This window comes from Moschus berezovskii, chromosome 21, assembly GCF_049115385.1.
Source record: "Moschus berezovskii isolate FMDL1 chromosome 21, NW_MosBer_1.0, whole genome shotgun sequence".
NCBI classification, from domain to species: domain Eukaryota; kingdom Metazoa; phylum Chordata; class Mammalia; order Artiodactyla; family Moschidae; genus Moschus; species Moschus berezovskii.
In genome coordinates, this window is record NC_142480.1 from 39,106,989 (window position 1) to 39,251,167 (window position 144,179).

The 144,179-nt window shown below is 40.4% G+C and overlaps 3 protein-coding genes across 7 annotated transcripts; all 3 read right to left on the reverse strand.

The window, feature by feature from the left end:
- Nucleotides 1-9,542: 9,542 nt before the first annotated feature.
- PSMA4 (proteasome 20S subunit alpha 4) lies at nucleotides 9,543-16,696 on the reverse strand. Of its 2 annotated transcripts, XM_055418030.2 has the most exons (9): nucleotides 16,567-16,696; nucleotides 14,793-14,819; nucleotides 14,522-14,564; nucleotides 14,124-14,286; nucleotides 12,788-12,865; nucleotides 12,325-12,413; nucleotides 11,728-11,858; nucleotides 11,125-11,248; nucleotides 9,543-9,950 (listed from the first exon to the last, which is right to left on the reverse strand). In XM_055418030.2, exons 2-9 carry the CDS (start codon nucleotides 14,793-14,795, stop codon nucleotides 9,796-9,798), a joined length of 786 nt encoding a protein of 261 aa, XP_055274005.1. In that variant the 5' UTR covers nucleotides 14,796-14,819; nucleotides 16,567-16,696; the 3' UTR covers nucleotides 9,543-9,795. The 2 variants fall into 2 exon arrangements, with proteins under 2 accessions (XP_055274005.1, XP_088685685.1); XM_088829559.1 differs by lacking the exons at nucleotides 14,124-14,286; nucleotides 14,522-14,564; nucleotides 14,793-14,819; nucleotides 16,567-16,696 and adding an exon at nucleotides 13,238-13,412.
- Nucleotides 16,697-19,551: 2,855 nt separating this feature from the next.
- On the reverse strand, nucleotides 19,552-54,088 carry HYKK (hydroxylysine kinase). 3 transcript variants are annotated; one of them, XM_055418027.2, is made up of 6 exons: nucleotides 53,754-54,088; nucleotides 47,868-48,081; nucleotides 46,710-47,060; nucleotides 45,697-45,836; nucleotides 33,493-33,676; nucleotides 19,552-23,765 (listed from the first exon to the last, which is right to left on the reverse strand). In XM_055418027.2, the coding sequence occupies exons 3-6, from the start codon at nucleotides 47,053-47,055 to the stop codon at nucleotides 23,305-23,307; spliced, it is 1,131 nt and encodes a 376-aa protein (XP_055274002.2). In that variant the 5' UTR covers nucleotides 47,056-47,060; nucleotides 47,868-48,081; nucleotides 53,754-54,088; the 3' UTR covers nucleotides 19,552-23,304. The 3 variants fall into 3 exon arrangements, with proteins under 3 accessions (XP_055274002.2, XP_055274003.2, XP_055274001.2); XM_055418026.2 differs by having other exon boundaries at nucleotides 19,553-23,765; nucleotides 47,917-48,081; XM_055418028.2 differs by lacking the exon at nucleotides 47,868-48,081.
- A 5,477-nt stretch (nucleotides 54,089-59,565) lies between these two features.
- IREB2 (iron responsive element binding protein 2) lies at nucleotides 59,566-111,014 on the reverse strand. Of its 2 annotated transcripts, XM_055418025.2 has the most exons (22): nucleotides 110,890-111,014; nucleotides 109,325-109,414; nucleotides 92,680-92,845; nucleotides 90,780-90,917; nucleotides 89,682-89,900; nucleotides 87,363-87,432; nucleotides 86,696-86,879; nucleotides 85,574-85,713; nucleotides 82,777-82,948; nucleotides 80,663-80,763; nucleotides 78,769-78,885; nucleotides 77,540-77,699; nucleotides 76,289-76,424; nucleotides 73,561-73,645; nucleotides 73,059-73,215; nucleotides 72,624-72,748; nucleotides 70,867-70,971; nucleotides 70,626-70,768; nucleotides 67,661-67,808; nucleotides 67,454-67,576; nucleotides 63,378-63,563; nucleotides 59,566-62,651 (listed from the first exon to the last, which is right to left on the reverse strand). In XM_055418025.2, the coding sequence occupies exons 1-22, from the start codon at nucleotides 110,906-110,908 to the stop codon at nucleotides 62,541-62,543; spliced, it is 2,895 nt and encodes a 964-aa protein (XP_055274000.1). In that variant the 5' UTR covers nucleotides 110,909-111,014; the 3' UTR covers nucleotides 59,566-62,540. The 2 variants fall into 2 exon arrangements, with proteins under 2 accessions (XP_055274000.1, XP_088685686.1); XM_088829560.1 differs by lacking the exons at nucleotides 59,566-62,651; nucleotides 63,378-63,563 and adding an exon at nucleotides 63,570-64,604.
- Nucleotides 111,015-144,179: the final 33,165 nt, after the last annotated feature.

The following is a 144,179-nucleotide window of genomic DNA, read 5'->3' on the forward strand; positions in this document are numbered from 1 at the left end:
AATTTAATTGTTCCCAGACTATTCCCACTATTCCCACTTCAATCAAGGGATGTTAAGAAATTATGAGCCTCAAAAGCAGTCAAAAATTCAAAATTAAATAGATTTCACTTCCATTGTAATTTGTAACTGCCAAATAATGCTTTCAGGATGTGAGGATAAATTAAAACCAAAATGGGGTTATTTCTCTACTATGTTTGGGAATCTGCTCTAATGATCTGCTCCTCTATTTAGCAATAAAAAGCTTTCATCTAGCCAATGAATGCTAATTGATGTCAAGTTTCCCTTATGGATAAGAAGTAAGACCAAATGAGCAACCTTTTAGTAACACAGAAAACTCCCTCTGAAGGTTAATGTATGGCATTGATTGTTCCAGAGCATCTATTATCTTGAGCCTAATTCTAAGCCAGCTGATCCAAGTCTCTCAAAATCGGAAATCATTTGGTAATTTCCAGTTCCACAGCTGTCTCACACAAGGCTCAATCATTCCTTGCTCTTCTGTAACACACCTGACTAATAATGTTTCTTTTCTGCCTTCATCACCTAGGCAGTTAATGCCATGAAAGCAGAGACATTGTCTATCTTGTTCACTGCATCAGCCTGAGAACTTGACAGGTATTGATTCTCAATTGTTGAACGAATAGCTAGGTAACACAGCAAGGATACACACTGGTGTTTAACTGGCATCAAAGACCCAAGACTGCACTTCAAATATGTCAAGAACTTTCTGCATTTCCCAATCTTCATCTTACAGAGTGTTGGAGAGATCAGATCGGCATCAAAAGTACAACGAGGAATTTTAACTCTGCTTTACCAGTGATTGAGAAGATCAATGTAATCAAGTATCAAATATAGCCTTTTCCTTACAGGTGATTTCAAGTATTCTGTAGTTTTCAACAAATTGAAAACATTCTAGCAGTAAAGGGGAAAGGAGATGCAAAGGGACAAGTGTGGGAGGCTCCCATAGAACCCCAGGCACGGGATGATAGCAATGGTTTGCACTGCAGTGGTGGCACTGGAGCTGTGTCTCTTGGCACAAGTGACTCACCTTCTCTGAGCTTTGTTTTTCTCAACTACATGATTGAAAGTCTACCTCTAAAGCATTTATACTAAATGTTTTACAAGGTTATGGTGAGAATTAGCACTAACAAATATAAAGTAACTGACACATTTGTGTCCTCAACAAATGATAGCTTCTACTCTGTTGTATTGAGACACAGGGCTTTCTAAGGCTGAAAAATGCTTTAGAAAAGCAATGATAAGGGAAAAAACATTATTTTAAATTATCCTTTAAGATTATTTAATAATATCTTTGGTATAATTTTAGGGCTTCCCTGATGGTTCAGCTGGTAAAGAATCCGCCTGCAATGTGGAAGACCTGGGTTCGATCTCTGGTTTGGGAAGATCCCCAAGAGAAGGGAAAGATCCCCCACTCCAGTATTCTGACCTGGAGAATTCCATGGACTGGCCTCAAAGAGTCAGACACGAGTGAGTGACTTTCACTTTTCACTTTGTATAATCTGCCAGCGTATACCACGTACACTAATTCAGCGGCTAAACTGGGCCAGTGCAGTAAGCTAACAGTGGCTAACCCTGGGCAAGATCGTAAGGGCAATTTTTATTTAACTTGTTGTGTATTTTCCAAAGTGAGCATGTACTGCTTTTGTAATCAAAAAGAGTAAGCTGTTAGATTGTTTTGGACTCAGAAGACAATTTACCCTGGATTCTCTTATTCCGTATAACTCTGATGTTGTTATATAAGGTTCTTGGGTGCAGAATCAAAGACGTGGCCTTTACTAGTGTTAGGCATAAAGGAACTTAGAGAAGAGATTCTTCCTGCCAGGATGAAAGGAAGCCAAAATCCTCTCCAACTGTGAGACCTACTTCAAGGATAACTAACATTCATATACATGCATTTACTCAAAAAGTCAATTCAGTTCCCATTTTTATTGGGCTCTTAATAGGAAAGTAGGCTTCTTTTAAAATCTGTATTGCTAATATGAATGAATAGTATTAAGATAGATTAAAAATAAACCAAGATGTGACCCATCAATAACACTACTACATATATAGAGAAAGAGAAATTAAAACATACATCCACACAAAAATAGGCTTCCCGGGTGGCACAGCAGTAAAGAATCTGCCTGTAATACAGGAGATGAAGGAAACACTGTTTTAATACCTGGGTTGGGAAGATATCCTGGAGTAGGAAATGGCAACCCACTCCAGCATCCTTGCCCAGAGAATTCCATGGATGTGGGCTCCAGTCCTTGGGGTCACAAAGAGCCAGAGACGATTGAGCGCGCGCGCGCACGCACACCCACACACCCCACACAAATGTACACGAGTATAAAAAGCAGCGATACTCATAATAACCAAAAAAGTGGAAAAAAACCCATGATCCCAAAACTGATGAATAGAGAAAATGTGGTACAGTCACACAATGGAGCATTATTCAGTAATAAAAAGAAATGAATTCTTGCTATTTCTCTCACCTAGTAAACAAAGAAATGAATTACCCATACACTCTAAAATGTGGATGAACCTCAAAAACATTACAATTAGTGAAAGAGGTCAGTCACAAAGGACCACAGAGTGTATGATTCCATTTATATAAAATCTCTAGAATAGGCAACTATGTACAGACAGGAAGTAGATTAGTGGTTGCATAGGGCTGAGGAGGAACCTGGGGGTGAATGGTAAATTGCTATACAATTTCTTTCCAGGGTGATAAAAATGTTCTAAGATTGTGGTGATAGTTGTACAACTCTGTTAATATATTAAAAGTCATTAAAGTATAATATTTAAATAAACTGTATGCTCTGTGAATTATATCTCAATAAAGCTGTTACCAAAAAATAAATAAGTAAACCAAGAAAGGCAAATAACTATGTTGTTTCATGTAATTCTGAACTGATTCATTTTCTTTTCCCCCATTAATCAGTTCATTAGAAATATTTTAGGACTTCTATGGTGGCACAGTGGAGAATCTGTTTGCCAATACAGGAAACATGGGTTTGATCCTTGATCCGGGAAGATTCCATATGCCACAGATCTACTAAGCCTGTGGGCCACAACTACTGAGCCCTCACTCTAGAGCCCTGGAACCACAACTACTGAAGCCCACATCCCTAGAGCCCATGTTCTGCAACAAGAAAAGCCACTGCAATGAGAAGCCCATGCATTGCAATGAAACAGAGCCCCAACTCATTGCAACTAGAGAAAGCCCACATGCAGCAAAGAAGACCCAGGGCAGCCAAAAATAAATAAAATAAAGAAATATTTTAAATTCAACTATTTAGTGAAGATATCAGTTCTGGAAAGGAAAGGTAACATTGGAAGAATTATCAGAAACTACTTAAAGCAGCTATAAGATGGTCTCTCTCTGCGTGTGTCTTTTTTTCTCCAGTTGTCATAAACTTTTTGTTTGAAAGTTTAGAAAAACTCATTAAAAAAAAATACTGGGGAAAAAATCAGTCTCTGCACCCCCACAAATAACTTGAACAAATCACATATGTTTAAAATTTGTTCTTGTATTTATTGGCTTTGCAAAACAAGACCAAGATGTACTGTGTAAGATACATCTTACACAGTATTCGTAATGATTTGCAAATCATTTGTTTAAAAAAAGGGCAGTTTGCAAAAAAATGGTTTTGGTTGTTTATAATTCTCATTAAAACAATATCTGGCCAAAGGAAAGAAAAAGACTGGACCATTCCCAATTAGCCTGAACAATGGAATTAAAGTTGCATGATTAATTTGAATAGTGCCTTTTAAAAATAGATGCCAATTATATATTTTAAATTATGCATGATAAAAGTCACAAAACCACAAATTTACTCAAGAATGTTATATACTTTGGTTATGGAATATCTTTCCAAGCATGATACTAACAACAAGAACTAAAAATGAATGATAGATTTGCCTGCATAAACACAAAAAGCATTCGCTATACCTGCATCAGGGCTTCCAGGTGGCGCAGTGGTTAAGAATCCGCCTGCCAATACAGGAGACGTGAGAGACGGGGATTTGATCCCTGGGTTGAGAAGATTCCCTGGAGGAGGAAATGGCAATCCGCTCCAGCATTCTTGCCTGGAGAATCCCATGGACAGAGGAGCCTGGCAAGTTACAGTCCACAGGGTCGCAAAGAGTTGAACACGACTGAATGTACCCACATCAAAACTGAATCTTTTAGAAGTTAAGTGCTCTGATAGAAAACTGAGCTAAGGAGATGAACAGTGCACAAAAGTAGACAAAAGAACAATATGTGGAAGAAAAAGAAAAATAAAGCCTATGACATGGTTTTGCTGTATAATGTGTGATAGTGTTTACTGAACTCTTCCCTCCCAAGGACATTAGTCTCCACTTGGCTTCAGCCCAAAACAGCAATAAGAAAAAAAGGGGGTAGGATATTTTAACAATAGTTCATCACATTCACTTAACGATTTTTGAAATTAGACTGTAACCCTTTGTCTGAGTTAGAGACCCTAGTCATCCCCTACTCCCTCTCTCATCCCTCACTGTATGGAGTCTCCTTCCTCTCTGTTCCCTCTACCACGGTCTTACAGACACTCATACTTCCTTGCCTGACTATTTCAATAGCCTCCTGACTGGTCTCCCCGCCATATGTTTCTTCCCACTTAATCCATCTTCTGGACTCCAGAATTAAGAGTGTAATACTGTCTTTAAATCTCAGCAGCCTCTGCATTGTATTGAGCACAGACTCCAAGGTCTGTGAAGCTGTCTTCTCGGTTACTCTTCTTCCCCTGACAAGCTGTGCTCTAGCTTGGCTCAGAGGCTGACTTTCCATAAAAAAGTGAAGCTTCCCTACTGCCAGACCTTTACACAAGCAGTTCCTTCTGCCTTCACTCCCTAGTGTACAGCCACCTGGAGTCTAGGGTCTTCCCCACATTGTTAAGTAGTTGATGACAGCCCTGCTGTTCCTGCAAGACTGAACATTAAAAACCAAGGACAGGAGGAGGGGTAAATTGGGAATTTGAGATTAACATATACACATGATTGTATATTATTAAACTGATGAACAACAAGAACCTAGTATATGGCACAAGGAATTAGTCAATATTTTGTAATAACCTACAATGGAAAATAATCTGAAATAGACTATATGTGTATATATACATATACGTAACTGAATCACTTTGCTGTACACTTTATCATTATAAAAATCAACTATACATCAACTTTAAAAAAAAGAAGTGGACATGTCTTACTCACCCACCAGTCCCCATCACCTAACTTACTAAGAACATGGTAAATATGAAGAAATAAATGAATCCACTGATTATTTTTCAGGGTGCAGAATGTTTTTGCACTGCTAACACAAATACTTTGATGAAACTTTCAAAGTGCTAGATGTAGCGATTTCAGAGTCTTATTTTTTAAGAAAAGCACCAGTGGTAAGATTATATGCAGGAACATATGATTTTTTTTCCCACGAGTTATTTTTAAAAATGATTTGTAAGTCACCAAAATGAAATCAACTCAAGATTTGATTTTAAACTGACTCAGGATTGAAAACTTTTAGCTTTTTGGTTCCTCGTTTCCATCTAAGGTGCTCCTGCACCAGCAGTGCCCCCATGAGAACCCACCAATTCTGCCCAGTTGAGAGGATGAAATGCCTGCTGTTGTGGAGCATCTCTGTTCAGATGAGGATCGCTAGGCTTACATTTGGGATGCATCATCAGGAACCAGAGGACTCTGCAACCTAGGGCTAAAAATACGCCACATAACAAAGGAAAAAGAGGCTGGGAGAGAATCTAGGCTAGCAGTTGGCCTGAGAACAGGAAAAAAACTCAGTTATAGAATAGTCCCCGCAACCAAAGTAGGAAATGATTTCAACAAAAGTTTCTCAAGTTTCTCCATCGTTTGGGTGACATTCTGAAGACTTGCTCCTAACGCGGTGATAAAATGTGCTAGGCTCTCTTATCCACTAGTCTTCACAGTTGTCACTTTAAGCAACAGTGTTGAAGAGGTGGTCAGAATATGGAAAACACAGCATTTCTACTGAGCTGGATGGGAAAGGGGTGTATTTCAGGATTTCATTCTACTGTGTCAAGAGCCACTATTTACTTCCTTCATCAATATTTATTTGTTGCCTAATATGTGCCAGTTTCTGTTGTAGGTACTGGAACAGAGCTGTTGAATTAAAGTCCCACTCTGGAAGCTAATATTCCAGTGCGTAAACAGACAGTAAACAGGCCAGACAGTGTTGAGTCCTTGCTATGGAGAAAACTCAGCAAGGAGAGGGAGAACGTGAGTGGGTGGGGGGTAGACTGCTCTTCTGTAGTGTGCGTTGTCACGTCAGTCGTGTCTGACTCTTTGCGACCCCAGGGACCGCAGCCCGACAGGCTCCTCTGTCCGGGAATTCTCTAGGCAAGACTACTTGAGTGGGTTGCCATGCCCTCTTCCAGGGGATCTTCCCGACCCAGGGACTAAATGCATGTCTCTCACATCTCCTCCACTGGCAGGCAGTTTCTTTACCACTAACACCACTTGGCAAGCCCTTCTTGCTCTTCTGTAGGAAGTAGCCAAATAAGGCTATATTCGAAGAGAGATCTGCACGAAGGACTGGGCCATACTAATGCTTCCAGAGGAAGAGCAGTCCCGAGCCAGAGGGAATGGCAAGTAAAGAGGCCCGGGGACGGAAGAGGGCTTGGTACTTCAAGGAACAAGGGGGCTCATCTAACAAAGAGAGTGTGCAAGGGAGTGCAAGGTGCAAGACAAGGCAGTGGATGGGCCAGAGTATGGGGTACCTTGTAAACCAGTGTAGAGAACCTGGCTTTTACTGAGCAAGAAAAGAAGCCATTGGAGAGTTTGAACAAAGCAGCAGCACAATCACATTTTCAAAGGATCACTCTGGCTGCTGCGCTGAGAACTGACTGAAGCAGCAGACTGCAGTGATGGTCCGAGTAGAGAGAGAATGGTGGTGTGGACGAGTCCCTGCAGGGGTAAGCGGTCAGATTCTGGAGACATTCTGGAGATAACGACAAAATTTACCAGGTCACAGTTCCATCCACCTCTACTGCTGTGCATAGCAAGGCTGAACGGTCACTTTGTAACAGCCCACCCTCATTCTTTATGGATCCTGCATTTATTAGCAAGTCTGTCCTTAACCCCAAAACCAATACTGTGGTGCTCTCCTGGTCACTGTGGACACACACAGAGCCACGGAATTATTTGTTGCCTGATCTGCATCTTCCCTGAAGATGCTGAAGTCAAACAAGGGGCCACTCTCTGCCTTCTTGCTTCAGCTCACACTGTAAAACTGGTCTCCTTGTGGTCTATTTTGTGCTATGCTTTCTGAATTCTTGTGCTTTTCATTGATTTCACTTTTTAAAATGTCCCCTCAGTGTATGCTGGCTAGTGTTCCTAAGCATAAGAAGGCCGTGATGTGCCTTATGAAGAAAGTGTTAGATAAGCTTCACTTAGATATGAATTGAACTGCTGTCAGTCATAAAGTTCAATATTAATGAATTACCAATGTATATTAAATGTCTTTGAACAGAAACACACAAAAAACAAGGTTATGTATTGACGCGTTGACAAAAGTGTTGTGACCAGAGGCTCAAAGGAACCCAACCTGTTATTTCACTAGGAGCACTGGCTCAGAATTTGCTAATTCAGTATTCATGTTGACTTCACAGAACATGGCTACCATGAATATCAAGAACCAACTGTATAAATTAAGAGTAAATAGAAAACAACAAAATTCTGTAAAGCAATTATCCTTCAGTTAGAAAATGTTAAAAAAAGAAAAAATTTGAAGATTAAACATACACTATGTAAAAGGTGCTTGGAAATTAGCTTGAACATCACCACAAACAAAATTTCAAGGCACTGCTACTCCTTAAGTGCTTCCCAGGTGGTGCGAGTGGTAAAGAACCTGCCTGCCAATGCAAAGAACAGCAGGTTCAATCCCTGGGTTGGGAAGATCCCCTGGAGGAGGGCATGGCAACCCACTCCGGTGTTCTTGCCTGGGGAATCCCAGGGACAGAGAAACCTGGCAGGCTACTGCTGATAGGGTACTAAAGAATAGGACATGGCTGAATTGACTTTGCATGCACATGCATAGGCTGGGTACAAAGAAATTTAAAAGCTTTCCAGGTAATTCCAATATGCAGCAAAGCACTTCTCAAACTTCGGTATGCACTTGAAACACATGCAAGCTTGTTAAAAGATTGCTGGGCTCTATGCCAAGATTTTGAATCAGGCTTGGGATGGGACACCAGAATCTGCATTTCTAGCCAACTCCCAGGCGATGCTTGTTGATCCACAGACCACTTTAAGTAGCACTGCCTTTCAGCACTTCTATCAGAGAACTCTAAGTGACAGCATCCTGAGTGTACCTGAATTGAGCAAATCTCAGCAATGGAGCACCCCTTGGATAAAACTATTCGAATCTCTTGGTCACGCTTTTCCTCTGTAGCCGTAGTTTCTGCTCCATAACCTTCCACGTGGCTTGTGCTGCCATCTGTGGGCAGCTGGTCTATTGCACAATCCTCAGCATTGTTTCCTCATATCCACATCTCATCTGGCCTGGCTCAGTCCACATGTTCATTCTCAAACCCATTCCTGCAGACAGGTTATGTGTCACCTTTGTGACAGGAGTGGGGTTCTCTGACTGACAGACCCCCCAGGACTACCTGGAGTAAAGGGGTGGAAAATCAAAGATTGGAAGACCCATAGCTTACAGGAATGATGAGCCCACGGTAGTGGTATCTCTTAGGCAAGAGGAGAGAAGAATGAGACCTGAAATGAATACACTGCTGCTGCTGCTGCTACTGCTACTGCTAAGTCACTTCAGTCGTGTCCGACTCTGTGTGACCCCATAGACAGAAGCCCACCAGGCTCTCCCATCCCTGGGATTCTCCAGGCAAGAACACTGGAGTGGGTTGCTATTTCCTTCTCCAATGTGTGAAAGTGAAGTCGCTCAGTTGTGTCCGACCCTTAGCGACCCCACGGACTGCAGCCTACCAGGCTCCTCCATCCATGGGATTTTCTAGGCAACAGTACTGGAGTGGCTTGCCATTGCCTTCTCCGGAAATGAATACACAGGGGGGCTTCAAAAGTACTGATTAATTTGCTTCTGGAGCTGGGTAGTGGGTACACAGGGCTTTCATTTTAATTATGCCTTTCATGTTTTACTATGTTTGCATGTATGTATGCGTGCACACACACACACAATTTTTAAGTCCAGTAAGAATATCCATCGGTATCAAAGGCTGGCAAACCTAGAAGAATGTGACTTATTTCACTGGACAGGCCTCTGATAGGGTAATATGAAATGAGGCCTAGAAGGACAGCTCTCTCTTTTGCTCAGATTGGGCTACAAGTTCTCCAAGCTGGTAGGGGAACAAAACAAGAAATCTCCACTGCACAGTTCCCGTCTTTATGCTGTTTACATTTCTGTCCATTTTTTAAAGGTTACTGCAAAGGTGGCCACACTACATACAAAGCATGAAAAAAACACAGCCCTATTAATCCTGGTATCTTCAACAGTTATTGCTAGAGAACTTTTCCCTTCATCATTTCCATTCTTTCCAAATTTTATTCAAAAAAAAAAAAAGAGGGAGAGGGTGATTAAGATGTCCATAAAGAGTAATCATTATTACAATATTCACCTGGACAGAAATAACAAGGACCCAATTCAGTTGGTACCATCCTATTTTCCCACTAGACAAGTTAAAAAAGTCAAAGCTTTCTCAATGTGGAAGAGCAGGACAGCCTTCACACTGAAATGGTGCCCCAAATGAGTGATAAAATCCCTGATTTTGTCTTCTATTTATCCTTTTCTTTCTGTTCTTTTTCTTTCTTCTCACGCTCAGCTTTAGCTTCTTCTTCCTCGTGTTTTTTGATCAACTGTTCCACTTCTTTTTGTTTGAGAACTCTGATGACGGTCTTTCCATTCTCTCTTGTTAGTGTGGCAATTTCCACTAGAGGCAAATACACACACAGGTATTACAGGCAGCCATACTTAGCCAACACACTTAACGGGCAACTACAGTTTAATCTCTTCATACCCTTTGAGCTTTAGTACACCACTCTTTCAAGTTTTCTGCCCAATACAATTAATTCATAGATACTTTTAAGGAAACAAAATACTTTCGATCCGGTAATGCTTTTATGAATATTTTTATTTTAATATCTTCCTTATTTCACCCATACTAATCTCTGAGCTGCCGTTCTGTAAATTTTAGGAAAAAGTTTTCAATGCATCCAGCCAATTGCTCTAGCTAGCCTGACCAGAAGGAATCATAATTTCCCTGTTGGAATCTCTGAAGGCTCAGCCAGAATCTTTAACCACTACTTACATTTATTTTTCACAAACCTCTCAAAAGAAAAGTAGCCCTATGACTACAGATGAGAAAAGCAGACTAATACCAAAAGGAGAAGAGCTTCTGAGTAGGGGAAATTGAGTACTGCCTCCTGAAATTAAGTAGTAGACAAGAGACAACAATCTGCAAGTAAATGGCATTTTTAAAGGAACAACAGAAGCTAAGTCATCCTAAATTAAATCAATATATTATTTACCATAAGTTTTCAAACACATTATTTAGAAATATTGTTTTATGCAGTCATATAACTTAAGCGAAATATAGCATTTACAACTGCAAACATGGGCTTAATATAAAAGATCAGATTCAGATCTTGGGGCTTCTCTGGTGGCTCAGAGTGTAAAGAGTCTGCTTGCAATGCAGGAGACCTGGGTTAAATGTTATACCTTTGATAAAGTACACCAAACATATATATATACACACACACATATAAATATGTAACTACTTTCTTTCATATTCTTTATTTTCTGTATATATGAGTATAGATATTATCATTAAGAAGTCGATAAAATAAAATAGGATGGCTTAGATTTAATTACAGATTGAGAACATTCAAGCTCAAATCCTTAAGCTTGGAATGTAATGTGGGATTGTAGCTCTAGAACTTGTCAACGTTGACCATGGTCAAGTCTAGGAAATGGTTATAAGGCCACCTAACTTAAAAAGGCTGCTGTTTCAATGAACTACAATAACATGTTAAAGGCCTAACACAAGAGCCACTCAATTACTTCTCTCACTAAACAAACAAATTACAAGCGTGCACATAAATTACCTTTTTCAGCAGAGAGCTTACTAACATCCATGGTCTTATTTAGGACTTTGATAGCTAAAGCAAGTGCTGACTTCAGAGTCATTTCTCCTTCTTTGTAGTCTTGTTTTAACATTGATACAGCTGCCTATAAAGCATAAAGAATCAACAGAGAATTTCCTTTAAAATTGTATGTTTTTAGGAACATGAATAATGCCGAATTATTACTGGCATTATAACCAATATAAACAATTTCAATGGCAGGGAGGGTAGACATGGGATAGGGGTGTGAAGGAGGGAGGTTGATGATCTATGAATGGACCCCAGGGATCTGTGACAGAATTCAGGGAGTCTGTGACTATTCTGTGGGAAAAAAACCAAAAAACTAGATCTTATTTTCACAACTTCTAACTGAAAACTGGTATTTCCTTTCATTATCATTGTAGGTAATAAATCCTAGCACTACTAGGAGTACCTGTGACTTTATCACCGATAGAAATCAGAGAGATTTTCATATCATGTTTGTTGCAGCTACCTTAAAACGTTGTTTACACTCATCACTACTTTGTAATTATGGCAGTTATTAGACCTTTTGCTAGATTTTTATAGCAACACAAAAATACTCACAGCACTATTATTTCCAATGCACGTGGCTTTCCAACCTCCATAATTTCCACTAGGATCACTCTGATAGAGCTGAAAGCCATAGTGCTTATCCCAGCCAATGTAAAGCAATGAAACACCGAAAGGACGTTTTCCTTTAACAGAGAAAACAAAGTCACACATATCAACACTCTAAATTTAGCATTACTATGATTACTTGAGCTCAGTGAATGTGGCTAACCCCTTTTCTGTGAAGTTAAGCATTCATAAACAGCTCATGTTCTGGCCACCACAGATAAGCTCCATCAGAAATTCCACTTTTGTTTCTAGGATTTGGATGCAGTGAGGAGAGGGAATACACAGACGACCAGTGCTAAATACCATTACTATTACGTAAAAAGTCATTTGTTTTCTCACTTCAAAATTTTATTTTGGCCTTTCAGTAGTCTATTAATAAAATGTTTGATAGTCTACATGGTGGAAGCCAGTTAGTTCATGAAGCTGGAATATATGAAAAGTGTCTACTTATTTCATTTTCAATTTCTTTTTACTGTTTCAAAAAGGTTATTACTCATAAAATGTTTTAACTTTGGGGAATAAAATTTCCAAAGGTTTCAGTACCTCCAAACTGTGTATAAGCTTGTTTGATATCACACAGTGCTGTGACCAACTGCTCACAAGGAATTGGCTCCTGATACTGTAATAAATACCTAGGATAAAGAAACTGGCATATTAATAATTCTCTCTGAAACACTTTACACACTCTAAGCAAAATACCCTCTAAAAAAAATCTGCCATGGGGACAAGATAATAGTTGTAATCTGCAGAGGGAGGATAGAAGGTATGGCAACTCTTAACCTTACCATAAACAAGACTGGATTGGCCAAAAAGTTCACTCAGGTTTTCCCTAAGATGAACCATCTTTTTGGCCAACCAAATATTTTACAAGTTTGGTTAAAGAAATAAACTGTAATTTTTAGTTAATAGGTTTTTAATGACTTTAATCTTTTTAAAAAAATGCATTCTTCTTAGAAACATCAAAACTAACTTTACATATCATCAACTAAATTATTTATGACCATACCTTTGTGCAATGAGCCTCAGTTCATTTGTCAGAACATTAGCATCAGAAGTTATGCCAGCCACACTACAGGCCATATCCCTTGCAGAAAAGAAAGACATTTATCTGTAATTAGGGAGGATGTTTGCCAGAGGTATTTTACAAGTTTCAAAATATACTAAATTCTATTAGAAATGCACCATGCTTACTCATAGTTCCTATACCCTTCAGGCAAAAACTATGTGAGTTTTATCTTTGCAGGAAACTTTCAACTTGATGTCATTCAACACATAAGACAAACAAATGCATGTTCTTCACAACAGATGCATTTACCATCACCACCCTGTGAACAGGGCAACAGAATAAACACTAGGAAGCTAGGGTAAATCCCAAGAAGATTCAACCACAAGGAAGAAAAATGTTTTGCGAGACAGGAAGACAGGCTACTTCACACTCTTGGGTATAAGTACTCACTTTCAAAGGCCTCACTTGATGGGGGTGAAGGTGAAGGAATCCGAAGGGCAGGATATTTTTGAGCCTGACAAGGAAGCCCAGGGCTAGGCTCACTGGGAGAGTGCATTTTCTTTATCTACCCTCCATTTCCTGAAGGCTGCCCTGGCTCTTCTACAGCCTTGACTCCTCTGGCACTGTACCCAATCAAGCCTGCAGGCTGCTTGAGAGAGCCCAACAGTGACTCTGTGGAGGGATGACACTTTCTGGGGCGTCTGTATCAAAAAGGCCCTATAACCAACATTCACATGGTGCACCACAGAAGGGAGGGTCTCCAATCAGCAAATCCAGCTCTCTGCTAGCTGCAGTCCTGCACACTCAACTGTATCAGAAATTTCACTAGTGTACAGGCCCTGTCTAAACTTTTCCAAGACCTCCAGGAGGCGTGGTCTTTGGTAAGATTCAGTATAATTACAACTAATTCTTCTCAACCACTCTAAACAATACCTCGAGGGCCTCCTATATTCCTAACACTGTGCTAGCTTATTTCATTCATTCATTTTACTTCATTGAACTGCCACAATCACTCCAGTAGGCTCTACTGGAGGCCAGAGAAGCTAAACAATGGGTGTGAAGTCACAGCTTGTATTGGTGGAACCTAGATTTAACCCAAAGCTGAATGACCACCATGCCTGTAGTCTCATCACTATACAAAAATGTTTCTCCACTGAGTATCTGGCCCTGCATTTATGGCTGTGGGCCTCAAGGAGGTTTCAAGCAAGCAAGCTAAAACCAGGAATTTTCAGAAGTAAAAACACAACAAACTGTTCAGGTGTACCGTGTCACGGCGCACAGCCCTCCCAAAATACGATGAGGTGTTTTCAACCCTCTTCCCTAAGACTGAACTTACTCATTCAGCTTATAAATTTTTTCGGAGAAAAAGACTTCATCTAGAAGCTTGTGGATGTTGCGTCTCTCTGCTGCAAGCAGAACACCATCATTTGCTAAAATTCCCAAACAGGTGCCTGCGTGTCCAATAGCTTCCATGGCATATTCAACCTGGTACAAGCGACCTACAAAACACAAGCAGCAAGAAACCAAGACTCTCTTCCTTGTTCTTGCACCACTGGTTCAAGAGCAATCAGCAACAACACTAGAGAGCCACTTTTACTAACAGTCCTAGGAAGCACACAATTAACCCAATGACCATAATAAATACATCAAAGTACAAAAAGGATGAACAACTTAACACCTAAAAATATTTTTTTTAAATTTTATTTGAGACAGACCAAACAATTTATATTTTACCTTCTGGAGAAAATATAGTGGTCCTGGAGTCATATCTTCGAGACTGCAAAGGAAAAACACACAAGTGATTTCTACCCACTAAAAATAAGTCAACCCCTGCAAATCCACAAATCATTTTACAGAACACATCCTGGCATGCAAAATTCAGAGTGTGGGAGGAAACTGATAAGAAGATATCATTCCATTTCAATTTTCTCACGCAAGTTGGTAAGACAAGTACAAGCAATTCGATTTATCAGGCAACAGTTTATTGGCATGTGTATTAACTCACCATGTTTTCTTATGTTTATGATAATTCCTGTAAAAAGAAAATAAGATAATTATTAAAAATGAAACATACAATTTAAAAAGCATTTCTTGACTTGAAATGCTTTGTACACTCTGTTTTGTCCACTCTCTTCATTCAGCCAACATTATGGTGCACCAGGCACTATGCTAAATGCTGAAATACCAAGATGGTTAAGACCAATCCCTTTCCTAAACAGTTTACAGTCTGGCAGTCATGTAGGGAAGCAGACACAGAGGGACAATTATAAAGCAGTGTGGAAACAGAGGCAGTAAGGGTAGAGTGGGAACAGGTTAGAGAAAATCCAGAAAGTAGTTTTTGTCAAACAAATACAGAATATGAGCCCAAATTAGAGACAGGAAAGGCAGAAATAAGGCTGAGGACATTCAGGTCACAGTGTGGGGCAGAAGGAAGAAGGTGGGATGAATTGAGAGTAGCACTGAAATACACACTTCAGCTCAGTTCAGTTCAGTCGCTCAGTCGTGTCCGACTCTTTGCGACCCCATGAATCACAGCACGCCAGGCCTCCCTGTCCATCACCAACTCCCGGAGTTCACTCAAACTCATGTCCATAGAGTCAGTGATGCCATCCAGCCATCTCATTCTCTGTCGTCCCCTTCTCCTCCTGTCCTCAATCTTTCCCAGCATCAGACTACCATGTGTCAAACAGATAACTAGCAGAAAGCTGCTGTATAGCACAGGGAGCCTGGTGCTCCCTGTCTGCCTAGAAGGTGGGATGGGAGTGGCTGGGAGGAAGGGCTCAAGAGGGAGGGGATATATGTATACATATGGCTGATTCACAACTTGTACAGCAGAAACCGACACAACATTGTTAAGCAATTATCCTCCAATTAAAAATTAAAAAAAATATATATATATATATGAAAAAACTAAAGAACTAAACAAGTATCTAGACCATGTAGAGCTCTGAATGTCAAGTTAAGAGGCTGAGGCTTTCTCCAGAGGATGATACCGGGGTCCTGAACCATGAAAGGGAGAAGCGGGACAGTAATTTTTGGCATTATTACTATTTCTGCAGAAGATAACATTGGGGCTCTGCGTGACTTGGTGGAAAAGCCAAACTTCGGCCTCCAGAGCCAATTTCCCCAAATTCTGGAATATTGAGAATTAAGAATGGAAAGACAAGCAGGGATCAGGCCCCGAAGGCCCAGATAAAAGCTGCGAATTTTCTCTCTTAAGCAACGGGGCTCCAAGGAATGATGCTGGGCCAAAGAGCCACAGGAGCTGACTGGCATTTTAGGAAGATCGCTCTGGCTGGTGAAGACTGGGACAGAATAACCAGTTATGAGGGTACTGCAACAGGCAGCTGAAAGTTAAGTGTGGTCCTGAGCAGAGAGCCAGGAGGGCACAGAGAGGAGACCTGCCGGGCTTCTGATTCGCGCGAGAACACAACTTTCTCATCTCCACGCCTGACAACGGCCCGAGGCGAGTGCACCCGCACCTCCCCTCCCGCGGGTTCACTTTCGCGTACGAACTCTTCCTGGGACCGAGGCAGCCCTACAACTCTGTCCTGCCCGCCCGCCCCGCCATGCCCGCTCAGCGCAGGGAAGCCCGATGGAGGCCGGCCGGAGCCAGCCCTGCGGCGGGTCCGTCACTGACGAGCCGGTGCAGAGTCATCGTGCTCACGGCTCCTCGGCGGCCGCTGCAGGCCGGGACCCGCTCTGCCGCGACGCTTACGGCTCCGGCCTGCAGGGAGAGCGGCCAAGCTTCCGAGGGTACGCAGCGGGTAAAGGCTCACCGGAGGGAAGACGCTGAAGAGTGGAGGCCGACACTGGGCACCTCTCTCCGCCGGAAAGACACACCGACAGTGCCCGAGTGTCCGCTGCTAATATGGCCCCCGCGCGTGCGCAGAACCGCCGGGGGCGGGGCAGCCGAGGACGCGGAAGTTCAGCTGGGGGGGCGGAGCGAGAGTCGATTGCCCTCTTGGGCGCTGGGGATTTGGGGTACGAAGGCACTGGCAGGGATCTCAGCCCAACGAATGGGCACTAGAACATGAGGGCGGGAAGACCCTGGCCAAGGAGGAAGTGGAATTATGGCTCATGACCCTTTCCCACGCTTTGCACTCTGTTTTCACTTTCACTTTCTGTTCAGCACTAAGTCATAACCTCCAGGAAAGCAGTGGTGTTCAGTTCAGTCAGATCAGTCGCTCAGCTGTGTCCGACTCTTTGCAACCCCATGGACTGCAGCACGCCAGGCTTCCCTGTCCATCACCAGCTCCCAGAGCTTACTCAAACTCATGTCCATTGAATCAATGATGCCATCCAACCATCTCATCCTCTTTCGTCGCCTTCTCCTCGCACTTTCAATCTTTCCCAGCATCAGGGTCTTTTCCAATGAGTCAGTTCTTCGTGTCACGTAGCCAAAGTATTGGAGTTTCAGCTTCAGCATCAGTCCTTCCAATGAATATTCAGGACGTTTTTCCTTTAGGATGGACTGGTTGGATCTCCTTGCTGTCCAAGGGACTCTCAAAAGTCTTCTCCAACACCACAGTTCAAAATTATCAATTCTTCAGCGCTCAGCTTTCTTTATGGTCCAACTCTCACATCCATACAGGACTACTGGAAAAACCATAGCTTTGAGGAGACAGACCTTTGTTGGCAAAGTAACGTCTCTGCTTTTTAATATGCTGTCTAGGTTGGTCATAACTTTTCTTCTCAGATGGTAAAGAATCTTCCTGCATTGCAGTGTGGGAGACCTGGGTTCAATCCCTGGGTTGGGAAGATCCCCTGGAGAAGGGAATATGAACCCACCCCAGTATTCTTGCCTGGAGAATTCCCTGGACAGAGGAGCCTGGTGGCTACCGCCTGTGCGGTCGCAGAGAGTCAGACAAAATGACTGAACAACTTAACACTTTCACTTTACCTTCCCTGGTGGCAACGGTGTTCAGTTCAGTCGCTCAATGGTGTGGGACTGCTGATTAATTGCTTGCTTTTCCTGCTGTTCTCAAAACGGGCCCAAACACGTCAGATTTTACCCTTCACCCTCCTTCTTCTTATCATCTCCCTTCTTGAATATACCTTCCACTTTCATTGCTAATACATGTGTTTTTATACATATAAAGCAAATTATCATGAGGTTTACATCTTTGGAAGAACTTTCACCTTAGTATTCTCCTCTGCCTTTGACGTCATTAGAAAGGATTCCTCTGACCAATCTAGTTAAAGCAATACCCTACTATCACCATACACACTTGTTATCTTCTATACAGAAACTATGTTTATTTGCGTCTTCATTATCCATCTCTCTGTTCCACCACTTTTTAAAATATGGCTTCAGTCCCTATGTAAACTATCTACTATTCCTGTTTTAAGTTTCTTCAAGAGAGACGATTGACTAGGTCTGAATTTACGTGTAGTCATTTGCTCACAGTCTCCTCCAGGAAAAAGTCCACAGGGTAGGGACTTTGTCCTCTTCATGTTGGTCAAAAATTTACTATTCAGAGATCTGGACTTTGAAAAGGAGGTAGCTTGGGAATGAGCTGTGGTTTGAGGTCTCTCCATTCATTTCTGCTTCCCAGGCACATAGGAAGGAGAGCCAAGGCAAGATGGCAAGAGTCACATTCAGACAGATGGTGTTCTGAAAGCATCGTTAGGTGGCAGTGTAACTTTTGGGATTTCTGAGGATCCCTGCCACCTTAGTTCATCCTGCAGAATTAAGCATTAAGAGTTTTAAGTGAGAAGTAGAATTTATTAGGTCAAAAGAAGAGGGAGTCATTGAGATAAAAGAGCAGAAGTAAAAATGAGTTTAACAAGTGGCAGACAGAGTAGTTCTGTCTGGCCAGAGTGAAGAAGTCAATATACGGAGGAAAAGAGGAAAGGTATTTTAGGCCAAATTTAGAACTTTCATTGACGGAATTTTTCCTCTGTAAGTAGTGGGTAAAGAGGATTAAACTGATGTTTTAGGATGATGAAGCCTCATGATCTCCCGTCCCATATGTTCCTCCTACAACGTGGCATGGATGCTTCCCACTGAGAGGTTCTGTGTCCCCTTGCCCTGAATCTGGGTGGGCTTCTGAATTCAATGGAAGTAACATCATATGATTTCCAAAGGCAGGTCATAAAAAATATATTCCTGTCTTGTTCTCTTGGGCAGGTGTTTCTTGGATCCCCAGCACCATGCTGTGAGGGAGCAGAGACCAAACGGAGAGATGTTCCACCAACAGCCCAGATGAGGTTCCAGCATGTCCCGCCAGATTTGTGAGTATTCCTCCAGATGATTTTAGTCCTCTGTCACTGAATCTCCCCAGCCATCAAACATCCCCAGCATACAGGTTTTCCCAGCTAAGGCCTCAGACATCGTGGAGCAGAGACAAGCTGTCCTAGTGCCTGTCTGAATTCATGACCTGAAGACACCATAACATAAAAAAAATTATTGAGCTTTTAAGCCACTAAATTTTTGGTTAAATTGTCACACAGCAATATAATGTAACTAGAGTTTTTATCTGCTCCTAATATGAAGGATGTAGCCCGCCAGGCTCTTCTGTCCACGGAATTCTCCAGGCAAGAAGACTGGAGTGGGTAGACATTCCCTTCTCCAGGGATTTTTCCGACCCAAGAATTGAACCCAGGTCTCTTGCATTGCAGGCAGATTCTTTACTGTCTGAGCCAACCAGGAAACCTTAATATGAAGGATGTAGGTTGGATAATAAGACCGGAAACTAAAGCTCTGTTGCAGTTGAGAGGGGCTAAAAGCCTGGACAGGAAAAGATACTTGCAAGAGTAGAGTCTTTGCTGGTCAAATGGTATTAATTCCCAACCTTGAACTGGATTTTCTCCTCATTGGTGGAAAGAACCAAAGACTGGCACCTGTAGATGTGCATTCATTCTAACAGTTCATCAGACAGACCTTTATTAAGGGTGTGCTAGCCAACCAAGGTCCGTCTAGTCAAGGCTATGGTTTTTCCAGTGGTCATGTATGGATGTGAGAGTTGGACTGTGAAGAAAGCTGATCGCTGAAGAATTGATGCTTTTGAACTGTGGTGTTGGAGAAGACTCTTGAGAGTCCCTTGGACTGCAAGGAGATCCAACCAGTCCGTCTTAAATGAGATCAGTCCTGGGTGTTCATTGGAAGGACTGATGCTAAAGCTGAAACCCCAATACTTTGGCCACCTCATGCGAAGAGGTGACTCACTAGAAAAAACTCTGATGCTGGGAGGGATTGGGGGCAGGAGGAGAAGGGGATGACAGAGAATGAGATGGCTGAATGGCATCACCGACTCGACGGACATGAGTTTGAGTGAACTCTGGGAGTTGGTGATGGACAGGGAGGCCTGGCGTGCTGTGATTCATGGGGTTGCAAAGAGTAGGACATGACTGAGCAACTGAACTGAACTGAACTGAGGAGCTGGGCAGGGAACTTGGTTCTGAAAGTAATGAAATAAATATTATTCAGTTTATGCCACCAAAGAGTTTATAAGCCACATTGAACTGATTGACTGGAGATAAGCTGCAGCAAACACCAAATAGTAAAATAGCAGTGCAAGGCAGCACATATTTAATTGAAAGGGTGGTCAGCAATATTTATATTCATAATTCAGGGAAAGAGAACCCATGTTAGCAGGACGACCAAACAAGCAGGAAATCTTGAACTCTCAGAAATCTAGAGTTTCACAGTATAAGAAAATGAATAGTGGTCTGGGAGTGAAATACAAGTTTTAGTCCATTTTTCTAGTCCCCAGTTTCCTGAATGGTCAAACCAGGTAAAAATCACAACCCCTTAAATCTGAGAAGCATGTTTCTGTCAATCATCTCATTTGATTGTCCTAACACAGGGTGTGTGTTAGTTAGGTGAGCTCACAAGGAGGAGAGGAAGGGAGAGAGAGGAAGTGGTATGGGTACCTGGTTCTCTTGGAGCAAACTCCTTCAACTTTTTAAGCATCTATTTCCTCATCTGAAAATGGGAATTAGTCATAAGAGTACTTCTCTCATGGGTTTATAGTGGAGATTAAATGAGATAATGCATGTAAAGTACTGTGATATAACATGAAATATATGTTTGGTCTTTGTCCCCGGTTTTAAAGCCTTTAAAACTCTTGTAATTTTCTGAGTGGTAGCAGAGAGAGAGGAGTGTCTTTTGTATTCATAATAAGCTGCTTTCAGCTACATCTGAATTTATGCTAACGAGGTGAGTCATGAAGGATGGGGGCTGGTTATGAGCGGAACCAACCAAGTGACTAGAGGACTGGAACTTTCAGCCTCACTCCTGCCTTCTGGGGAGGGGGAGGGGAGGGAGATTGATTTAACCACCAGTGGTCAGTGATTTGATCAACCATACCTACATAATGAAGCCACCATCAAAGCCCTAACCAAAGAGGTCCAGGAGCTTCTGGGTTGGTGAGCAGACTCACGTGCCAGGAGTATTGTGCTCTGCAACTCGAGACAGACGAGCTTCGGTGCTCAGGACCCTTCTGGACCTCACCTTATATACATCTTCCTCTGTCTGTTCATCTTTTATTATCATACCCTTTATAATAAACTGATAAACATAAGGAAGCATTTCCCTGAGTTCTGTGAGCTGTCCTAGCAAATTATAGAACCCGAGGAGGGGGTCATGAGAACCCCCAATTACAGCCAGTTGGTCAGAAGCACAACCTGGGACTTGAGGCTAGCATCTGAAGTGGAGGCAGTTTTGAGGGACTGAGCCTTTAACCTGGGGGGCCTGCTCTAGCTCCAAATAGTTAGTATCAAATTGTTTAATGTGAGGGGAAAACCCCACCCATTTAGTGTCAGAATTGTTGTGAGAGCAGAAAGAGTTTTCTTTTAAATACTTAACACTCAATAAATATTGGTTTTTATTATACATTGCTAAACAGTACAGCAGGAAGAAAAGGGATTTGATCGTCATTTACTGATCTAAAATTCTGATTCCTAAGAATCAGATCACTGACTGAATATGAGAGGCAAAAAGAAGAGTACTCCAATATTTTGAGTTGGGGAACCTGGTTCATTCACTTAGTAAATATTTATGAAGTCTTTTATATGTGCCAAGCCCTGTGCTAAGAACTTTGCATTAATCTCTAAGAAATCCTCACAACTAACTCCTTGAGGTAAGTGTTTTAGGAACTTTAAGATAGGTGCTACTTCACCTTCACAGACAAGGAAACTGAGGCACAGAGAAGTTAAAGGTGAAAATAAGAATGATACAAATGAGCGATACAAGAAAATTCAGAGACCTAGTTTGGAGAGAATAGACAGCTCTGTAGGTAGGTCGTTAGATGGTTTTATATATATATATATATATATTCTCATATATATCAGAAGAGATAACTACTAAAAAGGTGTTGGAATGACCAGGGTTCTAGACTTGAGTCATCCACAGAGAATGGAGAGCTACACTGACAAGAGTAAGTAAATGACTATTTACTGCTTATCATACTAAGGGAGCTGCTGCTGCTGCTAAGTCACGTCAGTCGTGTCCGACTCTGAGCGACCCCAGAGATGGCAGCCCACCAGGCTCCGCCGTCCCTGGGATTCTCCAGGCAAGAGTACTGGAGTGGGGTGCCATTGCCTTCTCCAATTAAAAGGGAGACATGACCAGAAATCAGTGAAGGAAATACAGTGGTATGAATAAAGTCAACTATACATAAGCTATGTTCTCCAATATTATATATTCATATGAAAAGAAACATAAATGGTAGAGGATTTAAAAATATCTGCTTAGGGTCTTTCTTGGTATCAGTGTGAAAACTGTTTAGATACCTTACGAGTTAGTGGCTTGTCTGGGTGTCTTATTTGCTTACTTGCAGTTCCAGTGAGTTCTGGCATCTGCCTCTGGAGTTTCAGTTTCAACTGCCCTCTCAAACAAGTTAAAGCTTTCTCTTATGAATACCATCTCTGTTTTCTCCTGAGGCATTTTAGTGTGTGCCTTATTTTCTCCAGGCTTTCTTCTAGGATACATTAATTTTGAAAATATTTTTAAAGACATTGGAAAAGGCACTTACCAGTGTAAGAATGGATGAAAGACAAAAAAACAATTTACATGGTTTCAGCCCTCAAATAGCTCTTAGACTAGATGACTACATGGCCATCACCCATGATACCAAGTGATGTGCCATACAAAAGGCAGGATACAAAGAGATTATGAACAATGAAGAGATGGGAGAAGGCTTCACAGAACTGGTGATAAGTTAACTAGGTCTGTATGTTGCATTCACTTATCTAAAATATGTAATATGTCTATACATATATATTCCTTTCAAAGTTAAAAAAATCATTGATCTTGAGAGATTATTTGATTCAAAATATCCTCTGCATGTTTGATACACAAGGCAAGTGAAACCCATAGAAAGACATGCTTGCTCATGCAGTACTTTCTTAGGTTAAAAAATGGTCATGAAATTACTAGAAGACCTTAGTGGTTACATGTGCATTGAAATGTTTCATCAATTCATCTTTAACTGTGCAGGAAAACCTGTTATGGAATTAGATTCGGTCCTATTGGGTCTTCATTACCCAAGTTAATGTGAATTTTTATCTAGTCACATGGAGATCCCAGATTCGTAGGACTTGGCAGTTTCAAACCAGATTTCTTCTACAGCTTTCCGGCCCATGTCAAACATTTGCTGTAAGTGCTTCCACCCGGTTTTTGCAGTAATCATGAGATACTCTTCATTCTCTGGGTATAGCTGGCAAGAGTATGCAGCTAGGACAAGTGACTGACAAAAACGACTGCATACAAGTAGAAACAAAGCACCCCTCTCCACAGGAGTCAGTGGGACCACACTTTCAAACCCAGCAAGGACATGACCTCCTACTTGTATAGGAGTCTTGCTTTCAATCATCATGTACATGATGGTGATCGCCACTTCAAACACATAGTAACCGTAGCTCATGTCATCAAAATCTAAAATCCCAGACACCTGATATACAGCATCTCCAAAGGCTGACTCGTTGGACTCTATTAAAATGTTGTGGTCGTTAAGATCTCCATGATTGATACCTGAAAGGAGAAAAGTCAAGCCAAGTAAAAACAGTTGTTTAATACCCTAGTTCATTCTCTGTCCATTACTCTTTCTCAGATGGGGTGGGGTGGTTTAGTTGTTAAGTCATGTCCAACTCTGCGACCCCATGGACTGTAGCCCTCCAGGCTCCTTTGTCCATGGGATTTCCCAGGCAAGATTATTGGAGTGGTTTGCCATTTCCTTCTCCACTTTCTCAGGTTTGGACATTCAAATAATTTGATGAGCAATCAGAGATAAAGAGCTAAACCCTCATTTTTCTTGAGAAATAAAACAATTTCCTCTGGAAAGGATAAAAGCAGTTAATTTTGGTGGTTGCTTTTGCTTTTCATCAATACAAGGACAGAAGAGGGAGACTGTAGTCATTGCAAACACCTGATTTTGGTTCTGAGCCAATGAAAATGGAAACATTTCATCAATTCATCTTTAAGTTCTTTACCCTTGTCTCATATATATGCATATATATATATATATATATATATTCATGTTATTATAAGAAGCAAAGAGTCCTAGAATGGACCAGATGTGCCTTTATTTTAACCTAGAAAAGAAATTTCTGATGACAAAGTAATTCTGAACTTCTCTAGTCTTCTGATTATTGAAATAGATGATGTTACTTTAAGTCAGTACCACTCAAAGTGGGGGGCCTATGGCTAGTGCTGGCCCACAAACTGTTATTTGTCTGCATGAGAATAAAAACAGACATTGAGACTGTTTCATTTTTCATCAAAGAGTATGACGGCGCCTTATCTCATTAACAGTATAGCCTAGTTTGGGTGTTGTCAAACTTGCATGATAAATCATGTGTGGTATGAGCCATGAACTAATCTTGAACAGTAGGGCCAAATGTATCAGGCTGCAGGGAGTTGGGAGAAAAACCCAAACTTGTCTTTTACCATGGAGAGTTTGAGAAGCGCTGACTTAAACCACTGAGTGAGGATTAGGAGGAGATGGGGATGTCTGTGCACACTGTCACATACTTTATAATAAGTGCATGATACAAAGTCCATAATATTAGCTTTTAAATATAACATTGATTTCTTCCATATGACTTAGGATTGTGTAAATCATGCTTAAGTGATGTAGCACAGTTAACTACATGTTTCTGATATAATGGTGGACAAGAATTCCTTAGAAGAAATGGAGTAGCCATCATAGTCAACAAAAGAGTCGAAAATGCAGTACTCGGATGCAGTGTCAAAAACAACAGAATGATCTCTGTTCGGTTCCAAGACAAACCATCAATATCATGGTAATCCAAGTCTATGCCCCAACCAGTAATGCCAAAGAAGCTGAAGTTGAGTGGTTCTATGAAGACCTACAAGACCTTTTAGAACACCCAAAACAGATGTCTTTTTCATTATAGGGGACTGGAATGCAAAAGTAGGAAGTCAAGAAACACCTGGAGTAACAGGCAAATTTGGCCTTGGAGTACAGAATAAAGCAGGGCAAAGGCTAATAGAATTTTGCCAAGAGAACGCACTGGTCATAGCAAACACCCTCTTCAAACAACACAACAGAAGATTCTAAACATGGACATCACCAGATGGCCAACCTTGAAATCAGATTGATTATATTCTTTGCAGCCAAAGATGGAGAAGCTCTATACAGTCAGCAGAAACAAGACCGGGAGCTGACTGTGGCTCACATCATAAACTCTTTATTGCCAAATTCAGACTTCAATTGAAGAAACTAGGGAAAACCACTAGACCATTCAAGTTTGACCTAAATCAAATCCCTTATGATTATACAGTGGAAGTGAGAAAGATATTTAAGGGACTAGATCTGATAGACAGAGTGCCTGATGAACTATGGACGGAGGTTTGTGACATTGTACAGGAGACAAGAATCAAGACCATCCCCAAGATAAAGAAATGCAAAAAAGCAAAATGGCTGTCTGAGAAGGCCTTGCAAAATAGCTGTGAAAAGGAGAGAAGCAAAAGCAAAGGCGAAAAGGAAAGATATACCCATTTGAATACAGAGTTCCAAAGAATAGCAAAGAGAGATAAGAAAGCTCTTCTCAGAGATCAGTACAAAGAAATAGAGGAAAACAATAGAATGGGAAAGACTAGAGATCTCTTCGAGAAAATTAGAGATTCCAAGGGAACATTTCATGCAAAGATGGGTTCAACAGAAGACAGAAATGGTATGGACCTAACAGAAGCAGAAGATATTAAGAAGAGGTAGCAAGAATATACAGAAGAACTGTACACAAAAGTTCTTCACGACCCAGATAATCATGATGGTGTGATCACTCACCTAGAGCCAGACATTCTGGAATGTGAAGTCAAGTGGGCCTTAGGAAGCATCACTACAAACAAAGCTAGTGGAGGTGATAGAATGCCAGTTGAGCTATTTCAAATTCTGAAAGATGATGCTGTGAAAGTGCTGCTGAGTTTATGCCAGCAAATTTGGAAAACTCAGCAGGGGCCACAGGACTGGAAAAGGTCAGTTTTCATTCCAATCCCGAAGAAAGGCAATGCCGAAGAATGCTCAAACTACTGCACAATTGCACTCATCTCACACGCTAGTGAAGTAATGCTCAAAATTCTCCAAGCCAGGCTTCAGCAATACATGAACCATGAACTTCCAGATGTTCAAGCTGGTTTTAGAAAAGGCAGAGGAACCAGAGATCAAATTGCCAACATCTGGTGGATCATCGAAAAAGCAAGAGAGTTCCAAAAAAACATCTACTTCTGCTTTATTGACTATGCCAAAGCCTTTGACTGTGTGGATCACAACAAACTGTGGAAAATTCTGAAAGAGATGAGAATACCAGACCACCTGACCTGCTTCCTGAGAAATCTGTATGCAGGTCAGGAAGCAACAGTTAGAACTGGACATGGAACAACAGACTGGTTCCAGATACTGAAAGGAGTATGTCAAGGCTGTATATTGTCACCCTGCTTATTTAACTTATATGCAGAGTACATCATGAGAAAAGGTGGGATGAAGCACAAGCTGGAATCAAGATTGCCAGGAGAAATATCAACAACCTCAGATATGCAGATGACACCACCCTTATGGTAGAAAGTGAAGAAGAACTAAAAAGCCTCTTGATGAAAATGAAAGAGGAGAATAAAAAGTTGGCTTAGAACTCAACATTCAGAAAACTAAGATCATGGTATCCAATTCCATCACTTCGTGGCAAATAGATGGGGAAACAATGGAAACAGTGAGAGACTTTATTTTGGGGGTCTCCAAAATCACTGCAGATGGTGACTGCAGCCATGAAATTAAAAGACACTTACTCCTTGGAAGAAAAGTTATGGGCAACCTAGATCGCATATTAAAAAGCAGAGACATTACTTTGCCAACAAAGGTCCGTCAAGTCAAGGCTATGGTTTTTCCAGTAGTCATGTATGGATGTGAGAGTTGGTCTATAAAGAGAGCTGAGCACCAAAGAATTGATGCTTTTGAACTGTGGTGTTGGAGAAGATTCTTCAGAGTCCCTTGGACTGCAAGGAGATCCAACCAGTCCATCCTAAAGGAAATCAGTCCTGAATATCCATTGGAAGGACTGATGTTGAAGCTGAAACTCCAATACGTTGGCCACCTGATGCGAAGAACTGACTCACTGGGAAAGACCCTGATGCTGGGAAAGACTGAAGGCAGGAGGAGAAGAGAATGACAGAGGATGAGATGGTTGGATGGCATCACTGACTCAATGGACATGAGTTTGGGTAAACTCTGGGAGTTGGTGATGGACAGGGAGGCCTGGTGTGCTGCAGTCCATGGGGTTGCAGAGTCAGACACAACTGAGCAACTGAACTGAACTGAACATGTTTCTGATATGGGAATTCATCATGATTGATGGCATGTCATAGTTTCACTGACAATATTTTTTCTTCCCTGCTGCTGCTGCTAAGTCGCTTCAGTCGTGTCCGACTCTATGCGACCCCATAGACGGCAGCCCACAAGGCTCCTCCATCCATGCGATTTTCCAGGCAAGAGTACTGGAGTGGGGTGCCATTGCCTTCGTTTTCTTCCCTAGAGGTTCATAAAACAATTTGATATTTGTACAGTGAACTGGTAATTTAGAATCGATGAAATATATTACTTCATGAATGCAATCTGTATATGTGGAAACCTCTCTCATTTCATTGCTTCTTTTCATGTGTCCAGGGGCCTATTAAGAAATGATACAGCTGCTTAGTCCCTGGAATAAAATAACAGAAATAGTTGAATTTGAGAATTAATAAAAGGAAAGAATTCTGATCAAGATGGCAGAGTGAATTCATCCTTTGATAACCCCAATATACATAGCAATGATAAAAATAAAAAGAGAAATCAGTAGATATACAGCCAGCCTCAAAACCAAGATAGATTTATACACTACAAACAGAATAGAAATGCCAAGCACAAGTTAGCAGTCAGCAGGAATAAAGCCACAGGCTTGCCTATTGTGTTCCAGATCAGCAATATGCTTTCCCCTTTGAGAGAAGGAGCTTAACAATGCTACCTGCTGGCTGGGAAACACGCTCACCACATGAAACTGGAGGCAGTGAAGAGGGCCTCCTAACTCATCAAAGCAGGACCAAATCTGCTACCAACCCACTGCTTAGACTACTGCAGCTCCCAGGAGGGAGAAGGACAGAAATATAGCCTTGAAACCAAATGCCAAACCTGGATGCTATGCGAATATATCCTGTGCCCAGTTACTGAAGTTGCTGAAGTCTTTGGTTTAGTGTCTATGGTCAGTTTCTTGTTCTTGCTCGTGGTAACTTATTTCCCTGTGTGCTGATATAGAGTATGGCCCAAGGCAGTTTCATGTAGAAAAATAATCAAGAAGAACTTCTAAAACTGAAAAATACAATGAATAAATTAAGAACACAATGGTTGGGTTTAAGAGATTAGACATAGTGAAAGAGATTCAATAAACTACAGAATAGGATAGAAAATTATCCAAATGCAGCATGGGCAGAGAAAAAGAGAAGGTAATACACACAGAGGATTCAATGAGAAGGTGTAATATGAGCTTAATTGGAGTCTCAAAAGGAGAAAAAGGGATAAAGATGCAGAGGCAGAAATTTTCTATAAATGATGAAAGACAATGTTCACACACAGATTTGCAAAACCCAAGTAAGTTTAAAAAAAAAAAATCTGAAAAGCAACTCAAAGGAGAAAAAGACACATTATCTTCAGAGAAACAACAGACTGCCAGCTGGCCTCTCAGCAGCAATGGAAGCTAAAAGACAGCAGAATTCTAAAATTCTAAACCCATGAGATCTAAAATTCTATAGGCTGTGAAAATATCCTTCAGGAATGAAGACAAAATAAAAACCTTTTCAGACAAAATCAGAGAAAGTTCACCACTAGAGAACTGCATTAAAGGAAATTCAGAAAGATGTATTTTGGGCAGGAAGAAAACGATTCCAGACAGAAGGTTTGGGGTGCTGGAAGATAAAAAGTGAGTTTATAAGTAAATCTGAATAAACTTGACTCTAAACAAAAATAATAATGTTTTTGGTGGTGAAAAATATAGAATTAAAGTTTACTAAAACAGTAGCATACGAGTCAGGAAGGAGATAAACGGAATTAAATTATTTTAAGGTCCCTGTGTCAGACTTTGATAAGTTGAAGTAGCATGTTAGACTTTATAAGGTGATCATTCAAAGTATATAAGTTTCTGGAGAGAAAGCAAAAAAGACAAAAATAATTAGCACAAAAACAATTCACTCAAAAGAAGGGAGAAAAAAAAGAAAAAATGAGAAAGAAAAACATCAAGAGAACAAAAAATAAGATGGGATAGCTATATAATGTCAGATGGAGTGGATATTAAGGCAAAAAACAAGATAAAGAAGGATACTTTATATTGATAAAAGCTTCAGTCTTCTAGTAAGACAACAATTCTAATTTTAGGTGCACACTGCCTTGAAAAATATACAAATAAAAATAGGCAATTCACAATTAGAGTGGGAGATTTTAAACACACTTTTCTTGATCATTGTTAAAGCAAGCAGACAACAAGGTAAGCCAACGGTATAGAAAATTTAAACAAGATTAACAGATTTGACCTACTGGACATATTTGTACCCAACACCTACTGAATAAATTCTGTTTAGCGTACAGGGAGCACTTTAAAAAATTACCAAATGCTTCATTATGAAGTAAATGTTAAGAAATTTCAAAGTACTGAAATCATATAGAGCTGTTCTGCCCCATATGATAGCCACTGGTCATAAGTTGCCATTTAAATTCATTAAGATTAAATAAAATTGAAAGTTCAGTTCCTTAGTTGCACTAGCCAGATTTCAAGTGCTCAGTAGCCACACAGAAGCTATTATATTAGATAGCACAGATACAGAACATTTCCATTGTTGAAGAAAATTCTACTGGACAGCACTGATACAAAGGATATTCTCTGACCATTATGCAATAGTAGAAACCAACAGTAAAAGGATAACTAAAATTTTCATCATATATATCTTTTATTGGTCTACATAAATGGAGAGATAGACCATTGTTCATGGATTAGATTACTCAATCTTATAAACATACACATTTTCTCCAAATATATATATATATATATATTATATGTATTCAATCCACATCTAGCCAAAATATCAACAAAATTTTTCTTTAAACATGACAAGCTGATTCCAAAATTGATATGGAAATGTAAAAAGACCAAAAAAAAGTCATGACCCTTTTAAAGAAGAACAAGAAAATGAAAGGACATGTTTTACCAGATATGAAGATTTTAAAAGTTAAAGAAATTAAGATAGTGCAGTAATCTTTAGGGATGCTCAAATATTCCAGTTATCTTCCTTCTAGGAACACACTGGGTTGTCAGTCCCCTGCTTTTCCAAAAGTTGTTATCAGCAGTGTGGTTTTTTTTTTTTGGCCATTACATGTAACAGAAGTGACATCACTTCAGGGCAGATGCTTTAAGATTCAGCACACAATTTGCTACATTCTCTTTCTCCATACAAATATCCCAAATGGTGAAAGTTTTAGCAGTCTAAATCCCAAAGTAAGAATACACATAGCCCCAGTCAATCCATGACAGACCTGCAGCTTGTGTTGGAACTAAACCTTTGTTATTCAAGTCCACAAGAATTTGGGGGTTATTTGTTACTGCAGCATAACCTAGCCTAGCTGAAACACAATGTGCTATGGGTACAGAGATAGACAAAATCATATTTGATTTACAATAGAGGTGGTACTGGAAAATAAAGGAGAAAACATGGCTTTTCAATAAATGTTGGTGAGAAAATTTATCAGCCTAAGAAAAATCATACTGTATATAAAAATAATTTCCAGATGTATTATAGTCATATTATGAAGGAAAAAACATTTTAAAAAATTTTCTTTGGGGCTCCAAAATCACTGCAGATAGTGACTGCAGCCATGAAATTAAAAGATGCTTGCTCCTTGGAAGAAAAGCTGTGACCAACCTAGATAGCATATTAAAAAGCAGGGATATTACTTTGCTAGCAAAAGATCTGAATAGGCACTTCACAAAAGAATTTATCCAAATGGCCAGTAAATTGGGAACTACACATTAAAACCACAATAAGCAAATATTACATGCATCAGATCAGCAAAGCTTGAAGTCTGATGATGCCAAGACTGTAGAGGAATAATAATTTTATACTCTGCTAGTAGTAGTACAAAGTCATAAAATTGTTTGGCATATCTGTGAAGTTGAATTATGGACATACAATCCTACCTCTGAGCTCATGAAGTCATATACGCAAAGAACTCATGAACACATATACCAAGAGACACAAGAAAATTCATAGAGCACTGTTCTTAACAGACTAGAACTGGAAACAACTCAAATATCTTTGAAGAGAGGAATAGCTAATGTGTGGTACATTTATGAATCACATACTCTACAGTAATAGAAGTTAAAGTAAATGGTCACATGCGACAACATGGATAATCTTAGAGAAGTAATTTTAAGCAAAAAAAGGGGGTGGGGGAGGAAGACACAAGTGACTATATACTGTAGGGAGACAAACAAGAGCATGGAGACCAGTTAGGAGGCTACAGCAATAATCCTTAGTCTTTGGTGTTTTTTAATGGCAGCCTGAGCCAACGAATACAGAAAGCAGAGGGCGAAAAGGACGTGCACTGCCTATCCTCGGCTTTGCAAGAAACGCCCCCTTTGTTCTCTGCCCTTTGACTAGTATTTCATGTTGGGTCAGAAGGTTCGTTACACCCCAGAGAAATTGTTGCTGCTGCTGCTGCTGCTAAGTCACTTCAGTCGTGTCCGACTCTGTGTGACCCCATAGATGGAAGCCCACCAGGCTCCCCCGTCCCTGGGATTCTCCAGGCAAGAACACTGGAGTGGGTTGCCATTTCCTTCTCCAATGTGAAAGTTGAAAGTGAAAAGTGAAAGTGAAGTCGCTCAGTCGTGTCCGACCCTTAGCGACCCCATGTACTTAAGGAGATATGCCTTGGCATGCTCATTGCAGCATCATATATATATATTCACTACTGTATCCCCACATTAAGAACAATGCCTGGCATATAGAATGCACTGCTCCAGCAATATCTGCTGAATAGATGAATGCTCTTAACATAGAAAATTCTAGAATTGGAAAGGCCTTTAGGCGTTGACCACACTATCTAAAATTCTAAATGACTTTGACCATCAATGAACAAATGGGGAAGAGCTCAGAGGAAAATGGCTAGTTGCCACTATTGGGCTGAGAGAGGACCCCTGACTCCAGTCCAGACCTCTTTCACATAATAAGTGTCTGAAAGTGACTTGATGGCCATCCAGAGGAGTAGCTCTCTATTTTATTTTTCCTTTAAATATATATATAAAGGAACCAACCTAAAAATCCATTAACAAGAGAATAGACTCCAAAAATTACATTCAAACAAATCAGAGTATACACACACACACACACACACACAATGGAAAATTATTCAGAAGTTAAAACTAATCAACTAAATGAACTAGAACTACATCTGTTAAATGGATCAATCTGAAAAACATAATGTTGAATAAAAAATCATTTTGCAGGATGATAATATACAGTGTGATGCCATTTATCTAAAGTCTGAAAGCATGCAAAATACTATATAGGTAATTTATAAATACATATGTTGTAATATTAAAGGGCTTCCCTTGTGGCTCAGCTGGTAAAGAATCCGCCTGCAATGCAGGAGACCTGGGTTCAATCCCTGGGTTGAGAAGATCCCCTGGAGAAGGGAAAGGCTACCCACTCCAGTATTCTGGTCTGAAGAATTCCATGGACTGTATAGTCCATGGGGTAGCAAAGAGTTGGACACAACTGAGTAATATTAAAAGATGTATGCAAATTTAGTAGGGAGGGGAAATGCAGAACCATGTAAATTTAGAGGGGCTTCAAATTTAGCAATTTTAAGGGAGATGAAAGTATTATTCTTTAAAAGCAACAGGACCAAATATGACAAGTCATTCGAAAAGACCCTAATGCTGGGAAAGATTGAGGACAGGAAGAGAAGGGGACGACAGAGGATGAGTTGGTTAGATGGCATCACCAACTCAATGGACACGAGTTTGAGTAAACTCTGGGAGTTGGTGATGGACAGGGAGGCCTGGTGTGCTGCAGTCCATAGGGTTGCAAAGAGTTGAACACGACTGAGCGACTGAACTGAAATGATTAAGATTGATAAAGCTAAGTTGTACCTCCATACTTTCCTGATGGTTTGAAATTGACAATTTAAAAATTAAGAAATACAGTTAGTTGATGGGTGGGTACTCACATTCTCTAAAGTGACCTAGATTGGTCATCACCTCGTCCTTGAACAGCTGAATGACCTGTTCAACAATCTCTCGATTCCGATTCTGGCCCAAGGCATAGAGGTACTTCTCCAGAAGAGGAACACTTTTCAGATTCCAGATGAAGTTCTCCCGATGAAGGCTACTTAGCTTTGGGTGATGGAATTTCTAAATCAAAAGCAAAGAAACTCTTAGACTCCTGATAGCACAAGCACGGCTGAGAGGTCTGCTGTGGGCCAGAAGACTGCACCCTCCGAAGGGTGGGCCAGGTGGGCCTTGGGAAGAGGGCTGGCGTTCTCTCATGGTCACTGACTTGTTTAATTTACCTTAATCTACAAAGTGATCAAACTGTCATATTTGTCCAGGATCTCATAGTTTTGAGAGCACATTCCCCTCCCCTCACTGTCCATCCTCATAAGTGGGAGAAGGTAGGATTACCATCTGCAGACTACCAAGGGAATGGAAGCAGCTCTAAAGAGGTCTGCCCCGGGCCCCCGGTTCCCTGTCTGACTTCATCTTTGACAGTGTTTTTCCACTCTCCTCCAACCACACTGACACTAGCCTCCCTGCTTTTCAAGGAACATTCCAGGCACTTTCCCACCTCTTTTGTGTTTGCTGTTCCCTCCACCTGGGGATCCCAGTAATCCATATGACTAGTGCCGTTGTCACCACCAAGTCTTAACTCAAAAATCACCTTGGACTCCCTGATCACTCCATCTATCCTCTCCAATATTTCATATCCCTCTTCTCTGCTTATTTTTTCTTCCTTAAGCACTTAGCACGAATTGCTAATATTTACCATGATTCACAGCTCAGTTGGTAAATGGTCTCCTGCCATGCGGGAGACCTGGGTTCGATCCCTGGGTTGGGAAGATCCCGTGGAGAAGGGAAAGGTTACCCATTCCAGTATTCTGGCCTGGAGAATTCCATGGACTATAGTCTATGGGGTCGCAAAGAGTCGGACTCGACTGACCAACTTTCACTTTCACATGATTCACTAACTCAGCTTACCATCCGTTTGTTAGAATGTAAGTTCCACAAGGAGCAGGAGCTTATTTTTGGTCTGTTTTGTTCACTACTGTACGCCCATACTTAGAAAGTACCTGGCACATAGAATGTACTGCTCAAGCAATATCTGCTGAATAGATGAATGTTCTTAACATAGAAAATTCTAGAATTGGAAAGGCCTTTAGGCATTGACCACACTATCTAAAGTTCTAACTGACTTTGACCATCAATGAACAAATGGGGAAGAGCTCAGAGAGAGATGACTAGTTGCCACTATGGGGCTGAGAGAGGACCTAGGTCCAGTCAAGATCTCTTTCACACAGTAAGTGTCTGAAAGTACCTTGATGGCCACCCAGAGGAGTATCTCTCAAATTTTTTTGACCATGGCCTGCAGTATGAAATATGTTTTACGTTACAACCTTGCATACAGGCAATATATACCTAAGGAAAAAAGTTTCTATAACAATTTTTAAAACCTTTAATGTGATGTATTCTGAGATTTTTTTTTCACTTTATTCTATTTATTTTAAAAAGTTCCTCTAAATTGACTTTAACACCCATTCTCATGACCTGAAGTCTGATAACCTCCCCCTTATGCTCCTGTTACCATTAAGATGTCTTTGCTAAGTGGTCATGTACTTTGAATTCTTCCTGCAGGAGGTACATTTTTACCCTTATTGAAATGGCTCTGTGTTCTTCCTTTTGCTGAGCTAAAATCTGCCTCTCCCATAGTATCCATACCACGGGGTGCCAACTATGACCTCTGGGACTACGGGGAACAGGACTCTCCCACATGACTGTCCCTGTCCTCCAGGCATTTAAAGACAGCACCTTTGCCTCTCAGTCTCTCCTGCAGAGTAAACCTTTCTAGTTCCTTCAGTTCTTTCTCACATGACATGGTTTTGACTCTCCTGACCATCTGCATTGATGCGTTAAATGTCACTGTGGACCACAAAAATATTCTGCAGAGTAAGCACTGAAAACACCGTGGGGAGTTGTGACTTCTGGAAAGTAGGTTTGGAAAGGAAACAATAATGGAGATGATGGTAGAGAGAAAAGAGTTTTGTCTCGCACTTTTCATTACTGCTTGCTATTTTTACCATGTGCATAAATTACCTTTATTTTTATTTTCTGTTTTGTTTTCTATTAAAATTTTTTTAAACTTGTTTATTTGGCTGCACTGGGTCTCTGTTTCTGCGTGTGGGCTTTCTCTAGTTGCAGTCAGCAGGGGCTACTTTCCAGTTGTGATGCTCGGGCTTCTCATCGCACTGGCTTCTCTTGTTGTGGAGCACAGCTCTAGGTGCTCAGGCTCAGTAGCTGCAGCTCACAGGCTCTAGAGGGCAGGCTCTGTAGTTGTGGCGCATGAGCTTAGTTGCCCCACAGCGTGTGGAATCTTCCTGGAACAGGAATCGAACCCACATCCCCTACATTGGCAGGCAGATTCTTAACCACTGGACCACCAGAGAAGTACTACTTTCATTTTTAAAGAAACCAAATTTGAACATTCTTGTTGGGTTTCCAATGGAGCAACAGTCCACTCAGGGAAGACTGAGTCAGTTTCTAAAATGATAGCAATGTTACCTTGTGCATCCTGCTTTGGTATGGAGTAGTAGGAAGAATACTTAGGGTCTGCACTTGGAATCAGACAGATCTGGGTTTCAGCTGGCTTTATCACTTAATATCTCAGATCTTAGTTTCCTTAACAGTAAGATCAGAGTATCAATACCAACCTCACAGGGAATGTAAATTGGTACAGCCATTATGGAAAACAATATGGAGGTTCCCACCAAAACTAAAGAGTTGGCATATGATCCAGCAAGCCCACTCCTGGACATATACCCAGACAAAACTATAATTAGAAAAGATACATGCACCCCTATGTTCCTAGTGGCAGTGTTTACAATAGCCAAGATATAGAAGCAACCTAAATGTCCATCAACAGAGAGATGGATAAAGATGTGGTATATATATACAATGGAATACTACTCAGCCATAGAAAGAATGAAATAGTGCCATTAGCAGCAACATACGTGGACCTAGATATTATCATACTAAATGAAGTCAGAAAGACAAATAGCATATGTATAACTTATATGTGGAATCTAAAATATGACACAACTTCTCTATGAAACAGAAACAGACTCACAGACTTAGATAACAGACTTGTGGTTGCTAAGGGGAAGGGGAGATGGGAGAGGGATGGATTGGGAATCGCACGTTAGCAGATGCAAACTATTATATAGGATGGATAAACAATAAAGTCCTACTATATAGTATAGGGAACTATATTCAATATCCTGTTAAGAAACCATAGTGAAAAAGAATATGAAAAAGAACATTGTATGTGTATGTGTGTGTGTGTGTATAAATAACTGAATCACTTTACTGTACAGCAGAAATTTTAAAGATTTGATTATGGGGGTGGTTGAGAGACTTTTCCTGAGCATTTCAATCAGTTCAAAGTTTTCTCTAAATAAAAGTAATATGCGAAAACAATTCCTAAATATACACTGAGTTGAGGAGGCAGAGCAAGTAGGAAGACCAAAGCTGCTGGTCTGCAGGATAGATGACCAGAAAACAGCTTGCTACAGAGACAGAGAGAACTCTAGAGATCTGTAGATGTCCGCCTTGAAACCGGCAGACATGTATGATCAGTACAGAGGATGAGGAAAGCTATTCAAAGCTGGGGAAAGAACCACCTGAAAGATTAGAGAGAATAGTACTTGGACAACACAGGGTCAGAAATAGTGCCTGTTCTCACCAATCAGGGTCACAGTTCATGGGACATTAGGTAGAGACTCAGAAGGGTCTTGCATTAATAGTGGGGAATAACCGTCCTACACTAAACCCATTCCTGGCCCCACCCATAAAGTATGAAGTTCAGTTCAGTTCAGTTGCTCAGTCATGTCTGACTCCTTGCGACCTTATGGACTGCAGCATGCCAGGCTTCCCTGTCCATCACCAGCTCCTGAAGCTTACTCAAACTCATGTCCATAGAGTCGGTGATGCCATCCAACCATCTCATCCTCTGTCATCCTCTGCTCCTCCCGCCTTCAATCTTTCCCAGCATCAGGGTCTTTTCCGGTGGGTCAGTTGTTCACATCAGGCGGCCAAAGTACTGGAGTTTCAGCTTCAGCATCAGTCCTCCTTCCAATGAATATTCAGGACTCATTTCCTTTAGGATGCACTGGTTGGATCTCCTTGCAGTCCAAGGGACTCTCAAGAGTCTTTTCCAACACCACAAAAAGCATCAATTCTTCAGTGCTAAGCTTTCTTTATAGTCCAACTCTCACATCCATACATGACTATTGGAAAAACCATAGCTTTGACTAGATGGACCTTTGTTGGCAAAATAATGTGTCTGCTTTTTAATATGCTGTCTAGGTTGGTCATAACTATTCTTTTAATTTCATGGCTGAAGTCACCATCTGCAGTGATTTTGGAGCCCCCCAAAATAAATTATCTCACTGTTTCCATTGTTTCCCCATCTATTTGCCATGAAGTCATGGGACTAGATGCCATGATCTTAGTTTTCTGAAGGTTGAGTTTTAAGTTAACTTTTTCACTCTCCTCTTTCACTTTCATCAACAAAGACTCTTTAGTTCTTCTTCACTTTCTGCCTTAAGGGTGGTGTCATCTGCATATCTGAGGTTATTGATATTTCTCCCAGCAATCTTGATTCCAGCTTGTGCTTCATCCAGCCCAACATTTCTCATGATGTACTCTGCATATAAGTTAAATAAGCAGGGTGACAATATACAGCCTGAATATACTCCTTTCCTGATTTGGAACCAGTCTGTTGTACCATGTACTGTTCTAAATGTTGCTTCTTGACCTGCATACAGATTTCTCAGGAGGCAGGTCAGGTTGTCTGGTATTCTCATCTCTTTCAGAATTTTCCACAGTTTGTTGTAATCCATACGAAGGCTTTGGTGTAGTCAATAAAGCAGAAGTAGATGTTTTTCTAGATCTCTCTTGCTTTTTTGATGATCCAACAGATGTTGGCAATTTGATCTCTGGTTCCTCTGCCTTTTCTAAATCCAGCTTGAACATCTGGAAGTTCACAGTCTACATACTGTTGAAGCCTGGCTTGGAGAATTTTGAGCATTACTTTGCTAACCTGTGAGATAAGTGCAATTGTGTAGCAGTTTAAGCATTCTTTGGTATTGCCTTTCTTTGGGATTGGAATGAAAACAGATATTTTCCAGTCCTGTGGCCACTGCTGAGTTTTCCAAATTTGCTGGCATATTAAGTGCAGCACTTTCACAGCATCATCTTTTAGGATTTGAAATAGCTGAACTGGAATTCCACCACCTCCACTAGCTTTATTCATAGTGATGTTTCCTAAGGCCCCACTTGACTTCACATTCCAGGATGTCTGGCTCTAGGTGAGTGATCACACCACTGTGATTATCTGGGTCATGAAGATCTTTTTTGTACAGTTCTTCTGTGTTTTCTTGCCACCTCTTCTTAATATCTTCTGCTTCTGTTAGGTCCATACCATTTCTATCCTCTATTGTGCCCATCTTTGCATGAAATGTTCCCTTAGTATCTCATTTTCTTGAAGAGATCTCTAGTCTTTCCCATTCTATTATTTTCCTCTATTTCTTTGCACTGATCATTGAGGAAGGCTTTCTTATCTCTCCTTGCTATTTTTTGGAACTCTGCATTAAAATGGGTATTTCTTTCCTTTTCTTCTTTGCCTTTAGTTTTTCTTCTTTTCTCAGCTATTTGTAAGGCCTCCTCAGACAACCATTTTGCCTTTCTGCATTTCTTTTTCTTGGGGATGGTCTTGATCATTGCCTCTTGTACAATGTTACGAACCTCTGTCCATAGTTCTTCAGGCACTCTATCAGATCTAATCCCTTGAATCTATTTGTCACCTTCACTGTATAATCATAAGGGATTTGACTTAGGTCTTACCTGAATGGTCTAGTGGTTTTCCCTACTTTCTTCCATTTAAGTATGAATTTGGCAATAAGGAGTTCATGATCTGAGCCACAGTCAGCTCAGATGTATTAAGACACAAACTATGAAGTATTGAGACACAAAATCACCAAACTGCTTCCAAGTGACTTAACCGCACCACTCAAGGAAGCTCAATCAACAGCAAGCACAGGAAATATCATGATCAAATTGCTCAAAAGTAGAGATAGAGACAATCCTAAGACACACACACACACAGATGACATACATATTAAATTCAGAGGAACAATCTGACAGTGGATTTCTTGTCAGAAACAATGCAAGAGAAGAAAGTAGTGGAGTGTGTTTAAAGCACATTGGAAAAGACAGTCAACCTGAAAATTTATGTCCAATGAAAATATCTTTCAAAAATGAAGGTGAAACAAAGACATACAAAAGATGAAAAAATTTATTATCAGCAGCCCCACACTATAAGAAATGTTAAATGAAGTCTTTTAGGTAGAAGGGAATAATATGGATCGACAAAAAGTATGAAGAGCACTGAAAAAGGTAACCACACAGGCAAATATATAATTTTTTCCTAATTAAATCTCTTTAGAAGATAATCGAAAGTTTAAACAAAAATAACAATGTATAAGTAAAAAGTATGACAACAGTAGGTACAGGGCTTCCCAGGTGGCACTAGTGGTAAAGAATCCACCTGCCAATGCAGGAGACACAGGGAGGTGGGTTTGATCCCTGGGTCAGGAAGATCCCCCTAGGATAGGAAATGGCACCCCACTCCAGTATTCCTGCCAGGAAAATTCCATGGACAGAGGAGGCTAGTGGGCTACAGTCCATGAGGTCACAAAGAGTCAGACATGGCTGAGTAACTGAGCACGACAACAATAGAATAAGGACAGGAAGGAAGAAATAGAAGTATACTATGTCAGGTACATATGCCACACATGAAGTGATATAACTTGAAGGCAGACCGTGATCAGTTAAAGATGTATTCTATAAACCCTAAAGTAACCACTAAAATCAACAGTTACAGCCGATAAGCCAACAAAGGCGGTTAAATGAATCATAAAAAATACACAAGCCCAAAGAAGGCAGAGAAAAAAAGCAAATTAGAGAACAAAGAACTGATGTGACAAAAAGAAAGCAGGTATCAAGACGACAGGTTTAACCCTAACCATACAAAACTCACATTAGATGTAAATGCTCTAAACATCCCAACTGGAGAGCACAGATGATCAGACTGGATTAAAAAAAGCAAGATTCATATATATGCTGCCTATCAGAAACACACTTTTACTATAAAGCAGCAAAGAATTTTTCCCCTCATTCCCAGAAAACAATAAATATCAAGTCTTTGGGGGTAGAGAGAATTAAAAAAACAAAAACCTCCTAGAGCTTATTGTTAAAGTGTTCTCAGCCCTGTCTCATCTCTCACTTAACTCTTCTAAAGGCTCTGTCTTACTCTTTTCTCTAAAGCGCCAACCATTAAGAAAAAAGAGAAACAGACAGAATCAAGGAATGGGAGCAGGCAAACTGATCCCAGCAGACACTAACGGAGCACACGTGAAATGCATAGAGGCTGATCTGCTTTCTGTATGGCTGCTGCTGCTGCTAAGTCGCTTCAGTCGTGTCCGACTCTGTGTGACCCCATAGACGGCGGCCCACCAGGCTCCCCCTTCCCTGGGATTCTCCAGGCAAGAACACTGGAGTGGGTTGCCATTTCCTTCTCCAATGTGTGAAAGTGAAAAGTGAAAGTGAAGTCACTCAGTCGTGCCCGACCCTTAGCAACCCCATGGACTGCAGCCTACCAGGCTCCTCCGTCCATGGGATTTTCCAGGCAAGAGTACTGGAGTGGGTTACCATTGCCTTCTCCGTTTCTGCATGGCTGCTGCTGCTGCTGCTAAGTCACTTCAGTCGTGTCCAACTCTGTGTGACCCCATAGAGGAAGCCTTAAGAAACTTCCACAGATCTCAACACCTTCAAGACCCATGTCTGATATTCTTCCCCTTCCCATCCCTCTAGTCCTTTGTTCCAGGCTGTGAAGGTGACTCCAGGATTGCTACAAGGGGAGAATCCTGCCTATTTCAGAATGGAGTTTTGTCCCAGCAGATCCAGGTTAGAATCCATGCTCAGCCCTTTCCTCTCCTCCATCCTTAACATTAAATCAATCACCAGATTCAGCTGGCTCTGTCTCCTAAACATCTCTGGAAGCTCTTCTTGGTTCCAGTCCTCTGTCAGCTTTTGCTTGATCACTGTATTAGCTCCCCAGATGCATTCCCTGCCTCCATTCTGGCTTTCTGCCGATCTAACCATCATATTGGCCCTAAGAGGGCTATAAATCAGAATGTTTTTCCTGTTTAAAAAGCCTCCGAGTCTCCCTACTGTCCAAGAAAATAAGACAAAGTCCAAGCTCCTTACGATAACATATTTTATAATCTGACTCCACCCTATCTCCAACTTCAGCTCCTATCTCTTTCAGGTGTAAACTCTATGCTCCAGCCACAGTAAATTATTCAGAGGTTCTGGAACATGGTCATTGTTCTGCCATGATTTCTTGCATGCTCTTTCCTTTCACTGAATACTCTTCCTCCTTTTCTCTGACTGACTGATGGATTCGAGACTTTTAAAAGCAGTTCATAAGCTTTTTTAAATTAAAAAACTTTTTATGAAGCCCTCCTTGAATATCTGTGCTTGACATTGCCAGACACCAAGGATAAAACATGAATAATTAAGATGTAGACCAATTTCTTAAGAAGGTCATTGTTTCTTATGTAGCATATGTAACAGGAAGTTCAAGCAACTAAATTACAATACCATCATGGTAGACTGTTACCCCAATGGCCTCCTATGAACCACGCCTCCTGGTGTGCAGGCTTCTTCTACTTTGAATTAGACATGTCACTTGCTCTGGCTAATGAAATGTGAGCTAACATGATTCAAGTAGAGTCTTGATAAGAAGTTGTCCACTCGGGGCTTGTCTTTTTGAATCTGTCTCGGAAGCCAGCAGTCACGTTACAAGGATTCTCAAGACCATCCTGGAGGATGAGACACCACATGAAGAAAAAAGGACACATGGAAAGGATCTGAAGCACTGCAGCTAAATATAGCTGCATGAGTGACCCCAGTTAATACCAAGAAGAGCAGAGGGACCCAGTCAGTCAACCCATAGAATCATGTGAGTTGATGGATGCACAAGTTCCGGTGGAGCAAAGAGCAGGAAGTGATCCTCTTTGTACAGCCTGGGAAGAGAAAGAAGGGACCAAGGAAGATTTCACAGGGGAAGTGATTCCTGAGCTGTGTGTTGAAGGATAATCAGGAATTTTGCAGAGCAGGGGAAAAGGTATTAACGGTTGAGAAGATAACAAAGGCAGAGATGCATGAAACAGAAAGGCACATTCGGGGGACGGTGAGAAGTTCTACTCTGCTGGTGAGGGAAGCATGAAAGGCAAGACACAGACAGTGAGACTGAGGGGGCGGAGGCAGGGACGCGGCCAACGGGGCCTTGTCTGAAAGAGACGCTGAGGACCTTGGCCTTTACTTTGAAAGCAGTGAGAGGCCACTGAAAGATATTAATTATGGAACTGACATGGTCGGACCTGTAATTTTAAAAAGTAACTCTGATTGGTATAAAAAATAAACTGAAGGTGAAAAAGGTCTGAATGCAGGGAGGGATAGTCAAGGCAGGAATGGAAAGGAGATGGACTGTAGACATCTGAGAGGTAGACTGGCCAGGATTCAGTGAGTAATTGCAAGTGTTTTACTCATACAAACCGGGCTTACTTTTCAAGTGTCTGTGTGTCCCTTGGAACACACTCCTCTAGGAGAGGGGAATCCCTATTGTTCCCCCAGTTCCTGGCATAGAATGGGTTCTCAGTGAACATTTGTTCATTAAATGAAGATGTTTTGTGGGTATGTTTGGGAAAATATTTGTCAAACAAGGTATCTTTTCTACACGACAAAAACATTTTTAATACAAGTCATTTCATCCATTTGTAACATAGCTATTGCTTCATACAGAGCTCTGGCTGATTATGTCTTGTGAAAACTTCGGATTTTAATTTGTGAATGCAGACTGTTTTCAGTGAGCAGCATAGAGGATATCATGAATTTCTAAAGATGTAGGTAATCTTGCCACGAAGCTAGTAAAGTACAGACCTGGGCAAAAAGAAACCTGTCAATATTCATGCCTCTAGTACCTTATTTTCTTCCTAATATCGGGTCGGGTTGGCCAAAAAAAAATCATTCAGTTTTAGGTATACATAAAAGACACATTTTTCATATTCACCAAGAACTGTATTGAACAACATATTCACTAACCAAACTTTCTGGTCAACCCCAATATATGTTCAGTTCAGTTCAGTTCAGTCGTTCAGTCGTGTCCGACTCTTAGCGACCCCATGAACCACAGCACGCCAGGCCTCCCTGTCCATCACCAACTCCCGGAGTTCACTCAAACTCATGTCCATCGAGTCGGTGATACCATCCAGCCACCTCATTCTCTGTCGTCCCCATCTCCTTCTACCCCCAATCGCTCCCAGCATCAGAGTCTTTTCCAGTGAGTCAACTCGTCGCATGAAGTGGCCAAAGTATTACAGTTTCAGCTTTAGCATCAGTCCTTCCAATGAACACCCAAGATTGATCTCCTTTAGAATGGACTGGTTGGATCTCCTTGCAGTCCAAGGGACTCTCAAGAGTCTTCTCCAACACCACAGTTCAAAAGCATCAATTCTTCGGCGATCAGCTTTCTTCACAGTCCAACTCTCACATCCATACATGACCACGGGAAAAACTATAGCCTTGACTAGACGGATCTTTGTTGGCAAAGTAATGTCTCTGCTTTTTAATATGCTATCTAGGCTGGTCATAACTTTCCTTCCAAGGAGTAAGCGTCTTTTAATTTCATGGCTGCAATCAGCATCTGCAGTGATTTTGGAGCCCCAAAAAATAAAGTCTGACACTGTTTCCACTGCTTCCCCATCTATTTCCCAAGAAGTGATGGGACCAGATGCCATGATCTTCGTTTTCTGAATGTTGAGCTTCAAGCCAACCTTTTCACTCTCCTCTTTCACTTTCATCAAGAGGCGTTTGAGTTCCTCTTCACTTTCTGCCATAAGGGTGGTGTCATCTGCATATCTGAGGTTATTGATATTTCTCCCGGCAATCTTGATTCCAGCTGGTGCTTCTTCCAGCCCAGAGTTCCTCATGATGTACTCTGCATATAAGTTAAATAAGCAGGGTGACAATATACAACCTTGACGTACTCCTTTTCCTATTTGGAACCAGTCTGTTGTTCCATGTCCAGTTCTAACTGTTGCTTCCTGACCTGCATACAGGTTTCTCAAGAGGCAGGTCAGGTGGTCTGGTATTCCCATCTCTTTCAGAATGTTCCACAGTTTATTGTGATCCACACAGTCAAAGGCCTTGGCATAGTCAATGAAGCAGAAATAGATGTTTTTCTGGAACTCTCTTGCTTTCTCCATAATCCAGCGGATGTTGGCAATTTGATCTCTGGTTCCTCTGCCTTTTCTGAAACCTGCTTGAACATCTGGAAGTTCACGATTCACATATTGCTGAAGCCTAGCTTGGAGAATTTTGAGCATGACTTTACTAGCGTGTGAGATGAGTGCAATTGTGCAGTAGTTTGAGCATTCTTTGGCATTCCCTTTCTTTGGGATTGGAATGAAGATTGACCTTTTCCAGTCCTGTGGCCATTGCTGAGTTTTCCAAATTTCCTGGCATATTGAGTGCAGCACTTTCACAGCATCATCTTTCAGGATTTGAAATAGCTCAATTGGAATTCCATCCCCTCCACTAGCTTTGTTCGTCGTGATGCTCTCTAAGGCCCACTTGACTTCACATTCCAAGATGTCTGGTTCCAGGTGAGTGATCACACCATCGTGATTATCTTCGTCGTGAAGATCTTTTTTGTACAGTTCTTCCGTGTATTCTTGCCACCTCTTCTTAATATCTTCTGCTTCTGTTAGGTCCATACCATTTCTGTCCTTTATCGAGCCCATCTTTGCATGAAATGTTCCCTTGATATCTCTAATTTTCTTGAAAAGATCTCTTGTTTTTCCTATTCTGTTGTTTTCCTCTATTTCTTTGCATTGATCGCTGAGGAAGGCTTTCTTATCTCTCCTTGCTATTTTAAGAGGCACCAAATAAAAAGAGTCTGACCCTGGGTGTATTCAAAATAAATCAGAACCAACAAAGAACAATTCTTATAAACAAAATAAAATCCCAAATCTTACCTCCAGTGTTTTATCCAACTTAGCAGCTAGCCTTCCAATTTCATATAAGAGCTGAGGGCCAATGGGAATCTCAGCTATGGGTCTTCCTGGGAGGTAAGTGAGCAGCCTCACCAAGTAGCTTTTGACTTCGGAGCCGCTATCTAGATGGATGGAAGGATATATTCTGTCAACTATTCTCGGGGGAAAAAAAAAATTGGAGGCTATTCTGCCTTTGCAATTATTATGGCAAGGAATAATACAGAACAAGAGAAAAAAACAGAAAGGTGCTAACACAGGACAAGTCAGCAGGATTCTATGACGCAGGACTGAATGGATCAAGTCAGCAAGGAGAACAGATAGACTTCAGAGCACTGGTGCCAGCCATTTACATCCTAACATGACTGTAGCCCCAAGTCTGCTGGCCTTAACGCTAAACATAAGTTATCTACGCTGGTAAATGAATGCTTAAAATACATTTTTAATAAATTTACAGTGGGGGAAGTTGTGATAAAGAAATGACTGTTTCAGAATCACAGACTTCTTTAGGGACAAACTGCTGTTTGGAGAATTCTATTAGATACATCTTAGTAATTAGAATTGAAAGGGGCCAAGTTTGACAGATGAGAGCTCATAGCCTTAAGAATTTAAGTCACGTATACCATAATTACAGAGCTGGGATCTAAAATTCCTGATTCTGTGTGCTTTCTACTATATCACAGCACCAAAATATGCAGCTGATTTGATAAATAAAACTATTTAATTATTTTTCTAATTAAAAATAAAAGTTCCCCTAGTTTTCACATATCCCCTTAGTTATTCATCCATCAGATCCTTTGCAGGCAGAAGAGTTATGTCATATCCCAGCCCTAACCACAGCCCCAGTTTCCACTTTGGTGATGCTGCAGCTTCTCCCAACTGCTGAAAAAAATAACCATCTTAACCCTCGGAATGACATACTTGATCCTGATATTTCTACTTGTAGCCAAAATGCAGTAATGTACATGGACGGGCAATGACCGGTGGTGGCCTCTTACCTACAGACACGAGAGAGGTTATGTTGTCTCCTTTAGTGCGACACACAGAGGCTGTTGGAAATCCAGCTGCTCTCAGAAACATGATGATATGACTCTGCACTTCAATCAGGTCTGGAGTTTTGCTAGATTCAGTGTTGCTTATTTTGAGGACACATTCATTTGGGCCATCTGCAGTGACTTTGGTTCTTGCAATGCATACATGAAAGTTTTGGTCATCATAGCTAGGAAGTGGCTGGATCTTGGAAACTTTTAACCCAAACACTGATTCCACTAATGCAGAGGCTTGTACCTCACTGAAAGAGGGCTTGGTGAGAGCATGTGATTGCTGACCATCTCCACTGGACATTATTTCTAAGGAAACAAACAAACAAACAAACAGGAAAGGGGACTTATATTGAATATACTTATTTAAAAGAGTTTTCTTAAGACAGACCAATAATGTTTCCCAATACTGATTCGGTACTTCTCTTGATTGTGAATATTCACTCATAAAGTTAAAAAAATCAAATGAGTAAATGAGATTTAAAAAGTGGATTAAAAACATAGTCCTGCCTCATCCCTGCATATTTATGCAATAACTTTGTTCTTTAATTTCCAAGAGGCATGGTAGGTAGGCCAGCTGGTCCTGAGGTCATCTACTTTATGTCTATTTCTCTAAGATTCCAGGCTTTCTATTAAAGGTAAAGAGGGTCATTTTAATTTGCTGTTTTTGTTATTTATTATCTAGTGTTTGGGGATCCATATTTTAACATACCATGGATTGCTAAATATATTTATTTTGATTACAAATAGCCCTAAATTACAAATAGCTTAAATCACTGTGATTTTTAGATATTCTGGAAGGAAAACTCAATTCTAAAACAAGTTTTCACAAGCTCAAAACCATAATGTAAAAAAATATATATATCCTTTAAATGTAAAATTAGGTAGTCAAGGGTGACATTTGGTAAGGGCAGGCAACAGGTCAAGGACAAGAAACTTGAGCTGGTTAGAACTTTCTCAGACATCTAATCTCATTACAATAAATCAGTGAAATCGATTAACAGAATACTTATATTAATAAGCTACATGTTACAATAGACATGCAGAATTGTATCACTCTATATTCAGTATCCCACTTAATTTTCAGTACAAAATGGGAAGTAAATTTTCTCATACCTATTTACAGATTAGAAACCCAAAACTTAGAAAAAATTGAGTAACTTGCCCCAGCTTGCACAGGTAGTAAACTGTAAAGCTCAAATTCAAATCAGATTTGTCTGAGTCCACTGTTCATGCCTCTTCTCTTATAGTGACTGTGGTTTATTAAAATAATTTATTCTTCATATTTCTTTGTATAAATGTGAAATTTTCCATTTTTGAATTTAAAAACCTAAAACAAAACACAAAAAAAACACAAACAGATAAAAAAGTAGTAACTAAAAGTCCTTGTACCATAAATAATGTCTAAACTCACCTCACAAGCAAAATGTGTGATTCCAGGCACAGAATGCACACCGGGAAAGCACCTTGGTATCACCAGTTTCTCCCCCCTCCCAGCAATATAAACTTTATTTAAAGGAGGAATGTAGGTCCCAGGAGGTTAAGTGTCTGGCCCAAAGTTATATACAAAGTTACAGTGAGGACTCAGCACTGGACTCCTAATTCTTAAGTATGTCCTTTGGGTTTAACCCTTTATTACCATCACTTTGGGTATAAAATGTAAATTCAAATACAGTGATCTTACTTTTCTGTGTTACAAGTATCATTATCTAGCTTATTGCACATACTTCAAGGGGTGGGCTGATGTGCAAAGCACTCCCAAGAAGCACTGTGGGAGACAGGAAATGCAATTAGAGGGCTCTGAAGTTAGCTCACTGTGAAAGATACCCTAAACAATGAAAAACTTAAAAGGTGCTCAAAACAAGTTACAAGGCAGTAACTGATAAACTAATAGAATGCCAAAGAAAACACTGAATTAAGTATAAACCTGATGAAGTGACTGAGTTTGCCTTAAATCGTGAAAAATAAATTTTCTGGGACTTTCCTGGTGGTCCAGTGGTTAAGAATCTGTCTTGCAGTGCAAGGGACATGGGTTCTATCCCTGGTGGGGGATCTATTAATAAGATCCTGTGTGTTATGGAGCAACAAAGCCCATGTACCATAACTAGTGAGCCCGCACATGTCAGAGCCTGTGCACTGCAACTAAGACCCAAGGCAGCCAAATAAATAAATAAATAGTGAATTTATGTTTCTACTGCTAAGCAGAACAGGGGCTTAAAAATTAAGATTGCTTACAGAAAGTAAAGGCGCCTCTGAGTTTATGACCTATGAAATCAATATCTGCCAAAACTATGATAGAAATTCAGAGGAGAGAGAAATTACTGCAGCCTAATGATATTCTTGAGAAACCTGTATGCAGGTCAGGAAGCAACAGTTAGAACTGTACATGGAACAACAGACTGGTTTCAAATAGGAAAAGGAGTACGTCAAGGTTGTATATTGTCATCCTGCTTATTTAACTTATAGGCAGAGTACATCATGAGGAATGCTGGGCTGGAAGAAGCACAAGCTGGAATCAAGATTGCTGGAAGAAATATCAATAACCTCAGATATGCAGATGACACCACCCTTATGGCAGAAAGTGAAGAGGAACTCAAAGCCTCTTGATGAAAGTGAAAGAGGAGAGTGAAAAGGTTGGCTTGAAGCTCAACATTCAGAAAACGAAGATCATGGCATGTGGTCCCATCACTTTATGGGAAATAGATGGGGAAACAGTGGAAACAGTGTCAGACTTTATTTTTGGGGGCTCCAAAATCACTGCGGATGCTGATTGCAGCCATGAAATTAAAAGACGCTTACTCCTTGGAAGGAAAGTTATGACCAGCCTAGATAGCATATTAAAAAGCAGAGACATTACTTTGCAACCAAGGTCCATCTAGTCAAGGCTATGGTTTTTCCCGTGGTCATGTATGGATGTGAGAGTTGGACTGTGAAGAAAGCTGATTGCCGAAGAATTGATGGTTTTGAACTGTGGTGCTGGTGAAGGCTCTTGAGAGTCCCTTGGACTGCAAGGAGATCCAACCAGTCCATTCTAAAGGAGATCAATCCTGGGTGTTCATTGGAAGGACTGATGCTAAAGCTGAAACTGCAATACTTTGGCCACCTCATGCGATGAGTTGACCCACTGGAAAAGACTCTGATGCTGGGAGGGATTAGGGGCGGGAGGAGACGGGGATGACAGAGAATGAGATGGATGGATGGCATCACCAACTCGATGGACATGAGTTTGAATGAACTCCGGGAGCTGGTGATGGACAGGGAGGCCTGGCGTGCTGTGATTCATGGGGTCGCAAAGAGTCGGACACGACTGAGTGACTGAACTGAACTGAATGATATTCTTGAGAAGATGGATTTGAATTGAGCTATAAATATGAATTGGATAAACAGGATGGGGGAGACTGTTTTCTTCCCCTTGATAATGCCACTCTCTGTTACACATATTTTGCATATTTCCTGAGTGTGTGTGTGTGTGTGTATACACTCACCATATATATATGGGTGGTGATGGTTTAGTCGCTATGTCATGTCCAGTTCTTCAACCCCATGGACCGTAGCCCACCAGGGTCCTCTGTCCGTGGAATTTTTCAGGCAAGAATACTGGAGTGAGTTGCCATTTCCTTCTCCAGGGAATCTTCCCAACCCAGGGATCAAACATGGGTCTCCTGCATTGTAGGCAGATTCTTTACCCACTGTGCTACCAGGAAAGCCCATATATATATGGAAGGCAATGTTAGGCTTCTAAATATCCTTTAGGAACCAAATATTTAAGATCCTTGCAATTTCACTTCCCCCTTTTCCCAAAACAGTTTTATTCTAATCCTTCCTTCATACTAAATTGTAAATAACGAACAACATCTTGGGGATGGGTTGCATTTTGGGCTACATGTGATTTCTGTTCAAAGGATGTAGTGTTATATAAAAAGAATCTCATGAACAGTTAGTGTTTGTTGATAGAAATCAGCACAGCTGTTGCTTCTGGCAAGAAGGTGGCATGAGGGAACTTTCTGGGAGGAAAATATTCTATATCTTGACTAGGCTTCGGTTACATGGGTGTAAACATTTGTCAAAACTTAGCTTAAAACTTAAGTCAGCATAAGATCTGTGAATCTCACAGAATGTAAATTTTACCTTTTTTTTTTAAAAAAAAGAAAAACTTTGTGAGAGACTGTCTAGGACAGGTGGTATGGGTGGGGTCTTAGGACTTTCTTTTGTGCGTTCAGTTCAGTTCAGTCGCTCAGTCGTGTCCAACTCTTTGCGACCCCATGAATCACAGCACACCAGGCCTCCCTGTCCATCACCAACTCCCGGAGTTCACTCAAACTCATGTCCATCGAGTCGGTGATGCCATCCAGCCATCTCATTCTCTGTCGTCCCCGTCTCTTCCCACCCCCAATCCTTCCTAGCATCAGATTCTTTTCCAGTGAGTCAACTCGTCCCATGAGCCAATACTTTGGCCGTTGCTGCTGCTGCTGCTGCTGCTAAGTCACTTCAGTCGTGTCCGACTCTGTGTGACCCCATAGACGGAAGCCCACTAGGCTCCCCCGTCCCTGGGATTCTCCAGGCAAGAACACTGGAGTGGGTTGCCATTTCCTTCTCCAATGTGTGAAAGTGGAAAGTGAAAAGTGAAAGTGAAGTCGCTCAGTCGTGTCCGACCCTTAGCGACCCCATGGACTGCAGCCTACCAGGCTCCTCCGTCCATGGGATTTTCTAGGCAATAGTACTGGAGTGGCTTGCCATTGCCTTCTCCGACTTTGGCCGTTAGAGCTACCCAAATCAGGCCGTATGTCTGTTAACGTCTAATCACTTCAGATCTGTGACAGCCAAAGTCCAACTTAGTCCAGTGAGGGAAAGGGGATAAATGCAGGGAGGTACACTAGAACTCTCCTATATGACCACCTCTCTGATTCAGCCCCGAGGCTATAGCCTGATGACTCGTGATAAGATTATAACCTCCAAAGGCCAATCTCCTTCCCATCCCTCCTTCCCTGACCCTCTTAACCTAGGTGATTTCTCCTGCCTTTAAACTTGCATAGCCCCTGTGCTGCTGGTAGATTTCTACCACCTGTTATAGTTATTGCATTCTTGCCAGTCACTCCCCATATCTACTTTCTGACTAGGGCATATGCTTTCAGAAGCAAATTAAGTCATTCGGCTTTTGTTTACTAAAGACACTGTGACAAAGTCTGAATGGAATTTAAAACAATCTCTTCACCTGAAACTTCTGGGAACCAGTACATCCTGTCACACTGCATACGGGTTTAAGGCTTTACATGGGATTTTAACATTCTTTCTGCAGATTTATAAACAGGTGTCAAGCCCATATTCAGAATGTAATATGAACTAAAGCTTTACACTCAAGATAAAAATCCCAGAGTAATTTTTCAACTCCTAAAGCTTTAAAGATATCAGGATAATTTTGAATTCAACATGAATTAGAAATCCTTACAGTTGGAAGGACACTTAGAAGCAATTAGTGAAGGCCAATCTGCTTTCCAGTCTAGAAAATGTCCCTATAACATTCTTGAATGGGGTTTGTTAACCCTCTACTTAAAGCACCCTGTTTTCTACAGCAATGTTGGCAGCTCTAGCCATCCAAGACAGTCTGTGTAACAAAAAGTTGTGCTGGCTAAGTGTATTTTATCACATTAAAAAAAATAGAATAAAATAGTTTCTATGCTGGGAGATATAAGGCATTTTATACCTAACCTCTGAAACTTTGCACTATTCACATCTCCTCTAACAGGGAGTTGAACTAGATTATCCCTAAAAATTCCTTCTAGTGCTAACATTCTGTTTCTAAAGTTCTTTCTTTTTGAGCTTAAATTTAGTTTTTTTCTTCTTTGCATACAAATGCTCCAAATACGGAGCTAATGGCACAGATCAAGTCAGCACTTGTGCACCACCTGGGAAGCCCAAGTCAGTAACTACGGAGAAAGAAATGTGTTGATCAGAGACGGCCGTCTTAACCAAATGTCTTTTGTACGGGTGGAGGGGGTGAGGAAGGGAACTCAAATCCTATAGGCAGTTGCGCTGTATTTCCTGCCAACAGTGTTTTACTTGGCTTCTGAGAAAGTGCTCAGGAAGCAAATGTTTTCCAACTTCAGGGCTTATGCCAGAATCTCAAAACCTTTGTCCCACAACCTGGGGACTGGACCTTAAACTCTGCACTTTGTGTAAGGTATACCGGACGAGAAACAGAAATCATTCTTGAATCTTTCTTCTCCCTCACTCTCAAAGTTTTACAAAGTCTAGTAAATTCTACCTTAGCATGTCTTCCAAATCTGCCCTTTTTGTCCTGTAATTCCTTCTGCTGTGTCCTTCCAAGTTTGGAAAGGAAGGATTATTATATCCAGTAAATCTCCGTATCCCCAGCCCAGATTCTAGCCTAGATTCTTATTAACTATCAAGAGGAATTAATGACAGAAGGGTTACTTTAATTCCACTCATGAGAGCAGTTTACCCTCAAAGGGTTTCAGGAAACAGAAAGGTAGGGAACTAGAATCGTAGGTTTTCAAAGACAACAACGGGGTGCCCTGAGTGTTTTCCTTCTCAGTGAGAAGGAATAGGTGGTAGGAGAGCGGCTGCAAAGCGGTTGCTGACCCAAGAGACAGGAAAATAAGGGAGGAAGAGGGAACATTAGTCGGGTTCAGAGTGTTATCATGCTGGTGAGGTCCAGTGGAGCCCAAGAAATGGGGAACATCCACTAGACACCTGGCCGGGAGTGCCAGGCGCCGCACAGGTTGGACCAGATGGCTTCTCAGGTGCCACACCCCAATCTGGGATCTCAGCCCAGCCTTCTGGGTTGTAGGTGCGATCCAGCGAGGAAGGTGACTTGCGCATCACCTGAACAGAGAGACTGAGGTGGATTAGGGGCTGGAGGCGCTGGAGGGGCCGGAGGCTCACGACTCCTGACTCCCCAGATTCTCAGCGACCTCCTTGCTCTCCGGGCCGCCCCATCCAGAGGGTTCTGGGGTTTGTCTCTGCTCTCCCCACCCGGCTCACCCGCAACGACCCGAGGTCCTGACGTGGATCCCGCTCTCGAGCAGCCGGGGACTGCGGCCGCGGTACTGCGCTCCCGCTGCGAAGTCGCGACCACAGAGTCGCTTCTGGGTCCGCCCCTCCTCCGAGCGCGTGAGTCCTGACTTCTGATTGGCTCCTCGAGACTACCCCGCCGCCAATAAGCGAAGACTCTTGGAAGGCGAGGCTCCGCCAGGCGGATCGGGGCTATTCTCGCCCAGTCCCCGGGCTGCAGAAGAGGCTGCGAACAGAGAAGTTCAAAGATCAGGCTTTGGATGGATCTGCAATCCCGTCCCGCCTTCTCTCGGCAGTCACCCCAGTCAGAACGCCGTTCTCTCGCTACAAAACTGGACTTCTTCTTCCTGATTGGCTCTTAGAGATTCAGCCCCGCCCCTTGGTGGGTAACCATTTAGGAGGCGTTCAGCTCTTGAGTGGCATCTTGCAGTTCCTCCCATTCCGTGGAGCTGTGGAGGCGTCGCGGCCTGCTTCACTCGGGATTCTCTTATTTGGGTAGACTTCGCGTCCTCGATTTTCTTCCTTCCCTCGCTCCTGTTGGAAACACGTATGCCAGTGGCCTCGAGCCCCTCCAGTCCCCTAGAACTGCAAGAGGACTGAGGACCTGGGAGTTTGGCCTGGCAGCGTTCTGCACAGTACCTAGCTCTCCCAGAATGCAGTCAGTAATGTTAGAATGTAAAATTGTCTAAGTTATAGGATAGATCCACACGTTCCTTGTACTGATGGGGAAACTTAAGTCAAGAGGGCACAGAGCCTCAGCCAGACCTGGTAACCCAACTTCGAGTTTAAGCTCTTGTACGGTGCCGAGTTTTCTACTCTCGAGCCATTAAATTCAATATAATAGATGTAAAGGAAGTGTGAAGGCCCCTCTAACAGGTCCCCTCAGGGGGCTGCGATGACCACAGTTCAGGTCTGGTGTGATAAGTGATTCATTTACACTGAGAAAATGAACTGGTAATTGGGTCAGAATCCTGAATTGGGAGTGGATTCTCTCTGCAAGGAAGCGCAGAAACCACATGACCATCGGAACGCTGCCTCCGGATGAGTGTTAGTCACTCAATTGTGTCGGATTCTTTGCGACCCCACGGACTGTAGCCCACCAGGCTCCTCTGTCCATAGAATTCTCCAGGCGAGAATACTGGACTGGGTTGCCATTCCCTTCTCCAAGGATCTTCCCAAACCTGGGATTGAAGCCAGGTCTCCGCATTGCAGGCAGATTCTTTTCCGTTTCAAGCCACCAGAGAAGCCCACCTTGGGAATCCTGGCATTAACAGCCAGGTAAGTTGCCTGATCTTAATTGTCAAGGGCATCAGGCTCAGGTAGCCAGTTTCATATACGTCTGCAGCCAAGGAGAACCTCTCTGATAGTACAGAGCACTCTATTGGAGGAGAATTCTAGACATCACTCATTACTGCAACCCTTCTGTTTTAATCCATTCACATCTCACTCTCTCACTATGCCCAACCCCCACCCACCTCAGGATATAGCACAGTCGGCATATTTAGTCACCTTGATTGATTGATGTTTCCCAAACTTCCATCAACCACATATTGAGAGAGCTCCTCTTTTCTGCCTTCAGATATGATTCTTATCTGCTTCAGTTCTAATTTCCAAGTACTGGGGCTTTTTTAAGCCCCCAGAGTGGAATTCTTACTGTGTCGCTTTCCTTTAGGGTGTTAAGAATTGATTTCGATTATCTGCAGCCGAAATTTGACTCCATTGGTCCTCTTAGGCATCTCTGTGTGCTCTTTCCTCAGGCAGGTCCTGAATTCTCTTCCACCTCTATTAGTCCAGTCTTTTTTTTTTACTTTTAATTGAAGGATAATTGCTTTACAATATTGGCTTGATTTCTGCCCTTACATCGGTATGAATTAGCCATAGGTATACCTATTATCCCCTCCCTCTTGAACCTTCCTTCACCCTTTCCCACCCCCCTAGGTTGTTACAGAGCCTCTCTCCATTCATCTCACCCTCTCCTTCCTCCCCACCACCCTTGTCCATAAGTTTGTTCTCTATGTCTGCATCTGCACTGCTGCCCTGTGAATAGGTTCATCAGTACCATCTTTCTAGATTCCATATATATGAGTTAATAGACAATATTTTTCTTTCTGATTTACTTCACTCTGTATAATAGGCTCTCCGAGAAGGCAATGGCAAGCCACTCCAGTACTCTTGCCTGGAAAATCCCATGGATGGAGGAGCCTGGTAGGCTGCATTCCATGGGGTAGCTAAGAGTCGGGCACGACTGAGCGACTTTACTTTCACTTTTCACTTTCATGCATTGGAGAAGGAAATGGCAACCCACTCCAGTACTCTTGCCTGGAGAATCCCAGGGACAGAGGAGCCTGGTGGGCTGCCGTCTATGGGGTCACACAGAGTTGGACACAACTGAAGTGACTCAGCAGCAGCAGCAGCAGTAGCAGTTTAAAAGGCTCTAGGTTCATCCACCTCATTAGAACTGACTCAAATGCACTCCTTTTTATGGCTGAGTAGTATTTCAGTGTATATATGTACCACAGCTTCTTTATCCATTCATCTGTCGACGGCCATCTAGGTTGCTTCCATATCCTAGCTGTTGTAAATAGTGCTGCAATGTTTGTTGTTTCTACTTTTCTTGGGATTAAGAGATGGGAATGAAGATCAAATCTGGAAGGTACGGTGAGAATTGAAGAGACAGGACTCTAGATCCACAATTACTTCCTCTGGCAAGCATCTTTCCACTCACTGAACCTTTTTTAGAAATACATTTTGTCACTTGCCTTTTTCACTTTAAACAAGATTTCCTTGTCTTTAAGAATAATATTCTTACACATAAATCTTTTGTCTATTATGAGTCTTTAAGATACACTGCTCAGTCATACTACTGGGTATGAGAATGAGCATTTCTAGGGCTCTTAATACATGTTTTTTTTTCAATAATGCCAAAGTTGGATACCATGATAATGAATAAAGCTCCAATCCGATAGACAAGAAATGTCATTATCACTGTTGTATTAACAATTTTTTTCCTGTTCCACCTGGCCACTAGGACACTTAGGTAGTGGCTCTCAAAAACTTCAGTGAAAACTGGGGTGAAACAAAATGCAACAATGTGCAGGGTGAGATTATATATATGATTTTATAAGATATCGTATAAAACATAATAGCCCACTAGTTTTATGACACAACTCATCTCACACGCTAGTAAAGTCATGCTCAAAATTCTCCAAGCTAGGCTTCAGCAATATGTGAATCGTGAACTTCCAGATGTTCAAGCAGGTTTTAGAAAAGGCAGAGGAACCAGAGATCAAATTGCCAATGTCCACTGGATTATGGAGAAAGCAAGAGAGTTCCAGAAAAACATCTATTTCTGCTTCATTGACTATGCCAAGGCCTTTGACTGTGTGGATCACAATAAACTGTGGAACATTCTGAAAGAGAAGGGAATCCCAGACCACCTGACCTGCCTCTTGAGAAACCTGTATGCAGGTCAGGAAGCAACAGTTAGAACTGGACATGGAACAACAGACTGGTTCCAAATAGGAAAAGGAGTACGTCAAGGTTGTATATTGTCATCCTGCTTATTTAACTTCTATGCAGAGTACATCATGAGGAACGGTGGGCTGGAAGAAGCACCAGCTGGAATCAAGATTGCCGGGAGAAATATCAATAATCTCAGATATGCAGATGACACCACCCTTATGGCAGAAAGTGAAGAGGAACTCAAAGGGCTCTTGATGAAAGTGAAAGAAGAGAGTGAAAAGGTTGGCTTAAAGCTCAACATTCAGAAAACGAAGATCATGGCATCTGGTCCCATCACTTCTTGGGAAATAGATGGGGAAACAGTGGAAACCGTGTCAGACTTTATTTTTTGGGGCTCCAAAATCACTGCGGATGCTGATTGCAGCCATGAAATTAAAAGACGCTTGCTCCTTGGAAGGGAAGTTATGACCAGCCTAGATAGCATATTAAAGAGCAGGGACATTACTTTGCCAACCAAGGTCTGTCTAGTCAAGGCTATGGTTTTTCCCGTGGTCATGTAAGGATGTGAGAGTTGGACTGTGAAGAAAGCTGATTGCCGAAGAATTGATGCTTTTGAACTGTGATGCTGTAGAAGACTCTTGAGAGTCCCTTGGACTGCAAGGAGATCCAACCAGTCCATTCTAAAGGAGATCAATCCTGGGTGTTCATTGGAAGGACTGATGCTAAAGCTGAAACTCCAATACTTTGGCCACCTCATGCGACGAGTTGACTCACTGGAAAAGGCTCTGATGCTGGGAGCGATTGGGGGTCGGAGGAGACGGGGAAGACAGAGAATGAGATGGCTGGATGGCATCACCGACTCGATGGACATGAGTTTGAACGAACTCCAGGAGTTGGTGATTGACAGGGAGGCCTGGCGTGCTGTGGTTCATGGGGTCGCTAAGAGTTGGACACGACTGAGCGACTGAACTGATATACCTACATTGTCTAAAATGCTAAAGACCTAGTGCCATCATGTGAACACAAAATTCACAGACAACACAATTGTCAGTATACAAGCAAGTTTTGTGGGGATTACATACACATCTGCTTCTGCAATAAATGTTCCATTTTTGAAGTATACAAAACACAAGCTTTATAGTCTGATACTTTGGAAAACTTATGAGCCAAACTCACATCAAATCAAAACAAGCTGAAGCTAAATTATTTTATAATTAAAAAAACTGGCATCAAGTGGAAACCATAAATTAACAAAGCACAACACTGGTGTTGTACTAGGCTTCCTTGAACTCTGGGTATTCAAACTACAGCATGTGCCTGTCCTGGTACTGAGCAAACAAATTTCTTAGGATACCAGAGTCCATAGGAAACGCCTAATAATGTACCAATTTTATGAATATCAAATTTTAACAAACTTCACTTATTTAGGTTGCTGTTGAGGAAAAGGGCAGTATTTTTAGATCAATGGGCAGCTGACCATATTTACAAAACGTTACTCATAGAGACGCATGGTCCTGGTTCCCTGTTCCAGATGACTCGCTTCATGGGTGCCTCATCAGTGCTGATGGACAGCCAGTGGAAGGAGGAAGTGGCACCATCAGCTAGTTCTAAAGCATGGAGGCTCATACAAACACAGCACTTCCATCCTGTGCCTATCAAGAAAAGGCCCTTTCCTCCAGTAATACACAACTTTGTAGCATGAGATGAATTCAGTCCTAAACATTCACTTTAACATAAATTACCATAAAAAAAGATCTACAGTATGAAGGTTATGTTCAGAGCCATTTGTGGACGGTCTAATTTATTCTTTAAGTCTGTATTTTATACAGATTTGTACTAAAGCCCTTTAAGAGGCATAAATTAGGGAGAACTAGAATCAGTAGGTATAAGCTACAAGGAGGTGAGTTCAGCTTGAAATAAAATTTAACCATCAAAACTCAGTCAGTGGGCTACCAAGTGCCGTAGATCGTCTCCCATCTCTTGAATGTTCAAGAAAGGATTGCCCAATTAGATGATGTTATTTGTACACAGGATCCTGCTTTGGGTGAGAGATGTCTTTTCAACACTAAAATGTGGTTTTATGAATCCAACTACCTACTAGAGTGACCTTTGAGTCAACTTCAACTTAATTTTTCCCTCCAGGCTATCCCTACTGCAAGCTTTATCTCGGCTTTCATCCTCATTTACCAGTCATACTGGGAATAAGTAATGTCTGAACAGCTAGATAACATGTTTGAAGAGAAATTTCTGGATGGCATTCTATTTCTTCTTAAGTTAGAGTATTTTAATTACCACAAAGTATTTTATAACAAGAGTCAAATATGTGATAATACAATTTTCTTTATTAAAAATAATTTACAGCATCAGTAACATATACACAATTGTCATCAACTGAACTTTGCCTCCAATATATTTCTATACAATACTTAAAACATTACTGAACTTAAAACTGTTATACTGTTTTGTTGGCTTTAAATAATAGACAATGATTTATAGTTACTTAAGTGAGATATATGGTTTCATAATGACATACTATGTGTAAGATTGATAAACATCGGTGCTATCACACTTCAGGGGAAAAGTCACTAAAGAAAACCAAGTCCACCTCCTCCCCTCTCTTTTAGTATTCCAAATCGAACCAAGATAGGGTCAACATCCAGTATCTTAGCACTTTCTCCTAAACCTAAAGGCAAAAGAACGATGTCTTTTAATTCAACTATAGAAAAATGTTAGTCAAATAATTTCTCCTCATCCTGTCACTTAACACTGAGCAGGTGAATGTACCCAACACTGTTTCCCTAGTTGTAAACAACTAGAAGTTTGATTTAGGTCTTAGCTGTGCTTTTGTCCTTCAGTATCAATGAAGTTTGATTCCCGGTGAAAAACTGAGCACTTTGCTAAAGGGATTCTAATACCTCTCATTCAAATGTCAGTCTGGAGATACAATAGGAAATAACAACTATTATCTCGGAAACTTTTTAGGTATATTAATGGCAGTTCAGTGACTGGATGACATTTTCACCAATCAGCAAACCCAAAGGCATGAAATATTGCAATGGTATGTAGCATAATGTTTCTTAAAATATGACAAAATTGCTGCTATTGATAATGACCTTTGAAATTTTACTTTTAAGTTCACAGCACTAATTTGCTTCTTTCATGGACCTATTTTATTTCTTCCCACAATATTTCTGTATTTTTTAAAAAACAAAATTATCCAGATATAGTCAATAAAGGAGATATGAAAAACAATAAAAACCAACAGGTGCCACATTTTTGCAAACACAATTTGGCTGGAGGAAGAATTACAGGTGCACTCAGGGTCATACATCCACGACTCTCTTCCCCAATTGATAGCCACTGCTTATCAAGTTTTTTGGTTCACTGTATATAAACAAGAGATTTTAAGAGAACCTTGCTTTTTTTCCTGAAATACAAGATCTGCTTGTACTTTTACTGGACTAGGTAGACTGGAAATGTAAATGCTTAATTCATAGCTGGCTAGCTTTATCATCTCTTCATTTCCTGGATCTGCTGTTTATGGTGATGCCCAGGCCTCTGACCACAGGCTACACACTGTATTACAGTATGGCTTAGAAATAATACAGATGTTTTCCCCACACACAATCTGGATTATCATCTTCTCAAAAGCCTATAACTGATATTTTAACTTTCAACTTGTAAATTCTCCAACCTTAATTCATGTTTTCATGTAAATTAAAAACAAATACACAACATAATAAAATATCAAGAACACAATATGAAAGTACCAAAGAAAATACTTATAAAACATTTTAAATAAAAGGGAAATCATTTTGCCAAACTCTAGTCCATCTAATCGTCTAAACACAGAATATTTTCCAAAGATTGTATGACTGATTATGTGCAAAGTTCTCAGTGGTCTTTACCCACTGGTTTGGTAGTTTCAGCATTTTAGCTTAAAAAAATTTATTTTGTGCAATGTAAGCTAATTCTGAATTGCAGTAACTTAACTAGGTCATATGATGATCTCCATGTGGGAGAAAAAAAAAATCACTACAATTAACCTTCTAACTTTAACTTCTTAATTTTTTAAAAAAGGTATAGGACTTTTGGAATTAATCATCCAACCTTTTCTTAAAAATCATCAAACTTTTTGTTAACAGAACATTTGATGTGGCAAACAAACATGCATATAGAGAAAATATGGTATTCAGACAGCAATAATTTAAGTGTTTTATTCTAATGGTCAGCAAAAGCATATATAATTAATAGTATCATGCTTCCCACGTGAAATAATGAATCAAAATGACAGGAAATTGATTCATATAATTAAGAAGAAACCAACATTTAAAAAATGTTTAGGGTTGAGCAACCATATAATTTAGGGTGGAAAATTTAAAAATCTAGAGGAAATCATGTTAGTGTTTAATGATTAAATAAAGTTCTCCTTAGCAACTGTAAATGAGTGTGGAATTTTGGTTAATGATACCTAAAATATTAGGTTATAGAAGTTACAGTATCACATAAAGTGAGCAAAGTAATCTAATCCAATTAAGATAATGCCATCTGAGACTTGCCAGGGTCACAGGAGCAAATTACTGAAAAAATAAGGGCTGCATATGTGGTACATATTTTCACTGCTAATACATGGTGCTACACAATCAACTGTATTCTGTAACAGTCCATCTTCAGATGTGGAGGAAACCTCGGCTGGATTGGACAGAATGATTGTGTCTGGGGCAAGTTCTAGCCTTTGACTGAGACTTAGGATAACCCTGGCTTATATTACAAACTAAGAATGCCACTACTTCCAGCTCAATTCTGGAAAGGAATGAACGTATCTGAAAGTCCATTTATAAATCAGATTTCACCTTCCACAATTTTAGAATTATCTGGCTTCTTAAATTTCAATCTGCTACTCTTAAACCAACAAACAGTAGTATACAGTTTTATAGGTGCAAAACTAAACAAGAGACTTCAGGAAAGTTATTCATATAAGAATCTTCAACACAAGTTCAAATTCTGCCTTTATTTACAAAATGGTCTGATAAAATATTCCCCCTTACTCATAGGCCTCTTCCACAACACACTTCACACATTGATTTTAGCAATGTTAATAGCACCATTCGTATATTATTTAAAATCAAGACTTCATTTCAGTCACTACGTTGATTCATAATCATTTACATCCATGGATGAGATAAGTGGGCATACTGGGACTATCTGCAGCTCCATGGTAAGGATTCCTGGGTCCAGCACAAGAGGCTTTGTTTGCAGTCACCAGTTATGAAAGGTATTCACGGTGAGTAGATACTATGAGAATTTTCGTGCCACAAAGTTCAATAATCCTCCATGTTTGTACAATGTTATCTCCACATCATTTTCAAACGAAGCAATCATGGTGAATACTTTTCCAGTGCTTGTCTTTAAACAAACAAAAACATCTCACATGAGCGGTAAAATCTTATAATGTTACTTAGTGGTTAAGACTATTTGTCTTCATATTCAATGACTATACTTATCACATATTCTGTCTGAGAAACATTTCTCTTGCTTGAGAAACAACTAAGATACCTAATTATAGGCTTCACAGCTAAGTAGAAAAACAAATATTTCATCCCTAATTCTAAAGAACAAGTACTGTTATCATTTCAAGTATTAAATCATTCAGATTTTGATTTACTAGTTAGGGATGTTAAACTAATTACCCACGTTCATTTTGTTAAAAATCAAATATTCATTGCATATAATATTTGCTACTTGTTTTCCTTTTTTTCTTAGTTGTAAAGTCTGTGTTACTCTAACCATGAATACTCAACTCTGGCTTCTAATGAAGTGGTGTACATGTCTGAAGTAAAAATTACATTAGCACAGAGAGCTGATAAGAAGGAAAAGGAAGTTGAAACATGTAACTGGAACTTTATGTTTTCTTTTTTCTGGACTAAGTATACATTTTCTACTTTTCCTCAGAGACCAACTATATTAACACAGGTTTAAGTACAAATAAAATAAAGCCTTCTTAAACTATAATTTGTTTACTAGCTGACATTAATATGTAATTTACAGAAATTGTTTATTACTCAGTTTACAACCGTCTAGTTAAATATATAATACTATACATGATCATATATTTGAGAAATTTAGGTATACCTTTATATTTAATGTAACTCCAGGAGACAGTTCTTCAGGAAATGTTAAAGAAAATGTTTCTCTGCCAGAGAGGCCCAAGGAATCTGCACTTTCTCCTGGAAGGAACTGAAGTGGAGCTATGCCAATTCCAATCAAATGATCTTTGTGAATTTTTTCATAACTTTCAGCCAAAACAGCTTTCACACCCTGTAACAAACATGTATTTTATTTCCTTCATTCATCTCTGAAAATTGCTTTACTAGGTAATTTTAAAGGGGGGAAAAACTCTACTTTTGGATTTTCTGTAAAAACTTCAAACTCACTACCCCATATGAAGGTCAATGTTATATCAAAGTATTTAAAGAAACCTTTTATAGATTATTTTCCCGCATCTCTAAGTAGCTCCTTAACTCTAACTGCCCTCTGCCACTCCAGGATTAAGTACCACCAGCGCCTACCACATACTAAGTGTTCTCTATAACTGGAGGCAGTTGCTTGAAACTCAAAAAGGGCTCAAGAGGATTTCTGTTTAATTATGGTAGATCTAACATATGTGTTTATCAATACTCCCTCTTAAACTGCCATTAAAATAAGGAAATAAAGTAGTATAAGCCCACAGCAACAAAGAGAACAGGATGTGCAAATTCTGTAAATATTTAGAAAACAGAGATAGGTGACTGACTTAGCAGAGAATGCTGAAACTGCAGACTGACAAACTGAAATTAGAGTGATATTCAATCTAAGATTTGAGTCATTCTGCAGCAAAGAACCTAGAAGTGGCTTGAGACTCAAGAGGCATAAGGTTCTCAAAATACTGGGATACTAGTGAGAAGTCTATAAATAGAAGTAAGATCTCCAGCTCAGTCCCCACTCAGAAAGAGTGGAGGTTATTCTCTGGAGAAAATAAGCAGAAGACTTGTGTATTTCTACTTTTTTCCATTATCCTCCTCCTAAGGAGCCTTTTTTTTTAAAAAAGACATTTCCCTTCTAAACATGTTTCTCCTAATTGCCCACCTCCAAAGATACTGTGTATCTGTTTATGTATATATATGTGTGTGTACTTTATACATACAAAGAGTAAGATTTTGTTTCACCCCTTAGGAGTGCATCACCCTGGAGAGGAGGGACGCTCTCCACTGAGGAGGAACACTAGGCTCACAGGAAGGTCAGGTGAGAGTATTATCAGACGCAGGGCAGGAGTAAGTCTGTTTCTTCAGTGGGTCTCCTTCCATGAAGAAACTGCATGGCCTCAAGAGAAAATATTTACAGATACTGATATACAGGGCTCTCTCAATGAAAAAGGTAGCTTATTATTAGTAAGGCCACTATTAAAACCCAGTCCACAATCCCAGCTTGTAATCATGTTTTTAACATCTAACTGAATAGACAGCCAAGGATCAACAACTATGTGAGGAAAGCCTGAAATATTAAAAAAAAAAAGTGGCAGAGGCTAAAAAACTTCAGAAAAAGAGAACTTATAATTAATATTCATGATACAGGAGATGCCTCCTTTTTACTGAGCTTTGCCAATAGTGGTTTTTTGTTGTTCTTTTTCCTTTTTTTTTTTTTTTACAAATTGAAGTTTTGTGGCAACTCTATGTCAATCAAGTCTACAGGTTCCAATTTTTTAAGAGCATCTGCTCACTTCATGTCTTTGTCACGTTTTGATAATTCTTATAATACTACAAATATTTTCATTATTATTTGTTGTAGTGATCTGTGATAAGTGATCTTTGATGTTACCATACGACTTGCTGAAGGCTCAGATGATGGTCAGCATTTTTTATCATTAAACTATTTTTTAATTAAAGAATGTACAATTTTTTGATACAATGCTGTTACACATTTAATAGACTACAGTATAGTGTAAACATAATTTTTATATGCACTGGGAAACAGAAAAACTTGTGCAACTTGCTTTATTGGAATAATTGCTTTACTGCAATGGTTAAGAACCAAAACTGGACTATCTCTGAAGTACGCTGGTACGTAAGATTATTATCTTACAAAGATGAAAGAATTAGGCTTATTCCTGCAATTCCTTAAGAGTATCTACATTTTAAGGAGGGGCAGGTTAAAGATGAAAAACAAATGACATTTGTATGATTAGGATAGTTTGAAGGCTGTATCTTGACCAGCCTTTTTCACAAATACAATTGTAAAGAGAAACACAGTATAGTGAGAAATGGCAGAAAGCACGTATCACATAACTGTTCTCTCCAGCAGATCCCCTATTACTCTTCAACAAAGAAATGGTCTCAAGAGAGATGTCTTTTAGCTGATAGCCAGGGACCATCATCTTCTATTTGAAAACAAAAGTGAATCTTGACCCACTATCTCTAAGTCTGTTAACCCTTCATGGAGCAAATCAGAGAAAATTAAATGAAAAAAGGGCAAATAAAACTACCAATGAGTATAAATAATTATTATTATAAAGCAGTAATCTGAGACAGAATCTCCTTTCCCTCTACTATATTTATTTTCACAAATAAGACGGGTGTAGGTTTAATCAAATTTAGAGTACTAAAATGCAACTAGGGACTTCCCTGGTGGTTCAGTGGTTAAGAATCCACCTGCTAATGCAGGGGACACGGGTTCAATCCTTGGTCTGGGAAGATTCCACATGCCGGGGGGCAACAAAGCCTGTGCACCACAAGTGCTGAGCCTACGCTTTCGAGTCCTCATGCTGCAACTACTTAAGCCCTAGAGTCTGTGCTCTGCAAAAAGTCACCGTAATGAGAAGCCCACACACAGCAACTAGAGTACCCCCCATTTGCCACAAATAGCAAAAACCCAATAAACCGTGGAAAATCCTGAAAGAGATGGGAATACCAGACCACCTGACCTGCCTCTTGAGAAACCTGTATGCAGGTCAGGAAGCAAGTTAGAACTGGACATGGAAAAACAGACTGGTTCCAAATAGGAAAAAGAGTACATCAAGGCTGTATATTGTCACCCTGCTTATTTAACTTATATGCAGAGTACATCATGAGGAACGCTGGGCTGGAAGAAGCACAAGCTGGAATCAAGATTGCTCGGAGAAATATCAATAACCTCAGATATGCAGATGACACCACTCTTATGGCAGAAAGTGAAGAGGAACTAAAAAGCCTCTTGATGAAAGTGAAAGAGGAGAGTGAAAAAGTTGGCTAAAAGCTCAACATTCAGAAAACTAATATCATAGCATCCGGTCCTATCACTCCATGGCAAACAGATGGGGAAACAATGGAAACAGTGTCAGACTTTATTTTCTTGGGCTCCAAAATCACTGCAGATGGTAACTGCAGCTATGAAATTAAAAGACGCTTACTCCTTGGAAGGAAAGTTAAGACCAACCTGGATAGTATAATAAAAAGCAGAGAAATTACTTTGCCAACAAAGGTCCGTCGAGTCAAGGCTATGGTTTTTCCCGTGGTCATGTATGGATGTGAGAGTTGGACTGTGAAGAAAGCTGATCGCCGAAGAATTGATGCTTTTGAACTGTGGTGCTGGAGAACACTCTTGAGAGTCCCCTGGACTGCAAGGAGATCCAAACAGTCCATTCTAAAGGAGATCAATCCTGGGTGTTCATTGGAAGGACTGATGCTAAAGCTGAAACTCCAATACTTTGGCACCTCATGTGAAGAGCTAACTCACTGGAAAAGACTCTGATGCTGGGAGGGATTGGGGGCAGGAAGAGAAGGGGACAACAGAGAATGAGATGGCTGGATAGCATCACCGACTTGATGGACGTGAGTTTGAGTGAACTCCGGGAGTTGGTGATGGACAGGGAGGCCTGGCGTGCTGTGATTCATGGGGTCACAAAGAGTCGGACATGACTGAGCGACTGAACTGAACTGAGTGAAAACCTATGCACAACAACTAAGATCCAGTGCAACTAAAAATAAATAATAATAAAATAACATAAATAAAATCTAAAAAATTTTTAAAGCAACTAGTACAATGTATGTAAGATCACCTAAAAAAAAAACCTATAAATGAGATCCAAGTAGACATAAAAAGTCTAAATAAACCAAATAAACTTTGATAGACTGTTATTGACAAAAAGGAATATTTAAAACTCTTTGAACTTTAAGATAAAATTTAAGAAGCAATACCAGCAAGTATGGTCCTTTGGCAGCCCAATCTCTTGAATTTCCTGAACCATATTTCTTCCCTGCTAAAATAATCAGTGGGATACCTTCTTTCTGGTACAGCTCTGCAGCCTCAAACACATCCAGCTATAGATTAGAACAAACATAAAAATTTTAATACAAATTTTAATCTAGTTAGCAACTGCTTAAACACTCTGTATATATCCTTACCGTCTGTCCTGAAGGAAAATGAATTGTTTTGGGAGCTGGTTTTCCAATAAACTTATTAAAAAGCTTGATATTTGCAAAAGTGCCTCTTGTCATTACAGCATCATTACCTCTTCGGGCTCCGTAAGAGTTGAATTCACGAGGGGTAAGGCTGCAAGAAAGTTAGTTTTTATTTCAGGTGGAAAACAATCATATCATTTAACTGTAAAACATTTTAAAAAACCACTTTTTTATCAAGGTACCACATTTTAACTGGACATGTTTCAGTTTGTTCCTCTAAAAGACATGGACTTAAAAATACTACCTTGATACAAATAAACAAAACCTCCAAACTTCTTAGTATCAGCTAGCCAGTAAGTATTCAAATCTCCCTGGTTTTCCTCTTTAGCTGTTGGTTTGCTCAAATCAGATCCAGATATGTTTTATAAATTCATTCAGTTTTCTCAAGTCTTTTTAATAATCTGTATGTTCCTTCTCTCTCTTTGTCCCCTTATATACTTTATGTCCGAGAAGGCAATGGCAAGCCACTCCAGTACTCATGCCTAGAAAATCCCATGGATGGAGGAGCCTGGTAGGCTGTAGTCTGTGGGGTCGCTATGGGTCGGGCACGACTGAGCAACTTCACTTTCACTTTTCACTTTCATACATTGGAGAAGGAAATGGCAACCCACTCCAGTGTTCTTGCTTGGAGAATCCCAGGGACGGGGGAGCCTGGTGGGCTTCTGTCTATGGGGTCACACAGAGTTGGACACAACTGACTTTATGTAAAGAAATTAGGTCATTTGTAGTACAGTTTCCTATATCTAGACTGCACTGACTACATCGCCACACTATCATTTCATATGTTGTTTTCCTTCCTGTATTTCTTGTTCGTTCAGTTCAGTCACTCAGTCGTGTCCAACTCTTTGAGACCCCATGAATCACAGCACGCCAGGCCTCCCTGTCTATCACCAACCCCCGGAGTTCACTCAAACTCATGTCCATTGACTCGGTGATGCCATCCAGCCTTCTCATTTCTTGTTAACCAGATGTCAAATCCAGTGACCTACTAAGAGTCAGGGTTTTTATTTTTGCAATGATGCTTTATAGATCTTACTTCCATTATTCCATGATACCCACTTTTCTTTCTGAAATGCTACTAGCAATGGATCATCATCTAGACTGCATTAGGGACTGCAAAATGATGATGTTGTATTTCTATTATTCCTTCATTTTTTAAGCTGGAAAACCTCTATAAAGAAAAACTTTCCTTCATCAATGATTTGGTTATATTGAAATACATTCCATACAGAAAAGCCTTTATTGTTAAATAATGAGATGGTTCCTCACCATCTTCCAAAGGTAACTTAGCATTTTCAATTTTTTTCTTCTAGTATCATTATGAACTCATGGATTTAAACATATTCATTATGTTTCAATCCACTTCAGTTATTCTTTATTGATGCCCAACATGTCCCATCTTTGAGCAGTGACAGATTTCAAGTTGGGTCCTGAGACCTTTTGACAGAAAGCCTGGTAGTTTTTGATACCTCTTGCTCTTTCTTGGTTTAAGACACAGAATCATCTTTTACATTTTCCAGTGCCAAATCTGGAATCAACAATTTCTCCAAGAAGAACTGGTTGCCTGTACTAAGAATTGGTATTTAGACAGCATAATCTGTGTGCTGTGGGTGTTCTTTGCTACTGGATTGGTCACTATAAAAATGAACTTTTAAGGACAAGAGAAAACTAGGCATAAGCATCTCAGCAACCAACAAGCAACTTCCATCTATCTTTAATTTGCTCTTTTATATTAAGACAACAACTGCTCTTCTAATTTAAAACATCTTACCTCAGGACATGCATTTAAACATTGGTGGTGGTGGGTTTGAGTGTCTTTTAAAAATAAAAATTCAAACTGACGACTACTGTATTAACTATGCTAATAAATCCATATCAGAAATTACAAAAAATATAAAAATTGCGTATTTGAGAGACTTTTTTTGGGGGGTGGGGGAAGATGGAATCTATATCACAATTATGACCAAGATGGAAATTACAACCTATTAAAAAATATTTGGGAGAAAGAAAACTTTTATTTCTCACCATATAAAAAGCCATATGTAAAACAATCTGATTTGTTTCCACTAAATCACACCAAACAGAGTTGCTATTAGCAATTTCTACCAAAAAGTGTTTTAATTCACACCAAACTACAATTAACTAGAAATTCAAACACAGATTTCACAATAGGACTAATGAGGTTATAATAATTATAATAAGAGTTATGTAGTATTAGTATTACATGTCAAACCAAGCTGTCAAATGTAGCACTGATTTTTATTAAGATATTTTCAATGAAAATTGTCATTTGCATAGCTCAAGCATCAAAAAGCTAATCAGGCAGTGGTACCACAAGTTCTACCTTTACCAAAATTTTATCTCTGGTGTCAAAACAATTCTTTGAAGAGGGAACAACTCATGTTATTAACCAAGTAGAAATGAAACAAAATCTTTCTAGTTTTGGATTTATATATCCTATGATTTTTACATTCACATTTATTATTCTTGTGAAATTTTTCGGCTCAAGAAGATCAAGCCTAGCCTATGAATGTATATTTTATTGCCCCCAATACACATTTAAACTGTGCAGTCCAACAATGGAAGATGGTTAGAACCATCAGGCTTTATTTGGTAGGTGAAACCAATTTGACTTTTCAACAAAGGAGCACTGAAAAAAAAAATCTTGTTTCCAATCATTTGTTTACTTGAGGACAAGGGCTCAATTTAAGATAGGAACTTCAATTTCTAAAGTTACAAGCAAAAGCAAGTACAACAGATAACCCAGTTATTGCTTAGGTCAAATACACTGACAATCAGACACCCATGATAGCATATAATTTTCTGGATAAACGAACATGACTCAGTAAAAGTCTCTTAATTAATAAGAAAGATAAAACAAAAACAGTCTATAACCATATACACATACCCTCTGTTTGTCAAATACTTAGCAGCAGCACTACTCCTAGCAATGCTTCCAGCAGGTGATATATGATCTGTTGTGATAGAGTCTCCCAGGTATAATAAGACATGGGCATTTTCAATAGGCTGGAGTGCAACTGGCTCTTTGGTCTAAAAGGTAAAAAAATGTTGAAGGCGTTTAACTCTTCATGAGATTTTTTCAACTTCCTAACAATTTTTTAAAGGTTAAATAGTAAAGCAGTACTTACAAGCTTATCAAAAAATGAAGGACATCTGATATAAGTAGATTTTAAATCCCATGGAAACAAAACTGAATCTGGTGCTTCTAAAGAATTCCACCGCTTATTTCCCATCTGTGAATATGGTTTTTGTTGATAAACCAAAAGAAAGATAAAATGGAGTCAGAAAAAGAGGGTTATGAAAACGATCAAGAAAATTAAAACAGTACTTAAGCTAGAACGAAAAAAAGAAAACAGGCCTCATCCATTTGCAAAGAAAGCCAAGATAGTGCAATCTATAAAATTATGACATCTTTGGACAGAATGGATAAAATCTGCTCATCAAATGCCAGCACACCAGATTTTCAGGAATACCCCAAAAAATAAATTTCAATACAAAGTGAATTTGAAAGACTTCACAGAACTCCAGAAAAGCCAAAGAATGTAGAAAGATCTAAACATGTTGCTAAAGAGATTAAGTGTGTTTTGGGGTATGCTTTCAATCTTTAAGAATATTATCATGGAGAAAAACTTGCTGTTTTCAAAATATTTGCCCTATATCACTGTATTATTTGTCCTGCCTTCAAAATATTCAAAACTTCACCATTCACTACCTCCACCTGGTACCCGAAATGTTCCGTGCTATTACCATTTTTTATTTTGGACTACTACATACAATAGGTTCTCGTGATTCTATCCTTCTCATCATCCAACCCTCTTGCCCCAAGATATTTTCAGTTTCAAGACAAAGCAACCTTTTTTGATTATGACACACCTGTTTCACACTTTCCAATGGCTCCCCATCTCTCTTCAATCAGAGTAAAAGACTAAATTTTAATAATGGCCTATAATTCCCTATGTAATCTGGACATGATTTCCTATCACCATCTTTCCTATTTCCTATGTTCTAGTTACACTGCCTTCACTACGGTTCCACCCCTAAGGCCTTTTCCACTGGTCCCTCTCTCTACCTGCTTAGTCCCGTTCTTTGTTTAGATATATGACTAATTGTTTACCTCTTAAAAACTTTGCTCCAATACCATGTTTTCAACTATCTTATATAAAACTGAAATCTACTTTCTGAATTTTACACAATTGGTTCTCTTTACCCTGCTTTTTAATTTTCTACAGCACTGATTATTTTTTAACATACTGTATAATTTACCTAATTATTCTGTCTACAGTTTACTACCTGCCTCTCCCCTTCAGGACTTTGTGTTTTCTTCACTGATATATTCCAAACAACTAGAAGAGTGCCTGGCACATAGTAGGGGCTCAATAAATGTTTGTTAACTGACTAAATATCATTTGTGCTCTCATATTTATATTCTAAGTTCTTTTTAAAAAGTACGAACATATGTATTTGCTTATAGATACACAAAACATCTCTGAAACAATGCTTAAGAAACTGACATAAACTTGTTGCCTTTGAGGAGGTAAAGCAGATGGCTAAGGAATGGGTGGGAGGGAGATCTCATTGTCTGCTCTTATTAATTTTGAATCACGTGAATGGGAACAATAAACAAGGGCAGTTTCTATGAAGTGTGTCCATGTTCAGGATGCCAAATATAAATGCTTGCTATACATCTCTAGTAAGTAAATAAAATCAATTCTGATACTCCAAGTCTCTTAGATACTAGAGATTTCAGATACAAAACGACCATCATTCATTAAAAACTGTGTATTCAAAATAATGTAATTTTAATTTTGATCCTATTCAGAAAGATGCATAAAATAAACACACACTGCCACTTCACTAAACTATTTAAGAAACAAGTGAGTCTTACCTCTATCTTCTCTTTTAATGCTTTAAACATGGATAATACAACATGTTCTTCCTCTATCTGATGAACTTCTTCTCGACTAGGCCAAATATCATGCAGGTAAATGTTCTTGCCAGTAGGGTCAGTACCTGGTTAAAAATATTTAACGTGAAATTCAGTATAAAAAGTAATTACATCAAAATGTTCACATCTTTTCAGACATACAGAAACCAAGTATATTATTCAACAGAGTGCTTCAGGCATAAGCAGTTCAAAAAACAGACTACTTGTATATTTTATATTCTTCATATGAATAAACAATTAATAATGCATGCATTGTGATAAGATTTCTTGAAATAGTTCAAAGAACAAATGGTCTAGGAAACATTTCAAAAATATAACTTTTGGGGAAAAAAGTATGTGCAGGGTATATATGCATACATACAAAGGAAAACATACCTAAAGGCTCTGTCTGGAAATCTATATTCACTGTGCCTGCGATGGCATAAGCTACCACTAAGGGTGGAGAGGCAAGATAATTGGCACGAACACAATCACAAAGACGACCTTCAAAATTTTTATTTCCAGATAAAACCCCACAAGTAACCAAATCACCCTAAAAAAAAACACACACAAATAAATATATTCAAGAGATGATACAAATTTGGATACTCACATATAAGCAATCTCAAAACATTATACTTCTGAGGACAAGATAACCAAAAGTGTATTTCTAATTATTAGGCACAGAACTATCAATGCTGTAAATAAACTAGGAAGGAATTATTTCAAGGATCTAAAAATGATTTCAAAGAATCATTTTATGATTGATAGGTTACTTATCTCAAGAGATGCATAGACTATAGAAATATAAATACATCAATATCTATATGTGATAATTTAATAGTGAAATATAGTTAAGGAAAACCATTTGGATGTCCTAGTGATCCACATAGTTTACCTGTTTTACTGCATTTAAAACTGCTTCTGATAAGGGTGCTGTATTTCCCACACATGTTGAACATCCATAGCCAATGATTTCAAACCTGCATTTCAAAAAATAAAATGTGATTGGATAGAAAAATCACAACATGTTCTGGTAAAGAAAGGACCAGTCCCAGTCTTATCTTTAATTTTCATTACTGTACTAAGATTGTTGAAGAGAATATTAACAACACATGAAGCTTCATCAACATGTTCATTTCAGAGCCCCTGAATAATCAAATCAGATTCTCAGGCATGCTCTCTGTACTAAATGCAAACTTCTGAAGAGTTGATACTTAGGACTCGCCCTAGTTAGATTTGGTTAACTAAATCTGACACAGAACTTATCACACTACACAAGAAAATTCCTCAAATATTACCTCCTAAGAATATAACGTGACCATTCAAAAAATGGATATTATACTTCCCTACAAAGAGGTTTAACTGTCAAATATCAAGAGAACCTGGCTGCAAAAATTTGACCAAAGGACCCAAAGAGGCACTGTAATTGGGTACTCTGATAGGAGTAATCTTCTAATTCTCAACCAACTAAACCCAAGGAAAGCCCCTGACAAAAATTCCAAGATGATATTAGGTTGGTACAAAAATATCTGCAGTTTCAGACTGTGAATTTTAAATCATTACAACTAGGCTTAAACATATCTTTACTAAAATCAAATTAGGAACAATTATACTAACACATTTTTGCCTATGAGAAATAAGTTTGTTTATTCCTGCAGTGTAAAAATCCATGTTTCAGGATTTGATCAACTGTTGGAAAGCATTTTCTGCATCCTGCTGGTTGTGGAAGCATTTTCCCTGTAAAAAGTTGTCAAGATGTTTGAAGAAGTGGTAGTCAGTTGGCGAGAGGTCAGGTGAATATGGCTGATGAGGCAAAACTTCATAGCCCTATTGGCTCAATTTTTGAAGCATGTGGCAGGATGTTGTTGTGGAGAACTGGGCCTTTCTGTTGACCAATGCCAGCTGCAGGCATTACAGTTTTCAGTACATCTTACTGATCTGCTGAGCATGCGTCTCTCATGTAATGGTTTCACCAAGATTCAGCAAGCTGTAGTGGATCAGAAGGGCAGCAGACCACTAGTGACCATGATCTTTTTTTTTTCAGTGTAAATTTGGCTTTGGTAAGTGCTTTGGAGCTTCTTGGTCCAACCACTGAGCTGGGCGTCACTAGCTATCGTATAAAATCCACTTTTCATCACACGTCATAATCCAATTGAGAAACGGTTCGCTGTTGTGTAGAATAAGAGAAGATGACCTTCGAAATGACAGTATTTTTGATTTGCAGTCAGTTCATGTCTGTTCTGTCGATCAGTCGTGTCCGACTCTTTGCGACCCCATGGACTGTAGCCTACCAGGCTTCTCCGTCCATGGGATTCTCCAGGCAAGAATACTGGAGTGGGTTACCGTTTCCTTCTCCAGGGGAATCTTCCCGACCCAGGGATCGAACCCAGGTCTCCCGCATTGGAGGCAGATGCTTTAACCTCTGAGCCACCAGGGAAGCCCATTTAGCCTAGCTTTTTCACCTTTCCAACTTGCTTAAAATGCTCAATGACTGTACAATGGTCGACGTTGATTTCTTTGGCAACTTCTCGTGTAGTTTTAAGAGGATCAGCTCCGATGACTTGCACTCAGTTGGTCACTGTCAACTTCCGATGGCCAGCCATTATGTTCCTCATCTTCAAGGCTCTCATCTCCTTTACAAAACTTCTTGAACCATCACTGCACTGTAGTTCATTAGCAGTTACTGGGCCAAATGCATTGTTGATATTGCGAGCTGTGTCCACTGCTCTATAATCCATTTTGAATTTGAATCAGAAAATTGTCTGCATTTGCTTTTTGTCTAACATCATTTCCACAATCCAAAATAAACAGCAAGTAACAAGCCATTAGAAAAAAAAATGAAGCAAGAAAATGCGCATTAAATGATGTATAACATAACCATATTTATTTAAGAATGTATTCCAATATCGAATGGCAAATTTCAACAATGCAAAAACTGCAATTACATTTGTACCAATAACTGGAAAACTGTAGGTATAATCCTCAAAATTACTTCCAGCTACTCTTTTAAACAAAGAAAAAAAACCTAAAACCTATCAGTTTTGCAAAAGAATTGATTTATGTAAGACAATATGTTTCTTGATACACAGTGAAAACATTGCTAGCATCAATTATTTTTTTGAAGTGCTTAAGAAATGTAAGAAAAGTTATTTTCTCCAACGTTCAGGGACAACTTAACCTATGCTTAATGGATCAAATAATCTCACAAAACCACAATTAAGACAATTTACTCATTAATAATGCAACCTATTAGATTTCACTCAGTTCTGAAAACTGATCTACATGACTCATAGAAATCGTGCAGTACTGTTACCACCCCTTATCCTGTCTGCCATTGTTACTTGTCATCACTGTTACTTGGCTTTACTTGTCTGTCTTGTGTTTCCATCCTTAAACTAGAGATCACAACTACTTCTTTGTAGCGAACACACTGCCTTGTTGACTAAATACACCCAGTAAATGACTGCTGAATGATACAGCCTCAAGGATTTTCCGGCAATGGCAAGGCAACAAGTAGAACCCTAAGTGTTTTTTCCTATCTTCTCTTTGCATATAAAAAGCCATAACAAGTAGCTTCAATCACTGCTGAATACTAATATTAAAAAGTGGTAACCATCACTTACCCAAGCTTACTAAGATACGGTAATACTCCACTTGAACTGAGGTAATGTGTAACCATCCCACTGCCTGGAGATAAACTTGTTCTTATATAAGGTTTAACCTGTAGACCAGCTTCAACAGCTTTTTTAGCCAAAAGACCTGCAACAGTAAATAAACAATAATTTATTATGGCAAAGTTTCTCTCCTTCTTTCCCTCATATTAAAGTACAAAGTACGAAAGGGTTCATTTTACAGGTAACCTCCAATATAGGTTAGGGTGAAAGTCTGAAATTCACAAAATTACCGTCATTATCCTGTCCATTTTATTCTACTGATTTATTTCATTTAAACAAAAGTTGTGGTAGATATACTAATGCCTTTATGTTATAAATTGTTAAGATACAGTTGGATATCAAGGCATCATGCAAACAAATGGAAGAATATATAATAATATCATGTACACAAGATATTAATGTGTACCGTGATTTAATGGTTCATACCATTAAATGAACCATTTTAAATGCTATAATCATAATGAAGAAATGGCAATTTAACACTTATTATATTTAATTTTATAAAATCTGTGAACTGTTCTATGTATATAGTTGATTTCATTTATATTCCTTGACAATGATCTTTTACTTCCTTTGTATCAGTGGAATCTAGCATACTGCTATGGTAAATGTTTAGTAGATTATCAAGAGATTTGCTAATTAAATACACTTCTACATTGATAGAAAAAGCAGATATAATCTAAAACTCAGATACATAAGTTACAATTTTGAAAATTTACCTTCTTTGTAATAAAAATAAAATTAATAACGTAAGTCAATCTTAGGCTCCTTTAGACCTAATTAAAACCTCAGAAAGGCTCTCAAAATCAAACATAGAGGATTTCCCTGGTGGTCCAGTGGTTAAGAAGCCAGCTGCCAATGCAGAAGACATGGGGTTGATCCCTGGTCCTGGAAGATTCCACATGCTGCAGGGCAACTAAGCCTGCGCACCACAACTACTCAGCCTGCACTCTAGAGACCATGCTCCACAAGAGAAGCCTGAGCACTGCACCTAGAGTAGTCCCTGCTCACTGCAACGAGATAAAGTCTACATGCAGCAGTGAAGACCCAGCACAGCCAAAATAAATAAAAATTATAAAAAAAGAAAAGCATCTTCAAGAAAACAAAAGCAAGACACCTATACTTACACATAATCTAAGAAACAGAATATGAACATAACAGAAAACCACAATATAAACCACAATATAAACCACAACCTACCTGCAGCAAGCATGACAGATGGATTGCAATTATTGGTACAACTGATAACGGCGGCAATGACCACAGATCCGTGAGCCAGCTTATATTCACTTCCTTCATAATGAATAGAGACGATATCATTTTGCTTTTCAGCTGCAATTTGGAAGCCTTTAAATCCAACCTACACAAATTTGCACATAAATATAAACTAAATATTCTTGATATGTATAGAAAAAAAAGATGGGTAGAAAATACAGCAGATCCTTGACATCTGATAAGTTCTGACTATTTGGGAGTGATGCTGAAGGTCCATGACTTTCAGTAGTTATAATTAAGTTGAAGCATGAATTTGAATAATTGTGACAGGAGTCTGGTGGTATTCCTAAGCTTTTATCTATTGAGTGAGTCCAGCCAACTACTCAGGACCCAGATTTTATTTGGCTTTGCTGTTCTTTATTCATCCTAATTAATAGGAATTCTCAAAAGATGGTAAATTTTTTCTTTGTTTGAAAATGGCCTTGAAGATTTGTTTCAAAAGATCCTTATGTTTACAGGTGTGTAGAATAGATGAGGCAAGATGGGAACTGTTTAAGGGAGGTACATGGGAATTCATTACACGATTTTATTCTTGGAAAGTTTAACATTTTCTACCAAAAAAGCAAAGGAAGAAAATAAAGAAATTACAAAAAGCTCTGAAAATAAAGCCAGCTATTAGTTCTCAGAATAGAGAAAGTGACAAGATTAAAGCTGTGATTCTTAAGACAGAAAGTACAAACCCCAAAAGTCAAAGAGGTCAACTGGTATTCAGTTACTCTACCAGACTTAAAGATAGTCATTACAACAATATGGTAGCTTTTTCCTAGTTTGGGAAATCACAGAAAGTCTAGACCACTGCTGCCCAACAGAACTTTCTGTGATGATATAAATATTCAATTGTTATGCTGTCCAATACAAGAGCTATGGCTACATGAAGCTATTCAACTTAAAATGAGGCTACAGTGACTAAGAAACTCGGTTTTTAATTAACTGAAATTTTTAAATATACCCGATCAACCTCTGGTCCTCACAGTGAATCCAGGAACAACCTCATGAGATGTCTAACTGACTTACATTTTGGACAGAGGTAGAGTGAGCTGCTGGTGTGTGCCATAATATATAAAAATATAGCAATAGATTGAGTTCATAGATCACCCTACTAGTTCCTGACTACTTACTTAGCACAAAGTGTACTGACAAATAAGGTAATCTACCTTTTCATTCAAGCAAGCTTGGAAATCACTTTTCATATCTGTCAAAGCAACTCTATCCTGAGGTCTTTTTGGACCACTGACAGATGGAACTATTGAATTCAGATTAATCTGGATCACCTAGGAAATGAGACAGAAGAGGGAGAAAAGGAATTAGAATTCATAAGTACAGATTCCAACTTGAGTACTACTTTCTGACGCAGAATGAGTATATTTGTATTTGTTTTATTGTAATCTGTTTTAATGATGTCATACACTCCCAAGAAATAAACACATTAAAACCTAATTTATGAAACATATAAAAATTTGCTGAAAGACTAGTAGACCAGTATGCAAACTACCACAACGCCAACTGTATAGTCTACATATAATTTTTTGTTTCTCCAAAGTCTTTCCCCCCACAAAGATAACACTGTCTTGACGGATGCCTGATGATAAAGTAGATGCTTGTGCTAGCTGTCACTTTATTGCTTCTGATCTCCAAATTCATCCTTTGCCTACTCTGTGATAACATGGGTAGCCTTGGTAAACATTTTTTTTGTTCTCAGCTTGCATGTTAAGTCTGGTCTACAGAGGGTTCTGGGGGGACATAGTAGAAAAAGGGGTTTGATAACCTGGTTCTAATATGTCTAACTAGCCAGACCCCTGCAGACCATGCTTTTATTCCTTGTCTTTTTTTTTAAGTCATATTTTATAAAAATTCCACCTCCTAGCTAGGTTTCTGTTTAATTTCTTCTGGTATTTCTACCATTTTCCAATATACATTTCATTTGGTATAATAAATTCAAATTAAATTTCTCTTCACTATGGCTTTCATCATTATTTAACAGCCCTGTTTATTCTGGTTCATCACAACTGAAACATCTGTGTTTTTTACACCTTTGTTTCATGGACCCCGGTGATCCTAGTCTGTGTCTTTAGTATGTGAATTTCTCTTGAAATGAATATCCTGATGAATTTTAATTCTGTTTCTTACAATATGCTCAAGTTTTTTAATAGGTAAATGTATCCCATTTCACTATACCACCAAAAATTTTCCTTTAATTATGACTCTAAAAAAAATGTGGACAAAGCACTAGAATCAATAAACAGAGCAGAAAGGGACCAGAAAATAATCAAAGAAATTCAAAGATTTACCCACATGTCCCACAAATTCAATTCCGATGGGTTCTATCCAGCATTCAATATACCTATATATATTCACTAATTCACCTAACATGTTACTGAACATCCGCTATGTGCCAGGCATTTTTTAGGAGCTAGGGATAGAGTGCCAAACAAAACAGGTGAAGTTCCTGTCCTCATGGAGCCTACTTGTATTCTGGCAAGGGAAAGACAGGCAAATCATTGTACAATTTAATAGATAACAAGCTATGAAGCAGGGATACAAGCTATGAAGAAAAATAAAGCTAAGTGAGAAAATGGATTTCCCAACAAAAAAGAGCTTAATAGTTAACCATACCAATGATAACACCAACCTGATTTGGATCCCTGACACATTTTTAGAAAGTCAATTTTATTAAAACTTTCCTGCAAGTAAATTCTACCTACCTCAATAGAAATTTCCAACAGAGAAATATTTGCTTAGACTATAAAGATATGTTTAACATTAAAGGCAACATAACTGTCTATCTTCTTGTAAAATAATAATAGTTATCATTTATTGAGTACTTACTATGTTTTTAAATCTGTTATAAGGAATTTGCATTTAACCTCTTAAAAATCCTATGAGGTAGATACTATCTTCATATTTCAGAGATGAGGAAACTGAGGAAAAAAGCTAAAAAAAGATCCCAGGTTGCATAGCTGGTAAGTCTTAGAGCTGGGATTCAAACCCAGAAGGACAGGCTCTAGAATTTAGTCGTAACTACTATTAGGTGGGTTATTTTGTAGATACCTGGGAATATTCAGGTTCTCCTGAATTATCTTGCTCATTTCGAAACAATTTCACAGCTTTAAGGTATGCTTCCATTGACTCGAGTTTGGCTTTGTCAAAACCTAAAACGACGATTAAAACAACAAAAATCCTGTCAGGAATTTCTGAATCTTTGGGAATAAGGATGCTGAATTTCAATGATGAGTAAGAAACAAATGTTACTTATAACTAAGCACTCAGAAAAGATTTCTTTACAAATTGATAATATTACAATTACAATACAATTACAAATTGATAATAACAATAGCAAAAATTTTACTCTTCATGAGAACTCTACTTTATAAAATACATACCAGAACCCCCTTTTAAAAGTTACTTAATCACTTTGGTGGTCCAGTAGCTAAAACTCCATGCTCCCAATGCAGGGGGCCCAGGTCTGATCCCTGGTCAGGGAACTAGATCCCACACACTGCAACTCAAGATCCTGTATGCTGTAACTAAGATCCAGCACACCGAATAAATAAATTTTTTTAAAAAAGAGCTACTCATCACAGACAAGATAAAAAATACTGAGTCAGTTATATAATACTCACAAAAATATTGTTTGCAAGAGAAAAACCAGTAATGAAATTGAACCTAATAAATTACTATCCACCATGAAAGATGAAATTCATTACTTTCTCTAAACAACAAACATTAGTGTACCCATCAAAATGAAATAAAGTAAATACAGAATAGTTTGAGAGAGCAGAAAGAGAGATTTAACAAGATCTTCCAAAAATTAAAATAATTTAGATGTTAAGAATAAAAGCTTCCAATTAAAATTTTGGTGGTTATCTGTAAGCCTGATGAAAAGTAACTGTGGTAGATTATATTTGCCAATTATTGCCACAACAATTTATATCCCAAGATATCTCTTATAATGTGACAGAGGCAGAAAATATGTTCATTCCCCAAATGCAGGGACTGTGATTTCTAGCTGGTTAACGCACCCTCTTCCTCTCCACCAACCCTCCTCTCTCAGGTTACTAACCCTTGAAAAGCCACCAAGAGAGAAAGCCCAGATTACATGCAGAAACCACATATGGGTGTTCTGGCTGACAGTCCCGGCCAAGCTCCCAGCTGACAGACGTGCAAGTGAACAAGCCTTCAGGATTCCTGGCCCTGGCTTTACAGCTGAGGCTCCAGACATCATGAAGTAGAGACAAGCCATCCTGGCTGTGCTCTGTCTGAATTACTGACCCACTGAAACTATGGAGCAATAAATGATTATTGCTGTTTTAAGCCACTAGTTTTAGGACAATTTGTTACTCAGTGATAGTCCTTACTACATTAACTCATATTACATGTGAAGAATGAAGCATTTCTCTCTTGAACCATTCTACAACCCAAAGAACAGTTTAGAGAAAACTGAATTCTATGAGGACCTTTCCCTCCAAGGTTTCAAATGACCAGCCATTCATTTTGCCATTTGATTCAAAACTTAAAATAATCCGCCCCCAAACTGAATACTAGAACATATCTCCCCAATATACTTATGATTAGAGATTAGTATCAATAGTTTAGTAATGACCTCTCGAAAAATACAGGGACTGACTTTTAAAGAACAGGGGTCTTATAAAACCAACACATTCTCATTTTCTACGTATTTTCTATATTAAATGGTCAACAGAAGAGTGGTCAAAGTTCCCAGTCAATAAGGCTACAATAAGAATTTGGAACCTGTAACCCTATGCTGTTTTTCACAAAATTAAGTGCTGCTTATTCTTTAGAGAGAGCACTGGTTCTCAAATAATCTTGTCGTGATTCCTCTCTTCCTGGATGTAGAAGACAACAACAGTGAATGAGGGAAAGCAAGATTTCCATTAAACTGCAACGTCTGATCACTAACGGGGTAAAGGTATCCATTATTACGGGGAAAAAGTAAAACAAAGAGCAGCAGTTTGAATAATTTCTCTAAACTGTTGTAATGGGTCACAGTGGACTGAGTTTGAGGACACAACACTCTTTAAGCACATCTGATGCAGTTTATTTCAAACTTGCTACTTCAAAATAAGATCATATCATGAATATTAAATAACACGTACAAGGTAGTAATTTATTGTAATATATTTCCTAGTGATCTTACATCTTACCTGTATGTTCTAAATGTTTTAATGTCACATTGTCAACAGGGAAAAAGCTGAGGGTAGCACCATATTCTGGACACATGTTTGCTATTGTAGTTCGATCTACTATAGATAATTGTGAAACTCCACTTCCAAAAAACTCAACAAACTTTCCAGCCACTCCTACTTGCCTGAGATGCTATATAAAGAGAGAGATAGAAACACATACAAAATTAGCATGGATTCTCTGAAAACCACATCTAATTTTTAACCCATTACTAGTGACAGTGAAGGAAAGAGGTCCTCTGTTATTTTTATGAAATATCAACTCACTCTGGTTTTCCAGCTAAAGGCAAACAGTCAATAGAAGAGTGGTCCAAAGTTACTAGTAGGATAAAAAAGCACTTGAAAACTCAAAATGTCTTTGAAATCAGGGTACACCACAGACTCTACTATATATCTGCTAACTGGCAGGCTTCTTTTTTTCTTAGCAGCACATAAAACAATGGCTCTTCTAGCCAATGAAGGCGTCTTAGATTTAGTGAAATACTAATATACTGATGAAACTGTGTATTTAAATTTTAAAGATTATATACTGCTATAAAGATTCTTCAAATTCCAAATACTGGTCCAAATATTTACAGCATCATTAATTATAGGTAAATTTCATTTTGATAGAATTTAACATGAGTCCTCAAACTTAATTCCTTCTAAAATAATATTAACATTATTTTGCTCAATGCTTTTATGATGAATCAATTAAAATTCTTTTCTGTATTAAAAAAAATAAATAAAAATAAAATTATTTTTCTTATCACCAAGTAACCAAAACAGCTACCCACCTTTACTGAATTGTAAAATGGTTGCAGAATGGCAGAGGGAGTGTGCCCAGGACAATGACTAAGTATGAAGCAACATTCAATCTATGAATAATATTAAGTTCTAACATTTAAGAAGTGCTAATTGGACTGGGGGTGGGAGGAGACGGGGACGACAGAGAATGAGATGGCTGGATGGCATCACCGACTCGATGGACATGAGTTTGAGTGAACTCCGGGAGTTGGTGATGGACAGGGAGGCCTGGCGTGCTGTGATTCGTGAGGTCGCGGAGAGTCGGACACGACTGAGCGACTGAACTGAACTGAACTGAAAGATCATTTAATCCTAACTTTTTTATAGATGCAGAAACTCAACCCTAAGAGAAAGATGTTTATTTTCACTGTTTTATTTTTGATGATAAGAGCAATATAGATTAGAAACACCAAGTTAAATGCCGCTTTCACCAAATTAATGAGGTACCACAATATACATTTTGAAAAACAATAATTCTATAAAGATATGTCTGGAACAGGACCTCAAAAAGGGACAAAATATTCAAAAAGGTACGCACACATACAGGTTTAACTTTCATTATCAATAAGCAAAAATGTCTAAAGTAGATGTATAACACTGTTAAGAAAAAATATAGCCAGAGGAATCTAAAAAGCAGCATTAGTTTTCAGGATATGTAAAGGAAAAGAATTGATTTTTCTAAAAACATAATGGGCTATTCCTTTCCTTTAGGAATAATCCTTCAATTCTCAATTTAACTTCTTGATCTTTTGTTACCATACACTGAATCAATCATTTCTGCAAGATGTCAATTTTTTTCTAATTAGGGAAGAAGGATCAATATTAAATGGTAAGAAGGAGGCAATACCGTTTTCCTTCCCTGCGGAGTATTCTAAAAGCCTTCAGCCCAGAAATCTAACCAAAAATGCTGAGACTCTGGGATCCAAATATGAATTCTATTTGGAATATTTGCCAGGTTCCTTCATTTAATGAAATGGGACTTAATCATAACAATAAAGTTAGTGAAAATGAAATTTAGGGTGGAGAGTTACAAATTATTGTCTTTAGGAAACCCTAAGTGAAGTCACTCAGTCATATCCGACTCTTTGCAACCCCGCAGACTGCAGCCTACGAGGCTCTTCCATCCATGGGATTTTCCAGGCAAGAGTACAGGAGTGGGTTGCCATTTCCTTCTCCAGGTAATTTTCCCAACCCAGGGATCGAACCCAGGTCTCCCACATCGCAGGCAGATGCTTTACCGTCTGAGCTACCAAGGAAGCCCTTAGGAAACCCAAGATTGCATGTTTTAAAGGCATGCAGCAATTCAGAGAAAAAGTTTCTATAGTTTCTTTATATATTGAAATACAGTCGATTTACAATGTGTTAGTTTCAGGTGTACGGCAAAGTGACTTTATAAAAATGTTAAAACAGTCAATAGAAAAAGTTGATACTACCACACTTTTACCCATAGTTTTTAGTACTATCTAATATGGTAATAGTTTCTAGAAGACAAATGATTCAATTAAATATTAAAGGAGATGCAATTAGACATTTCCTAAGTGTGATTTTTTTAAATGCAAATAGGCAACAAGTATTTACTGAGGCAATAAGGCATAATGGTTAAGAGGATGGACTTAAGAACCTAACTGCCTGGATTAGAATTCTTGTTCTATACTTGATAGTCAACCCTATGACCCTCTGGTTAAGTCACTAAACCTTACCGTGTCTCAGAATTAAAATGAGGACACTAACAGTACCAATCTCATAGGCTTGTAACGAAGAATAAATGAGTTAACACTTCAAGGGAACAAGGACACAACAAACTGCTTTGCACTTACCAGTATAAAGTATTACTATGATGACAAAGCTAATAACACCACCAGAGTGCTGAGGATGAGGTGATAAACTTAAATACCTGCTCTCATGGGGCTCTTCTACTTACAAATCAAAATCACGTCTACTGAGTTATACAGCTAGTAAAATTTCAGCTTACCTTTGTAATGCCAAGAACAACATCTATGGATGTAACAAAAGGATTCGATGAACCAGTTAATTCACATCCAACCACCTCTGGTAAAGTAAGAGAAACTGGCAGGCCAAGCATAACTGCTTCTGTTTCGATGCCTCCAACCCCTAATGTAATAAACACAGGTATATGAGTATGTTGCATTTAGAGATAAGTCATCTTTTTCAACATCTAAATCTCCAGTGTCTCACGAGTTTGTCTTAACACAGTACCTTATGCAGAACTGCTATAACACTATCACTGCAGATATGAAACTCTAGTCCTCTCAGAAGAATGACTTTACTCACAAGGTTGAAAAAATTTTACTTTTACCATTATTTTAAATTCAGAAAACACTTAGTATCTACAACGCTATGTACTGTACTATGCTCAAGATACAGATATGAATAGAACAAAGACCCTGTCAACCTCAAGAAGCTAAAACCCAACAATTTAAAAATCCTATAAAAGAGTAAATGCACTCTGAAAGAGGGAACAGCTGGCACAAAGCTATGAGGTGTAAGAGCACAGCCTACTCAGGGAAATAAACAAGCCTTTAAGATGTGTTTGGGTAAATGGCTAGGGGCACCATGTTGCCAAGGACCCTATAAAAAAACATGAAGAAATTTGGATTTATAAAGAAGGCCAGGAAAAGCCACCTGAAGGACTTTAAACAAAGGAGTAACCACATCACCTTCACAGACATCATCATCATTAGAAAAGTGAAAGTGTTTGTCACTCAGTCCTGTCTAGCTCTTTGCAGCCCTTTGGACTACAGCCCAAGAGGCTCCTCTGGCCATGGAATTCTCTAGCCAAGGATACTGGTGTGGGTTTCCATTCCTTTCTCCAGGGGATCTTACCAACCATCACCACTAATCACTCCACAAATGCTAGTGCTGTGCTGGTCACAGTGCACATTTCTTTTCATAAATTCTCTCTTACGCCACACTGTCCACAAACACTTGAATTTAGATTTAACTTTTGTTGTTAACTGTTATAGGTGAAAAAGCAGCCTCAAATAGGCTATAAAGACCCTGCTATTTACGTTCTTTTATAATGTTCCTGACATCCTCTCTCAAAAGAATTAAATGTATTTAGTCATTTACTTACCCCACCCCAGAATCCCCAAACCATTCACCATGGTTATGTGAGAATCTGTGCCAACAACACTGTCTGGGAAGAGGAGGTCCTTCTCTTCAAAAACCACTCTCGACAAATACTCTAAGTTTACTTGATGAGCCATTCCGGTTCCAGGAGGGATTACAGCCACATTCTTAAAAACTCTTGAACTCCACTATATTTTATTCAAATTTAATAAATGAACTGTTAGTATATATCTGAATTCGGTTCACAATTAACATATAAATAAATACTGAAATGGAAAATATTTTACCAATGTTCATTATGGTCAAAGTTTACAATACATAAAAACAAATATGCAAATACTAAACCTATATGTATTCATTTTGCAGATTATTCAAACAAAATAAAGTCAAAGAATAACAGCAGCTTTCAACTATGTTCCAAGGATTCTCAGGGACAGAAAAAGGGGAAGGCTCAAGTAGAAGACTCTGCAGGCTCACCTGAACTAGAGCCACTGTTTTTAATATTTTATTATATACTAGGGTTTCTGATTAAGATTTTATTTGAAGGAAAAAAGTAAAAAAGGGTTATACTGCTAATATTTAAAAATGTCTGGTCTAAAGATATAAAAAAAAATTGTACCTTTCAATATTTTAAAAACTTCTATTAAAAAATTATCCCAAATCATTTATACCTTGAAAAATTGAAGCCTCTCTCGATTTCTGCCAAATTCTACTTCTTGATTTTTTAATACTGTTTCAGGTCTAAAAAGAAAAAAAACTGGCATTAAATGTATGTATTATAGGAAAGAGCTGTCTTATTTCTAAGTCTTCATTCTTATGCACTTACATACAAACACGTTTTTAAAATTCTAGGAATAGTAATTTACCAGACTTCAGAATCAGTTATTTTCTTTTCAACAAAGAAGCTCTACTTTAAAGAAGACCAGAAAGCTATTTCAAGGACTTAATATTTAAGCCACGTCCACACCAGTGTCCCAAACTGTACTTAATATGCATCACTGCGAGATATGGCTAAAATATTAAAAGTAGCGTGGTAAGCTTTGTTGGATTTTCTAGTGCAAGGAAAATGGACAGCAGTTACCTTAGTGAATATACAATAAGCATGCATGTTTCCACCCACTTGACACTTATGTCACTTTAACTAGGAGATGGTTGTTGATTATCACTATGTGGCAGTGACAAACATCATTTTATAAGTTTAAAAAGAGTTTTGGGCAAAAGTCTTGTATTCATCCCACCCCAAATGGAAGGTTCTACTTTATGTAAAGTTGTAATTTAGTTTACATGCATTCTATTTTATACAAATTATTTAAACTAAGAGATAAAAACAATTCACTGCCAAGCAGTAAACATACTGCCATTTTTAGGAAGCTATTTTTATCTATCCATTAGATAAAAAAAAAAAAAGGTTTCTAACAGCTTTAAGTTGTTTATTTCATTTGCCAGCTGGTGATTTAAGTGTTGACTAGAATATCAATATAACCTAAATTATACATGTCCTCCAGGGTCCAGATAATTATAGTTGTTTAATTGTCAACTTTTTTAAAAACAGAGATTAATAATTCATTGCTGAGTGAACATCTGAAGCCATAGCAGATCTTAATGAGAATTTTCTTAGGACCTCAGGGAACAAAGCTTTCTAGAGCCATTCCAATTATTTTACCTTTCCATAGTAAATGAAAACTACAAAGTACTATACACAAACATTTATTAGCTCATAACCTGACTCCAAATCAAGCAGTGATTTCAAGTGCTCCATTTTTTGTCTGTAATATTTCACTGATGCATTAAAGCACATGAAAAGAGTTAACTATTTTCATACAGCGAAAGACAATATCTAGTCTTAATATTTTGCAATTTAGAGTTAAACAGAAATGTTACACCAGATTGGATTTTTAGAAATAAAAATATACCACCTTAGGGCTTCATACCATTTATAAAAAGATAATCAAGAAAAATCAATGGTTTTTTAAATCAATAAATTTTCCTTTTCAGAAAATTAATTTCTAAACAAGAGACATCAATCTAAAAAGTTCAACAAGTCCCTAAAAACAAGGAAGATTAGGTAAGAGGAACAGAGTACTTACATAGAACTGACATAGCAAAGGACCCACAGATTTTACTCAGTTCTTAGGAAGAGCATCTGAGGTCACTTATAACCCGAGGTTTTATAACAATACTGAGCACAACACTGAGAACCGCCTAGAACCTAGCTTAGGGACAAATGACTGAAATGCTACTATTTGGCACTGAAGATGAAATATGTGTTCACAGTATCCTTAACCTATACCTTAAATCTGCTAAATTTTTTAAAACTGAAAAAGTCTAAGTTATTTTTAACTAACCTTTAAAAGATATGACAGTACAATAACAATAGGACAAACAACATAACTCTTTAAGACTCTGGAAACTTTATAGAGTATGAAAACACATCACAGGGCTTTTATCACTTTGAAAAAATTACATAGTAGGAAATTTAACCAACTCTTAAGAACAGGATTCTTTTCCAGGCTGGTTTACTACTTTCCATGGTACCATTTAGGAAACTGCTTATCTAAAACAGCTCAGTAAGTCTGTGACATGTGATAATGAGAATATTCTTAACACAGAGGTCCCAATGCAGTAAGAAAGAATAAGAAATCTCCTAGAAGGAAAATAAAGCTAAAAATATAAGTAGGGATTTCTACAAAAGAAATGTGAATGAATAATGAGCATGTGAATGAATGGTAAAAATTCACTACAATAAAAAACTCAGTTTAAGATATTTCTCCACCTACATTAGTTACATAAATTAAATATATTTATAGAAAATTCTTAAAGTTTTCTTCTGAAGAAACAGAAACAGATTATGGTATTGTCTTTTAATTATCTTTGCTTCTTTCAGTACAACAGGAAGCACAATAAATGTGAAGTCAATGTAACTGGAATCAGCAGAAGGAGAACTGGAAAATAACTTGGCGCTAACAAATATTTTAAAAAACATCTCATACTCAGGCACTGGTTGCAAATGAAAAGGACATAGGATGGGTGTGTTTTCAATCTGCGAAGTAAATTTTCCTGAGTTTCGGCCTAGTTCTCCAGAATCACACGATCCTCGGCAGGTAGTCTGGCCTCTGCAGGGAAGCTTCTTAGGCTGCACTCTAAGTGGAGAGAGCTTTCCTGCTTTCTGTAGGTCACCACCTCCAGGATTTGGAGCATTCTGTATTGCACTATCATTCCAAAAAAAAAGAGACAAAATAAAACCATTTAAAAGTGACAGAAATTTAGCTCTTCAAAAAGTATACCCCAGCAATGCTATCTGGAAGTAACAACTGAATGTTATTCAAAGGTTAAAGTATCATTTAAATCAGGTTTCAAAAGCAAATCTCAGATTACAAAAAGAAGGAGGGGAGTTAATTTATGACAATTAAAAAAATAATTCTAAGTACCCATTAAAATCATTTTCCTACAATAACTTTTGGCAAGTAGAAAAATTGATCTTTTCCCCCATCTAACAACTTAAAAGAATCTCAGAGTTTAACCTACAGCAAAAGCTTTAATAAACTGTCTTATTCCATTACTCCAGGGAAACTAAATAAGCTGGTGCATGAAAACATAATCATGTCATCTCTAGTTTGATTTTGATCAAAAGGATCATTTAAATATAAGAAAATTTATTTCAGTGGATGGAAAATCCAACTGTAGTAAGCTCAGTGTTTCCAATCACCAATTTAATATAATTAAAGACATCCATGGCTCATATCTTTAGAGTCTCTCTGGAAGGGAAATTAAAAAACAAAAAGGAAATGAAGGCTTTATTCAGATACCCACTCTTTGAAAAGCAGGTTCTAGGCTTGTACACTTCTATAAAAATGGCAGCAAAATATACAAATAGGAAAATCTTTTTAAACTCAGACTTAGTTAAATATAAATTTCACCAATACATCAATTTTAACCAGTTTTTCTTTTTGTATCTTAGTACTAAATGTTGCAAACTTTAGTCTGGCACAAATTATCTCTATTCCCTTTCCTCTATACCATATATTCCTAGTGGACTGGCTGGCAGTCAATTTGCATGTCTGTTTTTATAAATATCCATATCAAAGTACCATTTGTTGAAGTCAATTTGCAAGGAATGGTCAACCGTGAGATCTGTCGGACAGGCAGGATGGACTTTCTTAGGGTCACCTCCAAGAGTTTTCACTGCCTCCCTCATAGCAGCAAAATCCACCATTGCCGGTATTCCACTAAAAAGAAAGAACAATTAACTTCTAAGTCTTCTTTTATATATGCTCAAGTGACCAATATGCATTTATTCATTTTTAAATTTAAAAAGTATCCCTTTTTAGTTTGCATTCATGTTTGATAATGTATCCAAAGTTATACGTAGCCTAGTTTAATGAGAATATTAAATATTATCTGAGAACTTGAGTGCTAAAAGGTAATGTGCCAAAGATAATACAACAGATGATTCTTAGAGGGATAAGAGAACTTCAAGGAAACGACTGATGGAGTCCTTTTTCTTGTCTTAAATTTTAAGATACCCCGTCCCTTTTCCCCAGCTCCAGTCCTTTCACTCCCAGTGCCTTGTCTCCAAAGTTATTCACTAAACATAGGAATCTATAGATAGATCTATATCTGCATACATATCCCTAGCCAACTATATAACAAGCATTTACCAAATGACTTTGAGGTGCTAGATACCAATGGTACAAGGCTAAATAAATAAGGGAGAGTAACTGTTCTCAAGGAATTTGTAGGAAAGATACAGTAGCAATCACAGAAGAGTATGGTAAGAACTACAGTAGCAGCACACACAGGGTACACAGAGAAGTAACATACTAACCAGACATAGGTGCCTGAGTAAAGAAAATGTTCTTATTTGTCTAACTAACTCCTACACCTCCTTCAAAACTCAGCTAATGGTTAAGTCTTCCAATAAATAATCCTTGGACACCCAAATTAGGCAGTCTTCAAGCTATGGTAAAGACTTCAGATTTTACTCTAAGTGTGATGGAAGCCTACTGGAGAATGGAGGAATGATATGACCTTTATCAACATTTTTTAACCAAGTCACTTCATCTACTAAAACTATCCATTCCAAGTGTAGAAGTGGGGATACTTGTTCAGAGACTATTACAGTCATAGTCCAGGTAAGTGAGAATGGGGTTAGAATCAGCACAACGAAGATGGAGATGGTAAAAAGCATTTGGATTCAGGACATGTGCACTTCAAAGGTAGAGCTCACAGAACCTGCTGACAGACTGGATTATGTATGAAGGAAAGAGAGGAAGCAAGGTTAACTTCCAGATTTTTGCTCTAAACAGCATCATTCACTATGATAGAAAAAACTTGAAAAGGAATTAAGTGAAGGGGCTGGTCAATGACGTTTAGAATATATTAAGTCTGAGAAGCCTATTGGCTATGACAAGAAGCCTATTGGGATGACAAGTAGGCAGTTAGGTAGAAGTAGTTTTTAAAATAAATGGCTACAGGAAAACAAGCATCTAATTTTTTGAAAAAACTTTTTAACATTGGAATATAGCCGATTAACAATGGAGTGAACAGTGAAGGGGTGTGTGGGTGTGTCTGTGTGTGTATCCATTCTCCCAAATTTCCCTCATCCAGGTAACACATAACATTGGGCAGAGTTCCATGTGCTATACAGTAGGTCCTTATTGATTACCCATTTCAAATATGGCAGTGTGCACATGTCCATCCCAAACTCACTATCTTCCCCTCAGCAACCGTAAGTTTGTTCTCTAAGCCTGTTGAGTCTGCTTCTAAGTTCATTTGTATCATTTCTTTTTAGATTCCACTTATAAGGGATGTCATACGATATTTCTCCTGCTTTGACTTGCTTCACAAGTAAGACAAATTGCTTCAGTTTAGAGAAGGGAAATTTTAAAATTTATAAACAAATCTTCACAATTAAGAGACATCTGGGAGTATGATTCTAGAAAGAAAACGCTCTGAAAATTCATCATAAAAAATAAACCTACTACTCACGTAAAATCTTGAAGAAGAACACGGGCAGGGAAAAAGGGCACTTCAACATTGCTTTGTTTGGTTTTCCAGTCTAAAATGTTCATAACATCCTCCTTTTTCATTAAAAAGCCATCACAATTTCGCACAGCAGCTTCCAAGAGGACCCGTATTGAGTAAGGCAGAACATCTGATTCAAGAGAAAATATTACTATTAATAAGGGAATAATCTTAACTATATAATGTAAAAATTATAATAGCAAAATGTCAGATAAAGACACAGTATTATTTCTCGATTAAAAAATTTTAGTCAATAAGAAATAAGGATTTGCTGTAAAGCACAGGGAATTATATTCAATATTATATAATAAACTACAATGGAATATAATCTGAAACATATAGAATCACTCTGTGTATACCTGAAACCAACAAAATACTGGAAATCAACTATACTTCAATATAAAAGAATTTTTAGTCCAGTAAACAGGAAGTGAAAAACCATTCTTGTTAATATGAGGCTTTCTATAAATTTGACTTTCCTGTATGTAAGCTGAGGCCCTGGAAAAGCAGAGATAAAGCCTTCACCTATACTTTAATGAAATAACTGAAAAATTAATTAAAGAAAAACTTTACACATGAGCTACACTAACTTGGGCATATAAGATTGACAAGTAATTCAGGAAAGACACAGAAAAACTGAAAAGCACAGATAATTAGAATAAATACAATAATGAAAACATTCCTATTATGCTAAAAAATGGTTAAATAATTTGCAATAAATTTAAAAGAATCTTCATCAAAAATAGTTAAGGTTTAAAAATAAATCAGGGTGCTTAGGTGAGCAAAATTCATTTCATGAAAATTGTCATTTAACTCTTGATTACTAGTTTAAGGATACTATAGAGAAATAAATTTCAATATTTAAAAAATTTTTGATCATATTAAATTCTCACAACAGATTTTGCCACATGAAAGTATTTCCTTAGGACTGAAAGGAAAGACTGAATCAGTATGAAATTAAGGAATTACGCTAAGTCACGGTAACCCACGACTTCCCTTGTAGCTCAGTCAGTAAAGAATCTGCCTGCAGTGCAGGAGACCTGGATTCCATCCCTGGGTTGGGAAGATCCCCTGGAAAAGGAAATGGAAACCCACTCCAGTACGCTTGCCTGGAAAATCTCATGGACAGAGGAGCCTGATGGGCTTCAATCCACGGGGTTGCAAAGAGTCGGGCATGACTGAGCGACTAACACTTACTTACTTACGGTAACCCACACAATAGATTACTATGCAGCTGTTTAAAGGAATGATAATCTCTAAATGCTAAGAAGTGATCTCCAGACTGTATCATTAAGAGAAAATTAATGCAAAACCATGTTTATAATATATAGCTTTACAGTAACAGTAAAAAAGCAAGTATAAGAATATGACTGTATTAAATATAAAATTAAAATTTATTTAATTTAAAATATTATATATTAAAAGTGTAATAATGTACACCCCCCCCCGAGAAAGAACAATGAAAAGATAAACTAAAAAAACTCAGTATATATTCCACACAGTATTTTGGTTACATCTACCTAGTGGGACATATACTAGGGGAAAAAGATCCACAAAGAAAACAAATTATATTCAGTCATTAGTATTGATATCTGCAATTTTGAAATTCTCATATATATGAGAAGAAAGTAAAAAGTGACTTTCTTTTTACCATTGTTACTATGGTTGGGAACCAAGATTTAAGGGTAATGACACAAGTGTAAAATCAGAGTAGCTAAGTTAAAAAAAGAAAAAACCTTACATTTTAATTTGTATCATCAGTACAAATTCATGATTTTTTCTTTAAAAAGAAGATGTACTGCTTACCTCTGATCAATGAAAATGCCTAAAATGATGACAGTCCAATAGTAATGAACCGCTAGCAACTCAGCCTGCTGTTTCTAAATACTATTCCCCATGAAAAAAAAAAAAAAAAGAGTTCCTTGCAGAAATGATTGGTTCCGTATTTGGGAAGGGATATGCACAAAATGAGGCCTGGAACAGTTGGTGTCAGAAACCAAAGAAGTTATCAAAAACTAACAGGGACACTAATGGGTCAATCTGAGCAATAAAATGAGTAATGACTGTAACACATTAAAATATATCAAATATATAAATAGCCCTTAGTTCATAATGACTCCTGTGCTACAGAGCATACTCTGAAAACTGACACAGAGGGGAAAAGAAATAATTAATCCCATCTTTCCCGATTTCAAGTAACAAAATAGTTAAGAGGAGAAAGTTTCTCGTAACAGAAGAATTACAGCTAATAAATGCTGAAGGGCAGTGATATAATTAGAAAAACCACCAATGTGAAGCATCTAACGAAATAGTAGACCTATACAAGGATCATAAGTGGATGATAAAATCATGAGGTGATATATGAACGAGGAACTTACAATGGATGGATCAAGCTGAGAACAATTATACCCAACTCAGCATCACCAAAAGTAGGACACTGTAGATGTTAAATGCCTCTTGATTTAACGAGAAATACAAGTCCAACTATGAAATATTCTTTGCAAAAATAATACAAACATAAATAAACCTGAATCTAATCAAACATCCAGTTATCAAGAAACATGGGAGACAGTACGACAATAAAATGAAACCATGAAGAAGCAATCAAATCTACAATGGAGTACATTCTACGGAACAAAGAGCCTGTTTTTTTCAACATAAAAATGGCATGGAAAAAGGAGAGAGGATGAATATTTTGATTAAAAGAGATTTAAGAAACACAAAGACCAAGTGCTGTGTGTGGACCCTATTTGGATGCTGTGTGAGTAAACCAACATTTATATATTTCTTATATAAATATAGAAGAATATATTTATACCAGGGAATGCACATTAAACCAGAGAACTGTGAATACAGACTGGGTTGTAGAGCATAGTAAAGAATTACTGTTAATTTTGTTAGTTACAAGTCCTTCTGTACATCAGAGATGTATACTGGAGTACGTTTAAGGATTTTAAAAAATGGAGGAATATTCGAAACAAAGATTGACAAATGTTGATAACTGACTGACAAACACATGGTGGGCTATTATACTATTTTCTCCCTACTTTTATGCTTGAAAATTTTAACACATATACATTAAAGCATAATAAAGTTGTAAGTAAAGAGGATAAAGGACTACATAATCAGAAATACTAAATTCAAAGCCACTATTTGCTATCTGCAATAGGTATGACTTTTGGAAAGTGACTCAAACTGATGCATTTTCTCGTTTAAAATGGGAATGTCAGCTACACAGCAGATGCGAATACCTTACTTCATCATCTATTCAGTACATGTAAAACCCTCAAATAAACATATGACAAATACTAAGTACTTAACAAATACTCATTTCCATTTTTCCTCAATCAAAAATAATGAAGCCCCCCCCCAAACCAAGAGGAATTACTGAGGGGACATTTTTACAACAGAACATTTGGAAATAACAAGAAGTAAAATATTATCATAGAAGCCAACACACAAAATTAACTTTGATTAATTATTCCAGAAAAATAATCTCCTCAGGAATCTTTTTTGTTTCAAGTATCTTCATAAAAACTATTTTGTCAGATTACTAGCAAAACATGGTAAAATAAACACAAGTAATTATCTCCACTCTCTCCTGAAGTCCACTAGTGTTAATAGTAAAGAAAGTTATAAACCCACAAGAACAAAGAAACAGAAGCAAAGCTAACAAAATTTTGGAAGACAGTCCTTAATTGACTGGTAATGGACTGAGCAGAACAGAGAAAGCTGAAAATAAATGTCCACGAAAGGAAGAGGCGATCAGAAACAAAGACTAGGAATCAGGATAGCCTTTAATAAAAGAGGAATGTGAAAAACTAGAAGGCAACGTAACAATGCCTTCAAAATCCCAACTGAAAATAACTTTCAGCCTAGAAACCTGTAAATATCAATTAATTAGGCAAGGTCTCTGTACAGCACAGGAAACTCTGCTCAATGTTATGTGGCAGCCTGGATGGGAGGGGAATTTGGGGGAGAATGGATACATGTCTATGTATGGCTGAGTCCCTTTGCTGTCCACCTGAAACTATCACACTGTTAATCAGCTATACATACTCCAATACAAAATAAGAAGTTTTAAAAAAGAAAAAAAGCCAAGCAGTGAGAAAAAAAAAAATTAGTCAAGTTCTCAAAAACGTACTTCTCAGGCACCCTTTTGTAGGAAGCTATCAGGATATGGTCTATAAAATAAGGAAGTGGAGAATAAAAAATCATGAAATCTAGGAAACAGTCTAACATAGGAAAGAGCAGAGACTCTTCCAGGGCAACACTGTAAGTAAGTCACAGTGCGGTCAGCCTCAAATGCAGCAGAAAATGAAGTCCAGGTGGTATGCTGCCAAGAGGTGGAGAAAACAATTAACTGATATAGATTACTTGGTTATACCAGGAGTTTAGTTCTTCTGGAGAGCATGGAGATGAATTATTGATAAGGACACAGAAAACTAAGCAAACAAAAAAGGACAATCATTAATTAATTCCAGAAAAAAAAATATACAAAGCTGTAAGAGAAACAAGATGCAATCGTCGTTTACTACATGGACTGGTTGAGAATATTTATAGTTATAAGTACTGAATATTGTTTTAACCAAAATTATAACTATACTAGGAAGATGTACACAGTACATATGCAGAAGAAAAGTGCCAATTCTCATTTTCCACAGTAAAAAGTTAGTGAAGTCTAAAACTGAAAGATTAAGAAACAGCTGTATAAGCAAGGGTATTCAATAATATGGAGGAAATTATTAAAAGAAATGACCAAAAGAATTAAAAATAGTATTCTCTGCAGAATAAAAATTTGGGGCAGAGCTACTCTTTTGGTTATAGTTTCAGTGGTCTTATTATTTTTTTAACTCTACCATTTGAAAACTAGTATTAAATTAAAAAGCAATTATCAAATAAAGAGTGTGCTAAGAGTGGACATTTTGTCATTAAGGAGTACTAACTTGCAGATCTGTCTAATTTCATGATAACTACTAGAGGCCCACAGCAAGGAAAGATGCAAACAAACACTTTCTCCCACAAACAAAACAATTTATTTCTTATTTCTCTCTGTGGTGGCCAGCCTCCAAGATGATACCAGTAATCGGTCACCTCTCAGCATTCATGCTCTCACACAATCTACACTGAGAATCAGCTGTTTTGTTACCAAGAACGTAGAAGAGACGACAGTGGGTTTTTCTTCTTCTTCTTCCTTGCACTGAAGTACAGTTGATTCACAGCGTTGAGTTAGTTGCTGGTACATAGCAAAATGACTCAGATAAACACACACATCATTATGGTTTATTGTAAAATACTGAATCTAGTTAACCATGCTATACCATAGGTCTCTGTTGTTTATCTATTTTATAAATAGCAGTATATATCTGCTAATACTAAACTCCTAATTTATCCCTCCCCCGTCCTCTTCCCCACTGGTAACCATAAGTTTGTTTTCTATGTCTGTGAGTCTATTTTTGTTTTGTAAATAAGTTCATTTGTATCATTCTTTTAGATTTCATATATAAGCGATAACATACTATATTTGTCTTTCTCTGTCTGACTCACCTCCCTTAGTATAAATGATAACCACTAGGTTCATGACTTCTAATGCTAGGTTACAAGTATTTCAGCATCAGCCTTCTTCTCTCAGATGGCTCACTCTGGGAGAAACCGACAGCCTGTTATGACAATCAAGCAGCACTGAGGAGAGGCTCATGTGGAATAAAATTGAGGCCTCTGTGCCAACAGCAAGCCCGACTTGCCAGTCATGTGAATGGGCCGCATTAAAAGTGGATCCTCTAGCCCATCAGGCCTTTAGATAACTGCTGCCCCAACTAACACCGGGCTGTAACCTTATGAGCGATCCTGAGCCATAACTATTCAACTAAGCCATTTTTGAATTCCTGACCCACAGAAACTGTGGGATAATGTTTAATGTTTTAACCACAAAGCTTTTTGGTTTACAATGTATTATGCAGTAACAAAACCAATACAATTTTCTTCTTCAACTTTTTAGACAGTAACATCTATAGTTATTCATTTAAGATCTACTATGGAGTACGTCGGAGAAGGCAATGGCAAGCCACTCCAGTACTCTTGCCTAGAAAATCCCATGGATGGAGGAGCCTGGTAGGCTGCAGTCCGTGGGGCCGCTAAGGGTCAGACATGACTGAGCGACTTCACTTTTACTTTTCACTTTCACACATTGGAGAAGGAAATGGCAACCCACTCCAGTGTTCTTGCCTGGAGAATCCCAGGGACGGGGGAGTCTGGTGGGCTTCCGTCTATGGGGTCATACAGAGTCGGACATGACTGAAGTGACTGAGCAGCAGCAGCAACAGCATGGAGTATGTATCAAGGTGTTTTATATACTTTACCTCATTTAATCCTTTAAGTATATCTATAGATGGATACTCCAGAGCCCTAACAGCAGAGAGTAGCTACCTCAGCTTCTTTGTACTTTACACATAAGCCTAGATACCGCTGGATTTATCCCTTTCCCAATTAAGAAGGCAGCTGTGTACCTTCTCCTACTAAATGCCAACTTTCTATAGGAGCTCTGTATGCAATTCCCAGTTACACGTTAGGACTCATTTGAGATGAGTCTAACAATTTTCTCATCTTTCCTCTCCTTTTCTATCCTTCAACTGGATTTTTCCTATCAGCATTTAAAGTTCCTAGCTCCAGTTTCACACAAACTTGTGTACACAAGTACATACACACAGTTTCTAAGTACTGGTTTCTTCAAACTCTCAACCAAGTTTTTTGCGTCCCTCATATTCCCAATGTCCACTTTGCTACACATTTCATCTTATACTTCTATACTTCAGCCCAGACCAATCTGATTTCCCAAAATATCAATGAGAGTTCTAACTAGAATTCCAATATCCTCTCTATAACATTAACAGAGCTAACAATTTCCTCCTCCTTGAAACATTCTTTTCTACTGACTTTCACAATACCATTCTCCATGTCTCCTATCTCACACTTCTGCACCACCTGCAAGCAGAAGCAATGATTGGCTTTGTTCCAGACTGTCTTTAAAAAGATGTTAATATAATGACTAGCCTTGGGAGATAAAGACAGTGTCTCTTATTGGAGCAAAGGGCAGGCATGCTACCATCTGTTGTAAAAGATTTGGGTTCCCTAAGTCAGATTTCCTCTTTAACACAACGAAGTGTGCAGGTTTTACCTGACCCTCTTCAACAAATGTTGGTACCAAGCACACTGCTTTGCTATGGGTAATAAACTATCTGTTGTCTCTGTTCCAACAGTTTTGTGTCTTCTGCCAGCACTTATTAAACTGTCAGTTTAACTTGCAAGGAGAGCAAAATTTTCGCCCCTTCACCGTTCTTAGCATTTTCTGGGAGCCCTGTTCTGGTTTCCTGGTCAACCTCTACTCCTTTGTCGTTGTTAAGTCACTAACATGTCCAACTCTTTGTGACCCCACGGACCCCATGCCAAGGCTCCTCTGTCTACTATCCCTTGGAGTCTGCTCAAACTCACGTCCATTGAGTCAATGATGCTACCTAACAGGTTCATTCTTCTGACGCCCCCTTCTCCTTTTGCCTTCAATCTTTCCTTTACCTGATCTTCAAATGTAGGAGTTCTTCAGAGTTCATATCTAGGCTCACTTCTTTTCTCACTCCATACTGTCTCCTCTCAGGAGCTTCAATTGATCCTGTGGCTTCAACATACTATCTCTACTGTAATACCAAAATGTTCTTCTGCAGTCCAGGTCTGTCTCCTGAGCTCCAGAACCATGCAGCTAACTGCCTCACAGACATCTTTATTTGAATACTGCTATGTTCCCAAGCTCACCAGTACCTAAACTGGACTCAGTGATCTTCCCTCTGCCCTGTCCCATATCACTATCATCTCCTGTGTTCCACAGCTCAGTAAACAGCACCACCATCTACCCACATGCTGATGCCAAAGCCCATCTAGGCATCATCCTTAAATTATCTGCTTTTTCCACCATTTTGACACATGTACTGAAGGTTTAAAAACAATGGTGGATAAAACTACTGGTGCCTTAGCAGGACTCAGAGCAATGGCACCAAACTGTACTTGTACTCACTGTATTGTTCATTTTCACTGTATTGTTCGCTTTCATACAAAATACCAGGTTCACTTAAGAATGTCCTTGATGAAGCAGAAAAAGTATTAATTGTATTAAATCTCAATCACTGAGGTCAAGTCTTAATATTCTGTGTGACAACAATGAAGTGTATAAAAGCATTTCTGCTCAAAATCAAAGTACAATAGTTGCTTGAGGGAAAAACACTTGTGTGATTGAATTACAAGCTAAATTAGCCAGTTTTCCCAAAGAACGCTATTTTTACTTGAAACAATAACTGACAAACTCTGGTTATTCGAACATGGATATCTGACAGACATTTTTTCAAAAATGAATGAAGTAAGCCTCTCTGTTTCTTATCTAGTCCCATCAATGTCTAGTCACTGTGTGCACTGCAGATCTTTGAGAAATAAAGTTTCACTGAGTTATACACATCTTTCAAATGTAGACACATTTTATTATACAATATGTAAAAAATGCAGACATGTACCTTTATTAGTATCACCACAGCCCCTCTTTAACATGGGCACCGAGAGCCCCAGGCAGCTATGCACTCTGAAAGGCTCCTGCCTGTGCCAGTACCTGGACCAAGAAACTCCGCACAGAAGAGCCTTTGCCCTGCCCTGCACTTTCCCTGCAAGCTGCCTGGAGGGTCACACAATGAGCAGCTGCTGCTTCTGCAAGCCCCTATGTGTCCCATGACTCTGAAGGACTCTTGCCCCCTCCAGCATCTGTTGTCTCCACACACATCCACACCACCAGGTGCAGCTTGCCCAGAACTCGAGGATGGCCTACTGCTTGTGCAGCAACTCCAGACCAGCTACAGCCTAACCAAACCAGTAAACGTCTCTGCTATCCAATGAGTTAAACCACAACTTCTCCAGTCATCTCTGTTTCCCTTCCAATCTGTTGTTCCTTGGGTATTCTCTGTCAGCCTTACAGATACATATACTACAGCATTTCCTTACATCTTACAGTTACTCTTGTATTACAGTTAATAATTATTTATATTAAATTTCCCTTTCCATTACTAAACTCTGTGCTTTCTTAAGCACAAAGATACCATCTTAGCCATCTTTCACTCGCCAGGAACAGTACTCCATGTTAACTGAATGAATTAAACAGGGTTGCTGAGAGATACATGCATCAAGCAGAAAACTGGGCTGGATTAATGCCACCTCTTCTAACCAGGAATTTCTAGAATCCTATCAATCTGGAAAGCTAATCCTTTAAGGGTAGGTATCAAAAAGACACCTGGGGAACCAGAACAAGCGTGTGACTTAAACTGAAAAAGTATAATAATGCGTGTTATCATACTTCTGAAATGAACTGATAACAACAGATATCCTTTTGATCAATTACTCAGTAGAAGAGGTGGTTCAGCCTTTAAAAAAAGATGCTGAGGCCTGCTGTTTTACATGGGAGGCAGCTGATGAAAAGCGTTTCCAGGACTGCAGGTCTTACCACTCAAGGTTAAGTGGCTGCTACCAAGATTAGTCAATATAATGCATCTCTCAGTGCCAGGCTGAAAAACTGGCCTACAGATACGTTTTGTTTTACACAGAGTTTTAACATTTTAAAGTTCAACTGCCAACATTGAAATATTAGAGTTTTTTTTAAATAGGAACACCCAAATTTCTGGCTCCTTAAGATGAAGAGAAAATTTTATAACTCCAATCTCACATTTTTACTCCTTTATATAGGGCATCTGCTCTCCAGTTTAACACAATTACAGCCAGAGCCACTTCGCTTGTATATGGTGCCTCTACAGTCTTATAAGCAAGAGCATACGAGCATACAACCCCTAGTACAGCAGTTTTACACATACAGGATTTGGAATCACAGGTCTTTGTTCAAATTTCTCCTCCACCACTTATTATGTAATACTTCGAGCGGTACTTTGGCCAAGTGGATAATAACAGAACTTACCTTAGAGTGAATATAGTAAACAATAAACACTAACTAGCACTTTATTCGGAGAAGGGAATGGCAACCCACTCCAGTACTGTTGCCTGGAAAATCCCATGGATGGAGGGGCCTGGTAGGCTGCAGTCCATGGGGTCGCTAAGAGTTGGACACGACTGAGCGACTTCACTTTCACTTTCATGCATTGGAGAAGGAAATCGCAACCCACTCCACTGTTCTTGCCTGGAGAATCCCAGGGACAAGGGAGCCTGGTGGGCTGCCGTCTATGGGGTCGCACAGAAATGGACACGACTGAAGCGACTTAGCAGCAGCAGCACTTTATTAATGCCATTAAATTGGGAAACAGAATGGTATTAAGGGGGGTGGACACTGGTCTGAAATCAGAAGATACAAGTCTAAGACTAAATCTTCTCACTTAGAAGATATGTGATCTTAGGCAATTTATTCATATTTTTAGTCTAATTTTCTTTATCTGCATAAACCTATCTTCCTTGCCAACCACAAAGCAATGTGGTGAAGACAGATAATGTAAAAGGGTTTTGTTATTTCTCAAAAGTGATCATTCCAGGTTTAAACCGTAGATGGAGAAATTACCCATAGAAGATACCAGTATTAACAACAGGTTTTAGGTAAATTGAATATGAAAGAGTAATATACTGAAGACTGAAGCAAGGGGAAATTACTCAAACACTCTACGCCTGCCTAAAGCCTCATGGAGAGTATCTTTGGAGTCCAAACTAAGAGAGCAAGGGGACTGGTAAGAACCTGCTAGAGTAGCTTTAGGGTAAACCTAAAATCCCTGTTCAAGGCCAGGAGCCTGGAGAAAAGATTAAGAAACTGTTTATAGAAGGTTCTGTAACCCCAGATCTAAGAGGTGGTTAAACAACAGTGATTTCGCAATAGGATTAACTCACCCCCATGCCTCATTAGTCAAGGTACTGTTTCTCTCTCCCTAACCAGTACCAGGCTGGATGGAATTGATCTCCAATAAACAACTCTGACCTTTTTGTTGTTGTTTTAATTTTTCTATGGAGCACCTAAGAAGGCGGAAAGAGAAAACAGATTCCTGTTTCTTTAAGATTTTTTCTTGACACTCACTGACAAAGGTAGAGAAAACCAGACAAACAGTATCTATTATTGACAAAGGTACAAGCAAACTCATTCGTCTCTTCTGCTCCTGGTAAGCAAGTGATCTGGCACTATCTGCTAACATAACAGGCGGACTTCATGGTGCCTGTCCAAACTGCCAGCCATGGAATGGAGAGTGCTCGGTGTCCCATTACCTCCCTGGCTATAGCACTGAAGCAAGAGCCAACCCCTTGGCAGGTCAATGACCAATGGCCTAGTGGAAAAAATACACTAGGACAATTAGATTCCTCTCTCAGGAATGTGCAGTCAGGATACAGACTGAACCAGAAAGTTGTTGAGCACTGAGCTAGAGACCCGGGCTTGCCACTTGTGGCCGTATAAATGCAGTAAGCAGAGGAAGCTTGTCTGCAGGGAAGTAGAGGGAGCAGAAGAGTGGCGAGGGGTCAGGAATCAGAAGCACTGAGAAGAAAACTAAAGAGCTCTCTTAATTTCGAGCCCACTGTCCATTTTCTTGAGATACAGCCACCTTTCATTGCCTGGGAGCTCTGTAATATCAGAATAAATCTTTCTTCACTTGAGCTAGTGGGTGTCTGTTCTCTGCTACCAAAAGGACCCAATCTAGAACAGAAACTATCTACAAAAGCACAGTTAAAACCAACAGACCACTGGACAAAATGTGGAAAGTTGGTGAATGCATGGTTATAGATGGAATTAGGTAAAGGCAATCCTTCGAAAGTTATGCCTTGTGTATAAACATTATAAGCAAACTATTTCATTGCTACCCAACTTACTGCCTTTTCCAGAGTCCATGGAAGAGACAAGATTAGAAAACAAGGACTTGCTCCTGTCAGTAAGATAACTGACCAGCAACAGATGTCTGATTTGCCCAGTCAGACTACAGGTTAACTGTAGGTTACAACAATAGGTGAAAAAGTCATCTAGAGATACAGTAGTAGCAGGCTGGTAAGCCCAGCATAACACACAGAGAGGGCTGGCAGTGGCAGTACTGGCTATTACACAATACCAGTAAGTAAAGTGGGCTACAGAGACAGCAGACATTCAAAAAGAAACAAGGATAAAGAGAACGGGCACGCTCCACATGACAGAAAGAACAGCCTCTGGCTTAGAAATTCTACTTCCCATGAGGCCTGACTGAGCTTTCTTCCTTTGCCACTGGATGTCTGGAAACTGCAATAGCATCTTCTTTCTTGGATGCTGAGTTAAGTGAGTTTTTGTTCCTTATACTGACTGAAGGGCAAAGACTGGAAGAGACAGTACATATACAGTAAAAGTGAAAAAGAAAAGTACTTGATGGGGTTGGAGGAAACAATAATTTCAATCCAACAATTCTATATAATGAGCTGGCATAAAAACTTAACTACCTCACACACAGCTTTGTTTATAAATAGGGAAAAGATGGTAACAACTTCAATATTCAAAGATATGGCAACTAAACCATGAGGCTTTCATACAGGCAATACTGTGCAGCCGTGAGAAGCTGTAGAAAAGTGTATATATCCCTTTCTACCCAAAACCCACACTCCCTGGTTCAGAAACCACACAGATTCAGAGAGCAAGGGATACTTGTATTCAATGGCAGAGCAAGATGTTCATGATATATTAAATTTAAAAAGGTTACAAAACAATATACACTGTATTTTTGTTACAGAAGCGCATTTACATATATTTGTAAATGCACATAAAAATGAAACTGTCTCTACACTGCTTATGTTTCTATCTGTGATTTTCAATCCCAACCCAACTTCCTATAATCAATAGAAACTCTCCCAGAAGATTAAATATAGATTTTCTTTTGTAGATTGTAAGGTAGGATTTGAAAAATCAAGTCCTAGCTCCACTACAGGATTGAGCAGTACTATGGTTAAAAAGCAAGCAATTAGTAAGGAAAAAAGAAAGATGAATGAGATAATATGAGACAAAGAAGGCAGCCTGAGGCTTTATACCGGCCAGAAAGCCCTCTTACTCAATAACAGCCACTCACTAAAATATGTTTCTCTAGAGCCAGACCAGTGTCTTCACTGCCCTCCTCCTTACTCATTTTCATTTATGTTTTCCATTATGCTTGCCAGTCATTCTAAATCCCCCAAGTGTTAACTGGCCTCTGTAATCCCTCTGCCATTCCAAGCAAGTGATTTCTCTCTTCCTGGGAACCAGGTATATTTTCAAATTCAGAGATCTACTTAAGAAACTCACTCAAAATTTCAAAGGTTGTAGTCAGTGCACTCGAGTGCTAGGTAAATAGCCCCAGATGGTTAAAACAGCATTTTGCCACTAGTGAGATTATAAGTTTAAAATGTGATCAATATGCATGACGTGTCCACTACTGTAAGGATTGTTGTTTAGTCGCCAAGTTGTGTCCGATTCGTTTGCGACTATTTGCTAGTCCTGGCAGGACTAGCCTGCCAGGCTCCTCTGACAATGGGATTTCCCACGAAAGCATACTGGAGTGGGTTGCCATTTCCTTCTAATGGGGATCTTCCCCACCCAGGGATCCAACCTGAATCTCCTGCACTGGCAGGCAGATTCTTTACCACTGAGCCACCCAGGGAAGCCCTTCCATAAGGATCCCTTGTGTATAAACTAGAGAAGCAAAAAGATAAAATAGCAATAAAAAAACAAAAATCAAACAATTTGTGTTGTATTCTAAGAACAGACTTAATCAGGAAAGCACTGTTAGTGAGTCAGATAGCCTAGGCTAGTTCACTCACCACTCATTCCCGACCACTTTTCCCTTGTCTTTATTGCAAAAGTCAGAAAACAAATCTTTTAGGCTTTAAAGGTGAGAGAGGTGAGAAAATTTTGGCCAAGGAGATAAGCTCCTGGGGAGGGTTTCTCTTCCTGTTTTGCCCTTCCAGCTGCTTATAATATGTACATAATGCCTGGAGGTACAACAGCTATTTGCAACCCCCAAAATGAAAGCAAAACAGAAAAAAAGGGAAAAGCCTAAGTCCCTGCTGATGTTGGTGCTATACAGTCCCAGTATGTCCATACCCAGACTTGTTCGATGAGAAAAATAAACCCCTATTTGTTAGAGTCACTCTACAGGAGGATTTTGGTTCTTGCAGCTGCAGGCATTCCTGTTAGCAGGGAGCTTAGAAGAGTGTTCTAGACTATCTTTTCTCCCCAACACATAAGAGAGCCAGAACGTTTCCCCTTCATTAAGTTACTCATTATAACCATGATTCTCAGCCTGGTAGGTATCCGAACATGGGAAGCAGATAAGACAGTGGTCAGGAACCGTGGTGATCACCAAAGTGAAAGTGAAGTCGCTCAGTCGTGTCCGATTCTTAGCGACCTCATAGACTGCAGCCTACCTGGCTCCTCCGTCCATGGGATTTTCCAGGCAAGAGTACTGGAGTGGGTTGTCATTGCCTTCTTCGGGTGATCACCAAAGCAATGTCTCTTAAGCACAGGTCTGGGAGGCCATTCAGTTTGGTCCCTCCAGAAAAATCCAACAAGAATTTTTCTGGTTTTCTACTCAAGTGTCTCCTTTCTTTCAAAATCAATTCTTCCAAATGTTATTCCCTATTAACCACTCATTAAGAAATTATTTAGGTAACTATATAATAAACCTCTCATAGTAACCATTCTCGGAGAAGGCAATGGCAAGCCACTCCAGTACTCTTGCCTAGAAAATCCCATGGATGGAGAAGCCTGGTAGGCTGCAGTCCATGGGGTCACTAAGGGTCGGACACGACTGAGCGACTTCACTTTTCACTTTCACACATTGGAGAAGGAAATGGCAACCCACTCCAGTGTTCTTGCCTGGAGAATCCCAGGGACGGGGGAGCCTGTTGGGCTTCCGTCTATGGGGTCACACAGAGTCGGACACGACTGAAGTGACTTAGCAGCAGCAGCAGTAACCATTCTATTAAAAAAAAACCTACGTCTTAACCCCAGAGAAATAAAACCCAAATTTCTGTTTTAAAGGCATTTATAAATATAGGCTTTCTATTATTACATTTACCATGGTTATAAAAACCCTGGTACTCTGGAATTCAATTATGTACAGATGTCCACAACAGCTTATTTTCCAGAGATAATATAGCTCTTACACTATTAATCACTTTCTCAATGCATTTAATAGTTGTTTTGATTTCCTACATTTGGGAAATACAGGCTATCTTCAAGTAGGCACATTTCCACAAATTATCCATAGAAGGAACTTATACTCAAAACTAAAAAACATCCCCACATATGTTCTTTTACTTTACTAAGCTATAAAATGTGGGTTAAGAAATTTCCAGGGCAGAATCACTAAATATTTGAGATAAGTGAAAGTCACTTAGTCATGTCTGACTCTTTTTGACCCCATGGACTATAGTCCGTGGAATTCTCCAGGCCAGAATATTGGAGTGGGTAACCTTTCCCTTCTCCAGGGGATCTTCCCAACCCAGGGATCAAACCCAGGTCTCCCACATTGCAGGCAGATTCTTTACCAACTGAACCACAAGGGAAGCCCAGATATTTGAGACAAGTACAGTGGGAAAAAAAAAGATCTTTCTTACATATAATCAACTTAGCTGTTCCTTTTTCAAAATTAATACAAACTCATCAGTGAAGAGATAAAATAAATGTGAAAGAACAACACATGGCACTAAGAAAAGATCAACCTCTCAAAACAAATCACAGCAACTAAATATGCAAAGCAAAAGATTTTGGTGAAATGTTTATTTTTAAATGGCAACCTAATTCTAAGACAGGCATCTTCTCCAAAATACACTCTAAAATATCTAAATCTTCTCACAATACACAAGAAAATACTGCTAGTCTAAAGCATTTACCCCATTAAAACCTACAGAAAAATCAAAAGCGATCTTCTTAACCAACACAAGAAGGGGAAAAAACAAAACCAAAAAAATCCCAAGGTTAAAGAAAACCTTCCAAAACTACAACGGATTTGGCATGTAATTTCTCTTTTCACTGAAAAGTCAGAAAAGAATAATCTAAATTACTCTTTCAAAAAGGTCTTCCCTTTAGTGGCCTGGTTGAGAAAGTTACTCAGTTGTCAATAAAGTCAAGGCTTCATCCAATACTATGGGGTTCCGCCAAGTTCACTCTTTTGAGGTTTCAGTGAAAGGTTTGATCCTGATCAGGAGCCTGCAAAGGTCTGCCAAGAAGGCTGGTGCACAAGCCTGGGCAAACCATGCCCTGGTCAACAACTCAAATCAGTGGGCCCTATTGATGATTCCTAATCAAAGGACAGTAGATAAAGAACTGTTCGAACTGTTCACTTGAAAAATTAAAATACACATTTAATAGCTCTAGAATATCATCAGTCAGGTTTTTATTGTTAAAAATGTATTAGCTTCTTTAGGGAAAAAAAATCATTACGAAACTAACTTTAAGATTTGAAAAGAAGAAGTTATGGTATGGATTTACATCCTCCTCTCATGAAAGTTGTGCCTACTATGACATGGTGGGAATAAACTTAAAATTTCTTCAACTCAGCTTGACGAATGCATTTTTATTAGAAACTAAATGAACCCAAGAAAATGTAAGCAACATTACCATACTTGGTGCCTCCAAGTCTAGGAACATTGAAGAACTTCTTATGTGAACGGTCATTTAATGTTTCAATAAGGTACTCAAAGGCATATCCTGGAAAGAAAAAAAAGAAAAAACTTTTCATTAGGAACTGTTACAAAGTGCCTTATTCAAAGTGAAAACACCTAGAAACCAGATTTGTCCAACAGAACTTTCTCCAATGGCACATATGTTCTGTATCTGAGCTGTTCAATAAGACAGTCATTAGACACATGGGGCCACTGACCACTTAAAATGTGGTTACAGGAACTAAGGAATCCTTTCAAATTTTATTTAATTAATTTAAATAGTCACACGTGCCTAGTGTCCACTGTAGTGGACAGTACAACTTTAAACCGTGACTGTGTCAAATAAAAACTGGTAAAATAATTAACTCCTAAAATGAGATAGTAAAGAATACCTGGAAAGGGACAATAAGAATGATTTAAAGGATGTATAGACACGTTTGTGAAGAGATGAAATTGCATAAATACAAACAGGGCAATTTGAGAACACCACAATTATGTTAGAACTGATTTTTAAAAAATAAAAACGATAGACCTTTACCGCATTCAACAGCATGAACATGAACAAAATCAAAACTAAACCAAACAACTTATCAGATAAGACCTTAATAGGCCTTAAGACTAAAGATAAAAGTGAACAACAAAATATCTGGGTAAAATAGCAGATTTTCCTTAAAAGACCCGTCTTTCTGGTTTTGCACGAATTGAAGCTTAACTACGAGGACCCACGGGTCTCATTTGAATGTGCCCCTGCTTCTAAGGTTCTTGGGGGAAGTGGCAGAGAGGCACCCTTGAGGTTACAGAACCTTGAGATCTTTTGTGCAGACTCACTGCGGTGAGTGGGCAGGACCCCCAACACTGTTAGGACCTTGGTCTGAAATGAGATGCGATAAGCACAGCCCACTTTCTGACAGTACATAACGTTTTTCTTTTTCTGCTGAGGGGGAAGCGAGGAAGGTGGCTGGTGGGGGAGGAGACCCAGCTCTGCAATAAATGGTCAGAGAACCGGCTGACCAGTGTTCGGCCTTGACCACCCACCACCCTGCTACTAGAGGCAAAGAGAGAGGGAGGGGCTCGAGTCTGGACAGCGGAATAAACAACTAGCTGCGTGAGACCCAAGCGATGAGACACCGGCCCCCATCCTCATCTCTTACAAATGGGGGCGGGGGGAGCGCGGGGAGAAGAAGATGGTGGGCCTTTCCTTGACCCTAGTGCCACTACGGAATATCGGGAAGCCCTGGCAGCCAACAGCGGCGCCAACAAGCTGAGGCCGCCAAGGGTCAAAGCCAGCGGCGGAGCAGACGTCCCCGGCGGGGTCACGCTGAGGGGCGAGGGCGGCGAGGCCAGGCTCTCGCGGCCTAGGCGCAGAGAGTGCGGCCCAGCAGGCAGGCCCCTGGGGAGCAGGACCTGAGGCCGGAGGGCCCCCGCGCCGGCCAAGCGACTCCAGGCGACAGAAGCAAAGAACTCGGAGCCCGGGTAGCGCGCGTCTCCACTGCCAGATCCAGTTGGCGGACTGAAACTAACCTGCACTTGGGGCGTCCATCGCCGGAGACCATATTATCCCTGCGGGGAGGGGGCCCGCGGGGGAAGGAGGGGGAGGCCGGGCGGGGAAGAGGGGGAGGAAGGCAGGCGGACCGGCAAGGGAGGAAGGAAAAGAGCAGTCTCGCGCAAACACCGCGAGAGCCGCAGAGCCGGCCCCCGGTCTCAGCTCGCGGGATTTGCCTCCCAACTCTCGCGAGATCCTCGGACGTGGAAACAAAGAAAGAGAGGGGGGCGGAGCAAGGCGGAAGGCAGTTGTTTGCGCAGTCGCTTCTGTTCTCGCTATTTGGGGCGAAAGGCAGGGGAGGCGGTGGCGTAGGCGTCGCTGGCTCTGCCTTCTTAAAGATCCTTTACATAGTTGTAGCCTCAAGTGTCCAGTTGAGGTTGTGAGGTCCAGGGGTGTATGGGCTCCTAAAGGGTATCCAGTGGGGTGTATGTGTGGAGGAGGAGGAAGGTCGGATTTGGAACTCCTACGAAAAACAGCAAGGAGAACCGCTTTCTCTGGAAGATAAAGCTTTAGGTTAAACCTGTCACATGTGTAGCTTGTAGTTCTCTGGAGAGGGTGGTAGGACTGATAGGCACGTAGGAAGCGCTCAACTAATTTTTGAGTGAGTTTTCCTTACCCTCTTGTAGCTTCAATCTCTCCCATTCTACTGACTTCTTCCTAGTGGCACTTACATGCTTAAGTCTCCAACCCTCCTCTGCCTCAGCTTCTCAAGTCCCTACGTTCTTGTCTTATCTCCTGTTGGCAGCGAACTTTTCAGAAAGAGCTGTTTGTGCTTGCCCTTCCCCTCCCACTCCTTATCCCTCTCCAATCTGCCTTTCACCCCCTAGAAACACCTCTGGTCAAAGTCAGCCACAACTCCATTTGCTAATCTCACGTTTCTCAATCTTTACTTGACCTCTCCCCTTGTTGAGAAATACTCTTCCGTCAGCTTTTGTGATCTCAGACGCCTATTCTGTTTTTTTCTTCCTATCCTTTAAGGGTGCTCCACCTCGGTCTCCTCTGCAGGCGCCTCCTCTTCCCTAGCCCTAGCACATCCCATCTTCTCCTTTGACTTCAGTGATTATATACTGTTGCTTCCCTGTCTACCTGCAACTTAAACACAGCGCCTGAGCCCAGAGGTGTATATTTTAGTAACTACTAAATGCCACAGGCACCCAGACTCAAAATCTCCAGAATGGAACGCATCATTTCCCTCCTTAAACTCCACTACTCCTTTTGTATTGCCTATATCAGTGAATGGCACATCAACCACTCAGTTACCTATACCAGACACACATCGTTCTTGATACTGTACCCTCTACCTTTAATCACTGCTGCAACAAGCCCTGTGGACCTAGACCCCTTTATGCTTCTTGTATTTATGTGGGGGCTTCCCAGGTGGAGCTAGTGGTAAAGATACTGCCTGCCAATGCAGGAGATGTGAGAGATGTGGCTTCCATTCCTGGGTTTGGAAGATCCCCTGGAAGAGGGCGTGGCAACCCACTCCAGTATTCTTGCCTGGAGAACCCCAGGGACAGAGAGCCTGGAGGGCTACAGTCCATAGGGTCGCAAAGAGTCAGACACGATTGAAGCTACTTAGCACAAAGGCACAGCTTAAAAGCTGACTCTGGACTTTCTGTACCCAGCCATTTTAGACTAACATGTTATTATGGGCTTCCCTGGAAGAGGAAATGGCAACCCACTCCAGTATTCTTGCCTGGAGAATTCCATGGACAGAAGAGCTTGGTGGGCTACAGTCCATTGAGTTGCAAAGAGTCGGACACGACTGAAACGACTTAGCACACATTTATGTACCTTTCTAACCATTTCTCCTGCCATCACCCAAGTCTAGATTTGGACATTTCCTGTATAGATGACTATGATAGTTATCCTCTCAAAAAGAGCCTACAACATGAGTACTACCATAATCATCATTTTCATGATGATGAAACTGAACACGTAGAAATGTTCAGTGTTTAGTTACCAAGTGACTGAGTCAGGACTTGATCTAGTATCTCATACCTATTGTTAATACCCTTTTTGGAAAACTTCCTTTAGGCAGAATCACTTCTCTGTAACTCTGTAGTATCTCACTTGCTGTTCCCTCTTTATGAAACCCTACTGTGCCCTATCCTGCTAACCCCATACTCACTCTTCAGGTCTTGGTCCAAATATTTCCTACAGGAAATAGTCACAGCCCTGCAACCCCCAATTTGGGTTGGGAATGTGATGAAATGCTTCCCTATCTTCCCATAGTTCAATTAGATCTCTTTATTACACTTCATTGTAATTGCCCATTTACTGTATTCTCATATCTTGGTTAGAGATATACTTTATGTTGCATGCAGGAGAATACTCAACCAACAGTGGCTTGAACAATACAGACCTACAATTATCCACAGGTGGCAGTTCGAGGATTAGTGCAACAGATCAATGACACCATCAAAACCCAGGCTCTTTCCTTGTTTTGGTCCCACACTCCTCTGCAATTTGTTTTGTTTTGTTCACCAGCATTTTAATTTTTATTTCTCAGACTTGTTGCCACCTGGTTGCAAGATGAGTGCCTCATGCAAAACCGTCATGTTGTCCTAGAACTTCCGAAAGAGTGAGGGAAAGTCGTGCAGAGTCCCTCTCTTTTTTAAGCAAAGAAAGAATTTTCCTAAGGATTCTCTGCAGACCTCTCGTTGAACAGAAATTAGACCAGTAGTTCTCCCCTCTGTCCCAACACCCCCTTTTCAAGACAGATATTTTGTAATGTCTCCTTTACTATCCTGGCATGAAATTCATAGATAATATCATCTACAAAAACAAAAAGTAATCTATATAATTATCTATGTATGCCCTAATGGCAATATCAGTTCAGTTCAGTTCAGTTCAGTCACTCAGTCAAATATAATATGTATTACAATATGTAGACACACAGGCATATCTATACTATACAAAAAGATGTAGTCAGATGCTTGCACTTATTTATGATTTCACAGAACATAATATTTAACCAAATGTAGTCAATGTTTTTTCTTTTATTTTGACATTTCAAAGTATATCATGCAAAAATATATATCATGAATGCATATGTAAAATAAATGCATTTATATAATTATATATGTGCATATATATTGCAAATGACTATCAAGTGGAGGCTAATGGAATGTATTGGTGACTCAAACATTATTGGAAGCACTGTCACTGCTGATTTTCTGGAATGATGAACAATTCTTAGCAAAGTTCCAAATAAAACAATAATCTCTCCTCTTTTAATAGGATATTTGCATTCCTGGAAAATTCAGAGTATATTAAAACCATACAGAAATTACTTTTGCAGTTATCTGTAAATGAGATTAAGGTCTGGGTTCGGATAAGTATAAGCATATATGTTATTGTTTTTATGTTTGTGTGTGTGTTATTTACATGTTGTTACTGTTTTTATGTTTTTGTGTGTATGAGTTATAAAGAAAGCTGAGCACTGAAGAATTGATGCTTTTGAACTGTGGTGTTAAGAGAACACTCTTGAGAGTCCTTTGGACTGGAAGGAGATCCAACCAGTCAATCCTAAAGGAAATCAGTCCTGAATATTCATTGGAAGGACTGATGCTGAAGCTGAAACTCCAATACTTTGGCCACCTGATGCAAAGAACTGACTCATTGGAAAAGAACCTGATGCTGGGAAAGATTGAAGGCAGGAGAAGGGGATGACAGAGGATGAGATAGTTGGATGACAGCACCAACTCCGTGGACATGAGTTTGAGCAAGCTCTGGGAATTGGTGATGGACAGGGAAGGCTGAAGTGCTGCAGTCCATGGGGTCACAAAGAGTCAGACAGCTGTGTGTTATTTCCCTGAATAACTGGCAGCATGTTCAGTGGGGGAGACTGTCTGATTCTTTGTTGTGAAATTCTTTCCTGTGCAATATGGGAGTCTCATCCATTAGTTGTTAAAAGTGCTTCCTTCCTGTGGTGACAATCAAAACACCTTTCCATTTTCTGTTGTGCATTTTTTAACATCTTTATTGAGATTTAATTCACCCATTTAAAAACCTTTTATTTTGTGATCATTGTTGGTTTACATGCAATTATAAAAGGTAAAGGAACTAAAGAGCCTCTTGATGAAAGTGAAAGAGGAGAGTGAAAAAGTTGGCTTAAAACTCAACATTTTCAAAAAAAGATCATTGCATCCAGTCCCATCCCTTCATGGCAGATAGAAGGGGAAAAAGTAGAAGCAGTGACAGATTTTCTTGGGCTTCAATATCACTGCCAATGGTGAGTACAGCCATGAAATTAGAAGATGATTGCTTCTTGGAAGGAAAACTATTACAATCCTAGACAGCATATTAAAAAAGCAAAGTCATCACTTTGCTGACAAAGGTCTGCATAATCAAATCTACAGTTTTTCCAGTAGTCATATATGGATGTGAAAGTTGAACCATAAAAAAGTCTGAGCACTGAAGAATTGATGCCATCAAATTGTGTTGGTGGAAAAGACTCTTGAGAGTCCTTTGAACTGCAAGGAGATCAAAACAGTCCATCCTAAAGGAAATCAGTCCTGACTATTCACTGGAAGGACTGATGCTGAAGCTGAAGCTTTGATATTTTGACCACCTGATGGGAAAAGCCAACTCATTGGCAAAACCCTTGATGTTGGGAAAGATTGAAGGCAAAGGAGAAGGGGGAGATAGAAGATAAAATAGTTAGGTAGCATTGCTGACTCAGTGGACATAAACTTGAACAAACTCCAGAAAATAGTGAAGGACAGAGAAGCCTGGTGTGCTACAGTCCATGGGGTTGCAGAGTTGGACACAACTTAGTGACTGAACAACAACAAATAAGAAGTAATGGAGATTTCATACAACTCTTTGCCCCGTCTTCCCCAGTGCTTACACAGATTTAAGCAGTTTTACAAGTGCTCGTTTTTTGGGAGCATATATATATATTTAATTTCATGTGATTATATCACACATGTAGAGTTGTGTGACCACCACCATAGTGAAGATACAGAATATGTCCAAGGATCCCTCCTGTTGCCATTTTATAACCATATCCACATTCCTTCTAGGCTGTACTTCATCATCCCCTAACCTTGATCCTGGAGTGCAATGTCAAGTGGGCCTTAGGAAGCATCACTACGAACAAAGCTAGTGGAGGTGATGGAATTCCAGCTGAGCTATATCAGGTCCTAAAAGATGATGCAGTGAAAGTGCTACACTCAATATGCCAGCAAATTTGGAAAACTCAGCAGTGGCCATAGGATTGGAAAAGGTCAGTTATCACTCCAATCCCAAAGAAAGGCAATGCCAAAGAATGTTCCAACTACCACACAATTGCACTCATCTCACACACTAGCAAAGTAATGCTCAATATTCTCCAAGCCAGGCTTCAACAGTATGTGAACTGAGAACTTCCAGATGTTCAAACTGGATTTAGAAAAGGTAGAGGAACCAAAGATCAAATTGCCAACATTTGTTGGAATCAAAAAAGCAAGAGAATGCCAGAAAAACATATACTTCTGCTTTATTGATTATGCCAAAGGCTTTGTCTGTGTGGATCACAACAAACTATGGAAAATTCTTCAAGAGATGGGAATACCAGACCACCTTACTTGCCTCCTGAGAAATCTGTATGTAGGTCAAGAAGCAAGAGTTAGAACCGGACATGGAACAACAGACTGGTTCCAAATCTTGAAATGAGTATATCAAGGCTGTATATTGTCACCCTGTTTATTTAACTTATATGTAGAGGACATATATGCCAGACTGGATGAATCATAAGCTGGAATCAAGATTGCAGGGAGAAATATCAATAACCGCAGATACGCAGATGACACCACATTTATGGCAGAAAGCGAAGAGGAACTAAAGAGCCTCTTGATGAAAGTGAAAGAGGAGAGTGAAAAAGCTGACTTAAAACTCACTATTCCAGAAACTAAGATCATGGTATCTAGTCCCATCACTTCATGGCAAATAGATGGGGAAACAATGGAAACAGTGAGAGACTTTATTTTCTTGGGCTCCAAAATCACTGCAGGTGCTGATTGCAGCCATGAAATTAAAAGATGCTTGCTCCTTGGAAGAAAAGCTATGATCAACCTAGACAGCATATTAAAAAGTAGACATTACTTTGCCAACAAAGGTCCATCTAGTCAAAACTATGGTTTTTCTAGTAGTTATGTATGGAATGTGAGAGTTGGACCACGAAGAAAGCTGATCGCCGAAGAATTGATGCTTTTGAACTGTGGCATTGGAGAAGACACTTGAGAATTCCTTGGACTACAAGGAGATCCAACCAGTCCATTCTAAAGGAGATTAATCCTGGGTGTTCATTGGAAGGACTGATGCTGAAGCTGAAACTCCGATACTTTGGCAACCTGATGCAAAGAACTGACTCACTGGAAAAGACCCTGATGTTGGGAAAGATTGAAGGCAGGAGGAGAAGGGGACGACAGAGGATGAAATGGTTGGATGGCATCACCGACCGATGGACATGAGTTAGAGCAATTTCCAGGAGTTGGTGATGGACAGGGAAGCCTGGTGTGCTGCAGTCCGTGGGGTCACAAAGAGTCGGACATGACTGAGCAACTGAACTGAACTGATACAGATGGAATCACACCGTTTATAACCTTTGGAGATTGGCTTTTTTTTCACACAGCATCATTCCCTGGGGATCCATCCAGGTTGTTGTATCACAAGTTGGTTCCTTTTTTATTGCTGAGTGTATTCCATGGTATGGTTGTGCCATAGCTTGTTCAACCATCACTGAAAAGCATTTAGGTTGACTTACTTGAGTTTGGGGCTATTATGAATAAAGCTGCTATGAAAATTCATGTACAGGTTTTTGTGTAAACATAAATGTTCATATTTGTAATAAATGCCCAAGGGTGCAGTTGTTGACTTGTATGGTAGTTGCATATTTAGTGCTTAAAGAAACTACCAAACTGTTCTAAAGTGACTGTACCATTTTACATTCCCTCCAGCAGCATCTGAGTGGTCCGCTGATCCAGTTTTTCCACCTCCTTACCAACATTTGGTGATGCCACTATTTTTTATTTCAGCTATTCTGATAAGGATGAAGTGATACTTCATTGTGGTTATAATTTCCAGTTCTGTAGTAACTAAGGAGATTGAACACCTTTTCGTGTGCTTATTGCCATCTCTATATCCTCTTTGGTGAAATGTATCTTCAAGCTGGTTTTAGAAAAGGCAGAGGAACCAGAGATCAAATTGCCAACATCTGCTGGATCATGGAGAAAGCAAGAGAGTTCCAGAAAAACATCTATTTCTGCTTTATTGATTATGCCAAAGCCTTAGACTGTGTGGATCACAACAAACTGTGGAAAATTCTGAAAGAGATGGGAATCCCAGACCACCTGACCTGCCTCTTGAGAAACCTGTATGCAGGTCAGGAAGCAACAGTTAGAATTGGACATGGAAAAACAGACTGGTTCCAAATAGGAAAAGGAGTACGTCAAGGTTGTATATTGTCACCCTGCTTATTTAACTTCTATGCAGAGTACATCATGAGGAACGCTGGGCTGTAAGAAGCACAAGCTGGAATCAAGATTGCTGGGAGAAATATCAATAACCTCAGATATGCAGATGACACCACCCTTATGGCAGAAAGTGAAGAGGAACTCAAAAGCCTCTTAATGAAAGTGAAAGAGGAGAGTGAAAAGGTTGGCTTGAAGCTCAACATTCAGAAAACAAAGATCATGGCATCTGGTCCCATCACTGCATGGCAAATAGATGGAGAAACAGTGGAAACAGTGTCGGACTTTATTTTTTTGGGCTCCAAAATCACTGTGGATGCTGATTGCAGCCATGAAATTAAAAGACGCTTACTCCTGGGAAGAAAAATTATGACCAACATAGATAGCATATTAAAAAGCAGAGACATTACTTTGCCAACCAAGGTCCGTCTAGTCAAGGCTATGGTTTCTCCAGTGGTCATGTATGGATGTGAGAGTTGGACTGTGAAGAAAGCTGATCGCTGAAGAATTGATGCTTTTGAACTGTGGTGCTGGAGAAGACTCTTGAGAGTCCCTTGGACTGCAAGGAGATCCAACCAGTCCATTCTAAAGGAGATCAGTCCTGGGTGTTCATTGGAAGGACTGATGCTAAAGCTGAAACTCCAATACTTTGGCCACCTCATGCAACGAGTTGACTCACTGGAAAAAGACTTTGATGCTGGGAGGGATTGGGGGAGGGAGGAGAAGGGGATGACAGAGAATGAGATGGCTGGATGACATCACTGACTCAATGGACATGAGTTTGAGTGAACTCCAGAAGTTGGTGGTGGACAGGGAAGCCTGGCGTGCTGTGATTCATGGGGTCTCAAAGAGTCGGACACGACTGAGCAACTGAACTGAACTGAACTGATGTTCATGTCTTTTGCCAATTTTCTAATTGGAGTGATTTTTCTTTTATTAATACTCTTGAGAATTCCTTATACATTCTGGATACTAGTCCTTTGTCAGATATGTGGTTTGCAAATATTTTCTCAGCCTTTAGCACACATGGCTTCCCCTCCCCACATACATTGCTTTTTGCACAAAATTGGAGTCTTATTAGCAAGGAAAAAGAGGAAATTTCTGTAATGTTGGCAACCCCTAGCGTCTGCCACATATAACTGCTCTGTAAACTTCATGTAGGCAGGTGCCATATCTGTATTAGTCCTTGCCAAGTCTCCAGCATCTAAACAGTACCTGGCACCAAGTAGGTACTGAATAAATGTTTTTGAAAAGTATGAAGTGACATTCAAAGTTGTACAACTGGCAGAACCAGATTAAAAAGAGAGACTAGTAATTTGGTTCTCTTTTAAACATTTTAAAAAATGTAATTAGTTTCTATTTAGAAAAGAGACCAGGGAAGTGCAGAGAAGGAGGACCTTCCCTAAGAATCCAAAAATGACGGTAACTTTTGGATCCTTCACTTTGTCCTTATGAACTTCATCTCTTGACCACAAGTGAGTTGTCCAAGAGTTTTTCCGCAACCACATTTGTAGTCTCCTAAATTGGGGGCAGGAGGAGAAGGGGACGATAGAGAGTGAGATGGCTGGATGGCATCACCGACTCGATGGACATGAGTTTGAGTGAACTCCGGGAGTTGGTGATGGACAGGGAGGCCTGGCGTGCTGTGATTCATGGGGTCACGGAGAGTTGGACACAACTGAGCGACTGAACTGAACTGAACTGAACTGAAGTTTTCACAATACATTTTTTCCAAGTTACATTTCTAGTTAGATTTTAAACACTCCAGTGATATTTTAGCACCTTTTTAGATCACTGTCTTGGGTAATGTCCAGGCTGGTTCACCTCTTCTTTTTTAATTAAACTTTTTATTTGGGAAAAATTCAAAGATACAGAGAAGTTGTAAGAAAATTATATTTTCTTATACATATTTCACCTTGATTTATTTAATGTTAACACTTTGCTACATTTGTTTTCTCTCTCTGCTTACATATGACATAATATCCTCATTATTTTGGGGGAGGTTATTTCATTGAGATACAATTGACATACAACACTGTGTAAGTTTAAAGTGTACATACAATGTGATAATTTAATTATATCTATCTATCTATGTGGAACTTCCCTGGTGGTACAGTGGATAAGAATCTGCCTGTCAATGCAGGGGACACAGGTTTGATCCCTGGTCTGGGAAGATTCCACATGCCTTGGAGCAACTAAGCCCATGGACCACAACACTGAAGCCCATGTACAGCCTGTGATCCACAACAAGAGGAGCCACCTCAGTGAGAAGACTGTGCATCGCAATGAAGACCCAGCGCAACCAAAAACAAAATAAATACAATTATAAAAAATGGTATATACATTGCAAAATTATTACTATGATAAAATTGTTTAACACAGCCATCACCTCACATAGTTACTTTTTTTTTCCTGTGGTGAGCGCCATTAAGATTTACTCTCTTCAGTTCAGTTCAGTTCAGTCGCTCAGTCGTGTCCGACTCTTTGCGACCCCATGAATCACAGCACGCCAGGCCTCCCTGTCCATCACCAACTCCCGGAGTTCACTCAAACTCATGTCCGTCGAGTCGGGGATGCCATCCAGCCATCTCGTTCTCTGTCGGCCCCTTCCCTCCTGCCCTCAATCCTTCCCAGCATCAGAGTCTTTTCCAGTGAGTCAACTCGTTGCATGAGGTGGCCAAAGTATTGCAGTTTCAGCTTTAGCATCAGTCCTTCCAATGAACACCCAGGATTAATCTCCTTTAGAATGGACTGGTTGGATCTCCTTGCAGTCCAAGGGACTCTCAAGAGTCTTCTCCAACACCACAGTTCAAAAGCATCAATTCTTCAGCGATCAGCTTTCTTCACAGTCCCACTCTCACATCCATACACGACCACGGAAAAAACCATAGCCTTGACTAGACGGACCTTTGTTGGCAAAGGAATGTCTCTGCTTTTTAATATACTATCTAGGTTGGTCATAACTTTCCTTCCAAGGAGTAAGCACCTTTTAATTTCATGGCTGTACTCTCTTAGTGACTTTCAAATATCAATATAGTACTGTTAAGTATAATTACCAATCCTCATTATTTTTAATTCTAGTTTTCTTCCTGAACAATTTAAGGGTAAATTACAGAGATTAAAACTCTTCAACCCTAAATACAATATGCATCTCCCAAGAACAAGGAAAATCTCTTATATAACCAGAATACAGTGATCAAATTAGGGAAATGTAAAATTGCTCCAGTGCTATCGTCTAATTTATAACCCATATTCAAATTTTACCTATTATCCCAATATTGCTTTTTCAAGAAACTTTTCCCGCAATCCAGAATCTAATTCAGGACTGAGTGCTGCATTAGATGTCACATCTCTTTAGTCTCCTGTAATCTGAAACACTTCCTTTGCCTTTTGTTTTCTTGTATGACACTGGCATTTTTGAAGAATACTGGCCTGTTGTTATGCTGCTGCTGCTAAGTTGCTTCAGTTGTGTCCAACTCTGTGCGACCCCATAGACGGCAGCCCACCAGGCTCCCCCGTCCCTGGGATTCTCCAGGCAAGAGCACTGGAGAGGGTTGCCATGTCCATCTCCAGTTGTTATGCAGCATGCCCTTTAATTTGGGCTTGCCTGGTTGTTTATGATTAAATTTAGAGTATGAGCTTTTGGCTGGACATGAATTGAAGCAAACCCTGGGAGACAGTGAAAGACAGAGAATCCTGGCATACTGCAGTCCATGGGGTGGCAAAGAGTCAGACTCAATTTAGCAACTGAACACCAGCAACAATGCGCTTTGGGCAGGGGTATAAGCAAGGTTGTGTCCTTTTCAGTGCATCCTATCAGGAGACACCTGATTTTATTTAGTTCTCTTTTTGGTAACTGAGGCAACTGTAATATCAGGGCAGAGTTTCAAGCCCAGGTCTGTGGGACTCTAGCGATTGTGTTTTTACCCTTCCACAGCTTCGTGGTTAAACATGTTCTCAGTTACTGTGAATGGGGAGGGCATGCAGGCTCCCACAGCTTTCTAAATCTTCTCAGTAAGACCTCCCAATAGCTAAGTCCTGAGTGTCCTTCTAATCCACACTTTAATTCTAAACATTTGATTGTTAATGGTTCTGAAATAAAGACCATGTCTTAAAAAACCGGCATCATGATGAAGATGAACACTTGACATTCAGCGGCTCACCTTGGAAGCCACGGCTGAGCCTGATGACAGGTAAAGTAAGAGCAGTTGGCTGCCCACCCTTGGCATAAGAAATCAAAGGGAGCCATTGTACACCCAAAGCAGGTAACCACGTGTTCTACCCATCTAGTCAAGTGGAACACAGTTAAGAGTTTCTTTCCTTCGGCTGACAAGAGTAAACCACACTGTGAAAGTTTTTAGAAAACTCACCCCTATTCTTGTCTCTTGCCAGCAGGTGGTAAGAATGTCAATGTGGGCTTGCAAGGGCAGAACCCTATCCTTGGAACTGAGATGAGACATAAAATAAATAGAAAAGACTTATTCCTTAGATCCATATTTCCTTTTCCAACGGAAAAGGCAGAATTGCCATCAGTAACATGACATAGGATTTTCAGAAGTAGTGTTATGAGTTGAATTGTGCCCCGTGCCCCAAATTCATGTGTTTAAGTCCTAACCTCTCCCCCCACCCCGCCGTACCTCAGAGTGTGACTGGATTTGGAAATAGGATCATTGAAGATGAAACTAGTTAAGACGATGTTGGGCATGGTAACCCACTCCAATATTCTTGCCTGGAGAATCCCCATGGACAGAGAAGCCTGGCTGGCTACAGTTCATGGGTTCGCAAAGAGTCAGACACAACTGAGTGGCTTACAAGCATGCACGTGTGCACGCACACATTCTGGGGTGGGTCTCATGATTGTGCCCTTATGACTATGTCTCCTGTGGGGACCCTGATGACTGGTGTCCTTATGAGAAAACAGGGATGTGGATAAACTAAGGGGAGGCAGCCGTGTGAAGAGAGGGACACACACAGGGAGAATGCCATGGGAACATGAAGGCAAAGATCAGGACGATGTACCTACAAGCTAAGGAGAAAGGCTTGGACCAGATTTCTGCTTCACAGCCCTCTGAAGGAACCAACCCTCTCAACACCTTCTTTTCAGGTTTCCAGCCTCCAGAACTGTGAGACAATACATTTCTGTTGGGAAGCCATCCAGTTTGTTGTGTTCTGTTATGGTAGCTGCTGGACACTAATACAAATACCTTCTTGGAATATCCAAGGCGCAAAGGAACCAGCATAGTACAATAGTCAGGAGACTAGGATTTCAATCCCAGCTCAGCCCCAAACCCATTGTGTTGTCATATCCAAATGAATGAATCTATCAAGCCTCAGCTGTAAAACTAATTGGTTGAAGCAAGTGCTCTTCCAGGTTAAAGAATTATTTTACATAGTCTGTGACTGTATGTTTCCTCTTAGGACATATACATTTTCCTTTGTTCCTCTCACAAAAGGAATCAGGGTATCCTATCACATTAGACTTCCTAAAGGTCTCTGCTTTCAAACTGTGGTGCTAGAGAAGACTCAGAGTCCCTTGGACAGCAAGGAGATCAAACCAGTCCATCCTAAAGGAAATCAGTCCTGAATATTCATTGGAAGGACTGATGCTGAAGCTGAAGCTCCAATACTTTGACCACCTGATGCAAAGAGCTGACTCATTGGAGAAGACCCTGATGCTGGGAAAGATTGAAGGCAGGAAGAGAAGGGGACAACGGAGGATGAGATGGTTACATAGCATCACTAACTCAATGGACTTGAATTTGAGCAAACTCCAGGAGATAGTGGAGGACAGAGGAACCTGGAAAGCTATATAGTCCATAGGGTTGCAAAGAGTCAGACATGACTTAGTGACTGAACAACTATTTGAATTACGAAATGATTCAGCTTTCAAAAATAATTTTCTCCAGGGATTTTGTAAATAGCAAGCTATCCTATATATTTGAAACTATAACTCACATTTTAAAATTCAACTGATGGAAATGAGCCTTGTAAAGTGGTGCCCTGGATACTTTCATTTGGTCCAACCATTATTTAAGTATCACTTACTGCATTCAAGAATGGGGAGGAGGACTTCCCTGGTGGTCCAGTGGCTAGTACTCTGTGCTCCCAGTTCAGGGACACAAGTTCCATCCCTGGTCAGGGAACTAGATACCACATGCCACAACTAAGAGTTCACATGTCACAACAAAGACGTGGTGCAGCCAAATCAGTAAATAATACAAAAGAGTGGGATGGATTCAACCTGCCCTTGAGAAGCTCGTAAATAGATAATGTCACTGTAAATGGTAATGGGCTTCCCTGGTGGCTCAGAGGTTAAAGCGTCTGCCTCCAATGCGGGAGACCCGGGTTCGATCCCTGGGTCGGGAAGATCCCCTGGAGAAGGAAACGGTAACCCACTCTAGTATTCTTGCCTGGAGAATCCCATGGACGGAGAAGCCTGGTAGGCTACAGTCCACGGGGTCGCAAAGAGTCGGACATGACTGAGCGATGGGACGGAACGGAAATGGTAATAAAAGTAATAATAGCCAATACCTATTAAAACTTGTTAAATAGTTTACATACATTATCTCACTTATATTCTCAGAACATCCCTATAAGGCATTTGTATCAGTTAGGATGTTTTTGCATGCACACGTGCTAAGTCGATTCAGTACTGTTCAACTCTTTGCGACTCCATGGACTGTAGCCTGCCAGGTTCCTCTGTCCATGGGATTCTCCAGGCAAGAATACTGGAGTCGGTTGCGATGCCCTCCTCCAGGGGGGTCTTCCCAACCCAGGGATCGAACTCACATCTCATATCTCCTGCAATGGCAGGTAGGTTCTTTACCAATAGCGCCACCTGGGATGCCCCAGAAAGTTTCTACATGCAAACAAAAGAAACCTCCAACTCAAACTGGGTTAAATTCAAGCCACTGCTTATACCCACTGAAGTACTTGCATTTTCTCAGAAACATTTAGCCTGCTTGGTCGTCATCATGGCTCCATACAGAATCAGAAAAACGTAGCACTTCCTGAATGGTTCACATCTCCGGAGCAAGCAGCCCCAGTGACCAACAAACATTTCTCTGGTGGTTGCTCTCAGCCAGGCCCTGGGCTAGGAGCTGGGGACAGAGAGGAGATCAGGATGACTCCAGGCTTGTCCCTTAGTCTCACTGAAAGCTAAACAGACAATGACCAAGTTCCCAAAGAGTCAGAAAATGACTTTACTGGAAGACAGCAGTGTTTGAACTCAGAAACTTGTGATGGACCGTTTCCCAGCCAGCATTGTTTATATTTAATATCCATTTCCTGTCTTTCCTGCCCAAATGACTCTGATCTCCTTTTGGGCAATTCAACCTTTCCCCACCACCCCCATTCATAGGTCTACCATGAGGCTCAGTTTTTAGTCCAGAAATTGAGGATTAACATAATGAGAAGCAACAAATCATGACAAGAGTTTTGCTGGGCTATCTGAAAAAAGGAAGCTTTCTTTTTACCTCTAGAAGTTATAGGGAGTGAGGTTGTGACATCTGGAACTGCTGCAGCCATTTTTTTGCCACCACAGTGGTGATCCTGGAGCCGTGGGGTTCACTGGGTGAAACCTGAGATTAAAGCTGAGACTGTGGAAAACAGGCACAAGAGACAGAAATGCTGAATCTTGGTGTCATCCTTTTGGGTTGTGGATCAAGCCCGGCCTGTTCTCTACAATTATCTCCTCTGGAAATTTTTTCAGTTATGTGAGCCAATAACCCCTCTTCATAGGTTGAAGCAATTTGTGTTTGTTTGTTTGTATATTGTAACATGCATTGAAAGATCTGATAGCTATTTATTAGCTGTGTAACTTTGGACAAATTACTTCCCTGAGCTGCAGCCTTTCCAGTTGTAAATTGGGAACAATAACAACAATGATTTGGATAATTGTGCCAATTAGATGTATGTGAGGGGTTGTATTAGTTTCTAACAGAGGCTGTAACAAATTACCACAGGTGTTGTAGCTTAAACAACACCATTTTATTGTCTTAAAGTTCTGGAGTCCAGAAGTCTGAAATGTATTTCACTGGGCTCAAATCAAGGAATTGGTCGGGCTGTGTCTCCCTATTGGAGATGCTAGGGAAGAATCAATTTTCTTACCTTTTGCAGTTTCTAGAGGCTGCTCTCATTCCTTGGCTAGGGGTTCCCTTGCATCTTTAAGGCCAGCAATGGTCTCACTCGGACCTCTGGCTTCTATCATAACATCTCTTCCTCTGACTCTCCTGTCCCCCTCTTTCACTTTTTAAGGAGATTTGTGATTATATTGGGCCAACTGGATAATCCAGGATAATCTCCCCTTTTTAAGGTCAGCTGATTAACAACTTAATTCCATCTGCAGCCTTCATTCCCTCTTGCCATGTAATATAACGGGTTCCAGGGATTAGCATGTGGGCATTTGGGAGGTGGGGTGGAGGGGATTATTCTGCTGACCACAGGAGTCTACCCTGTTGTGGACGTATATCCAGTACTCAGTGAATTGCTTCCATGGACTCCGAAGCACAGATGACAAACATTGTACCCTACTTGGTGGGAATCAAAGATTTCTTAGAGAAGATGACATATAAGCTGAGTCCATTCTAAACTAATGTCTGCTATTTATCAAATACCTCAGATGTTCTGCCAGATGGTTTGCATAAAGAATGTGGAATCCTCATAATAATCTTGAAGATAAATCTTATCATTAGCCCTGTTGTACAGATTTAAAAACCGAGGTTCCAGAAAAGTGGAAAAATAAGATTCCTTGTTGTCACTCATTAATTGATGGAACTAGGGGTGGTCAGTTTTGATGTAAGCAAAAGAAGAAAAAAATGCTCCAAAAATCTTGGGGCACAGTCAGGAAAGGCAAGCCCAGAAGGAGCCTTGCAGTGTGGTTTTGCAGGTTTCCTTGGATGCCAGAAGGGATGTTTGGGGAAAGAGTGAAGAACGGTGTAGGGATCTAAATGGAATAGGGAATGATATGGAGGCCATATTCCATTTAATGTATAGATTTCATAAGCCCTTTTACAAGGTCAGAAGAAGAAGGGAAAATGGAAAACTGTCCAGTTTAAGGGCTTGCTGTTTGAGCATGGGTCTTACTGGAGTTCCGCCAGTGAGTTATCCAGTGAGATGAGAGCCTAGCAAAATGGGAAAACAGGCTCCCCATTCCCACATCCCTTCTGGAAATGCAGGCCAGGTGCCCTGGGGCTGGGCATCTTAGGGTCACCTCTCTATTCTCCCAGGGCTCTGCTCTGCTGCTCTGCACATGGACCTGATGGTTTGCGCCCAGAGAACACACGGTGTTCTTCTGGAGGCACGTCGTAGGCTGCAGTTAGGCAAGTAGCCTCTGGGAGGCAGCAGCACGAGGCATTGTCTGGGAACGCTACAGCGACAGTGAGATCTTGGCATCAGTGGTGAATGAAACGCCGAGGGAACAATCAAGGAATGAACGTCCCAGTTGTATCCTCTAACATGGCAATGAAAGCTGCTTTTTTTTACACTTAGGACACCCAAATGGTCCGTCAAAGCAGCCGTCCTACTAGGCTTGATAATCTATTCTAAGAGTTTGTCCCCATTCAAAACACTGCATCAACCCTTCTTGCAGAATAGCTTTCAAAGCCCAGGGCTGGACTAGATGGGTCAGATTTAAGGGAAAGCATTCATCTGGGGGCTGTTCATCTAAAGCTCATGCTTTTAGAAGCTAATCTTTCCTCCCTGGGTCCCAGGCCACCTGGGCCTTACTCCTGCAAATATCTGTTCTTGCCCCACTGATAAGAACTACCACCGTATTATTGTAGTGGCCTCCTGATTGATCTCAAAACAACAGCCAGAGGGAGTTGGTCCAGAGAGAACTAGCTCTTGTCACCCTCTTCTCAGAAGTGTGCACTGGCTCCCATCTCGGAGTAAAAGCCAAAGTCCTCACTGTGGCCTCCAAGGTCGTATGTGATCTGCCCGCCACCTTTCTAAAGATTATTTATGTATTTGACTGTGTCAGTCTTAGTTGCCACACAAAGAATCTTTGATCTCTGTTGCCACATGCAGGATCCTTTTTGTTTCTTAGTTGCAGCAGTGTAAACTCTTGGTTGCAGCATGTGGGATCTAGTTCCCTGACCAGGGATCGAACCCCAGGCCCCATGCATTGGAAACAGGGAGACTTAGTCACTGGACCACCAGGGAAGACCCTGCTCCCTTTCTTGACCTCCCCACCTTCTCTCCTCCCCCATCACTCCACATTAGCCTCACTGGTCTCTTTGCTATTCTTCAAACACCAAGCACAGTCCATTCTCCAGGCCTTTGCACTTGCAGATCTCTCTGGATCACTCCTTCCAGATATCCGTATGACTTGCCCTCCACTTTCTCTGGCTCCCTGCTCCATTTGACCTGCTAAGTGAGGTTCTTCCTGACCACCCAACACATTTGGCATATCCCAGCTCTCCTTATGCTCATTACTCTGCTTTATTCCTCTCTGTAGCACTTATAATGATCTCACATGCTACACATTTAACTCGCTGTTTCTATCTCCTACTAGAATGTGGGCTCCATGAGGGCAGGGACTTGATCCCTGGTGCCTAGACTTGGCACATGGGAGATGTTCAGTTAATATTTGTTGAGTGGATGCGTGAATCAATTCACCGCATAGGCAAACTCGAAGAGCATACTTGTTTTTCTGAATACAGAGTGGAGAACAACAGAGGCAGGGACCTCTACTGATCTCTGGTCAAACAGATCTCTGTGACTTCAGTTAACTGAGCACTTAAAGGTTCAAATTGGAAAGGTTTTTACCAATAGAAGGGATGCCTTGTGGTGTCAGCAACAGCGATTCTGGGAAATTGTTTAAAAACAGAAGCTAGGGACTGCCCTAGTGGCTAAGAATCTGCCATGCAGTGCAGGGGACTAGGGTTTGATCCTTGGTCCGGGAACTAAGATCCCAGGTGTCTTGGGGCAACTAAGCCACAACTACTGAGACTGTGCTCTAGAGCCTGTATCGACAATAAGAAAAGCCCACATGCCGCAGGGAAGACCCAGCACAGCCAAAATAAAAAAATAAAAGCAGAGGCCAGACAAGCTCCTCAAATCCATGCAGCAGAGAGCCCCAGAGCTCTAGGGAAGTCATCTCAGTTCTGGGCTACACAAAAACTCACACTGCCCCCCTAGTTTTAGGACTCAGAATACCTTTGTGTGTCTTGCAAATGGGGTGACTTGGTCCCGACATTCAGAAAGAAAGAGCTCTAGGGAATCAATATAGTGTTGCATGGTAGGAATTGAAGTTTGCCTTCCAGGTCCCTGGGACCTGACTGATCTCTAACCTGAGTTCCAACTTGACCTTCTAACCTGGCATCCACCTGCACCCCACTGCCCAGGGTTCCCGAATCAACTTTGATTACAGTAATTTTCCTGCTTAAAGTTCCTAGTCTCTACACAAAGGCCAAAGTCTCTAGTCTGATATTTGAGCCCTCTGGTACAGTTCGGAACACCTGTTTCCATTCCTGTTAATGTCTCACCTTTCCGGCTGCATCATCTCACACAGCCATCTAACAGGTCCCCAAGCTTCCCCACCTCAGCATTTCTGCTTTGGCTCTGCTGCCCCGCCTCCCACTGGTGGTGCCAGAACACCACCCCCATCCTCCCGTCTCTACAGACTGACCCAGCGCCCAGTGTCCTTGTTCTGCAGTCTTCCCAATCTTCCACATCTCAGTAGGATCACTTCTCTCTCAAGATGGATGACATCCTTTTCTGAGCAGATCTCTTTGCAGACTTAGGGGAAGGGCCCTTTAAGCCCAGACAGTGCTGGGTGGAAGGGTGGTTGGGTTGAGAGGGCTTGGCAGGGTGGCCGAAGACCCCGTCAGCATGGCTGCTTCACTTTGGCCTGATCTCTGGAATCCCTCTTCCAATGTGCTGGCCTTTGACCTTTTGGAGCCCCACCATACACATTCCCCCTGCTCCTGGCATCAAGGACCATTCCCTGTCCATCCTCTGGTCTTTGCTTTGCTGCCCAGCCCTGGGTCTCTCCCCTCGGTGAAACTTGGTTCTGTGAGTATCAACCTCCCAGCACTAGGAGTGTTTATAACATTGAACATTTTCTATTTTCATACAACGCAGCCCTCAGATGCAAGCCTGCTACCGTATCTGGTGTTCAAATATCCCAAACTAGAAGAAAAATTGGCTGTACTGATATTATTTAAAGATGATATTGTCATGCAATGTGTATACAACTTTAGGGATTTTCAAGGGTAATTCTGACTGCAGAGGATTTTACTTTGTGCTGACTTTAGAAACTAGACCTGTACAAGCTGTCAGTCCAATGTATATAGTTCATGAGATCATTAGGAATAAGACTCTGGACAAACAGCTGCTCTGCACAGGTAGGCGCCTTTGTATATTATCTCCTGAGTCCCAGGATGTCTTTCCCTCTAGAGGGTAAGCCCACCGTTAAGTCTCAGAATCATAGATCTGAGCACTGGGAGGGAGATGGGGCCTTGCACCAGGATAGAGTTTTCTAGCCATTTTTTTTTTTTTTTTGGTGTGGCACAGGGGACCTGTCCTCCCTGCAGTGGAAGCGCAGAATCTTAACCCCTGGACCTCCAGGGAAGTCCCTCCAGCTCTTTTTATTAGATGAAGCAGCTGAGGCGCAGAGAGAGAGACAAGAGGAGGGCAGACCCAGTTTTCCAGTGATTCTTGGGACACATCTCTTTTCTCTGAGCCCCACCAGTTGTCCCTGGAAAGGATAAGAAAGAAGACAGGATTGGGAGAGCACGTGTTCCCCAGGGGAGGCATCAAACTGCCCTAAGTTGAAGGCTTCCTTCGGTTTAGTTCCAAGTCATACATCTTAGGAGCAGTCTCAGCCAGTGCATGCTCCTGCAACAGGTCCTGATGGGCCTCTCCTCTGCTTCATAATGAATCAACACCAAAGTTATGGAAGGCACTGAACTTGCCCAGGATTCTCACCCTAAACAGAGCTTACACTGGGGCATTTGCCTGAAAAATTGCCAACATCAGAATGGGCCTAGAGATGCTTGCAGGCTTATGCAGCAGCTCAAGGGTTAAGTTTCCATGGCAAAATCTGAGAATTCTTTTTTTTTTAATATAATTTTATTTATTTATGGCTGTGCTGGGTCTTCATTGATATTCAAGGGCTTTCTCCAGTTCTAGAGAGTGGGGGTTCCTTCTTTGTTGTGGGCTCTAGAGCACACAGATTTCAGTAGTTGTGGCTCACGGGTTTCAGCTGTGAGCTGCGGCTCACAACATGTGGACTCTTCCTGGACCAGGGATTGAACCTACGTCCTCTGCATTGGCGGGCAGATTCTTATCCACTGTACCACCCGGGAAGTCCAAAATCTGAGAATTCTTAATTCTCTTGCTCTTTTAGGAAATACTTTTATATTGTGCAAAAATATAATTACTTGTTGACTGAATACCAAAGAACTGGGAATCACAGGACTAACATTTATTGAGTACTTACTGCGTGCCAGGTGCTTTGACATGTTAGTCGTTGCAAAAACCAATTAAAACAGGCATTAGGAGGAGGAAACTGAAGCTCAGAGAGGGTAAGTGACTTGTCTAAGGCCACACAGGCAACAGGTAGCAGTCAGGATTTGAAACCAGGTTAGCCTAACTCAGAGGGAAAAAGTTTTCCAAATCCCATAGTTTCTTCTTTTCGGAAAAACGTTATAGATACCAGGACACTGGTTATATGTGGTCTAGACTCCCAACAAATGCAGGAATTCTTCCAAAACTTCAGACGGAGAAAGTGGAGCAGGTAGACAGGGCACTGAGATGGATGTCTGTATTCATGGATTATGATTTTTTACTCCGTCTTGGACAACACAAGTTCATCTGTCTCTGAAGGCTGAACTAGTCTCCTAAGAGGTCTCCCAGCCCTGAAAGTCGGTGATTCTGTAGCAAACGCTGTGGACTGACTCACATGATTCCTTTCTGGGCTGTAGGGGCTGAACGACTAATGATTACATTTCCAAGCTCTTCTGTAGGGCAGGATCTGGTTGTAATTTACAGTCTGCTGGTCAAATGCATTCATCTGAGACTCATTCAGAACTGAATTATGTGGAGGAAGAGGTGAGGCAAGGACATCTGTTTTGCTGGCACAGAAAGGGGTAGAGTTGGCCTGATTCTGGGGCGAGCAGGGGAGGACAGCGTCCTGATTGTCACATAATAACAACGTCCGTAGTCCCTCAGCTCTGCAGAGTAGTTTTGTGAATTGCACTTGTAAACTCAGACTAGACAGCATCCCAGTGGTTCGTTAGGCTCTACGTATCTCTTTGTATCAGCAAGGACTCTCTAGTAAAGGACAGAATCCCTTCTAGTTCATTTAAGCAGAAAATGATTCACTACAGGGTAAGAAAGGGCTTAGAACTGAAGACAACTCATAGGTTGAAGTCGCGTGAATGACTCTGGGAGGGTCCAGGGGAGCTGCTACCTCGTCAATGATCAGGACGCCAATGGCTCCAGCACCACACGGATGCTGCCACCATCCAGAAGCCTCTATGGTTAAACTGTCACAACCAGGAGGCCACCGTGATCAGAAACCACAACCATAGTTGCAGCTTCAGAGGCACACTGTGCCCACTAGCCTCTGCCAGTGAATTTGTCATACTCTGCTTCCCAATATTTACAAAGTTAGTGATTGGACACAGAAATTTCTTCAAGGGCCGCTGAAAAAAATCGGTAGACCCAGCAAAATTGTGGCTTCCTCCTCATCTCTACCTTCTGTGCCAGCCCACCTGCAAGCCTGGCAAACACAGACTAGCTTTCCAGTCTCATCGTTAGAGGAAGACAAAGAAGACGGTGGAACTGATGCTAAGCACAGTCTACCATTATAAACCCTTTTCTGTTAAAACTCACTGGAGGACGTTCAGATGTCTACACACCAAGATCCCTCACCAAGCAGGCTCTGTCTCTGGTGCCAGGGCACTGACCACGAGATGCCTGTTGACTCTGTGAGTATGATCATGGAAATGTTTTCTTTTCTGTTTAAATTCTTTTTAATTAAACATCTTACTTTGTATTGGGAGTACAGTCGATGAACAATGCTGTGACAGTAAAACATTTTATTTTCTGTTGTGCTGCAACCTGCACTCCTCTGCCTCACCTGTCCCAGGTTTGCTTTCTGGCACCAAACAGGATGAGTCTGCCCCTATGTTCACATCCGGAGATCTAAGGATGGTGATGATGACCTTCCCCACACTGCACAGCAGCACCGAAAAGTCTGACTTTCAAATGAAAAACTGTTGAGGAGAGCCAAGCAATAAAGCAAAGGCAGAGATGGCCCAGGATGAAAGAGATGGCAAGGCTGATCACCAAGAGAAATATTCATAGCAGCTCAGTGAAGGCAAAACCACAGCCATATGGCAACTCCGAGTCTTGAGAGGCTGAAGAAACCAATTAATTCAAAATGTAGTATATACAGTATGCTAAATTGATCACCAGAGGGAGTCTAGATATAACAGGGTCTTTGGCTAAAACTGTCATTATAACGGTTAGTATCTGGAGAGCTTTCCCTCCTTCTTTCAACCAAAGTGCTCCAAGCACCTTGCCACCCCTGGTCTCATTAACAAACAAGTGCCTCGGTGAGCTAGGCAGGTGGCCAGTCTCATTATCCCACTTTTTAAAGAAGGGCACCTAGAGGTCAAGTGACTTTTTTCCACATCATGCTAATTAAAACCTTCTGTAGCTGTTATTTGCAAGTTCATGGGCTCCTTAAAAGCTTTGTCAGTGATTTAAAAAGCCAAATTCACTCACGGACTGCTTTGACACTCTCATTAAGGAGAGGAGTCAAAAATGAAGAGAAAAGAGGCAACGTCCCCTCATTTTGGTTATGCTTAAAGGTTAAATAATTTGGTAAAGTAAACTAACCACCTTTAGAGCTGCTGCTGCTGCTGCTGCTAAGTCGCTTCAGTCGTGTCCGACTCTGTGCGACTCCATGGACGGCAGCCGACCAGGCTCCGCTGTCCCTGGGATTCTCCAGGCAAGAACACTGGAGTGGGTTGCCATTGAGCTAGAAATTATTTATTCATACTTCTTGATTTCCTGTGTTGAATAAATATTATGGACTATATAGAGATTGAAAACTTGACACCTCAAGACACACAATCCAGCTGGGAAGGACTGTATGCGTGAGCCATTTCTGGCTGGGCTGATGTGGAAAAGCTTCATTAAGAGATGGCCAAGGACAGGAAAAACAGCATGATACAAAGTGGTGGACCTGCACTCCTTGCTGTGGGAGGCTTCTGTGGAAGTGACCAAGGAATGTTGGATGCCCTGGTCCTTCTCCTGGCCCTTGTTCTGCTCTCAGTATTCCCATAGATTCAGGGGCAATTCAATATCTTTCCAGTAAATTCCGTTTTGGCTTAAGCTTGCTGAGTCTCTGGCTGATAAGGAATACTTTCTGGGCAAAAGCAGTGAGTGAATCATGTCCTGGAGAAAGGAAAGACCAGGCCTTTCAGGGAGGGATGGAACATAAGATTCGAATGACAAGGTTTGAACCACCAGATCTTTTTATACTAGATTCTTGCCAGACGGTACAAGTACCAAACACATATTTTAGAAGTGTGCTGCCAACCTGTAAAGTATTACCATGGGAGGAAGCTGGGTAGAGGGTACACAGGACCTCTGTATTATTCTTGCAACTTTCTGTGAGATTACAATTGTTTTAAAATAAAAGGGTTTTTTGTTTGTTTGCTTGTTTTTAAAGCGCATTGTTTTTGATATGACTACTGCAGGCTGAATTCCCACCTCCTCTCCTAAGGTGTGTGGTTGGGGGAGGTTCACAGTCAGGAAAAGGAAGAAGCCGACACCAGAGGTGTAAGTTTAACCAAAACCACACTGGGGAGCTGGCTGGGGGCCATGTCAGGAAGTGGAGGAAATCCAGGAGCCTAAGGCCAGGATCAAGCCAACTCAGTGTGCCAGGCATTCAGGACCAGGGGGAGGACGGGAGAGCAGAATAGTTTGGAGCTTCAGGCTGAGTCGTGAGCAGCTGCCTCCTGGGTCCACTGCTGTCTGAAATTTGCTCTTCCAGGCTGCTGGGGCATGATGCAGGGCTGTGTTAGCCACAACTTAAAAAAAAAAAAAAAGGCAGCAGAGAGGTGAAGAAACAAAGATAGGAAGAGGGATACAGGATAAACTGGAGAAGAGAAAACTTGCTCTGCTTGCAGACCAGACACGAGACACTGAGCCAGGCCATCCTGTGGATTTCATTTAATCCTCATGTAGCCTCTTCATAGAAGGGGGTACCATCTTCAGCAAATAGATGGAGAAAAGCAGCTCAAAATGACTTGCGTTAGACTGTACAGCTAGTAGGTAGCAGGACAGATCTGCCAGACTCTAAGCCCTCTGGAGTGATGCCCTCGAAGTCAGGAGCTGCTCCCCACCCCAACGCCTCTGCAACTCTAGTGGCATAGAACTCTTTCCCCTCAAGGTACTAACGATGTCTGTCACCTCACCCACAGCACAACCGGTTCTCGGTGAAGCGGCCTCTTGTCCACTCTGCCCTCAAGTGGCCGTGCCGTGTTTTATATGAAGAACCCCCGGGGTGGTTACTGTACTGGAAGATAGGCCATCTGCAAGTGGCTACGGCTAGAGCAATTGCTGGACCCAAGGGCATGTACATTACTGATTTTGATGAATGTTGCCAAGCTGCCCTCCTCAGAGTTTGCACCAGATGCTCCCATACCCTTGGATACCCACTGTCATCAGGGTTTTTGATCTTTTCTGATCTTGGAATAATTTTTTTTTAATCAACATTATTGAGGTATAATTTACATATGATACTCAGGGTAGTTTTGACTCACACTGCCCCCTTTTAATGGGCTTCCCAGGTGGAAGAATCTGCCTGCAATGCAGGAGTCACACTCAGTTCCCATCCCTGGGTCAGAAAGATCCCTTGGAGGAAGAAATGGCAACCCACTTCAGTATTCTTGCCTGAGAAATCTCATAGGCAGAGGAGCCTGGAGGGCTACAGTCCATGAGGACATGACTGAGCACACATGCACTCTCCCTCTTCAGAAGTGTGGCTTCCACATCTTCATATGGTTAAATGATGGGGAAGGGCATTTTAGGTCCCTTCAGTAAAGAGTTCTGCCCTGCTCGGTATCTTCAGTTCAGTCGTTCAGTCGTGTCCGACTCTCTGCGACCCCATGAATCACAGCACGCCAGGCCTCCCTGTCCATCACCAACTCCCGGAGTTCACTCAAACGCATGTCCATCAAGTCGGTGATGCCATCCAGCCATCTCATTCTCTGTCGTCCCCTTCTCCTCCTGTCCCCAATTCCTCCCAGCATCAGAGTCTTTTCCAGTGAGTCAACTCGTCGCATGAGGTGGCTCGGTATCTTACTTTAGCACAAATCCCCCATTTGTGTGGGACAATCACACTTCCTCTCTAACCCCATTAAAGTGCCAGCAGTTGTCACTTGGGTCTTTTCTGGTTTTAAATCAAAGACCACATGAGCATCGTGTACATTATCCTGTCTGATGCTCACAGTTCTATGAGGTGTTTATTATTTCCATTCTAGGAATAAGGAAGTGGAGGAGACACAGTAAGCCAGTGGCAGTGCTGGCTTTAAATTCAGGTCAGAATCCATAGCCCAGACTGGAATCCATAGTCCAGACTCTTCTGACTCTCTCTCACTGTGATTGTTGGACTTGGAGTCAGACCACCAGGACTTGCATCCCAGTTCAGCCATCAGTTGCTGCAAAACACAGAAAATCTTGTCCCTTCTTCAGGCCTCTATGCAAAGAGTGGTTGGAGTTGCCAACTTCCATGACCTGAGTGGGAGAATGGGGCAGGCAATAATCTAAGATTGTCTGGACTCCAGTCTTTTTCATTACTCATCAGAGTGAGTGAGTTGCAAAGCAGAGGCAAAAGCAAAACCTCTGCTCCTGCAACACAAAACAGCAGCACTTCTCAATGCATTCAGTCCTGAACCCTGGGGACGGGTGGCTGAGGGGGGAGAAGGTCCATATTTCAAGTATTTATCCAACACATGTGAGGCAGTCCAGCTTGTCAAGAGGCTTTTCTTGTCCCAGGAACCAATTATGAAGGCAGGTGGAAGTAGTTATGCTTGTTGAGAGAAACAGGGCACAGGAACTTGCTCAGAGGCCCTGAAAGAGATGAGAATGAAAACCAGATTCCACAGGGTTATGGGAGAGAGTAAACTAGAGCTGCCATTTAGTTTTAGAACCTAGGGTGGGGGGGGCATGCATTTGAATGGGAGAATGAAGCATAGACAGTCAAGTGTTTCGCTCAAGTTCGCACAAGCGTTACGACTTAAACACAGATTCCCAATGCAGTTCTTACCATCTCCCTACACCCCCGTGCGACCAGCCAATCTGCTTGCCCACCAACCCACAGGGAGACTTGGGAAGGCTGGAGAGGAGACACAGAATGGAGTTAAGTCGTGGTGATGCTAATAGGATACATCTGCCGTTGTATAATTACTTCTGGATATTTGGTTACAATGACTCTGTGTTTTTTGCTCCACAATTTGCTGGAATCTGCAGAGACAGAACTTTACTATAAAGGAGATAAATGAAACATTCTAAAGATGTGGTTCAGCCTAGGACCACTTGATTTTCACCCAGAGCCTGTAAAACATCTCTGTCCTTTTAAACCCCTCTCAGCTGTGCAGCACATGAACTTTGCTTCCTTAGGGAAGCTTGGAGACCAGCAATCTCTGAAATGTGCTGGTCTCCACATTGGTCACAGTTCTGGTTATATTTTACCCCTGGACTGGGTGAGGGAGCTATGCTGGGAAAAGTCTGGGGGTGCTTTACAGTCAGTTGTGAAGTATATTGTGAGAAATGGGGGTAGGGAAGGAGAAATAGCAGCAGGAACTGAATATCAGCCACCTTCTGTTGTTACTATCCATTCCTTAGGTTGCTAACACTTGGGAAAAAAGATACAGATTTTGACTGTGGTTCTGGACCAAGATACAAAGGTAGAGCCCCAAGGCTTTGGAGTCCCAGTTCTGCTTATCAGCTGTTGACCCTGGGCAAGTTACTTCACTTTTGAATCTGTTTATTCAATAGCAAAATATGAACAATAGTACGTACATTATAGGGCTATTAAGAGGGTTAAATGAGATAATATAAGTAATCTGATTAGCACATTATGAGGACTCAGAAAATGACAGTATGATTACACATGTTTCATCAAAGCAATGATGTCATCAATTGTAAGATGCACCGTTTTCTGTACCACTAAAAAAAGAATAAAATTTACCTTTAACACAAAGCTTTCTCATGTAGAATTTTTAAATATGTCTGTAATAAAAAAATTCTCATTTATTTAGACATAGATGTTTGATAATATATTACTTTTGTACCTACATAAGGGAAAAAAAGTAAGCAAAATGAATTCCCTTCAGAAGAGAGTCACTTGTTAATTCAGCATCACTAATGACCGTATTTTCACATCATATTGTCCTCTGAGCCATCAAGAGCGAGTGACACACCATTTCTTAAAAAGAGGTAGGGAATCTTCTCTTCTGTCTCCAGAATTTCCTTCCAAGCCAAGGATCCCCATGCCCAAGTTTTATGCACATGTGTGGACAGAGAGAGCTGTGTGTAATGGCCTGCCAACCATGATTGTATGATGTATCCAGCTTGCAGAGACATCAAAGTGTGGGGAAAGTGTGCATCTGAGAATTCACAACATCTGGTATCCCCAGTGTGCTCCAGTCAGTTGTGAAGTATATTGTGAAATATTTGTAACTATCAAAGCTTGAAGCTTGTGACTGGCTTCCTTAAAATATATCACTGTGTTCAATATAACTATTCTTCATGGCAGAGTTACTACCAGTTATTATTACACCAACATAACATTCTCTGAGTGCCATTCACTAACATTAATTATTAATGTATTTAATTAATAATACATTTAATTCTCACAACAACCATATGAGGTAGATACAATTGTTATGCTCTTTTTACAGATAAGGAAACTGTAAACTGACACAGCTGAGGTCACGAAGCTTGTCTTTCTAGAGTCTTTATTCTTAACTACTAGACTGGGGTTTCTCAACTTTGGCACTATGGACTTTGGACTAGATGAACATTTATTGTAGGAGGGTTTTCCTGTGCCTTGTAGGCTGTTTAGCAGCATCCCTGGCATCTTCCCTCTGGACACCAGTAGTACCCCTACACACCCAGGTATAATGACTGAAAATGTCTCTAGACATTACCAGATGTGACCCCTGGGGCAATATTGCCCCTGTTGAGAACTACTGCATTATACCTGGTCCCTTCAGGTTGCCACTGAGGAAGCCAGATCCCAGGTCCTGTTTCATTCCACGAAATGATGGGAGGACCCAAGATTCTGGGCGAGTGACCGGTCAGCCTCAGGTAGAACTGTGGACCTGTGGAGAGTCGATTGCTGTGCAGTGCCCGTGGTAGAGCAAGCGGTTAAGAGTCTGGGAGACCGGGGAAGTCAAGAGTCTTGGAGATGCATCAGATGCAACTGACATGATAGCCTCACTTCCATAGAAAATGAAGTTCCCTTTGTCCTTGAAACTCCTTCTCACTCCTTTTCCCCCTTCTTAAGGACACCCTCTGTCGCGAATGTGGCGTGCTCCTTTCAGGTGTTTTTGTTTTTTTGCTTTTAACATTTATATACATCTGTGAATAAACACATAATACTGATTTTTCTATTTGAGAATTTATATAAATACAATTTAAATTTTATACCAAATATCAATTTTTGTTTTACTTCAACAATATATTTTGGAGATCTATTCAAAATGACACATATAGATTTAATTTGTTCCTTTTAACTGCTGTGGAATATTCCATTATGTGAATATACTATATTTTGCTTAGTCTCTCTCCTATTGATGGACAATTGAGTTGTTTCAAGTTTGACATGAATACCAACATCCTGTAGTGAATATCCTTGGAGGTATTTCCTGTGTACATGCTGAACTCCTCTCTGGCACATCCTTCAAGATGGAATTTCAGGCTTATAGGAAATTGCAGGCTTATAGGAAATACATGTTCCATTTCATCAGGTGCAGCCAAATTGTTCTCTATTGGGTTTATATCAATTTATACTCTTGGGGATTTCCCTGGTGGTCCAGCAGCTAAGATTCCACATTCCCAGTGCTGAAGGCCCAGGTTTGATCCCTGCTCACGGAACTCTAGATCCCACATGCCACAACTAAAGATCCTGCTGCAACTAAGACCCATTATAGCCAAATAAGTACATAAATAAAAATAAATATTTAAAAAATTTATACTCTCACTGTGCTGTGCTGTGCTTAGTTGCTCAGTCGTGTCCAACTCTTTGCGACCCCATGGACTGTAGCTGGCCAGGCTCCTCTGTCCATGGGGATTCTCCAGGCAGGGATACTCTCACTTGCAATGTATAAAAGTTAACCTTTCCCACCAACACTTGGTGCAGCCATTTTTTTTTTTTTTTTACCATTTTTGCTGATCCGAGGGAGTCTATTCCCATTGCGGGTGGGTCCAGCGTGTGGATAAACAACATCCATCATTTTTGTCTCAAAGGGGAAAAGGTTGGGAGTCACTCGGTCTGTGAGAATAGTCCTGTTTGACCACAAACATCATACCGAGGTTCAAAAGTTGATGAATTGCTTAACAGCTCCTCAGAGTAATTCACCTTAGCCAGTGAAACACAAACTGCTCTTAAAACAAAGCAGTCATCAAATTAACTGCTGTGCTGAAAGAACTTCCCGGTGGACTTCATAAATGCAGTCTGAAGTCTGCGCAGTGGGTCCCTGCGGCTGTGCCTTGGCAATGGAATCACACTGAGCCTGGAGGACCGCCCTGCATTCCATGCGGCTCTGCATGTGGGCAGGTGTGAGATGAGGGGCCTTGGCAGGTCCTCTGGGATACCTCCTCCCGCATCCCACCCCCACTGCTTGACCAAGATTGGTAGGCAGACAGTTGATGGCCTGCCTCTCAGCCCACCAGGGGAGAGGCCAGGACTGGCCCAGCAAGGCTGCTTCAAAAAGTGAGGTTTGTCAGGGTTGGGGCTTGTCTGTACTGAGACCCCCCCACACACAGGCCTTTCAGACCTTCTTTGCTCATCTGTTCCCTCCGAGTCACGTACCTCCACCCCTCTAGAGTCACAGTCTTTAGGGTGTAGATAAAATTCAGCAGGAAGTCAAGGAATCTGATCTGGACTCTACTCTGTCCATCACCCAGTGACCAGGGAACTGCATCTGTTCAATGGGGAGGGTCCCTTTCCTGGGGACCTCTCAGGGTTATTGTGAGGAGTGCCACGGGTGACTGGTGAAGTGGGGAGTAGTTGGTTTAGCAGAGGAGGCTCCGGTTGGGCTGTTTGGTGGCCTAGGCTCCATCAGTTAACCAGCTGAGTAACATCAGGAAGCCTCTTCTGTTCTCTGGGCCTCAGTTTCCCCATCTATGACATTACTGCATTGGGTCAGATCGGCATTTCTGAAACTGTATTCCACACAATGTTCCACATGCTCCATGGAAAAGGGATGCCACTGTCTACTAAGTCTGGGGAACACTGAATGCCATAACTACCTTGGTAATCACATTAGAAGGTAGCATTTGAAGGTTTGGAGATATCTGGCAGGAAAGAAACATGACATTTCCCAAACATCTTTGGTTTTGGAACACTTTTCCTGTTGAACGAATGAAACTTTTTTAACATCTCTGAAATTACAGATGGGTCTTACAACTGATGCATCTTGAGAGACTTTGAAATATGGTTTAATAAATAATAGCTATTGGGTATCAACTAAATGTTGGCACTCATTAAGTGTTTAACATGTAGTATTGATTTAATGTTCCCGGTAATCCTGTAAATTAGGGACTACTATTATTCCCACTTTGCAAATGAGGAAACTGAATCACAGAGCAATCAAGAAACTCAAAATCGGAAAGAGAAAAACAAATATAGTATATTAACATGTATATATGGAATCTAGAAAGATGGCACTGATGAACCTATTTGCAGGGCAGCAAAGGAGACATAGAGAACAGATTGTGGAGATGGGGTTAGTGGGGAGGAGAGGGTGAGACGAACGGAGAGATTAGCGTGGAAACATACACTACCATTGTAAAATAGATAGCCTGTGGGAATTTGCTGTATGACTCAGGGAGCTCAAACTAGGGCTCTGTGGCAGCCTCGAGGGTTGGGATGGGGTGGGAGGTGGGAGGGAGGAGACATGTATACCTATGGATGATTCGTGTTGCTATATGGCAGAAACCAACACAATATTGTAAAGCGATTATCGTTCAGTTAAAAATAAATTAAGAAAAAAGAAACTCAGGATCATACACCTAATAAATAGGGAAGCTGGTACTTAAGTCCGATGACACTGAACGCTTAATCACAAAACCCTGATCTTTTACAGTGACTATGAAGGACATGGGCAAGGTCATCGAAGGCCTTGGAGGGACTGCATTCCATGAGAAAGAGCAGAATCATAATGGGCAGAGGCTATTTTAGTGCAAGTATCAGAAAAGAGGAAGCTGCTTCAGAAATGTCTTTGAGTAAGTGTGAAGAGAAGAGGGAAGCGAGGTTGGGAAGAGCTCTGAGAGGGGTCCAGATCTGATCTTTCAGTAGATTTCATACTGTAGCCTTGCAGGGTAGAGAGATCAGACACCTGGTCAACCTCATAATAAGGACTGTGCCTAGACTTGTGGTCTGCTTGCTGCTGCTAAGTCACTTCAGTCGTGTCCGACTCTGTGTGACCCCATAGACGGAAGCCCACAAGGATCCCCCGTCCCTGGGATTCTCCAGCCAAGAACACTGGAGTGGGTTGCCATTTCCTCCTCCAATGCGTGAAAGGAAAAATGAAAGTGAAGTCGCTCAGTCGTGTCTGACTCCCAGCGACCCCACGGACTGCAGCCTACCAGGCTCCTCCATCCAGGGGATTTTCCAGGCAAGAGTACTGGAGTGGCTTGCCATTGTGGTCTGCTTGGAATCCTGCAAATCCTGGCAGGTCTTAAATCACACCTGCAGGGGAGGTGGGCAGGATTATGACCCTCATCAGAGAAGGCTGCTGAGACCCAAGGAAAGTGAAATTCAGACATGTTTTCTTGCGGCTTTTTCTCACTGGAGTCTGTGGGAGCTGTCACTTCTCCAGACTCTGCAATGTGCAGGAGACAAGGCAGGCAGAACTTCACCCTGTAAGTGTGTTTCTAAGGAAGGCACACAGTGCTTCCTCTCTTCCCCTCCTTCATGGTCCCTTTAGAACCTGGTGCCCCTTCCGGGTTCCTAACATCCTGTTCCCCAAAACAATCTAAAACTCACTCCTGTTGGAGTGTCTCTGACTGATGTCAGATGTGTTCCTCCTTCGAAGGGGATTTGCATCATTGCAAGGGAAGGCAGCACTTATAAGCAGACATGTTTCAAAACTATAATGTGCAGACCAATCCTGGGGGATCTTGTTAAAATGCTGAGTCTGAGTTTGTAAGTCTGGGTCATACATAATGAGCTTCCAAATGGATGCTGAAGCTGCTGGCCCAAGGACCACACTCTGAGTGACAGACAGTGGTTTGCTGGAGACTCTGGGGCCAGGATGCCTGCCCACTTTTCTATCCAGCTGACTTTTGGAAAGCTACTTCCTCCTAGTGTTAGCTTCCCCATCTGAGTAGCTGTAGTAAATGCAAAGAGCCGACTCTCTGGACAAGACCCCCGATGCTGGGAAAGATTGAAGGCAAAAGAGGATGGCATCACCAACTCAGTGGACATGAATTTGAGCAAACGCTGGGAGGTAGTGAAGAACAGAGGAGCCTGACGTGTTACAGTCCATGGGGTCACAGAGATTTAGCAACTGAACGACAATAAACGAGTAGCGAATACCTAACAGGATTTAATAAAT

Coding starts and splice junctions, on each gene's coding strand:
- HYKK (XM_055418028.2), bottom strand. CDS start 47,055: ATGTCCAGTGGAGATGGTCAGCAATCACATGCTCTCACCAAGCCCTCT. Junction 33,677..45,696: donor AGTTGGATAAAACACTGGAG/GTAAGATTTGGG, acceptor CTTTTGATTTAG/AAATTCCATCACCCAAAGCT. Junction 23,766..33,492: donor TCTAGGTCACTTTAGAGAAT/GTGAGTACCCAC, acceptor TTCTCCTTTCAG/GTATCAATCATGGAGATCTT.
- IREB2 (XM_055418025.2), bottom strand. Junction 85,714..86,695: donor TTTGGGGATTCTGGGGTGGG/GTAAGTAAATGA, acceptor TTATTACATTAG/GGGTTGGAGGCATCGAAACA. Junction 70,972..72,623: donor CATTAAAAGAGAAGATAGAG/GTAAGACTCACT, acceptor CCATATTCACAG/ATGGGAAATAAGCGGTGGAA.
- PSMA4 (XM_055418030.2), bottom strand. Junction 12,866..14,123: donor AAAATTTATAAGCTGAATGA/GTAAGTTCAGTC, acceptor CTTTTCTGCAAG/GGATATGGCCTGTAGTGTGG. Junction 9,951..11,124: donor TAAGCTCTCTGCTGAAAAAG/GTAATTTATGTG, acceptor ATTTGCCTCTAG/TGGAAATTGCCACACTAACA.